This window comes from Ranitomeya imitator, chromosome 2 (assembly GCF_032444005.1).
Source record: "Ranitomeya imitator isolate aRanImi1 chromosome 2, aRanImi1.pri, whole genome shotgun sequence".
Taxonomy (NCBI): domain Eukaryota; kingdom Metazoa; phylum Chordata; class Amphibia; order Anura; family Dendrobatidae; genus Ranitomeya; species Ranitomeya imitator.
The window spans coordinates 447,467,155-447,611,333 of record NC_091283.1 but is presented as its reverse complement, the minus strand read 5'-3'; the positions used below and the strand labels follow the sequence as shown (position 1 = coordinate 447,611,333).

Genomic DNA, 144,179 nt, shown 5'->3' with positions numbered 1-144,179 from the left:
AGCTGGACACAGACATTGATTTCCAATCTAATACTGTGTTATGGACTTGTAGCCATGGCAACCCCAACACGACCACATCATGCAGATTTTTGCAACACCAGAAAGCGAATATCCTCCTGGTGCACAGGAGCCACGCACATGGTCAGCTGGGTCCAATACTGAGGCTTATTCTTGGCCAAAGGCGTAGCGTCAATTCCTCTCAATGGAATAAGACACTGCAGGGGCTCCAAGACAAACCCACAGCGCCTAGCAAACTCCAAGTCCATCAAGTTCAGGGCAGCGCCTGAATCCACAAATGCCATGACAGAATAGGAAGACAAAGAGCAGATCAAAGTAACGGACAAAAGAAATTTCGACTGTACCGTACCAATGGTGGCAGACTTAGCGAACCGCTTAGTGCGCTTAGGACAATCAGAGATAGCATGAGTGGAATCACCACAGTAGAAACACAGCCCATTCTGACGTCTGTGTTCCTGCCTTTCAGCTCTGGTCAAAGTCCTATCGCACTGCATAGGCTCATGTTTATGCTCAGATAATACCGCCAAATGGTGCACAGATTTACGCTCATGCAAGCGTCGACCGATCTGAATGGCCAAAGACATAGACTCATTCAGACCAGCAGGCATAGGAAATCCCACCATGACATCCTTAAGGGCTTCAGAGAGACCCTTTCTGAAGATTGCTGCCAAAGCACATTCATTCCATTGAGTGAGCACAGACCACTTTCTAAACTTCTGACAATAAATCTCTATCTCATCCTGACCCTGACACAGAGCCAGCAAATTTTTCTCTGCCTGATCCACTGAATTAGGTTCATCATACAGTAATCCGAGCGCCAGAAAAAACGCATCAATATTACATAATGCAGGATCTCCTGGCGCAAGGGAAAATGCCCAGTCTTGAGGGTCGCCACGTAATAAAGAAATAATGATCTTAACTTGTTGAACTGGGTCACCAGAGGAGCGAGGTTTCAACGCCAGAAACAGTTTGCAATTATTTTTGAAACTCAGAAATTTAGCTCTATCTCCAGAAAACAAATCAGGAATAGGAATTTTAGGTTCTAACATAGGATTCTGAACCACTAAATCTTTAATGTTCTGTACACTTATAGTGAGATTATCCATCAAAGAGGACAGACCCTGAATGTCCATGTTCACACCTGTGTCCTGAACCACCCAAATGTCTAGGGGAAAAAAAAGGCAAAACACAGTGCAAAGAAAAAAAATGGTCTCAGAACTTCTTTTTCCCCTCTATTGAGAAGCATTAGTACTCTGGGCCTCCAGTACTGTTGTGAATAGGTAATTCAGAACCACAATGGACCTTGAAGTTCAGTGCACACAAGTGACCTGACAAAAACCACAAAACATAGGACGAGCTCTGAGACGTCATTGGCTTGAAGGAGCTAAGCATCGCGTGGTGGTCTTGACTGATCACAAGAACTTGACTTATCTCGAGTCTGCCAAACGGTTGAATCCTAGACAGGCTCGTTGGTCGCTGTTTTTCTCCCGTTTTGACTTTGTGGTTTCGTACCTTCCGGGCTCTAAAAATGTGAAGGCGGATGCCCTGTCTAGGAGTTTTGTGCCCGACTCTCCGGGTTTGCCTGAGCCGGCGGGTATTCTCAAAGAGGGAGTAATTGTGTCTGCCATCTCCCCTGATTTGCGGCGGGTGCTGCAAAAATTTCAGGCAAATAAACCTGATCGTTGCCCAGCAGAGAAACTGTTTGTCCCTGATAGGTGGACGAATAAAGTTATCTCTGAGGTTCATTGTTCGGTGTTGGCTGGTCTGTTATGATAAGGTAATTCAGTACCACAATGGACATAGAAGTCAGAGCACATACAGTGATCTGACAATAACCCAAAAACATAGAACGAGCTCTGAGACGTGGGAACTCTGCTGACCGCAATCCCTAAACCTATCAAACCACACTAGAGGTAGCCGTGGATTGCGCCTAACGCTCCCTATGCAACTCGGCACAGCCTGAGAAACTAGCTAGTCCTGAAGATAGAAAAATAAGCCTACTTTGCCTCAGAGAAATTTCCCAAAGGAAAAGGCAGCCCCCCACATATAATGACTGTGAGTTAAGATGAAAAATACAAACACAGAGATGAAATAGATTTAGCAAAGTGAGGCCCGACTTACTGAATAGACCGAAGATAGGAAAGATAGCTTTGCGGTCAACACAAAAACCTACAAACAACCACGCAGAGGGGCAAAAAGACCCTCCGCACCGACTAACGGTACGGAGGTGCTCCCTCTGCGTCTCAGAGCTTCCAGCAAGCAAGCAAAAACAAAAAAGCAAGCTGGACAGAAAATATAGCAACAAAAGTAACACAAGCAGAACTTAGCTTATGCTGAGCAGACAGGCAACAGGAACGATCCAGGAGGAAGCAAGACCAATACTAGAACATTGACTGGAGGCCAGGATCAAAGCACTAGGTGGAGTTAAATAGAGCAGCACCTAACGACTTAACCTCAGCACCTGAGGAAGGAAACTCAGAAGCCGCAGTACCACTCGTGACCACAGGAGGGAGCTTGATCACAGAATTCACAACAGGTTGCGTCCTACTGTAGGTCTTGGGTTTTCCAGCAGGACAACACCCCTAAGCATAATTCAAGAAACACCCAGAAATGGATGGAAACAGGGATGTATACTTCTGAAGGAGTCAGAAATTAGTTTGGATCTAAATCCCATTGAACACCTGTGGAGAGATCTTAAAATGACTGTTGGGAGAAGGCACCCTTCAAATATGACAGTCCTGGAGCAGTTTTCAAAAGAAGAGTGGTCCAAAATTCCAGTTGAGTGGTGTAAGAAGCTTGTTGATGGTTATAGGAAGCAATTGATTGCAGTAATTTATTTCAAAGGGTGTGCAAACAATTTGGGGGGTTTTGTGTGACATGATGTCCAATTTGACTTTTGTTTAGAAATTTTTTTGTGTTGTTCCAATACACACAAGGAAATAAAAATGTGTATAACAAAACAAGTGTAATTGCAATCATTTTCTGGGGCAAATACTTCATTTTCTGGAACAATTTCAAGGGTGCCAACACTTTCGTCCATGCCTGTATAATAACCAAGTTAGATGACCTTGATTTGAGAGCCCATATATAATCATGCATGCTTCGATTTTGTCTTCAGACATGTACGCAGCCCCATAGAATAACATAGGTGCGATAAGATGTTTTGTCAGATCGCACTCGGACCTAAAATACGGTCGTCTGCACGAGTCCTTAACCTGTGATGTATAAGTTAGACTACTGCTGAAAAAGATGTTTTTTTTTTGTTGAAGGCGTTCCCCCACCCCACTTCTTGCAATGTTTGTGTATTTTTTTAAAAGGATGACGAATAAAGACTTACATTTCTACATGTTCAACCTGATCTGGAAGCTGGACTTTATCTCCTTCAGCCAGCATTTCTGAATGCCATGTAGTGGCGTGGTTCCCGGCTTCACCATTATGTGGATCAATTGGGAGAGTGTGAGGTGGTATTTTTTACCTTTTCAAAGCCCAGATGGGTGTTTGGAGCACAACCGGCTGCTTCTTAGCTTCAGCTAGGGGAGGCCACTAATCCTTAAAAATAGTAAATGTGATTCAAAGCAAGGAACCTAGCCACTGTCTTTGAGCATTCACAATAATCACAAATGGTCCAGATTAAAGCTTAAAATCTGAAATTTATTGGAATATGATTAAAACATACTGAAACAGAGCCCAATTAGCTAAATATCTGTTGCACGATATCAACAGGTTTTAATTGGATTCCAATAAATGTTCAATTTTGATCTTTAAGCCAAGCTGGCAGCTTGATCATTTGTGATCATTGTGAATGCACCAATCCCTAATCTTAGGGATAGGAAAAACTTTTAGGGTAGGTGCACACGTTCAGTAATTGGAACATTTTTTTGTGTAAATACACCATCTTCATGAATTTGTTTCACTGATAACGATAATTTTCTGTATTTCCGGAAAAAACCCCTCATCCTGGTTTTTGTAGGGTCTGCTGAGAGTGTTAAGAATACATGTAGCATACACTGGGAGAAGTTTTAGCATTGTACTGCTAATTACACAAGGATCTGCACACTTTGGCAGGTACAGACCCTTAGGGACTCGCCTTAAACCATATTACATACATCCTAGTTTGTAGAACTGGGTCAATAATCTGTAACAGCTGTTTAAGAGACACTGGCAGGAGGAGGCATATCTCTAATGATGATGCTGCGTTATTTTACTACAGGCAAGGAGCTGCTTCTGGACCTCCTCAACGCAGGTCATCTGTTCATACTGGGCAGAATAACAATGCCAATATTAGTGGCGCATCAGATGGCAGCCAACATACTAAATAGCACACATTTGTTGTCATTAGCAACAGCATTATACTCCATGCTTTATCATTGAAGCATATAGGTAGGGGGTTAGATCATTAAAGTAGTATTCCAGCATGGTCAAGTTATTATTTAGTCACTGGATTGGTGTTGATTGATCAGTGTGGGGACCACTGCTGAGACCCCCAATCGTTCAAACGTGCAGGGGACTTGTGTCCTCCATTCTTCCATGGTTCTCTGCTGCCTATCAATCAGTGACTTGGGAAAAACTATAAACCCACATGAAACATAAAAAAGGCATATGGCATATTCATAAAAATTTGTATTTTGTAATTTCACCAATGGGCCTCATACTTAGGTTCACATTTTGCTTACTTAATGCACATTTAAGGTACAGATTTCTGAAATGCCATAGACTTTGCAACAAAAATCTGCACGCTTTCTGCAGTTATCCATGCATTTTTATGTGCTTTTTGTTGCAGAAATCCTATCATGTGGGGTCAATTCCAAGGACTCACATCAAAGTCAAAATTGGAAAACAAGTAGATGGTTGAAATTCAAGCCGAAGTCAGAAAGAAGGTGAAATCAGGACGATAACACAAGAGTAAAGACATGAGCTGCAAGCCGGGTAAGCAGAACTCAATGACTGGCAGTGGAAGTTAGAGAGCCAGGGGTTTAAATAGCAGGCAACCCTGTTCAGGGCTCTCAGACAAGAATAATCAAAACATAAAATTAACCCCATGGCCGATCTAGCGCCACCAAAACTCCTAGGAATAAAACAACACTGACACAGTCACACATTACCGGCATTAAAGATGCTTTCCCCAACTAGTGGTCGTAGCAGAATCAAAGGGCACAAAAACTGGAACAGGTGTTACAAAGCCACTCTCATTCATCCTGCCCAATAACGCCTGAGGACCTTGTCACACCAACATTGTTATTGCTATGGGATTGCTGCCAACTACCCTCAGTAGCACATAAATTTATTGTCACATGTCTACATTAGAGGGGTACAGCCTCAGACCACTATGTGTACAGCCTCAGACCACTACGTGGTCACAGTCACTGTCCATGTTCTTGCTTGCAAAGGTCACTGCTTCTCAAAAGATTTCTCACGCCAACTTGCATTAACAGCAAAACATACATACAAATATAACATAAGATTAACTCCAATATTTCACAGGCCAACTGATCTTGTCCCAGATTCGCTTCATCTTGTAATGTGCAGAGGCTGCACATCCACTTGACATAAGTGGAGGGTTTCCTCTCTAACCCAACCTTCACTTACCCCTTCATCTTTTGTCACCCTTCTCATCCGGCCCACTAGGCTTCCCTCAGGACTAAAGATCCTACATATCTCAGAGTCTCGAAAACGCAGTTCTTCTGATGGCTGAAATTATTACACAGTTTGCACAGGCCTCAGTGTTGCACACTACAATACACAGAACATTTACTCCAGCCAACTTACTGATTGTCTATAATATCTGGGTCTTGCTAACTTGTGCCATTCTGACTTTCTCAAACTCTGGGTCACTGCTAGAACTTCAGTTGACCAATATTTAAATGACAATGCTTCCTGTTTTGCCTCCCGATGCAGCCAAGTGAGTAGCATTCCTACAATTCGTGTTAGAAGTGAGGGCAGCGTGCCCAACGAGCATGTGTGACTGCTACAGAGTTATTGAATGTCCTGGGTGTTGGCGGCCATAAGCCAGCAAGTGACATCAGACAAAATGGAGGACCTGATTAAACATCTGGTGCAAGCCAAGAAGCAGCAACAGCTGGCACATCAGGAGACAAGTAAGCTGCTTATGCAACAAATCTAACAACAGAAGCAGCACCATCAGCAGATGCAGCAGCAATAAGACTAGCACCGACAACTGCAGTATCAGATCGATTTGCTCACAGAGGCGGTTCGTGGCACAGCAACAGCTCCAACTCCAAGGTCAATAGATGATTTTCCATCCGGAAGGCGGTAAGGAGAGCCCTGCAAAAAATGACCCTGGGTGATGACATAGAGGCCTTTTTGACCATTTTTTGAAATTTTGGCACACTTGGGGGTGAAAATGACTGGCAAGGCACAGCAGGTCCACCACTGGGCGTATCACCGTAACAAACCCCACTGCTCCCAAATGTTTGACCTACTGCACCAAAAATGATTGCAGCCTCTGCCTCTACCCCTGCACACATAGTAGAGTGAGTAGTGATGGATCGGTTCATGCATTCCCTTCCAAGGCCAATACAGACTTGGATTGCCCAGGGTGATTCCTGGAACGGAATAAACTGGTCAGACTGGACGAGAGTAGTGATGGGCAAACCTGTGGATGTTAGAGACTGGCAGCTCTTTGACTGATGGTAATGATTTTAATGCAGATCAGAGCTGCCAATGCTTCTCGTGCTGTCATGCAGATGACAGCTTGGGAAATGCCTGATGATCAGGGTTCCGAAACAGAACAGTAACGCAGACTTCCTGGAGAAGTCTGTGTTCGAGGATCGTGGCCAAACACTAGATGTTTGGTACGGACCCCAAACTTTACTGTTGGTGTTTGCCCAGCTCTAGTTGAGAGGTATCAGGCAGTTGAGGATTCCTCGGGAAAGCAGCCCACTCCATAATGGGGGTTCCAACAAGGGGTGGAGGCCCAAAAAGGGCTTAGGGCGTCCAAGGAAATGTCACAGCCCAGGCCATTTAGACACCTGTTGTCCCCTGACCTCTGAAAAAATGGACTGTAGCCTGTGATGCCACTGTTCATATTATGAATATCCTGCCTGCAGTGTGAACTGGCCACCCATCGAGGGGCCACAAGCTTGTCCCGGAAAGTTAAATAATTTAGTGACCCTTGTGAGGGCCAGACTTCCTCTCCAGCTGATCTCTGGAAAGAAGGTTGGCGTCCGCTACATTCATGAGGAAGCTAAAGACTATCCAGTGCCAAGAGTGGATATTGAAACAGCCCAAGGTACTGAGTCCCATGAGGTCAGCATCCTCCAGGACTCCGACAATTATCATAGGCTGAATGTTTATTTGCTTTGGGACCTGTAGGGGAAGGGACCAGGGCTCGATTGCTCAGATAAGAAATTGGTCGGCCGTAAAAAAGTATCACCACACCCAGTCCTTGTGTCCTTGTGGGGGATGAGTAGGTAGTGTCCCCTGTGATCGAAATTCCTGAGCTAGGGTAACTGGCAAAAATTTTGGGTCCACCTAATATAGTGACCTTACTCTAAGGGAAGCATTCAACAATGTAACAGTCATAAATGGTATAGCGCAAAAACCAGGGGACCGAGTCCTCATACTAATTCCCAAAGTGGAGAGTAAGTTCTTGACCAAGTGGCAAGGGAGTTGTGAGGTTTTGGAAAAGCTTTGTGAAGTGAATTACAGGATTCATCAACCATGAAGACGTAAGCCATACCATGTCTACTAAGTCAATCACATCAAGCTGTGGCAAGTCAGAGAGCCCATTGAAACCCCATGTTTTGCTTTTCAAGCTAGAAGTCGAGGTTGAAGGAGCGCAATAGCAGAGATGCTGCCGAAAGCCCAAAAACAGCAGTGTTGGTAATTGCTACAGAAGAACAGTAACCTGTTCTTGGAATTGATGGGTGTGCAAAGGTCATAGAACAAGAGGTTCTGATGGAACCCCATGTGCGGGTGAACTTGAAGCCCTACCAAATTTCCGAGGCCCGACAAGAGCTGGTCTCCAAGGAAGTAAGTTGTATGTTGAAACTCAGAGTCATTGGGGAAACCAAGAGCGGATGGTCTAGTCCGATTGTCCTGGTTCCAAAACCCTATGGCGAGTGGAGATTCTGCAATGATTATAGGACGTTAAATGAAGTCTCCAAGTTTCACGTATATCCAATGCTGTGTGTCGATGAGCTGATCAAGAGACTTATGCCAACAAGGTACATAACCACCTTAGATTTAATGAAGCCAAGGAGAAGACGGCTTTTTCTACACCCGACAGATGCTTCCAATATGTGTTGATGCTGTTTGGACTGCAGGGAGCCCCGGCCATGTTCCAGAGGGCCTGAATCAGGGAAGTCATCTGAAGAAGGCCCAGGCGGTGTTTGATGTTCTTAAGAAGGCAAGGTTTTCAATAAATAAAAAAAAAGTGCCATGGGGAAAGAAGAGGACAAATAGGTAGAATATGTAGTAGGTAGAGGCGAGATCAAACCCCAAATCTGTAAAGTGGATGCAATCCAAAACTGTCTGAGACCGCTTTCAAGAAGCAAGTTAGAGCCTTTATAGGAATTGTGGGACACTACAGGAGATTGATCCCAAACTTTGCCACGATGGCCACAACCCTGACTGACCTTCTTAAGGGGACAAAATCAACTATGGTCAAATGGACTGTGGAGGCGGAGATGACTTTTCAAGAAATGAAAGTGGCTCTGTGTAAGCAACCAATCCTGGTTGTCCCCAGCTTCAAGAGGGAATTTGTACTCCAGACAGATGCCTCAGATGTCGGTTTAGGAGCAGGTCTTTTCTCAGGAGATACACAGAGAGGAGCATACTGTTCTTTACCTGAGTAGGAAGCTATCCGCATGTGAAAATAATCTTTCCATTGTAGTCAATGAATGCTTGGCTATAAAGTGGGCGGTGGACACATTATGGTACTATCTGTTAAGGTACCGTCACACTCAGCGATGCTGCAGCGATATAGACAACGAGCTGACCTAAACTAGATAGCTGGAACGTCGCTGTTTAGGTCGCTGTAGAGACGTCAAACACAGCAACTCCAGAACGATGCAGGAGCAATCCAGTGATGTAACGGCGACTCACTTATCATTCTCGCTGGTTGTTAGCTCCATGTAAAACGTTGCTGGCGTCATTGCTTTTGATGTCAAACATGACGATACACGCCGACCTGGCGAAGAAATAAAGTTCTGGACTTCTAGCTCCGACCAGCGATGGCACAGCGGGATCCAGATCGCTGCTGCGTGTCAAACACAACGAGATTGCTATCCAGGACGCTGCAACGTCACGGATTGTTGTCGTTCTCTTTGCAAAGTTGCTGAGTGTGACGGTACCTTTAGGGCAAAAATTTTAATTAGTATCAGACCATGCCTCACTCAGGTGGATGATTGAGAAAAGGGGAAATATTCTAGGGTCACTCGCTGGTTTCTAGCACTACAGGATTACAGCTTCCATGTTGAACATAGAGCTGGGAAGCTACATGGTAATGCTGTAACAACTCTGCTGGCATCACAGCATGGCCTCTCATCTCTCACACTATTTTACCCACTGCTCCAGGTCATGATGCGGTTTCTATTTCTTGCCAGCTCCATATTCTGTGCCTCTGCCCTCTGCATGCTTCCTGGCAGTGTGTATAGGGGGGCGGCGCCTGAACTCTCTGGTTCTTATAGGAATCAGGTGCACCTGTCTAATCTGTTCCTGACCAATTACCAAGAGGCATCCAGTATTTAGTGCAGCTCCAACCAGTGGACTGGGCCTGTGCAATGTGTTAGCTCAGTTTGTGTTTAGCTTCTGAGTTTGCCAGGCCTTGCTCTGTGTTACTCCCTCTCTAGAGGCTTTTCTCTGTGTTTTTACCTTGATCTTGTTGTCCGCCCTCCAGGATGCAGAATATCCTGGTCCCTATGTCTTTGTCCTTGTGTCTTGTTCCATTGCCTTGTCTGTACTTAGTCTTATCTCGGTCTCCTTGTCTGTGGCTTCCTTCCCTGTAGTGTCTGTCCTTGTGTTCTCAGTCTGCTTATCCTCCGCACTCTTGCGGCTCTGTACCTTTGTGGCTTTACCTCTGCTCCGCACTCCTGCGTTTCTGCTCCGTTCTACTCTGCTTAGCTTCTGCTGCAGTGTTCTCTTGCTGCAGCTCCTCTCCGCATTCCTTGCGGTTCTGCTATGCTTTGCTGCTGCAGAAACCTCTTGCTGCAGCTCCTCTCCACATTCCTTGTGGCTCAGCTCTGCTTAGCTTCTGCTGCTGCAGTAATCCCTTGCTGCAGCTCCTCTCCACATTCCTTGTGGCTCCGCTCTGCTTAGCTTCTGCAGAAATCTCTTGCTGCAGCTCCTCTCCGTATTCCTTGCGGTTCTGCTCTACTTAGCTTTTGTTGCTACACTATCTCTTGCTGCTCTTCCGCTCCTATCTGCAGCCTTGCACTTCTCTTCCTGTGTGAACAGTTCCCAACCTGTTCCTTCATTTTCCTTTCCTCCTGGCTTGTTTCCGTACCTGCATCTTCTGTGTGAACAGGTCCTAACCTGTTCCTTTATTCTCCTTTCCTCCTGGCTTGTTTCCATACCTGCATCTCCTGTGTTAACAGGTCCCAACCTGTTCCTTCATTCTCCTTTTCTTCTGGCTTGTTTCTGTACTTGCATCTCTTGTGTGAACAGGTCCCAACCTGTTCCTTCATACTTCATTCCATTCTGCTTATTTTCTTACCTGCACCTCCAGTGTGAACAGGTCCCTACCTGTTTCTTCATACTACATATCCATGCCTGCCAGCCCTGGGTTCTCTGCTGTGCCTGCCAGCCCTGTGTTCTCTGCCATGCCTGCCAGCCCTGTGTTCTCTGCTGTGTCTCTGCCAGCCCTGTCTCAGCCGTGCCAGCCTACTTGTCTGAGTTTCTGCCATGCTCTCCTGCCAGTCCTGCCTGATGCCCGCACCTGTCCTAGTGTTCCTATTCTGCAAGTGGGATCAGCAGCCACAGCCAGACACCACCCTGGAGTAGCACCTGGCAGCTGCCTGCTGCTCAAGCCTGACCTTACCATCAGAGGCTCCATTGAAAACCCAGGCAGCTGTCATAGTCCCGCCCCTTCCAGGGTAGTTTGGTTTGTGGCCCAGTGGGGCCACAAATCCCTCGAGCTCACACCCACCAGTCAGGGCGTGAGCGTGACAAATGCCCTCTTCAGAATTCCTTGTCTAGTAGTAGAAGGTGCCAAGCTCCACGGCTTTAGACAGAGGGGAAAGTATATGAAGTAGCTACAAGACACATAGTTGATGGGAGGCATGTATCACAGAGATGGTTGTCATCTGTGATGTAAGTTTGAAGTATTGCTCTAGTGTACATAGCACTAAGAAGATTGTTTGGTGCATCTGGGCCAAGTTTTATGGGCAACCTGAGAGATTGGCGGTTCTGGCTACTTCCATATCCCACCATTGGTTGCGGTTAATATGATAAAGTGAATCTGTCACCACAAAATTGGCCTATAAACTAAGGCCACCGACATCAGGGGCTTATCTAAAGCATTCTGTAATGCTGTAGATAAGCCCCTGATGTATCCTGAACGATAAGAAAAACAGGTTATATTATACTCAGCCAGGGGCGGTTCCGGTTATGTTCGGGTCTGATGGGCGTCGCGGTCCGGGTCCAGCGCCTCCCATCTTCATACAATGTTGTCCTCTTCTTTTCTTCCTGCCACAGCCCCTGCGCAGGCGTACTGCAATGTGCAGGTGCTGGTAAAAGTCAGAGAGGCCCGGCGTCTGCGCACTACAGTACTTTGCTCTGCCCTCAACAGGGCAGGCAAAGTACGCCTGCGCAGGAGCCACGGCAGGAAGAAGATCTTGTGATTATGTAATGCATTGCTATGTTTAAAATTATGTTTTATTTATTTACTGCTCAGCTGCAGCAGTGAGTTAGCGCCACTTAAGGTACCGTCACACTTAGCGACGCTGCAGCGATACCGACAGCGATCCGGATCGCTGCAGCGTCGCTGTTTGGTCGCTGGAGAGCTGTCACACAGACCGCTCTCCAGCGACCAACGATGCCGGTAACCAGGGTAAACATCGGGTAACTAAGCGCAGGGCCGCGCTTAGTAACCCGATGTTTACCCTGGTTACCATCCTAAAAGTTAAAAAAACAAACACTACATACATACCTACAGCCGTCTGTCCTCCAGCGCTGTGCTCTGCACTCCTCCTGTACTGTCTGTGTGAGCACAGCGGCCGGAAAGCAGAGCGGTGACGTCACCGCTCTGCTTTCCGGCTGACCGACGCTCACAGACAGTACAGGAGGAGAGCAGAGCACAGCGCTGGAGGACAGACGGCTGTAGGTAAGTATGTAGTGTTTGTTTTTTTTACTTTTAGGATGGTAACCAGGGTAAACATCGGGTTACTAAGCGCGGCCCTGCGCTTAGTTACCCGATGTTTACCCTGGTTACCAGTGAAGACATCGCTGAATCGGTGTCACACACGCCGATTCAGCGATGTCTGCGGGGAGTCCAGCGACGAAATAAAGTTCTGGACTTTCTTCCCCGACCAGCGACAGCACAGCAGGGGCCTGATCGCTGCTGCCTGTCACACTGGACGATATCGCTAGCCAGGACGCTGCAACGTCACGGATCGCTAGCGATATCGTCTAGTGCAGGGGTCCCCAACTCCAGTCCTCAAGGCCCACCAACATGTCATGTTTTCAGGATTTCCTTAGTCTTGCCCAGGTAATAATTGCATCACCTGTGCAATGCAAAGGAAATCCTGAAAACATGACCTGTTGGTGGGCCTTGAGGACTGGAGTTGGGGACCCCTGGTAGTGTGACGGTACCTTTAAGGTTAATAGTTGCGGTCTAACCCAAGATGGGAGAATTTACATGGGCACACAAGAAAACAATGTCCTGTTTGTTAGCAGATAGGACTAAGCATTGAGAAGTAACACACCTATGTCTAGCTGCTTGCAGACTTGCATTGAAATGGTGTGGTGTGCAAAGAGGGAATCATATATTGGATAGTACGATGTGAAGGGAATGGAAAGATTAAATGGCAGCAGGATTCCAGAGCTTAGGTAGGGAGCAATTGCATGGAGCAGTTTCTCCAGTTACACTAATGAAAATGGAAAATTTGGAGCTAAAAAAGATTTATCTGAGAAAAATTTTATTTTTTTGTTTCCACAGCTCTACATTATAAACTTCTGTGAAGCACCTATGGGTTCAAAGTGCTCAATACACATCTAGATAAGTTCCCTAAGGGGTCTAGTTTCCAAAATGGTGTCACTTGTTGGGGTTTCCACTGTTTAGACACATTGGGGGCTCTCCAAACGCAACACGGAGAATACTAATTATTCCATCATATTTTACATTCAAAAACTCAAATGGCACGCCTTCCCCTCCGAGCCCTGCCGTGTGCCCAAACAGTAGATTTCCCCCGCTTATGGGGTATCGGCATGCTCAGGAGAAATTGCACAACAAAATATATGGTCCATTTTCTCCTGTTTCCCTAGCAAAAGTAAAAAAATAGGTCTAAAGGAAAACTTTTGTAAAAGAAAAGTAAATGTACACTGCTCCAAAAAAATAAAGGGAACACTTAAACATTAGAATATAACTCCAAGTAATTCAAACTTCTGTGAAATCAAACTGCCCACTTAGGAAGCAACACTGTTTGACAATCAATTTCACATGCTGTTGTGCAAATGGAATAGACAACAGATGAAAATTATTGGAAATTATCAAGACACACTTAATAAAAGAGTGGTTCTGCAGGTGGGGCCACAGACCACATCTCAGAACCAATGCTTTCTGGCTGATGTTTTGGTCAGTTTTGTATGTTGGTTGCGCTTTCACACTCGTGGTAGCATGAGACGGATGCTACAACCCACACAAGTGGCTCAGGTAGTGCAGCTCATCCAGGATGGCACATCAATGCGAGCTGAGGCAAGAAGGTTTTCTGTGTCTGTCAGCGTAGTTTCCAGAGGCTGCAGGCACTATCAGGAGACAGGCCAGGATACCATGAGATGTGGAGGAGACCGTAGGAGGGCAACAACCCAGCAGCAGGACCACTACCTCAGCCTTTGTGCAAGGAGGATCAGGAGAGCACTGCCAGAGCTCTGCAAAATTACCTCCAGCAGGCCACAAATGTGCATGTGTCTGCACAAACGGTTAGAAACCGACTCCATGAGGATGGTCTGAGTGCCCGAGGTCCACAGATGGGGATTGTGCTCACAGCCCAACACCGTGCAGGACACTTGCCATTTGCCACAGAACACCAGGATTGGCAAATTTGCCACTGGCGTCCTGTGCTCTTCACAGATGAAAGCAGGTTCACACTGAGCACATGTGACAGAGTCTGGAGACGCAATGGAGAGCGATTTGCTGCCTGCAACATCCTTCAGCATGACCAGTTTAGCAGTCGGTAAGTAAATGTGTGGGGTGGCATTCCTTTGGAGGGCCGCACAGCCCTCCATGTGCTCGCCAGAGGTAGCCTGACTGCCAATAGGCACCGAGATGAAATCCTCAGACCCCTTGTGAGACCATATGTTGGTGCGGTTGGCCTTGGGTTTCTCCTAATGCAGGACAATGCCAGACCTCATGTGGCTGGAGTGTGTCAGCATTTCCTGCAAGATGAAGGCATTGAAGCTATGGACTGGCCCGCCCATTCCCCAGACCTGAATCCGATTGAACACATCTGGGACATCATGTCTCGCACCATCCACCAACGTCACCATCCACCAACCATTGCACCACAGACTGTCCAGGAGATGGCAGATGATTTAGTCCAGGTCTGGGAGGAGATCCCTCAGGAGACCATCCGCCGCCTCATTAGGAGCTTGCCCAGGCGTTGTAGGGAGGTCATACAGGCACGTGGAGGCCACCACACTACTGAGCGTCATTTCCTTGTCTTGAGGCATTTCCACTGAAGTTGGATCAGCCTGTAACTTCATTTCCACTTTGTATATACAAAGTGTCCACATTCACCCAGGCATACAGACGTTGGCCTTCGGTAAGTGTTCACATTTGGACAGGGAGGTCAGGGACCCATCAGGTTAATGAGACCACCTTGACGATGTTTGATGAGCTCACACTATTTGATCAAATTCTGTGCAAAGCGTCTCTCAAATATTTTCCTAATATTCAAAAGCCATTTTACTATTCATATTTCATGTATTTCATATTAGACATGCTTTGGCACGATAGAGTGCAACCTTTTTTGTATATTGTGTATGGAGGTAGCTGCTCCTGGTATGCACCTATTCACACTAGTTTGGATGTGCCAGTCGTTTTTCTGTCATTCATATCCACTTTGATTTTGAGTATCATTCCCCATTCATACCTCTGTGGGATATTAGTTGTGATTTACGTTGATCATTTTTAGGTTTTATTGTTCTCAACACATTCCACTATGTAATGAATAAAGATTTATAACTGGAATATTTCATTCAGTGATATCTAGGATGTGGGATTTTAGTGTTCCCTTTATTTTTTTGAACAGTGTATATTTTTTCCTTCCACATTCAAAAAATTCCTGTGAAGCACCTGAAGGGTTAATAAACGTCTTGAATGTGGTTTTATGCACCTTGAGGGGTGCAGTTTTTAGAATGGTGTCATTTTTGGGTATTTTCTGTCATATAGGCCCCTCAAAGTCACTTCAAGTGTGAGTTGGTCCCTAAAAAAATGGTTTTGCAAATCTTGTTATATAAATGTTGGTCAAATTTTAACCCTTATAACTTCCTGACAAAAAAAAAATATGTTTCAAAAATTGTGCTGATGGAGACTCTCTGATTTAAGGGCATAAAAATTAAAAGTTTTAAAATTGCTAAATTTTCCAAATTTTCGCCAAATTTTTTTTTTTTCACAAATAAATACAAGTCATTGCAACACCCGCTATGGCCGTGGGGTGCTCGGAAGCGGGTCGCACGGCTCTTAAAGAGGTGGTCATGGCAGCGGTGACCTGGTCCGTGGCCCTGGGAGCGCAATAAAATTGATGAGGGGAGTCAGGGCTGCCACTAGAAATTTTGGGGCCCCATACTGGCAAAATTTTCGGGGCCCCCTTGAGACTCCGCCCAGGCTCCACCCCAGCCCCGCCTCCAGGCTCCACCCCTCGAACTGTCCACAGTCCCACCGCTTTCTCTTGGAAAATCTCCACTTCTCACCAATCACACATTGACAGTTCCCATCACCAGATCACACATATAGCCGGCAGCTTTTGTTTTGGCCAAAAGATTTTTTAAGCCGCCACCATAACACGGTAGACACTTTTGGCCGGGCCCTACTCTGCTGTAACCTATTAAATATTTGTTAAAATATGCAATACAATTTAGGTATATTTTTATTTATTTTTCAATTTTTAAAATGACCTATAATACCACATACAAGGAACAAATACCGCTACACCATGACCAGATGACATATTACCACCACAGTGATCGAATAATATAAAATACAAGGAACAAATACCGCTACACCATGACCAGATGACATATTACCACCACAGTGATCGAATAATATCAAATACAAGGAACAAATACCACCGCATCATGACCAGACCACATATTACCACCACATAGTGACTGAATACTACAATACTGATCAGTAATAAAAAAAAAACACAATACTAACACCATCAGAGCCATTATACACAGGAGATCTGTAATTAGTAAGCAGTGTCTACAGGTAATACAGTGATCACCGGTGACATTATACACAGGAGCTCTGTCTATAATATATAGGTAATACAGTGATCACTGGTGACATTGTACACAGGACCTCTGTATAAAGTATACAGTGTATAGTGTCAGTGTATAGGTAACACTGACTCATCAGTGACGTCTCTAGGTGAAGTCCTTCATCTTTCATCCAGCACAGACCGCCATCACTTCATCCAGCCAGGACTCGTCTCTGCAGGAAATAACACAGTTATCTCCAGTTCCACTTGTAGAACACATTACTTAATTTTCCCAGCCTCTACATTACACCACATGAAAAAGGCGACATAGTATCACTCTACACAGTAAAAGGACCGCCCCCCATTTAAAACTGTATACTCAAAAAATAAAATAAATACATCACTGCAATAATAATATCCCTTAATTAGCCCCTATGGTAATATTCGCCATCCTAGCCCCTGTGTGTCTCATTCCTGGCGTCAGCCATATGTTCTCCCATCCTGCCCTCATGAGTATCCATTCTGCCCCATATGATATCCCCATCCTGCCCCATCTGTCTCCATCGTATCCATCCTGCCCCATGATCCTGCCCCATCTGTCTCCAATCATGCCCCCAGTGTCTCCAATCATGCCCCCATGTCTGCAATCATGCCCCCTGTGTCTCCATTCTGCCCCATCTGTTTCCAATCCTGCCCCATCTGTCTCCAGTCATGCCGCCATGTCTTTCATCCTGCCCCCTGTGTCTCCAATCATGCCCCGTATCTCCATTCTGCCCCCGTGTCCAGCTTTCTGCCCCCGTGTCCAGCTTTCTGCCCCCGTGTCCAGCTTTCTGCCCCAGTGTCCAGCATTCTGCCCCTGCGTCCAGCATTCTGCCCCCGCGTCCAGCTTTCTGCCCCCGTGTCCAGCTTTCTGCCCCCGTGTCCAGCATTCTGCCCCCGTGTCCAGCATTCTGCCCCCGTGTCCAGCTTTCTGCCCCCGTGTCCAGCTTTCTGCCCCTGTGTCCAGATTTCTGCCCGTGTCCAGCATTCTGCGTTGGATCTCTAAATATGACCATATTGCCTTAAAGGGTTTTCAATGGGACCTTTTAATAGCCTTTTTTAGCAACTATTTTTTTTCTGTATCAATAAAGTTTGTAATTTTGAACAAGTATATAGCCCCCGTGTCCAGCATTCTGCCCCCGTGTCCAGCATTCTGCCCCCGTGTCCAGCTTTCTGCCCCCGTGTCCAGCTTTCTGCCCCTGTGTCCAGATTTCTGCCCCTGTGTCCAGATTTCTGCCCCTGTGTCTAGCGTTTTGCCCTGGGCCCTGTTGTGGATTCTGTTTTTGGGCTCCCTCTGGTGGTTACAGATGGTACTGGGTGACTTGTGTTCTCTGCGGTCTCTGGTGTCCACCTGTTCTATCAGGATATGGGAGTTTCCTATTTAACCTGGCTTTCTTGTCATTTCCTCAATGTAATCAGTGTGTCTTGTTACCTCTGCTTCCCGCTTCTGTATTCTTCAGGACAAGCTAAGTTTTTGATTTTCCTGTTCCACGTTTTACTTAATTTTTGTCTTAGTCCAGCTTGCAGATATGTGATTCCTTTTTGCTGGTTGCTCTAGTGGGCTGATATTACTCTTCATGTTCCATGAGTTGGAACATGAGTTCAAGTAATTTCAGGATGGTTTTTTGTAGGGTTTTTTGCTGACCGCGCAGTTCACTTTTGTATCCTCTGCTATCTAGCTTTAGCGGGCCTCATTTTGCTGAATCTGTTTTCATAACTACGTATGTGCTTTCCTCTCATTTCACCGTCATTACATGTGGGGGGCTGCTATTTCTGTGGGGTGTTTCTCTGGAGGCAAGAGAGGTCTGTGTTTCTTCTAATAGGGAAAGTTAGTTCTTCGGCTGGCGCGAGACGTCTAGAATCATCGTAGGCACGTTCCCCGGCTACAGCTAGTTGTGTGTTGAGGTTCAGGATCGCGGTCAGCTCAGTTTCCATCACCCTAGAGCTTGTTTTGTTTTTTGTGCTTGTCCTTTTGTGATCCCCTGCCATTGGGATCATGACAGTATAGCCGGCCGAAAAGTGGTAATCGTATTGGCTGAAGTAGGAGGAAAAGTAGTCTGAGGAAGTTTTTTTTTTTTTTCCCTCAGAGTTTGCTGCCTAGCCTTAATTGCAGCCTGGCTGCGTCTTACCTCCTCTTAATCCTTGAATGGCTCTGACCTCAGCTGTTTATCATGGACGTCCAGAGTTTGGCTTCCAGCCTGAATAATCTTGCTGCTAAGGTTCAAAATATACAAGATTTTGTTGTACATGCTCCTATGTCTGAACCTAGAATTCCTATCCCAGAGTTTTTTTCTGGAGATAGATCTAGTTTTCTGAATTTTAGGAACAATTGCAAGTTGTTTCTTTCTTTGAAATCTCGCTCTTCTGGAGACCCTGCTCAGCAAGTCAAGATTGTTATATCTTTCCTGCGGGGTGACCCTCAGAATTGGGCATTTGCATTGGCACCAGGGGATCCTGCGTTGCTCAATGTGGATGCGTTTTTTCTGGCATTGGGTTTGCTCTATGAGGAACCTAACCTAGAGATTCAGGCTGAAAAAGCTTTATTGGCTCTCTCTCAGGGGCAAGATGAAGCAGAAATATATTGTCAGAAATTTCGGAAATGGTCGGTGCTTACTCAGTGGAATGAGTGCGCCCTGGCTGCAAGATTCAGAGATGGCCTTTCTGAGGCCATTAAAGATGTCATGGTGGGGTTCCCTGCGCTTACAGGTCTGAATGAGTCTATGACTATGGCTATTCAGATTGATCGGCGTTTACGGGAGCGCAAACCTGTGCACCATTTGGCGGTGTCTTCTGAACAGGCACCTGAGACAATGCAATGTGATAGAATTCAGTCCAGAAGTGAACGGCAAAACTATAGGCGGAAAAATGGGTTGTGTTTTTATTGTGGTGATTCAGCTCATGTTATATCAGCATGCTCTAAACGCACAAAAAAGGTTGATAAGTCTGTTGCCATTAGTGCTTTACAGTCTAAGTTCATTCTGTCTGTGACTCTGATTTGTTCATTATCAGCCATTTCCGTCGATGCCTATGTGGATTCAGGCGCTGCCCTGAGTCTTATGGATTGGTCATTTGCCAACCGCTGTGGGTTTAGTCTGGAGCCTCTGGAAGTCCCTATCCCTATTCCTTTGAAAGGAATTGACTCTACACCTTTGGCTATGAATAAACCTCAGTACTGGACACAAGTGACTATGCGTATGACTCCCGTTCATCAGGAGGTGATTCGCTTCCTGGTACTGTATAATTTACATGATGTCTTAGTGCTTGGTCTGCCATGGTTACAAACTCATAACCCAGTCTTGGACTGGAAAACGATGTCTGTGTTAAGCTGGGGATGTCAGGGGGTTCATGATGATGCACCTCCGATTTCTATCGCTTCATCTACTCCTTCTGAGGTTCCGGTATTTTTGTCTGATTATCGGGATGTTTTTGAGGAGCCTAAGCTCAATTCGCTTCCTCCTCACAGGGATTGCGATTGTGCTATAGATTTGATTCCTGGCAGTAAATTTCCTAAAGGTCGTTTGTTCAATCTGTCAGTGCCAGAGCATACTGCTATGTGGGATTATGTTAAGGAGTCCTTGGAAAAGGGACATATCTGTTATGTTTGCTAATGACAGGTGTTATGAAGGCAATCCAGAAACACAGTGTGCATAGCGATCAGAGCGCACACAGTGATCTGACAAATACCCAAAAATACAAGAACGAGCTCTGAGACGTGGAAACTCTGTAGACTGCACACCTGATCCTATCCTAAACACAACTAAAAGCGGCTGTGGATTGCGCCTAACAACTACCTAGGCAACTCGGCACAGCCTAAGAAACTAGCTAGCCTGAAGATAGAAAAATAGGCCTGACTTGCCCCAGAGAAATTCCCCAAAGGAAAAGGCAGCCCCCCACATATAATGACTGTGAGTAAGATGAAAAGACAAAACGTAGGGATGAAATAGATTCAGCAAAGTGGGGCCCGATATTCTAGGACAGAGCGAGGACAGTAAAGCGAACTTTGCAGTCTACAAAAAACCCTAAAGCAAAACCACGCAAAGGGGGCAAAAAAAAACCACCGTGCCGAACTAACGGCACGGCGGTACACCCTTTGCGTCTCAGAGCTTCCAGCAAAACAAAAGACAAGCTGGACAGAAAAAAAGCAACAAAAAAGCAAAAAGCACTTAGCTATACAGAGCAGCAGGTCACAGGAACAATCAGGAGAAGCTCAGATCCAACACTGAAACATTGACAAGGAGCAAGGATAGCAGCATCAGGCGGAGTTAAGTAATGAAGCAGTTAACGAGCTCACCAGAACACCTGAGGGAGGAAGCTCAGAAGCTGCAGTACCACTTGTGACCACAGGAGTGAATTCAGCCACAGAATTCACAACAGTACCCCCCCCTTGAGGAGGGGTCACCGAACCCTCACCAGAGCCCCCAGGCCGACCAGGATGAGCCGCATGAAAGGCACGAACAAGATCGGAAGCATGAACATCAGAGGCAAAAACCCAGGAATTATCTTCCTGAGCATAACCCTTCTATTTAACCAGATACTGGAGTTTCCGTCTAGAAACACGAGAATCCAAAATCTTCTCCACAATATACTCCAATTCCCCCTCCACCAAAACCGGGGCAGGAGGCTCAACAGATGGAACCATAGGTGCCACGTATCTCCGCAACAACGACCTATGGAATACATTATGTATGGAAAAGAAGTCTGGGAGGGTCAAACGAAAAGACACAGGATTGAGAACCTCAGAAATCCTATACGGACCAATAAAACGAGGTTTAAATTTAGGAGAGGAAACCTTCATAGGAATATGACGAGAAGATAACCAAACCAGATCCCCAACACGAAGTCGGGGACCCACACGGCGTCTGCGATTAGCGAAAAGTTGAGCTTTCTCCTGGGACAAGATCAAATTGTCCACTACCTGAGTCCAGATCTGCTGCAACCTATCCACCACAGAATCCACACCAGGACAGTCCGAAGACTCAACCTGTCCTGAAGAGAAACGAGGATGGAACCCAGAATTGCAAAAAAATGGAGAAACCAAGGTAGCCGAGCTGGCCCGATTATTAAGGGCGAACTCAGCCAACGGCAAAAAGGACACCCAATCATCCTGGTCTGCAGAAACAAAACATCTCAGATATGTTTCCAAGGTCTGATTGGTTCGTTCGGTCTGGCCATTAGTCTGAGGATGGAAAGCCGAGGAAAAGGATAGGTCAATGCCCATCCTACCACAAAAGGCTCGCCAGAACCTTGAAACAAACTGGGAACCTCTGTCAGAAACAATATTCTCAGGAATGCCATGCAACCGAACCACATGCTGAAAGAACAAAGGTACCAAATCAGAGGAGGAAGGCAATTTAGCCAAGGGCACCAGATGGACCATTTTAGAAAAGCGATCACAGACCACCCAAATGACTGACATCTTTTGAGAAACGGGAAGGTCAGAAATGAAATCCATCGAAATATGTGTCCAAGGCCTCTTTGGGACCGGCAAGGGCAAAAGCAACCCACTGGCACGAGAACAGCAGGGCTTAGCCCTAGCACAAATCCCACAGGACTGCACAAAAGTACGTACATCCCGTGACAGAGATGGCCACCAGAAGGATCTAGCCACTAACTCTCTGGTACCAAAGATTCCAGGATGACCAGCCAACACCGAACAATGAAGTTCAGAGATAAGTTTATTAGTCCACCTATCAGGGACGAACAGTTTCTCTGCTGGACAACGATCAGGTTTATTCGCCTGAAATTTTTGCAGCACCCGCCGCAAATCAGGGGAGATGGCAGACACAATGACTCCTTCCTTGAGGATACCCGCTGGCTCAGATAAACCCGGAGAGTCGGGCACAAAACTCCTAGACAGAGCATCCGCCTTCACATTTTTAGAGCCCGGAAGGTACGAAATCACAAAGTCGAAGCGGGCAAAAAATAACGACCAACGGGCCTGTCTAGGATTCAAGCGCTTGGCAGACTCGAGATAAGTCAAGTTCTTATGATCAGTCAATACCACCACGCGATGCTTAGCTCCTTCAAGCCAATGACGCCACTCCTCGAATGCCCACTTCATGGCCAGCAACTCTCGATTGCCCACATCATAATTACGCTCAGCGGGCGAAAACTTCCTGGAAAAGAAAGCACATGGTTTCATCACTGAGCAATCAGAACCTCTCTGTGACAAAACCGCCCCTGCTCCAATCTCAGAAGCATCAACCTCGACCTGGAACGGAAGAGAAACATCTGGCTGACACAACACAGGGGCAGAACAAAAACGACGCTTCAACTCCTGAAAAGCTTCCACAGCAGCAGAAGACCAATAAACCAAATCAGCACCCTTCTTGGTCAAATCGGTCAATGGTTTGGCAATGCTAGAAAAATTACAGATGAAGCGACGATAAAAATTAGCAAAGCCCAGGAACTTTTGCAGACTTTTCAGAGATGTCGGCTGAATCCAATCCTGGATGGCTTGGACCTTAACTGGATCCATCTCGATAGTAGAAGGGGTAAAGATGAACCCCAAAAATGAAACTTTCTGCACACCGAAGAGACACTTTGATCCCTTCACAAACAAAGAGTTAGCACGCAGGACCTGAAAAACCATTCTGACCTGCTTCACATGAGACTCCCAATCATCTGAGAAGATCAAAATGTCATCCAAGTAAACAATCAGGAATTTATCCAGATACTCACGGAAGATGTCATGCATAAAAGACTGAAACACAGATGGAGCATTGGCAAGTCCGAACGGCATCACTAGATACTCAAAATGACCCTCGGGCGTATTGAATGCAGTTTTCCATTCATCTCCTTGCCTGATTCTCACCAGATTATACGCACCACGAAGATCTATCTTAGTGAACCAACTAGCCCCCTTAATCCGAGCAAACAAGTCAGATAACAATGGCAAGGGATACTGAAATTTAACAGTGATCTTATTAAGAAGGCGGTAATCAATACACGGTCTCAGCGAACCATCCTTCTTGGCTACAAAGAAGAACCCTGCTCCCAGTGGTGATGACGATGGGCGAATATGTCCCTTCTCCAGGAATTCCTTCACATAACTGCGCATAGCGGCGTGTTCGGGCACGGATAAATTAAATAATCGACCTTTAGGGAATTTACTACCAGGAATCAAATTGATAGCACAATCACAATCCCTATGCGGAGGTAGAGCATCGGACTTGGGCTCTTCAAATACATCCTGATAATCAGACAAGAACTCTGGGACCTCAGAAGGGGTGGATGACGAAATCGACAAAAATGGAACATCACCATGTACCCCCTGACAACCCCAGCTGGATACCGACATGGAATTCCAATCCAATACTGGATTATGGGTTTGTAGCCATGGCAACCCCAACACGACCACATCATGCAGATTATGCAACACCAGAAAGCGAATAACTTCCTGATGTGCAGGAGCCATGCACATGGTCAGCTGGGCCCAGTATTGAGGTTTATTCTTGGCCAAAGGTGTAGCATCAATTTCTCTCAATGGAATAGGACACCGCAAAGGCTCCAAGAAAAACCCACAACGTTTAGCATAATCCAAATCCATCAGATTCAGGGCAGCGCCCGAATCCACAAACGCCATGACAGAAAACGACGACAAAGAGCATATCAAGGTAATGGACAGAAGGAATTTGGACTGTACAGTACCAATGACGGCAGACCTAGCGGACCGCTTAGTGCGCTTAGGACAATCAGAAATAGCATGAGTGGAATCACCACAGTAGAAACACAGACCATTCAGACGTCTGTATTCCTGCCGTTCAACTCTAGTCATAGTCCTATCGCACTGCATAGGCTCAGGTTTAACCTCAGGCAGTACCGCCAAATGGTGCACAGATTTACGCTCGCGCAAGCGTCGACCGATCTGAATGGCCAAAGACAAAGACTCATTCAAACCAGCAGGCATAGGAAATCCCACCATGACATCCTTAAGAGCCTCAGAGAGACCCTTTCTGAACAAAGCTGCCAGCGCAGATTCATTCCACTGAGTGAGTACTGACCATTTCCTAAATTTCTGACAATATACTTCTATATCATCCTGACCCTGGCACAAAGCCAGCAAATTTTTCTCAGCCTGATCCACTGAATTAGGCTCATCGTACAGCAATCCGAGCGCCAGGAAAAACGCATCGACACTACTCAATGCAGGGTCTCCTGGCGCAAGAGAAAATGCTCAGTCTTGAGGGTCGCCGCGCAAAAAAGAAATAATAATCAAAACCTGTTGAATAGGATTACCAGAAGAATGAGGTTTCAAGGCCAGAAATAGCTTACAATTATTTTTGAAACTTAGAAACTTAGTTCTATCTCCAAAAAACAAATCAGGAATAGGAATTCTTGGTTCTAACATAGATTTCTGATCAATAGTATCTTGAATTTTTTGTACATTTATAACGAGATTATCCATTGAAGAGCACAGACCCTGAATATCCATGTCCACACCTGTGTCCAGAATCACCCAAATGTCTAGGGGAAAAAAAAAAGTGAACACAGAGCAGAAAAAAAAAAAAAAAAATGATGTCAGAACATTTTCTTTCCCTCTATTGAGAATCATTAGTTGGGCTCCTTGTACTGTTATGTTTGCTAATGACAGGTGTTATGAAGGCAATCCAGAAACACAGTGTGCATAGCGATCAGAGCGCACACAGTGATCTGACAAATACCCAAAAATACAAGAACGAGCTCTGAGACGTGGAAACTCTGTAGACTGCACACCTGATCCTATCCTAAACACAACTAAAAGCGGCTGTGGATTGCGCCTAACAACTACCTAGGCAACTCGGCACAGCCTAAGAAACTAGCTAGCCTGAAGATAGAAAAATAGGCCTGACTTGCCCCAGAGAAATTCCCCAAAGGAAAAGGCAGCCCCCCACATATAATGACTGTGAGTAAGATGAAAAGACAAAACGTAGGGATGAAATAGATTCAGCAAAGTGGGGCCCGATATTCTAGGACAGAGCGAGGACAGTAAAGCGAACTTTGCAGTCTACAAAAAACCCTAAAGCAAAACCACGCAAAGGGGGCAAAAAAAACCCACCGTGCCGAACTAACGGCACGGCGGTACACCCTTTGCGTCTCAGAGCTTCCAGCAAAACAAAAGACAAGCTGGACAGAAAAAAAGCAACAAAAAAGCAAAAAGCACTTAGCTATACAGAGCAGCAGGTCACAGGAACAATTAGGAGAAGCTCAGATCCAACACTGAAACATTGACAAGGAGCAAGGATAGCAGCATCAGGCGGAGTTAAGTAATGAAGCAGTTAACGAGCTCACCAGAACACCTGAGGGAGGAAGCTCAGAAGCTGCAGTACCACTTGTGACCACAGGAGTGAATTCAGCCACAGAATTCACAACACATATCCGTCCATCTTCATCCCCTTTGGGAGCAGGTTTTTTTTTTGTGGCCAAAAAAGATGGTTCCTTGAGGCCTTGTATAGATTACCGTCTTTTGAATAAGATTACAGTTAAATATCAGTATCCTTTGCCATTGTTGACTGATTTGTTCACTCGCATTAAGGGGGCTAAATGGTTCATTAAGATTGATCTTCGGGGTGCGTATAATCTTGTGCGGATAAAGCAGGGTGATGAGTGGAAAACCGCATTTAATACGCCTGAGGGCCATTTTGAGTATTTGGTGATGCCTTTTGGACTTTCTAATGCTCCTTCTGTCTTCCAGTCCTTTATGCATGATATTTTCCGTGAATATCTGGATAAATTTATGATTGTGTATTTGGATGATGTTTTGGTTTTTTCGGATGACTGGGAGTCCCATGTTCAGCAGGTCAGGAAGGTGTTTCAGGTCCTGCGGGCCAATTCTTTGTTTGTAAAAGGTTAAAAGTGTCTCTTTGGAGTCCAGAAGATTTCTTTTTTGGGGTATATTTTTTCCCCTTCTACTATTGAGATGGATCCCGTCAAGGTTCAGGCTATTTGTGACTGGACGCAGCCTACATCTCTTAAGAGTCTACAGAAGTTCTTGGGCTTTGCTAATTTTTATCGTCGTTTCATAACTAATTTTTCTAGTGTTGTTAAGCCTTTGACGGATTTGACTAAGAAGGGTGCTGATGTTGCTGATTGGTCTCCTGCGGCTGTGGAGGCCTTTCAGGAACTTAAGCACCGGTTTTCTTCTGCTCCTGTGTTGCGTCAGCCAGATGTTTCGCTTCCTTTTCAGGTTGAGGTTGATGCTTCCGAGATTGGAGCGGGGGCGGTTTTGTCACAGAGAAGCTCCGATTGCTCAGTGATGAAGCCATGTGCGTTCTTTTCTAGAAAGTTTTCGCCCACTGAGCGGAATTATGATGTTGGTAATCGGGAGCTTTTGGCCATGAAGTGGGCATTTGAGGAGTGGCGTCATTGGCTTGAGGGTGCTAGACATCGTGTGGTGGTCTTGACTGATCACAAAAATCTGATTTACCTTGAGTCTGCCAAGCGTCTGAATCCTAGACAGGCTCGTTGGTCACTGTTTTTCTCCCGTTTCGATTTTGTGGTTTCATACCTGCCAGGTTCAAAGAATGTGAAGGCGGATGCTCTTTCTAGGAGTTTTGTGCCTGACTCCCCTGGAAATTCTGAGCCCACTGGTATCCTTAGGGATGGGGTGATTTTGTCGGCTGTCTCCCCAGACTTGCGACGTGCTTTGCAGGAGTTTCAGGCGGATAAACCTGATCGTTGTCCGCCTGAAAGACTGTTTGTTCCGGATAATTGGACCAGTAGAGTCATCTCCGAGGTTCATTCTTCTGCGTTGGCAGGTCATCCTGGAATATTTGGTACTAGAGACTTGGTGGCCAGGTCTTTTTGGTGGCCTTCCTTGTCGAGGGATGTGCGTTCTTTTGTGCAGTCTTGTGAAGTTTGCGCTCGGGCTAAGCCTTGCTGTTCTCGGGCCAGTGGATTGTTGTCACCTTTGCCTATTCCGAAGAGGCCTTGGACGCACATTTCCATGGACTTTATTTCGGATCTCCCTGTCTCTCAAAAAATGTCCGTCATCTGGGTTGTGTGTGACCGCTTTTCTAAGATGGTTCATCTGGTACCCTTGCCTAAGTTGCCTTCCTCCTCTGAGTTGGTCCCTCTGTTTTTTCAGAACGTGGTTAGTTTGCATGGGATTCCGGAGAACATCGTTTCTGACAGGGGATTCCAGTTTGTGTCTAGATTTTGGCGGACGTTCTGTGCTAAGATGGGCATTGATTTGTCCTTTTCGTCTGCATTCCATCCTCAGACGAATGGCCAGACGGAACGAACTAATCAGACCTTGGAAACTTATTTAAGGTGTTTTGTTTCTGCTGATCAAGATGACTGGGTTACCTTTTTCCCGCTTGCCGAATTTGCCCTTCATAATCGGGCTAGTTCTGCTACCTTGGTTTCTCCTTTCTTTTGTAATTCGGGGTTTCATCCTCGTTTTTCCTCTGGTCAGGTGGAGCCTTCTGATTGTCCTGGAGTGGACATGGTGGTGGATAGGTTGCATCAGATTTGGAGTCATGTGGTGGACAATTTGAAGTTGTCCCAGGAGAGGGCTCAGCAGTTTGCTAATCGCCGTCGCCGCGTGGGTCCTCGACTTCGTGTTGGGGACTTGGTGTGGTTGTCTTCTCGTTTTGTTCCTATGAAGGTCTCTTCTCCTAAGTTCAAGCCTCGGTTCATCGGTCCCTATAGGATCTTGGAAATTCTTAACCCTGTGTCGTTTCGTTTGGATCTCCCGGCATCGTTTGCTATTCATAATGTGTTCCATCGGTCGTTGTTGCGGAAGTATGAGGTACCTGTTGTTCCTTCGCTTGAGCCTCCTGCTCCGGTGCTGGTGGAGGGAGAATTGGAGTATGTTGTGGAGAAGATCTTGGATTCTCGTGTTTCCAGACGGAAACTCCAATATTTGGTCAAGTGGAAGGGTTATGGTCAGGAGGATAATTCTTGGGTGGTTGCCTCTGATGTTCATGCTGCTGATTTGGTCCGTGCATTTCATAGGGCTCATCCTGGTCGCCCTGGTGGTTCTCGTGAGGGTTCGGTGACCCCTCCTCAAGGGGGGGTACTGTTGTGGATTCTGTTTTTGGGCTCCCTCTGGTGGTTACAGATGGTACTGGGTGACTTGTGTTCTCTGCGGTCTCTGGTGTCCACCTGTTCTATCAGGATATGGGAGTTTCCTATTTAACCTGGCTTTCTTGTCATTTCCTCGCCGGCTATCAATGTAATCAGTGTGTCTTGTTACCTCTGCTTCCCGCTTCTGTATTCTTCAGGACAAGCTAAGTTTTTGATTTTCCTGTTCCACGTTTTGCTTAATTTTTGTCTTAGTCCAGCTTGCAGATATGTGATTCCTTTTTGCTGGTTGCTCTAGTGGGCTGATATTACTCCTCATGTTCCATGAGTTGGAACATGAGTTCAAGTAATTTCAGGATGGTTTTTTGTAGGGTTTTTCGCTGACCGCGCAGTTCACTTTTGTATCCTCTGCTATCTAGCTTTAGCTTGCCTCATTTTGCTGAATCTGTTTTCATAACTACGTATGTGCTTTCCTCTCATTTCACCGTCATTACATGTGGGGGGCTGCTATTTCTGTGGGGTGTTTCTCTGGAGGCAAGAGAGGTCTGTGTTTCTTCTAATAGGGAAAGTTAGTTCTTCGGCTGGCGCGAGACGTCTAGAATCATCGTAGGCACGTTCCCCGGCTACAGCTAGTTGTGTGTTGAGGTTCAGGATCGCGGTCAGCTCAGTTTCCATGACCCTAGAGCTTGTTTTGCTTTTTGTGCTTGTCCTTTTGTGATCCCCTGCCATTGGGATCATGACAGGGCCCCCCGGATCGCTGCTCTCAATAAAAAAAAAAGAAGAAGTTCTTCTCACCTGGCTGTGCTCCTGCGGCGGGCGAAGTTCTTCGTCTCCACGCAGCTGCAGCACCAGCGTGCACTCGCCGGCGACACAAGAGATGCACCCGAAATATCATCAGTACATGAATCTAGCAGCAGAGCCACCAACAGCACATGAATCCAGTACCAAAACCACCATCAGTACAGGAATGCAGAACAATATTAAAACATGAATCCAGAAAAGTAGAAATAAATCGTTGACACTCAAGAGTGTGCACCTGACCTAGTAGGTGCGGGACGCAGACATTTTGTTAACAAAATAGTCTGATGGGTTAATAAAGGTAAATGGGAGAGTAGAAAAATCACATTGAAAGTGACATGACATCTGTCTGAACAGCACTTTAGATATCCAGATGTGAGGGCTAGAGCCAAGCAGTATTCTATAATAACATGGAAGACCGATCAGGGGTACCAGCTCCTGCTAAAGGAGGAGGTTGTGTTCTGTGAAGATGACATCAGGTCCTCCATTCTCATGATCTCATTGACCCTGAAGAACCACAGGTGGCGTGAGGATGAGTGTGAAGAGAATGCAAGAGCGAGCTGCAGTAACATAGTAACATAGTAACATAGTTAGTAAGGCCGAAAAAAGACATTTGTCCATCCAGTTCAGCCTATATTCCATCATAATAAATCCCCAGATCTACGTCCTTCTACAGAACCTAATTGTATGATACAATATTGTTCTGCTCCAGGAAGACATCCAGGCCTCTCTTGAACCCCTCGACTGAGTTCGCCATCACCACCTCCTCAGGCAAGCAATTCCAGATTCTCTCTGCCCTAACAGTAAAGAATCCTCTTCTATGTTGGTGGAAAAACCTTCTCTCCTCCAGACGCAAAGAATGCCCCCTTGTGCCCGTCACCTTCCTTTGTATAAACAGATCCTCAGCGAGATATTTGTATTGTCCCCTTATATACTTATACATGGTTATTAGATCGCCCCTCAGTCGTCTTTTTTCTACACTAAATAATCCTAATTTCGCTAATCTATGTGGGTATTGTAGTTCTCCTATCCCCTTTATTAATTTTGTTGCCCTCCTTTGTACTCTCTCTAGTTCCATTATATCCTTCCTGAGCACAGGTGCCCAAAACTGGACACAGTACTCCATGTGCGGTCTAACTAGGGATTTGTACAGAGGCAGTATAATGCTCTCATCATATGTATCCAGACCTCTTTTAATGCACCCCATGATCCTGTTTGCCTTGGCAGTAATCATCAGGAGGCGAAGGGGACCGCACTCTTATCTTTGGATAGCGATATCACAATGATGCAGTAGAAGTAGTTTGGGTGCAAGAAGGCAGGGCCGCTATCAGGGCACATACACAGCTGTAAGCTCCCCACAGCCCTATGTATAGACAGATCTATATACACACACCACTCTCAGGGAATACGGTGTGTAAGAAGTTACACAGGGAGTGCGGCTCTGGAGCACTGACAGGTGACGGGAGGGGGATCACACGCCGGACACAGACCTGATAAATTACATATAGAAAGGGGCGGGGAGAAGCTCACACTAAGTACATGCTCGGACTCACCGCGGCCGTGGCCTTGCGGGCGGCGGGCACTATGGCAGGCAGAGGTGCGGACATGTTATTGCCGCACATACATCGGGTGTGCACAGAGCCGTCCTCGCTGTGCCGAGTCACCGTCTGTGGTGCTCCACTGCATCGCCCTTATCCTTCACTAACCCGGGGCTAAGTCGCGCGATGGGGGCGTGTCTCTACGGTCAGCGTCGCCGGCGACATGCACGCTGCGGCTGACGTCAGCTGCCAGCCTCAGATTGGCTGGCGGCTGTTAACTATTGACGTGCGTGCCCGCACGTCAATAGCTTTAGACAGCTGCAGCGTCGGCACTAAGGGCCCGGTTAGCCTGCGGCTGCCGGTAGGGGCCCGGTGAGCAGATGAGACGGGGCCCGATGCGGGCCCCCTCTGCCCGCCGGGCCCCATACGCCAGTCACGGCCGTCATGCCCTGATGGCGGCCCTGAGGGGAGTAGAAAATGGATGATGGTGAAAATGGGAATAAAGTTTGTATAGGGAAAGGGGGATTGTTCGTAACGCCGCCTGTGGTCTTTGGCTATAAATTGCTGACTCTGCTTAAGGAGACCGCTGGGGCTGATGGTGATGCAGCTGGGATGGTTCTGCTCCCCACAGGTGGAGCGGGACCCCAGGGCTACCGGTGCAGTTCTGTAAGGGAATTGCGGACGTTGGGCTGCAGGACTGAGGGTCCAGGACTGAGGGTGCAGAAATAGCTAGAGAACACAAGGGTTGCAATTTCTTTACCTTTAATCCCAGGTTGCAGATGCTGTCCGGGGCACAAGTCACAGCTGGTGATGGAGATCTGGGCAGCCTGGAAGCAATTCAGAGTCCCCCTAGCCAGGTGGGGTTGGAGGCCTTCCTACTGCGCTGTTCTCTGGGTGCTTGGTGCTTTTACATAGTTACATAGTTATTAAGGTTGAAGGAAGACTTTACGTTCATCTAGTTCAACCCATAGCCTAACCTAACATGCCCTAACATGTTTAGTTCTTCTCAAGTCCCTCTCTCAGTCTGTTCACTAACTGAAACACTACCCGCATGGCTGGCAGCTTGAGCCTGTTCCAGGTGTCACTCCCTCGTGGTGACTACGGGCTCTCGTATGCTGCTGTGCCTTCAGGTGTCAGCTGGGGCCAGGAGACCTGCAATCTCCTGTCCTCCAGATTTGATTGCGGGGCCTGAAGTTCCCTCACAAACATGGACTCCAATGTCCAGTCTTCGGTGCTTAGTCCTGGGGTGAGCTCAGTCGCAGCTCTTATCCCACAGATTCTCCTCACTTCTTGCCTCTTCCTCCTTCACTGTCTGCTCTCACACTGAACTGACTAACCCCACCTCCAGGCCAGAATTTATGGGGAAGTTCCCCTAAAGCAGGTGTTAGAGCTCCTCCTTCTGGTCTGGAGTCAGGAAAGATGTTGTGTGCTGATTGTATTACCTGCTAAGGGGATCCCTCTTGCTTTCAGGCATGGCATCACCTCCCCTGAGGAAGGCAATGCCACTGTGGCAACTGGACCACTGGGGTGCCACATCATATCAAAGAATTTTTACCACAATCATGAAGTACAATATTTCACAAAAAAAACAATCTTGGAATCACCGTTGAAGCATTCCAGAGTTATGACCTCATAAACTGAAAGTGGTCAGAATTGTAAAAATGGCCTGGTCAGGAAGGTGAAAAGAGGCTTTGGGGTGAAGGAGTTAATATAATTATCAATAATATAATAATTATAATCAATATTTTGATATTAATATTGATCAGAATTAATTTCAGCCTATTGGTTCGGCCCTCCACAACAGTCACATTCTCTCATTTGGCCCCTCGGGAAAATCAATTGCCCTCCCCTGCTCTAGAAAATAGTAATGCCATGTGCAAGTGTCCTTGAAAACAGTCCCCACATTTTGTCTTTTAGAAAGTAATATTGCCCTGTGTGTGCCCCTTTGACAGTCACAATAACCTGAGTACCCCTGTAACAATAAGTGCCCACTTAACATTTAACAATTTCCCAAGTCTTCCCCCTGCACTGCTCCCCTCTTCACAGAATGATGCTCTTTTATACATAGTATAATGTCCCTCACCATATACTGACCCCTTAGTAGCCACCAAACTGATGGCTTCATCACTCTATGATGGCCCCCACACTATTCAAAGAGCCACATTGTCTCCCACACTGTATGATGGCCCCTGTTATGAACAGGTAATTCAGAACCACAATGGAGCATGAAGTTCAGAGCACACAAAGTGACCTGACAATTACCAAAAACATAGGACGAGCTCTGAGACGTGGGAACTCTGCTGACCGCAATCCCTAATCCTATCACACCACACTAGAGGTAGCCGTGGATTGCGCCTAACGCTCCCTATGCAACTCGGCACAGCCTGAGAAACGAACTAGCCCTGAAGATAGAAAAATAAGCCTACCTTGCCTCAGAGAAATTCCCCAAAGGAAAAGGCAGCCCCCCACATATAATGACTGTGAGTAAAGATGAAAATACAAACACAGAGATGAAATAGATTTAGCAAAGTGAGGCCCGACTTACTGAATAGACCGAGGATAGGAAAGATAGCTTTGCGGTCAACACAAAAACCTACAAACAACCACGCAGAGGGGCAAAAAGACCCTCCGCACCGACTAACGGTACGGAGGTGCTCCCTCTGCATCTCAGAGCTTCCAGCAAGCAAGAAAAACCAATATAGCAAGCTGGACAGAAAATATAGCAAACAAAAGTAACACAAGCAGAACTTAGCTTATGCAGGATAGACAGGCCACAGGAACGATCCAGGAGGAAGCAAGACCAATACTAGAACATTGACTGGAGGCCAGGATCAAAGCACCAGGTGGAGTTAAATAGAGCAGCACCTAACGACTTAACCTCATAACCTGAGGAAGGAAACTCAGAAGCCGCAGTACCACTCTCATCCACCAAAGGAAGCTCATAGACAGAACCAGCCGAAGTACCACTCACGACCACAGGAGGGAGCTTGGCCACAGAATTCACAACAGTACCCCCCCCTTGAGGAGGGGTCACCAAACCCTCACCAGAGCCCCCAGGCCGACCAGGATGAGCCACATGAAAGGCACGAACCAGATCGGCAGCATGGACATCAGAGGCAAAGACCCAGGAATTATCTTCCTGACCATAACCTTTCCACTTAACCAGATACTGGAGTTTCCGTCTCGAAACACGAGAATCCAAAATCTTCTCCACTATATACTCCAATTCCCCTTCAACCAAAACCGGAGCAGGAGGATCAATAGATGGAACCACAGGTGCCACGTATCTCCGCAACAATGACCTATGGAACACGTTATGGATGGAAAAAGAAGCTGGAAGAGTCAAACGAAAAGACACAGGATTAAGAACCTCAGAAATCCTATATGGACCAATGAAACGAGGCTTAAATTTAGGAGAGGAAACCTTCATAGGAATATAACGAGATGACAACCAAACCAAATCCCCAACACGAAGTCGGGGACCCACACAGCGCCTGCGGTTAGCGAAACGTTGAGCCTTCTCCTGGGACAAAGTCAAATTGTCCACTACATGAGTCCAAATCTGCTGCAACCTATCCACCACAGTATCCACACGAGGACAGTCCGAAGACTCAACCTGCCCTGAAGAGAAACGAGGGTGGAACCCAGAATTGCAGAAAAACGGCGAAACCAAAGTAGCCGAGCTGGCCCGATTATTAAGGGCGAACTCGGCCAAAGGCAAAAAGGACACCCAATCATCCTGATCAGCAGAAACAAAACATCTCAGATATGTTTCCAAGGTCTGATTGGTTCGTTCAGTCTGGCCATTTGTCTGCGGATGGAAAGCCGAGGAAAAAGACAAATCAATGCCCATCCTAGCACAAAAGGCTCGCCAAAACCTCGAAACAAACTGGGAACCTCTGTCAGAAACGATGTTCTCTGGAATGCCATGTAAACGAACCACATGCTGGAAAAACAATGGCACCAAATCAGAGGAGGAAGGCAATTTAGACAAGGGCACCAAATGGACCATCTTAGAGAAGCGATCACAAACCACCCAAATGACCGACATTCTTTGAGAGACGGGGAGATCCGAAATAAAATCCATAGAGATATGTGTCCAAGGCCTCTTCGGGATCGGCAAGGGCAAAAGCAACCCACTGGCACGAGAACAGCAGGGCTTAGCCCGAGCACATATCCCACAGGACTGCACAAAAGAACGCACATCCCGCGACAGAGACGGCCACCAAAAGGATCTAGCCACCAAATCTCTGGTACCAAAAATTCCAGGATGACCAGCCAACACCGAACAATGAACCTCAGAGATAACTTTATTCGTCCACCTATCAGGGACAAACAGTTTCTCCGCTGGGCAACGGTCAGGTCTATTAGCCTGAAATTTTTGCAGCACCCGCCGCAAATCAGGGGAGATGGCAGACAAAATTACCCCCTCTTTGAGAATACCCGCCGGCTCAGGCAAACCCGGAGAATCGGGCACAAAACTCCTAGACAGAGCATCCGCCTTCACATTTTTAGAGCCCGGAAGGTACGAAACCACAAAGTCAAAACGGGAGAAAAACAGCGACCAAGGAGCCTGTCTAGGATTCAACCGTTTGGCAGACTCGAGATAAGTCAAGTTTTTGTGATCAGTCAAGACCACCACGCGATGCTTAGCTCCTTCAAGCCAATGACGCCACTCCTCAAATGCCCACTTCATGGCTAGCAACTCTCGATTGCCAACATCATAATTTCGCTCAGCAGGCAAAAATTTCCTGGAAAAGAAGGCGCATGGTTTCATCACCGAGCAATCAGAACTTCTCTGCGACAAAACAGCCCCTGCTCCAATTTCAGAAGCATCAACCTCGACCTGGAACGGAAGCGAAACATCTGGTTGGCACAACACAGGGGCAGAAGAAAAACGACGCTTCAACTCCTGAAAAGCTTCCACAGCAGCAGAAGACCAATTGACCACATCAGCACCCTTCTTGGTTAAATCAGTCAACGGTTTAGCAATACTAGAAAAATTATTGATGAAGCGACGATAAAAATTAGCAAAGCCCAGGAACTTCTGCAGACTCTTCAGGGATGTTGGCTGAGTCCAATCATAAATGGGCTGAACTTTAACAGGGTCCATCTCGATAGTAGAAGGAGAAAAAATGAACCCCAAAAATGAAACCTTCTGAACACCAAAGAGACACTTTGACCCCTTCACAAACAAAGAATTAGCACGCAGGACCTGGAACACCATTCTGACCTGCTTCACATGAGACTCCCAATCATCCGAGAAGACCAAAATATCATCCAAGTATACAATCAATTTAGCTTCATTTGCGGTGAGGCGCCCTCTGCTGGATGTTCATAGATCGTGGGAAATTTCCTAGAAAGCTCCCAGGCTTTCTAGGCAAGTTCCCACGATCTATAAACAGCCAGCAGAGGGCGCCTCACCGCAAATGAAGCTAAATATAGCTCATTGATCTATATTTAGACTCATTCCCCGGGGTTTTGCAGCGAGGAGCAGCCTGCATTAGCAAAGCTCCTTGCTGCAAAATGTTTTAACCCCTTCAGAAGGATTTACATCGTTGGACGTTACAGATCTGCGGAGGGTAAGTATATTGTTGGTTTATTATGTTTTTTCTTTCACAGAACGAGGGTCTTCAGTGACTGGATTGGGCGTAGAATAAAATACTCCAACAACCCTTGTTTTTATTTCATTAAAATAATTTTAAATAATGTGTTTTTGTTTTATTTAACCCTTTCATTCAATTGGATTAATAATGGATAGGTGTCATAATTGACGCCTCTCCATTATTAATTAGGCTTAATGTCACCTTACAATAGCAAGGTGGCATTAACCCTTCATTACCCCATATCCCACCGCTACACGGGAATGGGAAGAGAGTGGCCAAGTGCCAGAATAGGCGCATCTTCCAGATGTGCCTGTTCTGGGGTGGCTGGGGGCAGATATTTTTAGCCAGGGGGGGGCCAATAACCGTGGACCCTCTCCAGGCTATTAATATCTGCCCTCAGTCACTGGCTTTACTACTCTGGCGGAGAAAATTGCGCGGGAGCCCACGCCAATTTTTTCCGCCATTTAACCCTTTATTTTAAGAGCTAGAACGGCCAAATTTTGCAGATATACACTACTGACATTAGTAGTGTGGAATCTGCAAAAAAAAATGGAGAGAAGACATGGTTTACTGTATGTAAACCATGTCTCAAATCATGTCGGGTTTTAGGAAGGAGAAAGAAAAAGCCGGTAATTGAATTACCGGCTTTCAAGCTGTATAGCGCTGGAATAAATATTAATATATATACATATATGTGTCTCACTGACATATATATATATATATACCTATTCTATGTGTACACATTTATTCTACCTATTCTACTGTAAGCTGTCAGTGTGATTTTACTGTACACCGCACTGAATTGCCGGCTTTTCTCTCTAACAGCGCTGCGTATTTCTCGCAAGTCACACTGCTTGTCCGTGTGAAATCCGTATTTTTCACGCTTCCATAGACTTTCATTGGCGTATTTCTTGCGCAGTACGGTGACAAACGCAGCATGCTGCGATTTTGTACGGCCGTAGAAAGCCGTATAATACTGATCAGTAAAATACGGCAGATAGGAGCAGGGGCATAGAGAATAATTGTGCCGTATTTTTTGCGAGTTTTACGGACGTAGTTTCTGCGCTCTTACGTCCGTAAAACTCGCAAGTGTGAAGCCGGCCTTATAGTGAGATTATCCATCAAAGAGGACAGACCCTGAATGTCCATGTCCACACCTGTGTTCTGAACCACCCTGATGTAAAGGGGAAAAGAAAGACAGAACACAGTGCAAAGAAAAAAAAATGGTCTCAGAACTTCTCTTTTCCCTCTATTGAGAAGCATTAGTACTTTGGGCCTCCAGTACTGTTATGAACAGGTAATTCAGAACCCCAATGGAGCATGAAGTTCAGAGCACACAAAGTGACCTGACAATTACCAAAAACATAGGAAGAGCTCTGAGACGTGAGAACTCTGCTGACCGCAATCCCTAATCCTATCACACCACACTAGAGGTAGCCGTGGATTGCGCCTAACGCTCCCTATGCAACTCGGCACAGCCTGAGAAACTAACTAGCCCTGAAGATAGAAAAATAAGGCTACCTTGCCTCAGAGAAATTCCCCAAAGGAAAAGGCAGCCCCCCACATATAATGACTGTGAGTAAAGATGAAAATACAATCACAGAGATGAAATAGATTTAGCAAAGTGAGGCCCGACTTACTGAATAGACCGAGGATAGGAAAGATAGCTTTGCGGTCAACACAAAAACCTACAAACAACCACGCAGAGGGGCAAAATGACCCTCCGTACCGACTAACGGTACGGAGGTGCTCCCTCTGCGTCTCAGAGCTTCCAGCAAGCAAGAAAAACCAATATAGCAAGCTGGACAGAAAATATAGCAAACAAAAGTAACACAAGCAGAACTTAGCTTATGCAGGATAGACAGGCCACAGGAACGATCCAGGAGGAAGCAAGACCAATACTAGAACATTGACTGGAGGCCAGGATCAAAGCACCAGGTGGAGTTAAATAGAGCAGCACCTAACGACTTAACCTCATAACCTGAGGAAGGAAACTCAGAAGCCGCAGTACCACTCTCATCCACCAAAGGAAGCTCATAGACAGAACCAGCCGAAGTACCACTCACGACCACAGGAGGGAGCTTGGCCACAGAATTCACAACAGGCCCCCTCACTATAATCCTTGCACTGAATGATGGCCCCCTTAACAGCCTCCATATAGTATAATGATCCAGATAATCCTCAATATAGTATAAAGCACTCCTCATAGGCCTCTATATAGTATAAGGCATTGCCCATATGCACATATATAGTATAAAGCACACCCATAGGCGTCTTTAGTATAATTCACTCCTCATAGGCCTCTATATAGTATAATGCACTCCTTATTGGCAGCCTCTATATAGTATAATGCACTCCCCATAGGCTTCTATATAGTATAATACACTCCCCAAAGGCAGCCTCTTATCTGCCTGCGGCCTTCAGTACCTCTGCTACCTGATTCTCAGTCTCCTGTCTGCCTGCGGCCTACAGTACCTATGTCTATGTCTGCCTGCGGCCTACAGTACCTATGTCTATGTCTGCCTGCGGCCTACATTATCTATGCTACCTGCTTCCTAGTTTCCTGTCTGTCTGCAGCCTCCAGTGCCCCTGCTATCTGCTTCCCTGTCTCCTGTCTGCCTGCAGCCTTCAGTACTTCTGCTATGTGCTTCCCTGTCTCCTGTCTGCCTGAATCCTCCAGTACATCTGCTACCTGCTTTTCAATCTCCTGTCTGCCTGCAGCCTCCAATATCTTTGCTATTCGCTTCTCAGTCTCTTGTCTGCCCACGGACTCTAGTGTTTCTACTACCCATCTCATGTGTGCCTCACCTGCAAACTGAACAACACCCGTGGCCCATGTGCCCACCCACATATGACTGTAGAACCCTTTAATAAGCAAAACCACTCATATCCTCTTGATACAGCGGCTGATAACATCTACCTTATGGGATAGATCCCTGTTGAATCTCTCTCTATTCAATATGAAGGGTATCAGCCTTGAAAGCACCGGATGAAAGAGAACAAGAGCAAATGTATTTCCATACAGCTGCCTACAGACACAGTTAAAGATCACCGCGGCTCTGTGTAAAGTGGACCAGCACTGTTCTCTTCAATCGTGATTTTTTTTTGTTATTGGTGGGTGGAAAATACTCAGTCAACATTATTAGTGCAGCTTAGTGTGGATGATTGCAGGTTATTATCATGCATTATCTCACCCACATGTCTCTAAAAGGGTCTCCAGTCTTCTCTGATTTTTTTCCCATCCTTTTTTTTTAATTCTGAGACCCAAGCACTTAATTACCTCACTTATTACAACATGCCAGCTTGTTGGGAGACAGACAGAGAGAGAGAAAGCATGCACAGGACGATGGGCTGGCAAATCCTTCACAACTAGGGCGTGAGTAATATCCTATCTTGCTAATGCCTGCAAGAAAATAAATATTCCCAGGCACACGCACATACTGACAGGAGGAGAGGGCCTTGCCAGTAATCCTTCAGTGTGTCATGTAAGGGAAGGAATTGGCTACTTTACAGCTAAAGGGGCTGTAGTGTCACAGAGACCGATTTTAAAGCTATATAAAGAATACCCGCAAACATTTTGAAAATAAAAGATAGGTATATCCCTCATGAGACACAAGTCCGCCGAGTTCCCAAAAAGTGAACATTCCTCAATGCAAAACACTCTGTCAACAGTTCCACGAGGTCAACCTCTATACCCACAATTGCCAGTCACTGTACCCCAAAATGTTTTCCAAAAGACACATTTCCTTAATGACATCAATTAACAGAGTAATAATGTGATGAGCTATGCCAGGATTTGGTTAGAGTTTCATCAGTTTCTCCACCTTCTCCTATCAGTTAGATTTTTTTCACGAACACAAAGACTTGGATCTGACAGTCAGATGAATGTGACAAATGTCTTGGTGATATGACATTGACCACTTGGCCCCAGGAAAAAACTGGACATGCAAACATAGACTATTATAGGTACGAGTGCTATTTGTGACAAAAACGGATAACTTGTATTATTGGTGATGGTACAATCTGTTCTCCAACCTTGGTTTTTCCATCCATTGAGAAGCTATAACTCTCAGCATGCCGCAAACTTGCAGTGGTAATTTCACAACGAACAATGCAGCCACAGGTGGGAGAACACAGTTTTCAGAAATAACATCAATCTGTAATTGGAGGTGGCCTGACTGCACTCATCGAGGAGCTGGTATTGTGTCTCACCCCTGAGTGCCACGTCTTCTTTGTTCTTGGTGAGAGTCCAGCACGCGAACGCTACGGATCATGTAGTGACACAATTTCCTTGGTATCTGTCATCAAAGCTGCAAGTTGGAAAATTTCGTTTAAAGCCATTATAACACCATGTTTACATGTGGCATTTTTTGCAAATCTTTTTTTGCTGTGTTTTTGTTTTCTGCAGCAAAAACGCTGCATTGTACAATAACAGCAAAGTGAATGAGATTTCAAAAATCTCATGCACATGTTTGCTTTTTTCCAGCAGAGTAAACTCTGCAAAAGCGCATGTAAAAGTGCGCCAAAAACACTGTAAAAACACAACATTTTCTCTGCCAACATTGTGGTTTTTGGATCAAAGAAAAATGCTAGATAAAATATAGCCGTACAGTCCAATCAAAGCAGTACCAAAGAAGCACGCCCAAAGGGTCTATGTAAAGGTTGTCAATCATTAGAATTGTGTGTAATGTGCCATCATCCCCTAAGTGGTGTATATACAGCTGTCTCAGCGTCTCCTATGTGATGTATATACAGTAGTGCCTGCGTCTTCTATGTGATGTATAGACAGCAGTCCCTGGGTCTCCTATGTGATACATAGACAGCAGTCCCATCGTCTCCTATGTGGCGTATATACAGTAGTCCCAGCGTCTCCTATGGTGATGTATATGATTTATAAAAGTTATTATGGCTCTCATGGCCAACACAAACCTGGAAAAGCAGCTGTGAGAAGCAACATGATCAGTATCACTTAACATCACAGCTGCACCAAAGATAAGCAGCTCCAGCCATCACATTAAGGGTAAGTTACCGTAAATCATTGCTTGACTAAATATACCGGGGTAATTTTCAAGGTGATCATTTTTGTGTGGCCCCCAAATGATGGTAGAAATTTCCAAATGGCCCCCGGCCAGAAAAAGGTTCCCCACCCCTGCCCTAAGGATTGGTTAATACATTGTGTATGTGGTTTGAAGTTCTCCAAAGCGGAGCTGCAGAAAAATGTGTTCATACTACTGTACACAGGGTCGGACTGGCCCACCGGGATACCGGTGAAATGTCCGGTGGGCCTCGACCCAGGGAGGAGGAGAAGGAGGAGGAAGAAAAAAAAAAAACGGACGTGGGCCCTTTAAATCTTTGGGCGGCACCGACCGCCGCCACAACCAGGGCCCACCCCCGCGCCCCCCCCCCCCGGTGCCATCGCTGGCATCGGGCCCCCCTTCTAATACTCACCTCTCCTGGTTCCTGCGGCAGCTGCATTGTCTTCAGCGCCCTCTGACTCTGTGACGTCTCAGGGCAGAGGGTGCGATGACGTCATCACTGCGCGCTCAGCCTCTCTGTCCTGAGCGTTGCAGAGCCGGAGAGATGCTGAGTGCACCGGACCTGCGCTGGGAACGGGAGAGGTGAGGATTTTACTTTTTTTTTTTTCTTTTTGTCTGACTGGTGGTAATATGCTGGACACACTGGGGCCGGGGGCAATGCTGGAGACACTGGAGCAATGCTGGAGACACTGGGGCAGATTGCTGGACACACTGGGGCAATGCTGGAGACACTGGGGCAGATTGCTGGACACACTGGGGCAATGCTGGAGACACTGGGGGCAATGCTGGACACACTGGGGCAATGCTGGAGACACTGGGGCAGATTGCTGGACACACTGGGGCAATGCTGGAGACACTGGGGCAATGCTGGAGACACTGGGGCAGATTGCTGGACACACTGGGGCAATGCTGGAGACACTGGGGCAATGCTGGACACACTGGGGCAGATTGCTGGACACACTGGGGCAATGCTGGACACTGGGTCAGATTGCTGGACACACTGGGGCAATGCTGGACACTGGGGCAGATTGCTGGACACACTGTGGACAATTGGACATACTGGGGCAGATTGCTGGACATACTGGGGCAGATTGCTGGACACACTGGGGGTAATATGCTGGACACACTGGGGCAGATTGCTGGACAACCTGGGGGTAATATGCTGGACACACTGGGGCAGATTGCTGGATACACTGGGGGTAATATGCTGGACACACTGGGGCAGGTTGCCGGACAACCTGGGGGTAATATGCTGGACACACTGGGGCAGATTGCTGAACACACTGGGGCAATGCTGGAGACACTGGGGCAGATTGCTGGACACACTGGGGTAATGCTGGATACTGGGGCATATTGCTGGACACACTGGGGCAATGCTGGACACTGGGGCAGATTTCTGGACACACTGTGGACAATTGGACATACTGGGACAGATTGCTGGACACACTGGGGGCAGTGCTGGACATACTGGGGCAGATTGCTGGACACACTGGGGGCAGTGCTGGACATACTGGGGCAGATTGCTGGACACACTGAAGGTAATATGCTGAACACACTGGGGCAGATTGCTGGACACACTGGGGGTAATATGCTGGACACACTGGGGCAGATTGCTGGACAACCTGGGGGTAATATGTTGGACAACCTGGGGGTAATATGCTGGACACACTGGGGCAGATTGCTGGACACACTAGGGCAGATTGCTGGACACATTGTCTGGGGGCAATGCTGGACACTCTGGGGCAATATGCTGGACATACTTGAGCAGATTGTTGAACACACTGTCTAGGGGCAAATCTGGACACTCTGGGGCAATATGCTGGACATACTGGGGCAGGTTAATGGACACACTGTCTGGGGGAAATGCTGGACATACTGGGGCAGATTGCTGGACATACTGGGGGTAATCTGCTGGACACACTGGGGCAGATTGCCAGACACACTGGGGCAGATTGCCGGACACACTAGGGCAGATTGCCGGACACACTGGGGCAGATTGCCGGACACACTGGGGCAGATTGCTGGATACACTGTCTGGGGGCAATGCTGAACACACTGGGGCAATATGCTTGACATACTGGGGAAGATTGCTGGACACACTGGGGGCAATGCTGGACACACTGGGGCAGATTGCTGGACACACTGGAGGCATGGGTAGAATGTAGATACGGGGCATGATTGGAGACACGGGGCAGAATGAAAGACATGGGGCAGGATTGGATCATGGGGCAGGATGGATATGATGGAGACAGATGGGGCAGGATGTGGAGATCATATGGGGTAGAATGGATACTCATAAGGGCAGGATGCGAGAACATATGGCTGGAGCCAGGAATGAGATAAACGGGGCCAGGGTGGGGAATATTATTACCACAGGGGCTAATTAAGGGATATTATTACTGCAGTGATGTATTTATTTTATTTTTTGAGTATACTGTTTTAAATGGGGGGGCGGTCCTGTTACTGTGCAGAGTGACACTATATCGCCTTTTTTTCTTCATGTGGTGTAATGTAGAAGTTGGGAAAAATTAAGTAATATGTTCTGCAAGCGGAGCTTGAGATAAGTGTGTTATTTCCTGTAGAAACGAGTCCTGACTGGAAGAAATGATGGCGGTCTGTGCTGGATGAAAGATGAAGGACTTCACCTAGAGACATCACTGGTGAGTCAGTGTTACCTATACACTGACACTATACACTGTATACTATATACAGAGCTCCTGTGTATAATGTCACCAGTGATCACTGTATTACCTTTACACAGACACTGCATACCAAGTACAGATCTCCTGTGAATACTGGCACTTATGGTGATAGTATTGTGTTTTTTTTTTTTATTACTGATCAGTATTGTAGTATTCAGTCACTATGTGGTGGTAATATGCGGTCTTGAAATGGTGTTGTGGTATTTGTCCCTTGTATGTGCTATTTGGTCACCAAGTGGTGGTAATATGTGGTCTTGACATGGTGCGTTAGTATTTGTTCCTTGTATGTGATATTATTCGGTCACTGTGGTTGTAATTTGTGGTCTGGTCATGGTGCGGTGGTATTTGTCCCTTGTATGTAGTATTATTTGGTCACTATGTGGTCTGGTCATGGTGTGGTGGTATTTCTTCCTGTATGTGATATTATTGGTCTTGGTATAGTGGATTGTGTTGTGTATGGTGGTCATTTGTTCTCTCTGATATTAATTAGAAGATTCTTTATTTCAATTAAGAGTTTTAATGCTTTGTACACAGCGGCGGAGATGCACTTACAGGTGGTTTTCTGTGGAAAAAAGTAATCACCTCTCCACAGGATAAGTGACAATGTATTGATTGGTGGGGGTCTGACTGCTTGGACCCATTCAGCAAAATGTGGAACTTTTTATCCCCATTAGACTGGAGTCGCATGTCCGACTAGATCACTGATCCATAAATTCCCTCAGTGGCTGCACTTGTTTTTTTCTGGAAGCCCCAAAGAGAATGAATGGAACTGCGGTCAGAAATCCCACCTGCCGCTGCATTTTAAAATAGTGATAAAAGTGTCCTGTCAGGGATAAAACTTCCCCATTCTTCCGATCGGTGCAGTTTCTAATGGTCAGATCTAAGCGATCACCTATCCTGTGGAGCCCATGTAGATGTGCAGCAGTCGCCGGTGTTTTACAGCCGATGCTCCACTATAATGACAGATATTTGCATATAGCTGTAGGGTGGGCCCCTAGAGTCCATTCCTCTGGTGGGCCCCAGACACCCCAGTCCAACCCTGACTGTACATGCAGATTTTGCTTTTGGATTTAGTGCCGATTACATCCTTTCCATTGCAAAAGGTAAAATCCGCCATAATTCTGCACAAACAATGGACACGTAGATTTTAAAATTCGCACAACAGGTCAATTTCCAAGAAGATATCCGCTACGTATAGATGAGGTTTGTTGGTGTCTCATCTATTTAGTTAATGTTGTATTAAAAGGGTTGTCCGGTCCAAATCAATAAGTCTGTAGTCATGCTGTGAGACTGCAGACTTATGACACTCCCTAGCGCATGCACTGTTCCGGGATTTACCGATTTCCGACTCGGTACTGGAGGGTATGTATGAGTTATACATACTCCCGGCTAGTGGACACAGCCTCACTCCATACTGCCACACCCTGTCTAGTGACGCGGCTAGGCAGTGGGTGTGTCTGAATAGAGGGCACTGCCTTACTCCATAGAGGTGTTTGGAGAGCAAGGCTGCACCCACTGGCCGTGAGTATGTATAATGCATAAATATCCTCCTGTCCATTTTTGCAACTCAAATTTATTACATTCATCTGAATGGGTTGTTTTACAGGAATGGAACAGTTAAAAAAAAATCAACAGCAAAGGTTGGGTCTAGGTGCCTAAATGTGTCACTCAACAGCAATTCTCTGACAAGTTGCGCAACAAAAAGATCCTTACTAGAGCTGAGCAAATGTGTTTGAAATTGATTGCCGAATATGAATTTGCCATATTTGTACTCTATTCGTGTCGAATTTATGTTTGATGATTGATTCCGAACATATTCGGTCACTTCTACTCCCATTGACTCCAATGACGTTCGGCTGTGTTTGGCGAATATTGCAAAAACAATATTCGCCACCGATCATAATCGGAACCGAATTTTGAAAAATTAGCTCAACTCCTGACCATTCTAGAGCTGTGATTTTGCTGTAATTCATATGTCACATGGAAGCTTATGGCAAGAGTGTTGCTGACGACCTTCGACAGGAGATCCAACACATATGGAGAAATTTGCGACTCTATGTTCACCATACGAGATCATTATATTCAATGCAGCAATGTATTTCTGCAATGTCAGTGTAGGTGTACTCAAATGATGTAGTTTGTTTGTAACCCCCATAAAAATGTACAGTAATTCATCTAGGAACAATAAGCCACGGCCCCACCATACATACTCATACCCTACAACAACAGCCCTTTTTAAAAGCAAAAGTAAAAAACATGTGTGAATTTGTTTGCTATGGGTTTGAAGTCAGTTGGGGAAAGGCTGTGACAAAGCTGCTAGATAGAAATTGCTTGGAAGTGCAGGGAGGATCCAGAGCTCAGAACGCGCGTATTAACGATGGGTTCATCGTTTCTATCCATGACCTACATCCAGAGCGGCTGAAATCACCAAGAACTGCAAGCTGTGTCACCGTCACATAACCACCGCGATACATTTCAGCTCCCCTTTTCCAGTTAGATGCTGGTAAATAATGAGACCTGGACTAAATAGTACAGATAATTTAGGATAAAAAAAAGATCTTGGCTATAAAAAAAAAAAAAGCAAAACCACATCCCTGCTGCATCTGCACAGAGCCTGTTGCTCTAAGCCCTCTTGGGGCAGCGTCACACGGATGTTGTAGGTCATGGTGTTCTTCTAGCTACAAAGCTGTGAAACGCCAACGTGAACAGGGACACACATACATTTCTATAAAGGAACGGGAAACGCAGAAGGATTGGTGGATTTCATGATTTCTAGGATATATTTTTTTCAATATCTCATTGCTCTCAATATAGTCTTAAAGACTATGCACACCTTCTCACAGATTTTTTTTAATGTTTATTTTCTTATTAAAAGCAAAGTCTGATGGAAGCAAATGATGAATTATAGGTGATAAGTTATTGATTGATGAGGCTCTGACTGCTTGGGCTTGCACCAATTGGCAGAACAGGGCATGTTTATTCTCTATGGTGGAAAATTCAGAGCAGAGAACTTGGTAGCTGCATGGAGAGTGGAGGAAGTGGTAATCGAGCATGCACACTGGTGCCCCACTTTGAAGATGATAAAAGTGCCCTGTTCTGCTGATCGGTGCTAGTCCCAGTGGTCAGATCAGACCAATCCATAAGATATCACTTATCCCGTGGAGAAAAAGCACTGTAGATGAGCGAATAATTTGCCAGGACCGTAACCCAATGGCACGTCAATATCCTATGGCTGCTGGAAGGGAGTGCTGCAAACTCTTCGCCAACATCATTGGTTCCTCTTTTGATTAGCTGGCCTGATGCGATATTGGGTGCACATCACACCGCAACAATGACGTCAAGACAGTTACTCAAAAGAAGAACCAGGGATGTTGGTTGGAATTAGGTCGTTTGCAGGGTTCACATCCAATGGGTGCAGAATACTGACCTGGACGCTGCACCAGAGTCCTGCAAATGGATTCTTTCATCACCAAAAAGTACAATATTAGAGCTGTTTGTACTGATGCATGATAGCAGTGTAGAAAGCAGCAACATGGATAATCACAGAAATCGCATCCAGACTGTATTACTGAGAGGTACACTCCCCGAAGACAGAAATCTGAAGCTTGGATCACTCTACAAACTACATGTAAGGGGGGTGTCTGAAAAGGAATGAAAAATGGAGATTGAAACTTAGTGCAATTTTGCACTAAGAAACATAAAAATATCAAAGGTATCTGTAGCCTTAAATCTTACCGTCCATGCATTGCGGTCCAATCTTGGACTGACTTGTGCAGGTGTTTAAATGCGCCCTTAAAGTGGTAAAGGTTTGAATTTTCATTTTTTACATTTTTCTATGTGAAATTAAACAGGTGCTGCAGAGCGTCCGCCCCTTCGCCTGATGGGGAACCATGGGCATCGGAGCCCTGGAGCTTCAAGTAAAGTGTCTGGGTTCAGCATAATGACATATATTGAATCTCAAGGATGTTGTGATTGCTTCAAATGAAAACTATGGCAGCACTGATGGTGAGAATATAGACCATTTCTGATAACAAGGCACCAAGGCGATGTGTCAGTAATTACCAGGAATTGTGTAATATAAGAAACAAGCCTCATACTTCTACTCATTGATTACTCTTCAATAAGAGTAAACTGTTCTTCTAAATGAAATATCAGATAAGGAAATCAAACAAAAAATATAATGAAGATATTACAAAATGTGTGTCTATAGCCATCAGTAATAGTGTAGTATCCAGCCGGCTGTAAATTGGTGCAATCAGCAGACAGAGCCTTCACATAAAATATTACTGATGCGCTAACAATCTGAAGAAAGAGGGGGAATCGAAAGCCCCCCATACACATTAGACCAATGTCAACTGAATCCACCAATATCGACAAGTTTGGCCAATTGTTTAATGTGTATGGGGTGCGCTGGCCAACTGATCATCGCAAAGATGTCGATTGTACATGTCTGGTTTTGGACTGCCAAGCTCATTGTTCTTCTGAGATAAGCTGGCGTCCAATGTGTCAGCTCGGCCAAATGAGCACTCCTGCGTATGGGAGAGTTAACTGAGATGGCTGACTGTCGAACGATTGGTTAAAGCATTGTTTGGCCATCAGTCATCTAATGTGTATGGCCAGCCAAAAAAGCCCTCTCTTCTCAATGCCTTCTGCCTGTATAGACACCTGTTATTTAGATGTCTATCACTATCCAATAATTCAGTGAGCGCTCCTGTGTGTGGGAGAGTTAGCTTTAGGCTGGACCATCATTCTGCCAACAGCAGAATGGTGGTCTCCCATGATGTCACCAAAGGTTCTTTAACTGCGATAGTCGAGAGGAACTGAAGAGGAGACAAACTGGTATGCAGGGCTGGCGTTAAGGTTAAGGACAAAAGCAAACTGGGTACTTTCTCATTCTCTTATGGGCGCCAGCCTTTCTATTTTGAGGTTAAGACTGCTTAAGGACCTTTGGTGACATCACGGTCATGTAACTATAATGTCACCAAAGGTCCGATAACTGTGTTAGTCTAGAGGAACTGTATGTGCAGTCTGTGTATATACTGTATATGTGTATGTGCAGTGTGTGTGTGTATATTGTGAGACAGTAAGGGAAATCACAGGCGAGAGTCATTATGTGTCCCCCAGGATGAGCATAGGAGCATAGAAGTGCGGCACCCCAGGGTCCTGGTCATCGCAGTGGTATTGCTTTCCTCTTGGGGAGAGTGATGCTACGTTTGGAGGCAAAAAAGGATAACTGCATCCAGGTATCACAAACATGCAACACATTGCACACTCCAGGCCACCAGGGAGAGCTTCTGCTCCTATTTATTAGGTCACTACCCACATAGGTAAAACTGGTCGCCTGTAGGGAAAGTTAGTCAGTTGCTGGCTGAGCTCAGCTCAGTTAGTTGGTCCCTGACAGGGGTGGGATCCTGTCAGTGAACGAAGGAGAAAGCACACGGAGCTGTGCATGCCCTCAGAGCTGCAGCTCCTAGGAAGAGACACACAGAAGGCAGAACTGTATTGCAGCGAGCGTGAAGGAAGTCGTAACAAAGGAGAGGATACCAGAAGGGGACCATCCCTACACAGGCTGCCTCCTTCTGAGTCGCAGAAGCCCAGTAGCCGGAACACCGAGGGAGCAAGGACCTTTATGCTTTGCTCCAGAGACCGGGAGGACAGCTAATTGCAAGTTACCTGTCCACCCTACACCCAGGAGGCACGGTGGCAACCTTTGGAGGCTGGGGCGTGCTAGAGTCCCTATAAACAGCTTCAAGCCACCAGTCATACGGGTTTGTCCTATCCTATATGGCGGACAGAGAGAAATACATTACATCTGTGAGGACTTTATGTGAAGCCTTAGGCAGTAAGGAACTACAACACTGCAGCGCAAGGGAAGGCTACTGATTTCCACCTGGACGAGGGGACTCTGGAGTTGCCTCCAAACCAGCCAGACTCTGCCTGCCCTGTGATCTGATGCCCTGGACTGTGGATGCTGAAGTCTTCAGTAAAGGTAAAGAGACTGCAACCTTGTGTCCTCACTCTTCTCTGCGCCTCTCACCATACACCATCTACACACCGGGAAGCCCTGGGGACATACTTCACCTGTGGGAAAGTATACCATCTAGCTGCCATAACATCACCCCAGCGGACCCCTTAAAGCAGCGTCAGTCACCCTGACCGAATACCACAGGTGGCATCATAAACAGAAACTTTATCCCTTTAAAGACCTTTCCCTTTTACACGGATGTCCCAGGGCCACGGACCGGGTCAGCCACCATGACATCCTCCTGTGAACCGAAGGACCCGGTACAGAGTACCCCACGGCCCAATGGGGGTGATCCAGAAGCATATTAAACTCGCTGGAGTGTATTGTACTAATATCCGCACTTGTGGTTGCACTGCAATATAAAGAGAGAGTGTGGATTTGGTCAAACTATTTGACCAAGTCAGATTTAAGAAAACCTGACATGGGCTTTTATTTTTGTAGAGATCTGCAAGATGGTAGTGGGCCGGGTCTCTCCTTCCACTCCAGGTTTTGCGAGTGGCCAATGTCCATGATTCACATTTAAACTTTGATTTGAGGTTTGGGTGTGTGAGTGTTTGGCTATGTAAGCTTGAGAGCAGGAGCTCTCTGCACCACAGGTCTGTGTGAGACTGAACACAGGCCAGAGCCAGAGGAAGCAAAGACACTGACGCACACAAGAGAAATACAGTGGTGTCGTCACCCATGGCAATGGATTGCTTTGGACTGTTATTGAAAATCCAGGATAATGTTTGCCTTTTTGTTGTGAGTTGCCGAAATAAAGAAGTTTAAGTTGGACTAACCTGGGTCACTGCCTCTTTACAGCACTGCGTGAACACCGCTGCATTACAAATGGTGGAAAATGCGGGCAGTATGAACTGAGGCATACCCCAAAGGAAGCTGCATGTTGGTAATTAAGCCTGTGACACTACAGCCCAAGTCTGCCAAAAAAATTGAGGAGCTACTAAAGGAGTTGGTCCTCAGTCAGCAGCAACAGCATGAGCAGCACCAATAGCAACAGCAGCAGCAGACAAATGTGACAGCAGCAGATGTGACTGTCAGTTTTTTAAATTTGTATTCACTAGCCTTCTGACTGAGCACTCCGCCTCTTAGCCACAGGTGTTTTAATCACAGCAGGTCCATTACCCCTCCACAGAGAGAGAGAAATTTAGTCTCAGAAGAGGTTTCACAGGTACCCATTCAGATGAAGATGTTTATTCTCAGCGAGGAAAGGAAAGTGCAGGACCTGGTATACAAGAGATGCCCCTAATGTGGCTACCAAGTACACATGAATTGGCCAATTTATGCACTAAACGCTCTCATTTTTTCATATTTCTAGTGCAGTAATGCAGTTCAATTTTCATGTTTCATGTTTGCATGTTTTAGCGCCGAAGTGTGCTGCGTTATTTATTTGACTGTATATGAGTTGGTGACTCTAGGTTCAGCACCTGTTCACACTTAGTCTATGTTTGGATGTGACTGTTAGTTTTTTGAAATTTGTATTCACTAGCCTTCTGACTGAGCACTCCGCCTCTTAGCCACAGGCGTTTTAATCACAGCAGGTCCATTACCCCTCCACAGAGAGAGAGAAATTTAGTCTCAGAAGAGGTTTCACAGGTACCCATTCAGATAAAGACGTTTATTCTCAGCGAGGAAAGGAAAGTGTAGGACCTGGTATACGAGAGATGTCCTAATGTGGCTACCAGGTACACATGAATTGGCCAATTTATGCACTAAACGCTCTCATTTTTTCATATTTCTAGTGCAGTAATGCAGTTCAATTTTCATGTTTCATGTTTGCATGTTTTAGCGCCAAAGTGTGCTGCGTTATTTATTTGACTGTATATGAGTTGGTGACTCTAGGTTCAGCACCTGTTCACACTTAGTCTATGTTTGGATGTGACTGTCAGTTTTTTGAAATTTGTATTCACTAGCCTTCTGACTGAACACTCCGCCTCTTAGCCACAGGTGTTTTAATCACAGCAGGTCCATTACCCCTCCACAGAGAGAGAGAAATTTAGTCTCAGAAGATGTTTCACAGGTACCCATTTAGATGAAGACGTTTATTCTCAGCGAGGAAAGGAAAGTGTAGGACCTGGTATACGAGAGATGCCCTAATTTGGCTACCAGGTACACATGAATTGGCCAATTTATGCACTAAACGCTCTCATTTTTTCATATTTCTAGTGCAGTAATGCAGTTCAATTTTCATGTTTCATGTTTGCATGTTTTAGCGCCGCAGTGTGCTGCCTTATTTATTTGACTGGAATCAATGGTGGGCGCCATGTCGTATTTGGAGACCCCCTCATATACTTAAATAGTGGAAATCCCCAATTATAATTCCAACCCTAACACAGCCCTAACCCCAACCCTAACTCCAGCACACCCCTAACCCTAATCCCAACCCTAACCACAACCATAATTCCAGCACAACCCTAACCCCAACACCACAACCGTAACCCCCACACAAGCCTAACCCCAACATAACCCTAACCCTAGACCAACCCTAACCCTAGCTCTAACCCCAACCCTAGCTCTAACCCTAACCCCAGGCCAAACCCTAACCCTAACCTGAGCCCCAACCCTAACTGCAAAGAATGGAAAAAAAACATTTTTTATTTTATTATATTTACCTAACTAAGGGGGTGACAAAGTGGGTTTGATTTACTATTTTATATACTGTACTTTGATCACTGTGATAAGGTCTATAACAATAATCAAATTGAACCAGTGGGAAAAATCTGTTATTGTTGCCGGGTGACGGCAGGCAGATTTCGGCGGGCGCACTGTGCATGCACCAGCCATTTTGTTCCAGGAAAATTACATGGAGGGCTGTGGGACTGAGTCAGAGGGTCCGGGGATGGCAAAGGTAGCGTTGGGGGGGGGGGCGGGGGATTTGGAGGACACCATTTCTCTCCCTTATGGTATGCTAGATCATATCAGAGTGGAGAGAAATTAATGGAAAATTGGACTTTTTTTTTTTGCTATCACCGTTATTCAGTGAATAATGACAATCACAAAACTGGGGATGGTAAAAAACAACCCAAATCATGGTCTCTGGGGTCTCGGCAACCACAATGTGTATGTACAGTGTGTGTGTGTGGGTAAATACATGTGTACGTGCAGTGTGTGTGTGTGATGACATAATTATATTTGAATTAAAAAAAATTGCTCAAGAATAAATGTGGACTGTTGTTCATGGAAATAAAGTAAGACATCCACTGAAAATAGATTCTAACCCTTCTTCGGCGCAAAAAATTAGATAAGACCCTGCCTTTTTTTTGAGGGAAACATAGTATCTCAAGTGTATGGGTGGAGAGTCTGAGTCAGTGGCAAGTAAATAATGACTGCCTCAAGGGTTATGATCTTCAGGATACAGCAAGGAAAGATCATATCTTCACGAAAGTGTCAAATAGAAAAATAATAGTAGATTCCTTAACCCCTTCATGACCCAGCCTATTTTGACCTTAAAGACCTTGCCGTTTTTTGCAATTCTAACCAGTGTCCCTTTATGAGGTAATAACTCAGGAACGCTTCAACGGATCCTAGCGGTTCTGAGAATGTTTTTTCGTGACATATTGGGCTTCATGTTAGTGGTAAATTTAGGTCAATAAATTCTGCGTTTATTTGTGATAAAAACGGAAATTTGGCGAAAATTTTGAAAATTTCGCAATTTTCACATTTTGAATTTTTATTCTGTTAAACCAGAGAGTTATGTGACACAAAATAGTTAATAAATAACATTTCCCACATGTATACTTTACATCAGCACAATTTTGGAAACAAAATTTTTTTTTGCTAGGAAGTTATAAGGGTTAAAATTTGACCAGCGATTTCTCATTTTTACAACGAAATTTACAAAACCATTTTTTTTAGGGACCACCTCACATTTGAAGTCAGTTTGAGGGGTCTATATGGCTGAAAATACCCAAAAGTGACACCATTCTAAAAACTGCACCCCTCAAGGTACTCAAAACCACATTCAAGAAGTTTATTAACCCTTCAGGTGCTTCACAGCAGCAGAAGCAACATGGAAGGAAAAAATGAACATTTAACTTTTTAGTCACAAAAATTATATTTTAGCAACAATTTTTTTATTTTCCCAATGGGAAAAGGAGAAACTGAACCAGGAAAGTTGTTGCCCAATTTGTCCTGAGTACGCTGATACCTCATATGTGGGGGTAAACCACTGTTTGGGCGCACGGCAGGGCTTGGAAGGGAAGGAGCGCCATTTGACTTTTTGAATGAAAAATTGGCTGCTCTCTTTAGCGGACACCATGTCACGTTTGGAGAGCCCCCATGTGCCTAAAAATTGGAGCTCCCCCACAAGTGACCCCATTTTGGAAACTAGACGCCCCAAGGAACTTATCTAGATGCATAGTGAGCACTTTGAACCCCTAGGTGCTTCACAAATTGATCCGTAAAAATAAAAAAGTACTTTTTTTTCACAAAAAAATTCTTTTAGCCTCAATTTTTTCATTTTCACATGGGCAACAGGATAAAATGGATCCTAAAATTTGTTGGGCAATTTCTCCTGAGTACACCAATACCTCACATGTGGGGGTAAACCACTGTTTGGGCACATGGTAAGGCTCTGAAGGGCAGGAGCGCCATTTGACTTTTTGAATGAAAAATTATCTCCATCGTTAGCGGACACCATGTCGTGTTTGGAGAGACCCTGTGTGCCTAAACATTGGCGCTCCCCCACAAGTGACCCCATTTTGGACACTAGACCCCCCAAGGAACTTATCTAGATGCCTAGTAAGCACTTTAAACCCTCAGGTGCTTCACAAATTGATCTGTAAAAATGAAAAAGTACTTTTTTTTCACAAAAAAATTCGTTTCGCCTCAATTTTTTCATTTTCACATGGGCAATAGGATAAAATGGATCATAAAATTTGTTGGGCAATTTCTCCCGAGTACGCCGATACCTCATATGTGGGGGTAAACCACTGTTTGGGCACTCGGCAGGGCTCGGAAGGGAAGGCGCGCCATTTGACTTTTTGAATGGAAAATTAGCTCCAATTGTTAGCGGACACTATGTCGCGTTTGGAGAGCCCCTGTGTGCCTAAACATTGGAGCTCCCCCACAAGTGACCCCATTTTGGAAACTAGACCCCCCAAGGAACTTATTTAGATGCATATTGAGCACTTTAAACCCCCAGGTGCTTCACAGAAGTTTATAACGCAGAGCCATGAAAATAAAAAATAATTTTTCTTTCCTCAAAAATGATTTTTTAGCCTGGAATTTCCTATTTTGCCAAGGGTAATAGGAGAAATTGGACCCCAAATGTTGTTGTCCAGTTTGTCCTGAGTACGCTGATACCCCATATGTGGGGGTAAACCACTGTTTGGGCGCACGGCAGGGCTCGGAAGGGAAGGCACGCCATTTGGTTTTTTAAATGGAAAATTAGCTCCAATCATTAGCGGACACCATGTCACGTTTGGAGAGCCCCTGTGTGCCTAAACATTGGAGATCCCCCAGAAATGACCCCATTTTGGAAACTAGACCCCCAAAGGAACTAATCTAGATGTGTGGTGAGGACTTTGAACCCCCAAGTGCTTCACAGAAGTTTTTTAACGCAGAGCCATGAAAATTAAAAAAAATATTATTTTCTCAAAAATGATCTTTTAGCCAGCAATTTTTTATTTTCCCAAGGGTAACAGGAGAAATTTGACCCCAAAAGTTGTTGTCTAGTTTCTCCTGAGTACGCTGTTACCCCATATGTGGGGGTAAACCACTGTTTGGGCACATGCCGGGGCTCGGAAGTGAAGTAGTGACGTTTTGAAATGCAGACTTTGATGGAATGCTCTGTGGGCGTCACGTTGCGTTTGCAGAGCCCCTGATGTGGCTTAACAGTAGAAACCCCCCACAAGTGACCCCATTTTGGAAACTAGACCCCGAAAGGAACTTATCTAGATGTGTGGTAAGCACTTTGAACCCCCAAGTGCTTCACAGAAGTTTATAATGCAGAGCCGTGAAAATAATAAATACGTTTTCTTTCCTCAAAAATAATTATTTAGCCCAGAATTTTTTAATTTTCACAAGGGTTACAGGAGAAATTGGACCCCAAAAGTTGTTGTCCAGTTTCTCCTGAGTACGCTGATACCCCATGTGTGGGGGTAAACCACTGTTTGGGCACACGTCGGGGCTCAGAAGGGAAGTAGTGACTTTTGAAATGCAGACTTTGATGGAATGGTCTGCGGGCGTCACGTTGCGTTTGCAGAGCCCCTGGTGTGCCTAAACAGTAGAAACCCCCCACAAGTGACCCCATTTTAGAAACTAGACCCCCCAAGGAACTTATCTAGATATGTGGTGAGCACTTTGAACCCCCAAGTGCTTCACAGACGTTTACAACGCAGAGCCGTGAAAATAAAAAATCATTTTTCTTTCCTCAAAAATGATGTTTTAGCAAGCAATTTTTTATTTTCACAAGGGTAACAGGAGAAATTGGACCCCAATAATTGTTGCGCAGTTTATCCTGAGTATGCTGGTACCCCATATGTGGGGGGTAAACCACTGTTTGGGCACACGTCGGGGCTCGGAATTGAGGAAGCACCATTTGACTTTTTGAATACGAGATTGGCTGGAATCAATGGTGGCGCCATGTTGCGTTTGGAGACCCCTGATGTGCCTAAACAGTGGAAACCCCTCAATTCTACCTCCAACACTAACCCCAACACACCCCTAACCCTAATCCCAACTGTAGCCATAACCCTAATCACACCCCTAACCACAACCCTAATTCCAACCCTAACCCTAAGGCTATGTGCCCACGTTGCGGATTCGTGTGAGATTTTTCAGCATTATTTTTGAAAAATCCGCGGGTAAAAGGCACTGCGTTTTACCTGTGGATTTTCCGCGGATTTCCAGTGTTTTTTTGTGCGGATTTCACCTGTGGATTCCTATTGAGGAACAGGTGTAAAACGCTGCGGAATCCGCACAAAGAATTGACATGCTGCGGAAAATACAACGCAGCGTTTTCGCGCGGTATTTTCCGCACCATGGGCACAGCGGATTCGGTTTTCCATAGGTTTACATGGTACTGTAAACCTGATGGAACACTGCTGTGAATCCGCAGCGGCCAATCCGCTGCGGATCCGCAGCCAAATCCGCACCGTGTGCACATAGCCTAATTCTAAAGGTATGTGCACACGCTGTGGAAAACGCTGCAGATCCGCAGCAGTTTCCCATGAGTTTACAGTTCAATGTAAACCTATGGGAAACAAAAGTCGCTGTACACATGCTGCGGAAAAACTGCACGGAAACGCAGCGGTTTACATTCCGCAGCATGTCACTTCTTTGTGCGGATTCCGCAGCGGTTTTACAACTGCTCAAATAGAAAATCGCAGTTGTAAAACCGCAGTGAAATGCGCAGAAAAAACGCGGTAAATCCGCCATAAATCCGCAGCGGTTTAGCACTGCGGATTTATCAAATCCGCAGCGGAAAAATCCGCAGAGGACCAGAATACGTGTGCACATACCGAGACCCTAACCCTAACCCTAGCCCTAACCCTAGCCCTAACCCTAGCCCTAGCCCTACCCCTAACCCTAGCCCTAACCCTACCCCTAAGCCTACCCCTAACCCTACCCCTAACCCTAGCCCTAACCCTAACCCTACCCCTAACCCTATTCTAACATTAGTGGGAAAAAAAAATTCTTTATTCTTTTATTGTCCCTACCTATGGGGGTGACAAAAGGGGGGGGTAATTTATTATTTTTTTATTTTGATCACTGAGATATAATCTATCTCAGTGATCAAAATGCACTTTGGAACGAATCTGCCGGCCGGCAGATTCGGCGGGCGCACTGCGCATGCGCCTGCCATTTTGGAAGATGGCAGCGCCCAGGGAGAAGACAGACGGACCCCGGCAGGATCAGTACGTATGATGGGGTGGGGGGGAGCACGAGGGGGGGGATCGGAGCATGGGGGCGTGGATCGGAGCGCGGGAGGGGTGGAACGGAGCACGGGGGGGTGGAACGGAGCACGGGGGGTGGAACGGAGCACGGGGGTGGATCGGAGTGCAGGGGGGGTGATTGGAGCACGGGGAGGGTGATTGGAGCACGGGGGGAGCGGACAAGAGCACGGGGGGAGCGAAGCACAGGACGGAGGGGAGCCGGAGCAGTGTACCGGACAGATCGGGGGCTGGGGGGGCGATCGGTGGGGTGGGGTGGGGGCACATTAGTGTTTCCAGCCATGGCCGATGATATTGCAGCATCGGCCATGGCTGGATTGTAATATTTCACCAGTTATAATAAGTGAAATATTACAAATCGCTCTGATTGGCAGTTTCACTTTCAACAGCCAATCAGAGCGATCGTAGCCATGGGGGGGTGAAGCCACCCCCCCTGGGCTAAACTACCACTCCCCCTGTCCCTGCAGATCGGGTGAAATGGGAGTTAACCCTTTCACCCGATCTGCAGGGACGCGATCTTTCCATATAGGCGTCATGGGTCGGATTGGCACCGACTTTCATGACGCCTACGTGGCGTCAAAGGTCGGGAAGGGGTTAAAGGGGTTGTATAGTTTAGAAACCAATTTTCCTATTATTTTGAATTTTGAATTAATATCCTCTATTCAGAATTGTCAACTCTTGGCCAGAATGGAAATAGCTTATAAAAAACCATCTCTCTCTCGCTCTCTGGAATAGTCAAATTTTAACTATGTTCAAATGGCTGATGAGTGACTCTTGGATTTGCAGATTACCCTCTTGTCTAGTATTGCACTACTGAATTTTCAATCTGAGGCACTTGAGGACTTGCCCTTAATGCATGATGTGGCTCCATGGGACATGCAGACGGTTGCTTGGCAATTGTTTATTGCTGTTTTTATGTTATGGGAACTGTAGAGGAATCATAAGAGGGTAAGAAGAAATCAAGACGATAAAGAAAAAATGACTCATCAGCTTCAACTGGTACACTAAAACATTACCCTTTAAAGCACCTGATGGTTCCTGCAGGTCCTGCAGTGATGACGTCTCATCCATCATTTATTTGACCACTGCATCCATCACTTGGCTTGGTAGTCACATGGCATACATATCACTATAAACACTAAGGCCAGTGATTGACTGCAGTGGTCATGTGAATGACTGATGGGTGAGGACCACCAAAGTGATAGTACCAAAGCCTTGAGGATTTTATGTGTAAGTAGATGTTATTTCTTTCTTTTACTCTTTTTTTCCAAATATCTAGAACATTGAAAGACTTCTTTAACATTTCCAGGATAAAAGGGTCCAGAGGTGGACAGAGGTCTTACCAACTGTTGAGGTCCTCAATAAATCATTGTACATCATTAATTTATACATCATATTTGGAGTAAAATGACATTGAGCTGGGATAAAACATATGTCTTCGTTACTGTATCCAATGTTCTATTAAAAAGAAGACTTTTATCTGCAATATGTTGATACATATGGACTATATTCTACTATGGCATCTAATCATTTCTAACACTCCCTCTACATTTGGTGTGCCAGTTATCTCTCTCTCTCTGCATTACATATGGTCAGTCACCTTAATCTGTTTTCTGTACCCCACTAATGTTTCAGAAAGCCTACAAGATCCTAAAACAAGTAATTTTCAGTAGGGGCATGATGATTGCAGTTGCAAAATGTGCGACTGCAACCGGGCTCGTGCAGGAGGGGGGCTCACCGATGCCTATTGGAGTTGGATATACGTCCGAGAATGTGGCCCGCTGGGTCCCTGCACTGCAATACAAGCCGCCAGCCAATCAGAGGCCAGCAGCTGACGTCAGCATGCCTGTGACTGGGTGGCACATGGCAGTGATGTCATGCGCTGCCCTTTGCTTACACGCTGAAGTCAGCTCCCGACTACAGAAGAGGACACTGCACAGCGTGGGAGCGGGGGCAAGGTGGTAGAATTATTTTTTTTTCTGCATTAAAAAACAGTAGAAGAACAGGGGGCGTATATAACAGGATGGGGAACACATATACAAGGATGGGGGATGTATATACCAGGACGGAGTCATATATACCAAGATGGGGAACATATGTACCAGAAAAGGGCCTGGGAAGGGAGCATATATACCAAGATGGGGAACATATACAACCAGATGGGCTCAGGATGTGGAACATTTATATCAGGATGGGGGACATATATACCAGGAAGAGACCCAGGATGGGAGTCATGTATACCACGATGGCAACAGGATGAGGGACATATATCTCAGGATGAGGTACATATATACCAGAATGGGACAAGGATGGTTGACATTACTGCATAATGTCGGGGGGGGCGGGGGCAACACATATGTCCTTACAGGATTTAGGACTCTACTAGGGCCCATACATCTGACCAACATGTGAGGGGGAGGGGGGAGATCAAGTCCACATTTTGCACCAGGGCTCACTGGACTCTAGTTACGCCACTGATTTGTAGCATTGAGTATGTATGTTTTCTTTGAGTAGATTTCCACAGCCTGTTTGAGATTTCTAAAAATGATTTATTTTTTCACCCATTTGAACCCACGTTAGAGCCTAATTACTCGGCTAGCAAGTAATTAGCATTGCTTGTAGTCCAATGACAAGCCCGGGGGTTCCCAAACAATACAGAACAATGAACAGAACAGGAGCATGTGAGGTGAGCTCTGTAAATCCCTTCCTCCCGGTGTGAGACAAGTATGTGCAAACTGTATTCTCAGCAACATACATGATATATAAAATGAGCATGCAACCACCGTGCCTTTGATTTTCCAAAATTTATTCTTTTCATCCGTTGCACAGATTGTTAGAAATCTACAGCCCTCCATATTCCTTTCACAGAATTACATTCAGGAACAATGAAACAGTATGATTGTGTACTATGACTAATAAAAAGTAATGGTCCATGTGGAGACATTCTTACATTTTTAACGACATAAGAAGCTTTAATGTATACATGCAAAAAAAATTCTTTAAACAGTGCTTAAAGGACTTGTCCACTGCCATACTGAGATAACAATGGGGAGCCCTGCCAACAGCACTTCATATCTATCTGGAGGTGTACACAGCCTGATCCAAGTTTTACATTTACATCTTGTGTCTCTCTCCCATTAATAATGACTGGATGTGAGGTCATTGTGTATCCAAGGTCTGTATTTTGGCTCATGTATCAGCACACCAACCTGCATTTCTTCAAATGCTTTCCTCCTGGTCTGCAGCTTGTTTTCTCTGCCCTCCCTAACACTGTACATGCTTTCCACTCTCCATTGCAGATCTGTGTACAACCCCCACCTCTTCTCTGCTGCGATCTCTAAGGGCAGGTGCACACAGCCATAGATATCTCCTCTGAGAGAATCAAGCCGCTTATGCAAATGATACTGTGATCAGAGTTTGATCAGAGTATTGTGATAGTTTGATGAGTTTCTCTCTGATAAGAAAATGATGGAAAAATAATTTCTCCATCTTCTCGTTGATATCAATCTGTGGAAATCAAACTGCGCTCAGATATCATTCGAGGTCAGTCTGAGAGTTTCCACAAACTCATTGACTTGCATGGCCGAGTGCGATCTGAATATTGAATCAAAATCGGCATGCAGCAATTTTTTTCTGACATGGTTTCCTGACAGTCGGACATATGTACGGACCCATAGCATAACATTGGTCTGAGTGTCATCCAATGTTTTGTCGGACCGCACTTGGACCAGAAACACGCTCATCTGCACGAGCCCTAACACTGAGAGAAAGGAGGGAGAGAGCAGAACCAGGAGCTTTTTTGGATTTATAGCAGTTTTGGAAAAGCTCTGAGCTAGATTTTTTTCTGAATGGCAGCAAAACGTCAGAAAATGTTTAATAAAGACTAATTACAAAGTTGCTTATCTTTGCAATAAGGAAACAAATGAACAATGACAAAAGTATGAGTGAAGGTTATACATAGCCTTTCAGGTACTATGATGGAGCTACATTTCTTGGTAATGGAAGAGAATTTTAATGGAATCTTCCCCAATGGATCTGGAGTTGCTACCATCCCCTATTTCTCTTTACTTGCCTGGTGTGAGGAGCGTAAATTACAGTAATACTGCCAAAAAGATGATGGTCAAAAAAATTAAGAATAGTATGAAAGAGATTTAGATCTGTTACTTTCCCCAGGGAAATCTGAAAAGACACAGGTTGTGTTATTATAAGGCTATTTATTTATTCATTTTATTTCCTATCAGTCTCTGGAGTATAGAAGGAAACCCAAACAACCTAAAGGATTACATACAAACTCCTTGCAGACGATGTCCTTGGTGGGATTTGAGCCCAGGACCCCAGCACTGCAAAGCAGCAGTGCTAACCACTGAGCCATTGTGCTGTCCATAGTTTCACCCTTCCCTTCCTCCAACCTGTTGTTTTTGTTCCCCCTTTTAGTTTTTCTTCTTTTTTTTCTCTCACTACTCGTCTTACGTTTAGCTGTAAACAAACTTAGTGGAAAATGTTGTTATTGTACAAAATGGAAATGATAACAAAATGTCGCTCGCATTATCATATTGCATATATATATATATATGAGTTTTACAGTTGAAATTTTCAATTAAAATATGTTTCTATACAGTATATGGAATAACATGTTACGGGATCTGTTTGAACAGCAAGGGGCATATTTGTTAATGAGATTGCACCAGTTTTCTCTTTTATAACATAACATTCAGGCAATAAACAAACAATTTTTTCTAGCACTTCCAAAATGTCTGGGAAAAGTGCCTTGACGTTTTTTTGTAGCATGCAGTGTTAGGCTATGTTCACGTTTGCTGAAGTTTTTTCTACATCACTGCAAAGTCCCTGGCAGCTCAGCTCCACCTCCTGTCCAACTCTTGACCCAGCTGCTCCGCTTGTAGTTCTAATGATGACTCATGCAGGGAAAACCGACTTCATAGAGCTTAGAAGAAGGATTCAGGTAGTGTTTTTAATCACGGGAAGTCATAGACCTATTGGAAAAGAGGAGAATTAAATGGGTAGAAGGGCAAAATGAGCAATTGCAAGCATACAGTGCCATAGAATATTTAAACCTTATAGTGTAGAGATACCTGTTGCAACTCAGTAGTAATCAGTCCTGTGCGCATTAAATTGATGAATATAATAAAGGCTAAAAAAAAGTAGCTTGCCCTTCAATAACCTAGTGTTAAGGCAACTGCATATATTATATTACAATGCGGATACACACCTAGCATAGAACTTGCTGCCTTATAAAAGGGAATATATTTCTGTGCGAGTGGGGCAAGCTGCCATCACAATCTGCATGACAACATTATATATAAATCTATAAAGGCAGAGATGAGTGTATTTATATTCGCACGCAGCTACGTGTGGGAGGCTCAGTGCTGTCTACGGTGTGATAGACGACACCAGACCCCCGGCTGCCAGTTATACTCTTCCCTCTTTGTATAATATAGAGATGGAGAGGCTCTTTCCTTTTGTTGCAGAATTGCAAGGGTCACTGTTTATTGCCCACCTTGGTGGATGTGGGATATTAAGATGCTCCCTCCTCCCCCTCCCTTCCTTCTCCTACCACCATATGGACTTTCCCTTTATGATTCGCAGGCTGTTAAAACACTGGTTGCATCAAGACAAAGGAATCAGAGTTCATCTCCACAATGCCAGTCCCCCTGGTATTATTCCGTTGTGCCCCTTCTTCTTCGCATGTCCTGTCTTTGCTTCTCTTGAGGATCTCCATCGGGAATGTAAGATTTTGTTGTTGTTGTTGTTGTTGTTATTGCAAAAAAATTAAAATGATGCAGAAAAATAAAGTATTTTAGTAATAAGATGTGGGTCAACTGCTTCCTTGTACATCAGGGTATAGTTAGGGGGTAAAAGTTTGCGCCCTTGTGCCTTCGCGGTGGAAATAGTTGCAGTGGGATAAAATATCGCCTCCCTATTCTCCAGCCACGCTGCTCCTCTACATTACTTGTTTCCTCCGCATTGTCTATAAGAAGTAAGTAGGCAGGAGGTTGTCTCTTTCTCTATGTCGGCACAGCCGGTTCATTGGTAATGTGATGATTGTCCTGGGGGACATTTGATGGATTAGAGAGCTAAACAGCTCCATTGCAAAGCACCACCTGATCTCAGGCCTGCGTCCCATATAAAGACAGCATGAGTGCTGAGCTCAGCTATTGCTGCCAGATTTCCCCCCTCCCTCCTTTTCCTGCTCCCTTCATCTCCTTTCTCTCTCTCTCACTCTCCCTCTCTCTCTCCAGCACACTGCAGAAAGTCGGAGCTGTCCAGTGCTGAATGTGAACCGCCATCCCCCCCAATCTCTTTACGAAGACTAGCGCTAAAACAAAAGGAGACCCTCGTCCAGCTCACCATGCCACGCTCTTTTCTCGTCAAGAAGATAAAACTAGATGACTTTTCATCCAGTGGGATTTCAGCCTCAAATTACCACCACTTTGATGATCCCTGTGTCCTGGGGCAGTCGCTCACCAGCAGTGTAGGAAGCTTGGGAGTCCCTGTTGCTGAAAACGGTAAGTCTGCACCTTGCGCATGGATGGCAGAGGATGTATCGGATGAAATACCCACTATCGGGTGACATAGCATAGCATTACATGGTACATCGGGAGAATTGTCCTACCAGACTAAACCTGGGTCCATGCAAATTTTTTTAAATTTTTTTTTGCTTCCGACCCGTTACTACATGGACCAGTTGTTGTACGTGATGCTAAAAAGTTTGCTCATGTTGAGTGATATGTACACTTTGCACCCAGCGCAATAGATAGATGGGGCCTTGGAGAAATTATCTGGTTTTACAATCAATGTCCAGATTTGATGCATTTTGTTCCTTGTTATGGTACGGTTATAACCCCTAATATAATGTGATTGAGTTGGTAGTAATATGGTCATTTATCGGTAAATTAATCCATTGTGCATGGCAGAATGAAGGTGTAAGAGTTGGCTGCCATGTCTCTGGTCATCAATGGTCCACCTGCCCCTGTTGACTTTGGACACGTGAAGCTAACAGGCCTTGGATGCTCTTAACCCTTATTTTATGGGTCCGTCCTAGTTATCCAAGACCTTCTCCCCAATTTCTATACTATGTCAATCATTATTGACAAACATTATCCAAAATACATAGAAAATCAAGAACTATGAGAAAGTTCGCAAGGGGGCCAATGTCATCCCCAATGTAGAGACCATGTATTACTATCCCAGCTCCACTAGACATGTGAAGCAATGCAGGCCCGGATGCGGAGCCACGTTTTCCTGCTATCACCTGTAGAATAAGAGCTCAATTAACAATAGTTTCCTTGGTTGTGTTGGTAGTGAGGGCCCTTGGCTTCTTTGAGGACACGGTATTAATTCCTGTACTATCAAGCCCTTGATGTCTTTTAGAGGAGTGAATGCCAGAGCCTTACAGAGGGAAGGACAGAAAGGATGGGGGGAGGGGATGTAAGCTTTCTCCGGGGACCTCATTGTTCAGGAGGCAGCCAAAAGACTCTCTCTAAAGCCCTTTAAGCGACTCCATCCTCAGGGAATGGGATCTGTTTGGGATTTCTGCGGTTGAAGGGAAAAAAATGACAAGACTGTTTTATTTGGTCAAATTTGCTATTAGGTGATAGTGTATTTATTACATGTGTATGGTGATGGGGGAGGGGGATTCAGGTAGAGCTTGCATGTGTTATATGGAGCACAATGGATAGACTTTTCAGTATAACCTTGTACTGTACTTCTGCTACTGAGATGCAACTTGTGGTCCCAGGGCAGGACATCTGCAAGCTAAGCACATCTTACTCCGAGACTGCAATCTATAAGACTATTCCTTGTAGGCTTCATCCAGGAGAAGACACCTTCACAGTAACATCACTAGAGCAGAAGCTATTGAGACTGTAAAACAAATATATATTTCAAATCTTTCCTTGCACCAGATAAAACTACCCCTTGTACCATGCTATCTGCAGGGGTACTACAAATCTCAGCAACCATCAAGGACATACAGGGCTTGTAGGTTCACTAGAGCTAGTTGTCTTGTGGACTAGATAATTTCTACTAAAACCACGTCCATACCATTCGTCATTAATCATAATTATGGCATAAAACAATAGAATTAAGAAAAAGGGTAAATATCTAGATTTGGGGTTAAAAATGCAGATTTGACAATCTCATGTTTTTTTTTGTTGCAAAAATGGCAACAGATTAAAAAATGCATCAGAGTCCAGGCAGAAACCTGTGGATCACAAATACCATCGTCATCACAATCTATAAGGGATCATCATACATCATTTTTCGGAAACTTTTCCCAATTTTTCTACTTTCTGGTTGATGTCCGTCCTCCATGATAATGCACCTACCCTATGTAACTACCTGGAAAATGATGGTTCTTACCCTGTGAGATATAAATTCATGACCCCAGTACTGCAAGGTGACAGTGTCACGCGCTACATCCCAGTACCGAGGACTGGTCAGTGTCACATTGTATCCCTGAACCCCTACTTTACTGGTTCTACTCAGGTCACAACATTCGGCACACAACCACTTGACAAAATGTCATCAGAGATCAAACAGGTGTCACTGATCCCCCGTCTAAAAAAAGGTATTAATGCTACAGTCACAAGGGAAAGGTATCTGGAAGGAAGCGCCTGTCTCAAAGTCACGCTCTTGAAAATAACCTTGCTGTGTGCTTGGGGAGGTGTGAAATATTGCTGAGGAAAGCTGTTTTCTACCTGAAGCATGTGACTGCACAATCTGCAAATAAGGAGGCAGAAAGATGACGAAGAATAACAATCTGTGAAGCGAGATGGATAGTCAGGCAGCAGTGATTGTGGTAATGGACTTGTCAATCTCCTACACCTTGATGGTGCTGTAGCCATAAGAAGATAGAACTTGTATTACTTGTGTTTGCTAGACGTGGAAGATTATCTGGTATCACCGAGCACACCGACTGCATTTATTATCATTGTGTACACACTGGTGGGCACAGAGAGAAGAGGGCCCCTGTGCAAGAACAATATATGGGCCCTTTGCAGCGATATAACCTATCATAATGCACAAATCCACCTGTTTTGTAGGTGGAAATGGGCCCATTACCTCTTAAGCTGCACAGGTTGCACCAATGGTATGTCTGTCTCTGTGTGGAGAGTGGATGACCACATTGTGCCTCCAGGATGTCTTGTCATCTGTTTCGCTCTTTGGTCTTTTTAATGTCATTTTCATGATTTACATTAATCTAGTTACTAGTGGTCTCCTTCTTCTTTCACCTTCCATGTCCTTTATTTTTATTTTTCAATGAGTTGGGTCTTCTCATGCTATATCCAAAATAAGATAAAGCTTCGGTCTGACCATTGGAGTTTTGAAGGACAGTAAGGTTGGATTTGATTTAGTTATTGGACCATACACAACGTTCTGCTCAAGGTGTGGGACCATACACAACATTCCCTTCAAGGTATGGGACCATACACAACATTCTACTCAAGGTTATGGGACGATACACAAAATTCTGCTCAAGGTATGGGACAATACACAACATTCTGCTCAAGGTATGGGACAATACACAACATTCTGCTCAAGGTATGGGACCATACACAACATTCTGCTCAAGGTATGGGACCATACTCAACATTCTGCGCAAGGTGTGGGACCATACACAACATTCTGCTCAAGGTATGGGACCATACACAATATTCTACTGAAGGTATGGGACCATGCACAACATTCTACTTAAGGAATGGGACCATACACAAAATTCTGCTCAAGGTATGGGACAATACACAACATTCTGCTCAAGGTATGGGACAATACCCAACATTCTGCTCAAGGTATGGGACCATACACAGCATTCTGCTCAAGGTATGGGACCATACACAACATTCTGCTCAAGGTATGGGACCATACACAACATTCTGCTCAAGGTATGGGACCATACACAATATTCTACTGAAGGTATGGGTCCATGCAGAACATTCTGCTCAAGGTATGGGACCATACAATATTGTGCAATACTAGAAGGCCAAAAAGACAATATAATGTCCCCATCATAGATTGATTGCTGTCACATCAGCCCAAAACCCATTATAAACTGGAAGAGCTTTCCTAAACAAAAAATGTTAGTGAAGCCCCTTCCCTTGGTGAACAGATAACTACAGATGCCTGCAGATTTCCACATAAAGTCAATAAATCCTTTAATGACAAAACTAATTACATCTCCCCCCCCCTTAGAAGCATCTGTTGGGTGGTAAAGCTATAGAAAACAAACCAGGCTGATAAAGCTGCAATGTTCATAGAACCAGGACCTATCTGAGGCTCGTAGACAACAAGCTGCTGCATTTACCTTCACTATTAATGCATGATATGTGCAGGAGCCAAGATTTGTTTGTGGGCTTCACTTATCTGCAATCTTTATCTATTATGGCTGGTGCAGCAGATCTGGAGAAGAAGTCATCCTCTAGAAGCCACAGTGCTGCAGGCCCAGAAGTAGAGATTTGTTTTTCCACGTGCTCTGCAGTGTCACCTTGATACAGGGCACATGCATTAAATCTGCAGAGGAGGGACAGGCGCCGTGTCGATGGCACATGTATACGTACAAGCCACCTCACTGGCCATCGTTTTTTTTTTTGCACACACACGCAGAGTATAACAGGCAAAGACCAAAGCTTGGTTTGTGCAGTGCAGAGGTTTATCTCTTAAGCTTAGCGAATGATGCACATTTAGGACATGTATGTAGACCGTGCAGTATGGGAGTTGTGCGGAGAAGCCGAAGCTAACAAGAGAAAAATAAATGGACAGTGTATTTGAGATTCCTGACCCCAGCTAATGCTTGCATTAAATGGAATATTGACTGCGCGCTAATGGTTTAAGAGATCCAAGAAGTTAAAGGGTCACGATGCCGAGCGTTGATCTATTCCATTGCAGAGACAGAAAAGTAGGTTCCTGCCGCATCGCTTCGCTGACAGCCATCAAAAGCAAAAAATAGGAAGTGAATGCGGGGCGCTCAGAGCAGCGGCGGTGTCTGTTTATAGGAATATAGATGCAGTGGCAGCAGTGGGGTAATGTGTATCTCAGCAGAGATCATCCTTCCGTGCTGAGCTGGAGAAGGACTCATCTTGCAGATCAATAGCTCACAGTTATCGACAGAAGAGTCCAGTAAATAATGTCACAGCTGGGATGACAGAGGGAACAGGTGTCATAAACTTGTGGCTGAGAAAAGAGCATTATTTTACAAATGCAGGAATCTGCACTTACAGGAATAGCTGACACGCACCGCTCTCCTGCAGTTTTCTGGTCTATACATATGAGGATTGTTAAGTCATCCTAAAAAACAAGTAGGGAAACCTATATAATGATCATGATATATCCAGTACTAGGTGAATGGGCATAAATGGTTTACATAAATATGCCAAATACTGAAAATATAGATTAAAAGATACTTTATTTGACATATGTAGTTTTTAGTATCAGTTTTGTTAAAAAGTAAATTGACTTTGTCACAATCCTACAGTCACATCGATTACAGATGACATCACAAGAATGCAATGGAAGGATGGACTTTTTTTTTTAGTCAATGTCTTGAGTTGAGCATTGCAGTGATAGAGTAATAATGTAACAGTATGATCCTGCAATGGTCTGACACTTGTAATCTCAAAATTGTGCCTCCTTAAGATAAGAAACGCCAAAATATTCAGCAGCGCTTGACACTCAATGTTTGAGTTCTTTCTATGTGACATATACAAACCGGTCAGTATTCAGTAACTATGTGGACAAAGCTTCAAATATAGTTAAAACTTCAAGCCCAGTTAAATGTTAAAAAAAATGTTTTGGATTCTCTTGTGATTTGTGGTTATCTGGAAATTAAGTAAGGTGACTGCATTTCTTTATAGGAATTTGAGCTCCATTTCTCAAAGCTCCAAATCTAGACAATGTGAAATGTTAAGGGCTCACCTGGCGGGGTGGATTCTCTAAACTGTAGGTCAGGGTGGGCAGCATGGTTTGAAGCTGTAATGGAGAGAGTTTTGGTTGTTAACACATAAATCAGTGAGGTCCAGGTCTGCAGAGTATACAGAACAAGCAGAACATGGGCAATAGATAAAGCAGAGCCATGTTCCCATATAAAGCTACTACTCACGTGTGCATAAGAAAGTGGTATCTTCCAGGAAGGATGAATTCAATCAATGAATGTGCTCTGGTATCTTCCAGCAAGGCCATGGTGGAATAACAGAGAAGTAAATGCAGTCTGTCTAGTATCTTCCATCAGGGAAATGGTTAATAGCAGTGATGTATGCAAGCTGGGAACTGTAGTGAGAAAATGATTAACCGAAGTATAGCAGTACAGTATAGGCAAACTGAATACTCACTAGAACAGATTTGTTACCTTGATTGCAGAGGCTAGGTGTAATTAATTGCGAGAAGTTGGTTTCTCGTGTGCTGAAAGGTACATGCGAAGTTAGATGGACTTGGCTTTAAATCATAAAAGTCATCAGTAGCAGAGAAAAGTCACTTGGCTGGATAAACTTGACGCAACTATGGGCAACACTAATTAATACTCAAAAATATGGCCTCTGCATAACCCAGCCTTAAAATGCTTAGGGTGATGATGTCGCTGGGTTACTTGAGAAACCTGGTGTGGACTACTGCAGAGGCAGGTAGGAATAGGAGAAGGAAGCAAGGCCCAGTGCTAGAGCCGGGACAGTAATATAAAATGACATACAGTGAGGCTAAAAAGTATTTAGTCAGTCAGCAATAGTGCAAGTTCCACCACTTAAAAAGATGAGAGGCGTCTGTAATTTACATCATAGGTAGACCTCAACTATGGGAGACAAACTGAGAAAAAAAAATCCAGAAAATCACATTGTCTGTTTTTTTATCATTTTATTTGCATATTATGGTGAAAAATAAGTATTTGGTCAGAAACAAACAATCAAGATTTCTGGCTCTCACAGACCTGTAACTTCTTCTTTAAGAGTCTCCTCTTTCCTCCACTCATTACCTGTAGTAATGGCACCTGTTTAAACTTGTTATCAGTATAAAAAGACACCTGTGCACACCCTCAAACAGTCTGACTCCAAACTCCACTATGGTGAAGACCAAAGAGCTGTCAAAGGACACCAGAAACAAAATTGTAGCCCTGCACCAGGCTGGGAAGACTGAATCTGCAATAGCCAACCAGCTTGGAGTGAAGAAATCAACAGTGGGAGCAATAATTAGAAAATGGAAGACATACAAGACCACTGATAATCTCCCTCGATCTGGGGCTCCACGCAAAATCCCACCCCGTGGGGTCAGAATGATCACAAGAACGGTGAGCAAAAATCCCAGAACCACACGGGGGGACCTAGTGAATGAACTGCAGAGAGCTGGGACCAATGTAACAAGGCCTACCATAAGTAACACACTACGCTACCATGGACTCAGATCCTGCAGTGTCAGACGTGTCCCACTGCTTAAGCCAGTACATGTCCGGGCCCATCTGAAGTTTGTTAGTGAGCATTTGGATGATCCAGAGGAGTTTTGGGAGAATGTCCTATGGTCTGATGAAACCAAACTGGAACTGTTTGGTAGAAACACAACTTGTCGTGTTTGGAGGAAAAAGAATACTGAGTTGCATCCATCAAACACCATACCTACTGTAAAGCATGGTGGTGGAAACATCATGCTTTGGGGCTGTTTCTCTCAAAGGGGCCAGGACGACTGATCCGGGTACATGAAAGAATGAATGGGGCCATGTATCGTGAGATTTTGAGTGCAAACCTCCTTCCATCAGCAAGGGCATTGAAGATGAAACGTGGCTGGGTCTTTCAACATGACAATGATCCAAAGCACACCGCCAGGGCAACGAAGGAGTGGCTTCTTAAGAAGCATTTCAAGGTCCTGGAGTGGCCTAGCCAGTCTCCAGATCTCAACCCTATAGAAAACCTTTGGAGAGAGTTGAAAGTCCGTGTTGCCAAGCGAAAAGCCAAAAACATCATTGTTCTAGAGGAGATCTGCATGGAGGAATGGGCCAACATACCAACAACAGTGTGTGGCAACCTTGTGAAGACTTACAGAAAACGTTTGACCTCTGTCATTGCCAACAAAGGATATATTACAAAGTATTGAGATGAAATTTTGTTTCTGACCAAATACTTATTTTCCACCATAATATTCAAATAAAATGTTAAAAAAACAGACAATGTGATTTTCTGGATTTTTTTTTCTCAGTTTGTCTCCCATAGTTGAGGTCTACCTATGATGTAAATTACAGACGCCTCTCATCTTTTTAAGTGGTGGAACTTGCACTATTGCTGACTGACTAAATACTTTTTTGCCCCACTGTACATTCTGGCTTCCTGCACCCACCATTAGAGGGCGCTCAGGGGCTTCCTATATACTATGTAATAATTGATTTCAGTATATAAACAGTATGTAGTAAGCATCTGCTCCTCCTAATGGCTAGTGGTGGTTGCAAGTGGCCATGATGTTATTATATAAATGTATGTCTATGCAGGGAATTTAGTCTATTGCATATGAAAAATGGAGCTCCCCCACCATTAAAGATATATTATGATGCTAAGATATGTTTTGTAGCTGGATACCCAATGGCTAATAGCTTCATATCTCTATGTGCAACGTAATAATAATCATTCAACAATGTTCACTGCAGTGAAAACATATCTAGGTCAAAATAAAACAAGATATAAAAGTAAATGTACATATCTCATAGCGGCAGACAGGAGATTTGGTCTTTAAGAAATTGCTTGAATTGATACAGAAAATATGAGCATTTTGCTCCTATTGATTTAAATCAGATTCAGAGATTTCCTCGCTATTTGCTGAGGATAAATAAAAAGCCTGCAGAGCCTCATAATGGTATGAAACCAAATCCTTCCTCTTGTCCCAATTCTCCTGACAGTTCAGTAAAGTAATAGAGGTAATATGAGGCCTCATTATGTAACAGTAAACATGATGATGTCAGTGTAAAATTAAATGGGGATTTTTTTTATGGAAACCACTGCGGGGTGCGCACTGTGCACCTACTATTCTGCTTACAAATCGACTGCTTCTCTGTGCTATGAATTATTCATATACTGTACGCTGACCTGTCCTGAACCCGCCAGATAACGTCAGATGCATAAACTCAACAGCATGGAACAGAGCAAATCTGATTATAGACATAATGAAACATCTTGTGTATTAATAGGTTACACTGTCACATTACCATACTCAGAAGTCAGTGTGTCATTGTCCTGTATCCCAAGTGTCATTGTCTTGTACCCCAAGTATCAGCGTCATTGTCCTGTACCCCAAGTGTCAGTGTCCTGCACCCCAGTATCAGTATCATTGTCCTGTACTCCAAGTGTCAGTGTCATTGTCCTGTAACTCAAGTGTCAGTGTCATGCACCCCAAGTATCAGTGTCCTGCACCCCAGTATCGGTATCATTGTCCTGCACCCCAGTATCAGTGTCATTGTCCTGTACCCCAAGTATCAGTGTCATTGTCCTGTACCCCAAGTGTAGGTGTGTCATTATCCTGTACCCCAAGTGTCAGTGTCATTATCCTGTACCCCAAGTGTAGGTGTGTCATTACCCTGTACCCCAAGTGTCAGTGTCATTGTCCTGTACCCCAAGTGTCAGTGTCATTATCCTGTACCCCAAGTGTAAGTGTGTCATTATCCTGTACCCCAAGTGCCAGTGTCATTATTCTGTACCCCAAGTATCAGAGTTCTGTACCCCAAGTGTCAGCATCATTATCCTGTACCCCGAGTGTCAATGTGTCATTATCCTGTACCCCAAGTGTCAGTGTTTTTATTGTATGCCCCAAGTGCCAATGTGTCATTATCCTGTACCCCAAGTATCTTAGTGTCATTGTTCTGTAGCCTAGGTGTCAGTATTGCATTGTCCTGTACCCCAAGTGTTAGTGTCATTATCCTGTACCCCAAGTATCAGTGTCATTGTCCTGTACCCCAAGTGTCAGTGTGTCATTGTCCTGTACCCCAAGTGTCAGTGACATTATCCTGAACCCCAAGTATCAGTGTCATTTCCATGTACCCCAAGTGTAGGTGTGTCATTATCCTGTACCCCAAGTGTCAGTGTCATTATCCTGTACCTCAAGTGTAGGTGTGTCATTATCCTCTACCCCAAGTGTCAGTGTCATTGTCATGTACCCTAAGTGTCAGTGTCATTAACCTGTACCCCAAGTGTAGGTGTGTCATTATCCTGTGCCCCAAGTGCCAGTGTCATGCACCCCAATTATCAGTGTCATTGTCCTGTACCCCAAGTGTCAGTATGTCATTGTCCTGTACCCCAAGTGTCAGTGTCATTATCCTGTACCTCAAGTGTCAGTATCATTATCCTGTACCCCGAGTCAATGTGTCATTATCCTGTACCGAGTGTCAGTATCATTATCCTGTATGCTTATTGTCAGTATTCTGTACCCCAATTGTCAATTTTTATCCTATACCCCAAATGCCAATGTGTCATTATCATGTACCCTAGGTGTCAGTGTCATTATCCTGTACCTCAAGTATCTTTGTGTCATTGTCCTGTACCCCAGGTGTCAGAATTGCATTGTCCTGTACCCAAAGTGTCAGTGCCATTTTCCTATACCCAAGTGTCAGTGTATTATTGTCCTGTACCTCAGATATTAAAGTGTCATTGTCATTTACCCCAATTGTCAGTGTCATTGTCCTGTAACCTGGGTGTCAGTATAGCATCGTCCTGTACCCCAAGTGTCAGTGTCTTTATCATTGAGCTCAAGTGTCATTTTCCCTACCAACAGTGTCTTTGTCTTATACTCCAAGTGTCAATGTGTCACTGCCCCTTAAAGGGACTCTGTCACCTGAATTTGGAGTGAACAATCTTCAGCCATGGAGGTGGGGTTTTCGGGTGTTTGATTCACCCTTTCTTTACCCGCTGGCTGCAATATTGGATTGAAGTTCATTCTCTGTCCTCCATAGTACACGCCTGCGCAAGGTAAGATTGCCTTGTGCAGGCATGTACTACGGAGAACAGTGAATGAACTTCAATCCAATATTGCAGCCAGCATGCAGCCAGCGGGTAAGGAAAGGGTGAATCAAAAACCCGAAAACCCTGCACCTATGGCTGAAGATTGTTCCCTCCAAATTCAGGTGACAGAGTCCCTTTAACTCAGGTATTAGAGTGTGATTGTCCTATACCCCCAGTGTCAGTATCCTTTACCCCAAGTGTCAATGTGTCATTACCCTTTACCTCTTTTATTACAGTGTGATTGTCCTATACCCTCAGTGTCAGTGTCCTTTACCCCAAGTGTCAATTTATTATTGTCTTGTACCTCAGGTATTGGAGTGCCATTGTCCTTTACCTCAAGTGCCAATGTATCACTGTCCTGTACCTTAGGTATTAGAGTGTGCTTGTCCTATACCCCAGGTGTAAATGTATCATTGTCCTGTACCTCATGTATTAGTGTCATTGTCCTTTACCTCAAGTGTCAATGTATCACTGTCCTGTACCTCAGGTATTGGTGTTATTGTCCTTTACCCCAAGTGTCAATGTATCATTGTCCTGTACCTCAGGTATTAGAGTGTCATTGTCCTATACCCCAAGTGTCAGTGCCATTGTCTTGCCCCTGTCATGTGTTATTCTCATTGCAGTCAACCATTGTTTAAGGTCAAATCCTTGTCCTTGTACCTAAATGCCTTTGTGTTATTAGCCTGGGATCCTGACTACCAGAGTGTCATTATGGATGATGTATATATTTCTTTGAGTGGGCTACCACAAGTGAAAGAGAAATGACATTGCCAGTAATCCAATGTACAGTATAGGGAAAAGCAGTGAGGAGAATGAATGATGTTTCTGAGACTTGGGTTCAGGTAACACAGTGTTTGTATTTTGTCCATCTTGTAGGTTTTACCGATCACTGTATCACATCGTCTGATTATGAAGTTGGGAAAAAAAGTGGAAGCAAATTTTCATCATCTGAAACGGACTACACACCAACTCACGATGATTACAGTGAGCCTGACAGCCCACAGTCCAGCCTCTCAGCCGGGTATTTCAGCGGGGAAGCAGCAGTCACAGACAGCTACTCAATAGATGCTTTCTTCATCACTGATGGTCGATCAAGACGTAACGGTGAAACCCGTGGAAACCAGCGCCACACGTGTACTGAATGCGGTAAAACTTATGCCACCTCCTCCAACCTCAGTCGGCACAAGCAAACTCACAGGAGCCTGGACAGTAAAATGGCAAGAAAATGCCCGACTTGTGGCAAGACCTACGTATCTATGCCAGCCTTGGCCATGCATCTTCTGACACACAACCTAAAACACAAGTGCGATGTATGCGGGAAGGCTTTCAGCCGGCCCTGGTTGCTACAAGGCCATATGCGTTCTCATACTGGTGAGAAGCCTTTTGGTTGTGCCCACTGCGGTAAAGCCTTTGCCGACCGATCTAACCTTCGTGCACACATGCAGACGCACTCAGCCTTTAAGCACTACAAGTGCAAGCGGTGTGAAAAAACCTTTGCTCTTAAGTCTTATCTCAACAAGCATTACGAGTCGGCTTGCTTCAAGGGCTCGGAGCATGAGTGCACTGTCCAAAGCTAAAGCCAAGTGCACAGGATAAAACTGTTCACAACTAAACATGGCACAAACCACTGTGCCCCTCCGCCCTTTTCAATGGCACAAGGCACCAGAAACTGAAAAAAAAATAAAATAAAATCAGGGTACTTGGCATATAAAGCAGTTTTACATTAGATTGCACTTCACCACCATCTTTGAGAGCACCGTACCATGCTTTCCGGACCATATCACACATCACTTTTAATTTATTTATTAATTTATTTCCAGCCGTGCAATATAAATTTCACACTTTTCCTTAATTTTTTTTAAAAATTCTACTTCCTCTCCGTTGAAGCGCTTAAAAAGAATTTTTACGTGCAAAGCCAAGCTTTCTTAACATGAACCACATGAAATGTGAACGTGTCATTAGACTCAACGGGACTCAATCGGACGGAGAGGCTCTTCAATGCTCAGGCTCAGGTGCCATTTTTCTGTTTTGCCTCAGATTATTTAAGGGGATGTGCGCAGTGCCATTGTATGGCATTGCTTCCGACAGATCCGTATTATTATTATTTTTTTCTACGAACTTTGTGCCACGCTTCTTCCAATGTCCGTGTACAAAGCATCAAGGATCCTAGTCATGAATGCACAAATAGTTTCTTGCAGGCTTGAGCAGCAAAACGCATGAATGTCCCACATAAGCTCTTCCCAATGGCACCAAAGCCTGACTGGCTGTACATAAAGGCAGAAAGATTTCCTCCAGTGTCTTGATTTAACATTTGGAAGCACATATGTACAGTAAAAAAAAATAAAAATGGGCAAAGTTGTGCCAATATTTATATAGCAAAGGGAATGGCACCCAACTACAATTAACTTGCCGCAGATTCCCGCGAAACAGTGTTACCTCTAGTGTTTTCTAAAGCAATGAGAATATGCACTATATTTGGATGACTGATACACATATTTATTAAGCACCCTGCATTAATAAGGGGGTTATTTCACTCCGCATTGTGACTATTATAACTTATTTCGCTCTGCATCATGATGCGACCTCCACCTTTCGGGTGAAGGCGAATGTCTGAAGCGATTGTTCTGATGAACTGCTTATTTAAGTCATGTAATTTATACAAGGTGTTATTTATACTATTTATTTGCCAATTTACTTTTTATTAATTAATGACTTTTTTGATTTTTTTTTTTTTTGTGGTTGCAAATGACTGGATAGAATGTGGTAGTAATAATGAAGAGATGGAGCGGTCAATGTTTACAGGCGAGCGTTACAAAGCAACGGACCCAACAGGCACGTTTCATCGCATTGGACTGTCTTCCTCTTGAGCTCTGCGACAGGCAGACAGAACGAATTCTTCAGGCCCACATTTTACGATCAAGCCGTTCAGGAGATCCTGGACCATTCTGAAAAAGCCTATGCAATTTCTCATTGACTTTATACCTCATGACGACTCAAAGGAAGCCAATATTAATCATGCCACAGGTAGCTCTGGCATTTTTTTTTGTCAAAGCTTGTACTTTTTTGACTTGCTGTCCAATCAACTATGAGCCACAAATCCTGTATTGCATCTTCATCAGCCATGGTCCAGGCTGGCTTTACGGCATGCTTGAGGTTTTGCTAGGGAAGCCTTGGTATAATCAAGAGATCATGACTTGATATGGGAAAAAGTCATCTCAAAATGGAAAAAAAGAATTTTTTTATGACTGCAAAAAAAAGTAGACATTCACTGGAGTTTACAGAGCCTTGCAGTAATGGTATGCATTGACAGCACTTGTAGGGGGTCACTGGGCCATCCCAAGGTTAATTAGAATGCAGTATTACTACACGTGACACATTGTAATGCATCCTTCCAGACAATACGAGCTGGTTTTGCTAGTCTTGCCTTGCTTTTCAGTGGACCTGCTTATATCAGACTATAAACAGGGGGGTGAGGGCAATTTTCAGGCAACGCTCGCTGGGATAATGTTTTAGAGTCTCTTCCACCTTCCTGCATGCCGAACTATAACGAGCCTTGAGTTATTAGATAATAGAAGCCTTACTTGCATTATCAGTGTTATTGCATCGCAAGAGAGAATGTATCAAAATAGCTGAAGAGAAAATCATGGCCTTAGATGTATAGTGTACACAGGGCTCGGGATAAGAATTCTCAGCCACCAATAATCACTACAGGAACAGATATTAAGTCAGGGCAACGTAACATTAGTGTAACTGGAAGCCATGAAAGGAGCGATAACTGCAGCTGATCACCGGACATGGACTGGGATGGATGATCCTTCCATATATCTCAGTAATTCCAGGTATTAAAAGGCAATCTCCTCTTAAAAGGAGTCTTCCATGGTATGTGTCCTCCAAGGAATCCTTAAAACTTCCTTATGGGTATTTTTTTAAAGTATTAATTAAATTAGCTCTATGATGGCTAGTGATTGGTTGAAGTAGTGAGGAGACAGATTGCAGAGATATCATCATTTAAAGGGGTATTCTCAAGTTGTCACTTAAGGCTTCTTTCACACTTCCGTCTTCGAAATCTGTACAGGATTCGTCAAGACGTTGAAATGACGGATCCTGTGCAAATTGTGGAAAACGTGTGCACTGGGCCCGTCTTTCTGACGGACCCGTCGAGGCTATGTGAACCTGTTGTGTATGCGTCTTCGCAGCGGTTTTCCGCTGCGAAAACGCATACACAACACAAACCAGGTTAAAAAATAAATTTAAAAAAATCGCAGTATTCTCACCTACCGGCGTTCCCGCGCAGCGATGCTCCCAGCAGCTAGCGTTCCTAGTAATACATTGGGAAATCTCGCGAGAAATCGCGATTTCTCGCTAGATTTCGCAATGTATTACTAGGAAGTAACGCTAGCTGCCGGGAGCATCGGTGACGCTGCGCGGGAACGCTGGTAGGTGAGAATATTGCGATTTTTTTAATTTTTTTAATTATTTTTAACATTATATCTTGTTACTATTGATGCTGTATAAGCAGCATCAATAGTAAAAAGAGAAAGAGAGCGAGCGAGAGAGAATTACCCTGACGGGAAATTCTTCCATGCATGCTCAGTTTGAAAAGAGGGGACCCGTCGCTGGATTCCTGCTTTTCACAGTCAGCGACGCATCCTGCGCCCATAGGCTTCCATTGTAGCCAGTGATGGGCAGCGCAGGATGCGTAGCTGACCGATTTTCCGACGTGCAGAAAAAACGTTCCTCTGAATGTTTTCTTTGCCCGATGGACCTTTTTTTTACACAGGATCCAGTGCATGACGGATGAAACGGATGGCCATCCATCACAATCCGTCGCTAATACAAGTCTATGAGAAAATGCAGGATCCTGCAAATTTTTTTTGCAGGATCCTGCATTCTCAAAAATCGATGGATTATGACTGGAGCTGAAAGAGGCGTAAGAAGCTCAGAGCTATGCAGTCTCCGTACTTCATGGTTCCTCTTTGAGTGACCGTTCTGGCGAGCGGAAGTGCTGTTTTATTAGTAGAACTATAAAGCTCAGCACATGTTCTGCTGTAACACATTCAACTATCAGTGTTTTTTTCTGATTCTACACTGCTATCACTATATTTACACATAGCGAAAGCAGGGCATTTCAACAAGCACACAGCTTTTGACAGTGAGAGCTGTGATTAGGAGAACTGCTCTGGGAAAAGCCAATGTGTGAGCTGGTGATTTTCCAAAATGTATAATAGCTGCAGGTCAGAAGTTGAGAAGGAGGAGAGCAACTAACTTCTGTATAGAAATTAATGGAATGGACACATCTGACTAGTATGTTAAGAGTTAACCTGCATCCTAAAATATAGCTACTGCACAGTCTCTGGCAGTCTGGGCAAGCCCTGGTAGACAAGCTCCATGGAAGCCATGCTCCATGGAAGCCAGCTGTACACCATGAAAGAGAAAAGCTTTAATTAAAGAAGAATTAAAGCAGTTAGAAAAAGCAAGTTAATTGCAAACTTGCTTACATTCATATTGTTTTACTAATTAAATGCCTTGAGAATACCCCTTTAAAGGGACTGCTGGGGACAACAAGAAGGTGGGGGATGTAAGGAACAAGTAATGTTTTCCAAATTCTTAAACATTTCAGAAATCTTCTGGAAGCAAAGTTTAGGATTTATGTACCTAGAAATAGGATTAAAGGGTTATACCCTTACTGATCATTGAGGTCTAACCACTGGTATCCCCAGAAATGTCAAAAACAGTGCTCTAGATGGAGAGGAGGTGAGCATGTTAGAGCTCTATTCCATTATTGTCTATGGAACTGCTGGAAACAACAGAGTGCTTGAGTTTCTTCGGCAGTCCCATAGGCGATGAATAGAATGGAGACTGAGCATGTGCGCCTCTATTCGATTAAGGAAGGGGCGCTTGCAGATCCTTTTTCAGTGGATTTCTGGGGTTTTGATCGATAGATAGCGGATACATTAAAGTAATAACCCATTAAACTCCGTTATGTGCTAGGCCACGGTTACAACTGGTCACCTAGAGCCCCGCATCCTAACCAACGCAATCAGGACTATCACTTGAAATCCTTGAGGGACTTCTTCCTTCTTGCTCAGCATTGTACATCCTATAATGTCTTTTGACAGCCAAAGGGGTTTGATCATCAGATATCTAATCTCTGCTCTGTACAGAACTGTGGCGTGATCAACATTTCTGCAATCCTCTGCACCAGATAAACACATGAATCAGCTCAACATAAAATAAGTGCCATCAATGGGAAAAATCCAAAAAAAAAGAAAAAAAAAAGGGATACAGGGGCTCTGAGCTTGCAATAAAGTCTGACAACTATCAATAAGCCTTGCATCTCAGTGAAAAATCCTGATGTGCTATGTGGGAGGAAACCCTATAATAAAAATAGGACTCCTCTGGTTGTTAGTTTATGCCAGAATACCCTTTCCCCCCCCCCGAATCCCCGGATGGTAGCAAATGGCACTTGTTTTGTACCCATGACCCATCTCTGTTAAAGGGAAAGGAACATAATTATCAGGCTTTTTCCATGTTTGGGTATCTTAGGAGCCGATTGCAGATCTATAATACCTAGAGAGAAGGAGGATGGAACCAATCCAAGCTATGTCTCCCCTTCCACAGGCTGCAGAGATGTCTATGATGGTGTGAATATATAGCCTTTTTTCAGATTTTTTTCTTTCAGACTGCTCGTGACTGTAGATGTAATGACAATCATTACAATTCCCATTAATGATCATTGTTATGTCTATGGTACTAGAAGAAATGCTAGTTTAATCATTTGCAGCAATACACATGAACTATATTTGCAGCACTGGGAACAATTTTCTGCACCATCCCATCATTGCAAATACCTTTGCATGCATTTTACCCCCTGGGGCAGATCTTTGCCTTGCGTTTAGCTGCATTACTTATAAGGCAAAGACTTTACTGCTTCAACCAAGGTGCAAAATTTTAACCTGTTAGCACAAGCGCTCCTCCATGTTTATTACAGCCTGCACATTTCACAAGACCCTGCGTGCTGGCACCAGAACGGGTTAACTTCTCCATAGTATGTTACTAGGGTGCATATCCGGAAAAAAAAACACGACTAATTCTACGCCGTCATTTCATTTTTAGAGATTTGCATTTGCAAATCTGATGGCACGGCCACAGCCTTTCAGCTGCCTTCTTTACCCGATCCCGTATGCGGCATTTTTACCCGTAGATGTAGGGCACCTACCAACCCTTCTTTCATATTTATACTGTACATAGAAAGAAACAGCAATAATTTTACGTGCATGTCAGAGATTTGGTTCTAGAAAAAGGTTTCCTTTTTTTTTTTTTTTTTCTTCCAGTAACTGATGCTGATAAAGCCGGTTCCACTTGTCACCTTTTACTGTATTAATTCTCATGCAATTCAGGGAAATTAAAGAGTTTATGATTCAATAGATCCGCATTGTGGTGAGTTCGGTTCTTGTCATTCTTCTCCTATGATATCGTTGCTCGGGGACACGGATGGTAAATACGCACTTTCTTGCACCTGTCCTTCCTGATTAGTTAATTGGGGGGCTTGAGAATATGAAGTTAGACACAGACTCCTTTAAGACCAAAATTTACATGACAAAGACTTCTGCATATGGTGGCCTGTCTACAGTAGGGTGAGCCTTGCTCTGGGTAAGTCACTCCGTAATAATAAGCTGCCACTTTGCCTAATTGGCCTCCACGCGACTCAGCTGCAGTGACTCCCCCTCTCCCGACACCCCCTAGCTCGGAGTATCACGCTTCAGGGGTCGCTGGGGTAAAATATCTAAAGGCCTATCTGCAAAAATCCGATTGGGAATAAAATCCTTTGTGCGCAGCTGAAGCAGGAGCTATTTGTAGCAGTAAAATAAATGCAGAAGGAGGCAGCTGCGGTGACTTGCGAGCGCCGATTGGTCGCACGGAGGACAGAATATGCCACCTGCAGTCCTTTGTGTGATGTGACTGAATTACATTACAAGGCGCCCGGCTCTTACAAAATTGTACGTTCCTTCTGCGGAGAAATGCAGAGCAGGGGGGCACAATAGCAGACATATTATGAAACGGGTCTTAAGGACAAAGAGGCCACGCAAGTTTCATTTTGGAATATGCGCAGTCGTCAGAATTTTAAAAAAAAGGACACCGATAAAATGCCGCCCCCCAACCTCCACGGAGATTAAAGGTCCTTTTATTCTGTGCGCGGTGAAAAGATCTGACAGAGTTCACCTGTCGAGAGAGGTGATCACATGATTTTAAGCCGCGTTTGTTTCGAGGTGGACCCAATGTTCCAGTCTGCTTCCTAAAGGCCTCCGAAGACGTTAGGAACACGAGCTGAATTTAGGAAAATAAAATGATGACTTTGCATCTCTTGCAAAATGATGTTGCAGCATTACTGCATGCCTGCTCACAGCCGGAGCTTTAATAAGCCCCCGGGCAGATCTATGTACGCCAACTCAATGCAAGAGGGTGGGGGGTAGGCGGGTAGATGAGGAGTTGCTGGTGTGTTTTACAGAATCAGGACAAAGAGCAATAAGGCGACCAACAAGCAGAACCTGGAATAATCCCTTACATCGTGCTACACAAACGTGATTTATCTCCATTACGGTAAGTGTCTGATATAAAGTAGACTAATGGACTTAATAAAGGTAAGGGTTTGTCAGAGTAGGTACTTTGCAAAGTAACAAGGGATCGTTCTCTGTAATCACCATAACATTTCGACCACTCCAACAGATGAGGAACAGAGGCGCAAGATGGATATGAAAAAGCGTCAATCACAAAAGTAAAAAAAAAAATTTAATATTCCCCAAGAGCTCAAAGGGTGAAAAGAAAACAAAGTAAGACCAGAAGTCCATCCCACGGGGCTGCTTCCTCTAGATCTTCAGCATGTGAACAAGTAAAATTGGGGAAATGGTAGCTACTTTATTTCAGGCTTATCTATCAATTCCGGTTTGACTACAATTTACAATTGCCATAAATTATAGCAGAAATCTATGAGAACTAATAGATGATGTGGACTTCAGTTTATGGTGCCCCAAGTTCTGCATTTTAGCCTACGGCCAGCGTGGCTCCGTTGGTGCCTACATCTGAAGCAATGGAAAATGGGACTCAGATGTTGCGTTTATGGGGCCATTGACAGTAATGATGTAGACCGAGTCATCGTGTTCTCCGTCGGACATCATTTTCACCTATATCCACCTATTTGAGGCAGTTACCAAGATACAGTCGACTACATCTTGGAGCCCACCTCAAATAGGTGAATATGACCAAAAATGATGTCCGCCAGGACACAGTGGCTACGTCTGCATCATTACAGTCAATGATCACGTCAGCGCAAACACCCAAATCCCGTTTTCCTGGTCTTCAGACATAATCCCACACAGAACCACTGACGGTAGGCTAAAACGTTGTGTGAGCCAGACCGAAGATGTGTTCACTGCTTGATAAATTTGGGGACTCTTCCTCCAAAGGGTTTCCGATTAAGGCTGTGTGCACACGTTCAGGATTTTGTGCATTTGTTTCACGTTTTTTCGCTTAAAAAACGTATATATACTGTATGCATCCCATCATTTATAATGCATTCCGCAATTTTTGCGCATATGTTGTGTTTTTTTCCACAAAAAAAAACGCAGCATGTTCATTAATTTTGCGGATTTTTTGTGGAGTTCCCACTATATTATTGCATCTCAGAACCTCTGGAAAAAAACACAAAAAATCCTCAAAAAACGCACAAAAAACGCAAGAAAAACCCATACGGATTTCTTGCAGAAAATGTCTGATTTTGTTCTGGAAATTTCTGCAAGAAATCCTGACATGTGCACATAGCCTAAAACTGACGCATGAATCTCCAGCCTTAGGCCTGTCCCACACGTCCAGATAATTCCTGTACCGGAAAAATCGGTACCGGAATTATCCATGTCCGTGTGTCCGTGTGCTCACGTGGCACATCAGTGTGGCACACGTGCGGCATCCATGTGCCGCCCGTGTGCCGACTGGGTACCACACGCACTGTGCAGGAGACAGCGCTACAGTTAAGCGCTGTCCCCTGCATCTGGTGCTGAAGCCGCCATTCATTTCTTCTCTCCAGCAGTGTTCGCTGGAGAGAAGATATGAAAAATCTTCAGCACCACGCTTGGGGGACAGCGCTTACTGTAGCGCTGTCTCCTGCACGGCACACGGACTGCACACGGACAGCATCCGTGTGCGGTACGTGTTTTACACGGACCCATTGACTGTAATGGGTCCGTGTAATACGTACGCTCCCACAAACACTGACATGTCTCCGTGAAAACACACTGACATGTGCAGAGACACATTGATTTTAATGTGTCTACGTGAGTCAGTGTCTCCAGTACGTGAGGAAACTGTCACCTCACGTACCGGAGCCACTGACGTGTGAAACCGGCCTTAGTAAGTTCCCACTAGTTGTGGGAAAATTTTGGGATGCTTTTCTTTGACTTGTAAAAAAACAAAAGTAATGAATTTGACAAGTTGAAAAGTTTTTTTTATACGAGCTTTACAACTCTCATAGAGAAAACATATAGAAAAACACGTCATACCCAGAGCACTGTGGTAAAAAAAAAAAACATACCAGAAGTGTGGTAACAGTGAACACTGTCCTGGTCCGACTGCTATGGAAGACAAAACTGGATGTGGCGACCAGGATAAACAATCTTTTCCTCTTCTATGACTAATCTACCCACACCTATGTTAAAGAACACACAGTGAGATCATGTATTTATGGTTACATAGAAAATTTTTACCTAATGGTCACAATTTAATAAGTATTTTTATTCACTAATATTTATCTAATTTTATTCTTGAATGAGACTGAGGTGCAATTCCAGACATAGCCACATGGATGTAGGTGGTGCTGTTATTGGATGGTGAATTATGTACAGTGGATTGTGAAAGTATTCGCCTCCCTTGGCATTTTTCATATTTTGCTACTTCACAACCTGTAATTTCACTGTTTTTTGTGTGGAGGTTTTGTATCAGTTCATGTAAAGAACATGCCTACAACTGTGAACATTTGTTTCTCTTTTTATATTGTGAAGCAAACAACAAATAGGACAAAATAACTGAAAACTTCATACAAATTCACCCTCCTAAAGTCAGTACTTTGTAGAGTCGCCTTTTGCAGCAATACAGCTGCAAGTCACTTTGTATAAGTCTCTATAAGCTTTCCACATCTTGAAACTGGGATTTTTGTCCATTCCTCAAGGCAAAACTGATCAAGCTATTTCAACTTAGATGGTTTCCTCTGGTGAGCAGCAATCTTCAAGCCTGACCACAGGTTCTTAATTGGATTATGGTCTGGGCCTTGACTAGGCCACTCCAAAACACTTAGGCCGGCGTCACACACAGCGTAAAACAATACGGTCCGTATATTACGGCCGTAATACGCTGAAAAGTCCCGAAAATAGTGGTCCGTAGCTCCTCCGTAGGCAGGGTGGGTCAGCGTTTTTTGTGCATGGCATCCTCCGTATGTAATCCGTATGGCATCCGTACTGCGTGGTTTTCTCGCAGGCTTGCAAAACCAACATACCGCTATAGAAGTGATCCATGTGTCCCAAAAATAAAAATATATATATATATATACTGTCTATATATATATATATATATATATATATATATATATATACTAGATGGCAGCCCGATTCTAAAGAATCGGGAGTCTAGAATCCATATATACTTTATTTATTCAAATGTAAGAATAATACAATTAATAAATAATAGTAAGAAAGAACAAAAATAATAGGCAGTATATGGAGAAAACACCAAACAAAAGTTCAAAATTGGTGTGAAAATGTCACTGAACCACTTCACAACTAAATATATATAGTTTTGGTAAATGGTATTATCATTTTTTCGACGAAATTCGGCAGGAGCTTGAAGAGCAACGTCACTGGGCCCGCCTCCACGCAGTAGAAACTTGCTGTGAGGTAAAAATTCAAAAATCACACCAAAATGGCGGGCGGAGTGTGTCACAGTACGGCACGTTTCTGATTGGTTGCCGCCTGCTGCGAGCGACCAATCAGACACTGGACACTGTTGACGTCACTTATCTCCGGACATTAGCTCCGGACATTATCTCCGGATATTAGCTCCGGACAAAGCCACGGAAGTTGGCACAAATTGCAGGAAGTAGTATTCTAGGCAATTATATATTAGATATATGTCAGTAGACACATATATGTATATATATTAATATTTTTTCCAGCGCTATACAGCTTGAAAGCCGGTAATTCATCCAGATTCATCCAGATGTGCCTTTTCTGGGGTGGCTGGGGGCAGATGTTTTTAGCTAGGGGGGGGCCAATAACCGTGGACCCTCTCCAGGCTATTAATATCTGCCCTCAGTCACTGGCTTTACTACTCTGGCGGAGAAAATTGTGCGGGAGCCCACGCCAATTTTTTACGCCATTTAACCCTTTAATTTAGTAGATAGAACGGCCAAATTTTGCAGATACACACTACTGACATTAGTAGTGTGGAATCTGCAAAAAAAAAATGGAGAGAAGACATGGTTTACTGTATGTAAACCATGTCTCAAATCATGTCGGGTTTAGGAAGGAGAAAGAAAAAGCCGGTAATTGAATTACCGGCTTTCAAGCTGTATAGCGCTGGAAAAAATATTAATATATATACATATATGTGTCTCACTGACATATATATATATATACCTATTCTATGTGTACACATTTATTCTACCTATTGGACTGGAAGCTGTCAGTGTGATTTTACTGTACACCGCACTGAATTACCGGCTTTTCTCTCTAACACCGCTGCGTATTTCTTGCAAGTCACACTGCTTGTCCGTGTGTAATCCGTATTTTTCACGCTTCCATAGACTTTCATTGGCGTATTTCTTGCGCAGTACGGTGACAAACACAGCATGCTGCGATTTTGTACGGCCGTAGAAAGCCGTATTATACGGATCAGTTTAATACGGCAGATAGGAGCAGGGGCATAGAGAATAATTGTGCCGTATGTTTTGCGAGTTTTACGGACGTAGTTTCTGCACTCTTACATCCGTAAAACTCGCAAGTGTGACGGCGGCCTTAGGGAATGTGCACACTTTGCGGAAAGGTGTGCTGATTTTTCTGAACTGATTTTGGTAAATCCGCAGGAAATCCGCACTGCGGATTTACTGCGGGATTACCACGAATTTACCGCAGTTCTTTCACGGTTTTTGTGCGGATTGCACCTGCGGTTTTACACCTGCGGATTCCTATAATGGAGCAGGTGTAAACTGCTGCGGAATCCGCACAAAGAATTGACATGCTGCAGAATAAACAATGCAGCGTTTCCGCATGTTTTTTCTGCAGCATGTGCACTGTGGATTTTGTTTTCCATAGGTTTACATGGTAGTGTAAACTCATGGAAAACTGCTGCAAATCTGCAGCAAAATCCGCAACGTGTGCACATAGCCTCGCACGTTTTCCCTTAAGCCACTCTAGTGTTGCTTTAGAAGTATGTTTGGGTCATTGTCTTGTTGGAAGGTGAACCTCCATCCCAGTCTCAAATTACTGACAGACTGAAACGCTGCCACCGTCATGTTTCACTGTAAGGATGGTGTTCTTGGGGTGATGAACTGTCTTGGTTTGGCACCAGACATAGTGTTTATCTTGGTAGCCACAAAGTTACATTTTGCGCTCATTTGACCAAAGCATCTTCCTCCATACATTTGGGGAGTCTTCCACGTGTCTTTCGGCAAACTCAAAATAAGCCTTACAATTTTTATGTATAAGTAAAGGCTTTTTTTGCCCACTCTTGCATAAAGGCCACCTCTACTAAGTTATTGTGGTCGTATGGACAGATACTCCAGTCTCTGCTTGTGAACTCTGCAGCTCTTCCACAGTTACCTTTGGTCTCTGTGCTGCCAATCAGTAATGGCCGGAGCTGGAGTCGCCCCTCCCCCCCCCGCGGTGTAAGGGTAGGCCCATCATGACCGTGGGATGGAGGGAGGGGTTAATAATCAAGAGGAGGGAACTGGGGGAACTGTGAGTTTAACCAGGCAGTGGGGGGTGTGGCCTGGTCAGTTCCCGCTCTCTGGGCAACAAGTGGACATCTACCATGGCCACTGTGGACGGAATCCTGGAGAGCCTGAGGGCCGCGGCAGCAGCGCACCCTCCAGGCTGGCTGGAGCAGCAGGTGGCAGGAATTATCGGGAGCGGAGGGTCGGCGGTGACAGCAGCAGTGACGGCGGCGGCGTCTCCGGTGAGGCGTGCGCGTCGGACCAGGCCTCCGGATCGCCTGTCGCCCGACTCAGCTCCCCGGGCCCCCCGTCGGCGCAGGAGCCCCTCCAAGGACCCTCCAGGCCGGGTGCCTTTAAATAGTGGCGCCAGCAGGCCCTGGCCTGGGAGGAATCCTACTGCCAGGCGGGGTCCGGCGGCTGCAAGGCCTTCACCTCGCGGCAATGTGGGGGCGGAGCCAGCGCGAGCCGGGCAGCGTCTGAGGCCTAATACATCGCGGGGCCGCGGCGGTGATGCTCCTGCCGCGCGGCCTGCCTCTGCCTCACCTGCAGCAGGACGGGGAAGAGGAGCGGTTGCGGGCGGCCCTGTAGGTCCGGGTGCAGGGCTGGCCCCGGTCGCCACAGCGGGGTTTGCCCCTGCAGCCGGGGGGATGGACACAGCTGCGGCCTCACCCAGTGTGGACGGGGGTTCGGCCGTTTGGGCAGCAGATCAGCGCCAGCCATCTGGGATGCAACAGGCAGGGCTTCCTTCACCTCGGGCCGCGTCATCACAGCAAGATTCAGCGCAGACCCCCCTGTGGCAGTTGCCTCCGGATGCGATAGACCTCCACGGACAGCGGCGTCTGGATCTTGAGACTCCGGCTGGGGGGATCACAGCTCCCTTGCAGCCTGGTGAGTGTTTGTCCATGTCTTTAATACCTGTACAGGGTTTGCCTTCTACTGTGCGTGTGGGGGCACAGGGGGGTTCGGTGACGGGTTTTGGGGTTAGTGGTGTTGACGGGTCTGATGTGAGGGGTGTCGGGGCGGTGTTAGCGAATGTGAAGGATTTGTTGGTGCGTTTGGAGAGGGGAATGAGTGATCAACGGCATTTGGCGGCGTGGATGGGGTCGCAGAGGGTCACAGGTTTAAATGAGGTGGCGTCGGGCCCTTGGGCGCCGGTTTCGGTGCAAACGGAGAAGGAGAAGGAGTGTCGGATCCATTTAGATGATAGGGCTCATGGGGAGGTCTATGTATGTTTTGAGGGCCTTTGGGGGCGCATCTTAAGAAGGAGGTAAAAGAAAAAATCAAGAAGGATGAGTATGTGGAAAATTTTTTTCGCTGCTCCCGTTAGAAAAATTTAACTTGGACAAAGGGAAGAAGGAGGATAGCAAGAAGGAGGAGGAGGAGAAACGGAGGTGGCGTTTGATTCCTCAGACTTTCATAAATTGGCTGCAGGCATTTGCTATTTTGGCGAGTGTAATTGGGGAGAAGGCGCCAGAGAATTGTTTGGGCCTGTTTTGCTACATGGACTCTATTGGAGAGGCGCATAGGGTTTATGGTATAGTCTTGGTTGAGGTACGACGAGCAATTTCGGCAGCGGAAGGCTATACGTCCAACTCTTCGCTGTGATCAGAAGGATATTGGGCTTTGGCTGCGAGTGATGGAGCAGTATAAGTTTGGTCATTCCTTTCAAGGGGGGGCCGGTAGTTCCGGTCAGAGTAGTCAATCCAGTTCGGCGGGGGCGGCAGGACAGTCCAGTCAGGCGGGGGGTCACAAAGCGGGTTTGTGTTGGCAGTTCAACAACGGACAATGCAAGTTCGGGGTTAACTGCAAATTCAAGCACTTGTGTTCACACTGCAGTGGCTCTTCCCATGGGGCCTCAAAATACTTTAAAAAAGCGAAGTCCAAGTCAGGGGCTGGGAATTCTCAAGGGGGTGACGCCAGTGAGGCTGGAAAAGATGGTCCCCTTTCTAAATAGATACCCTCGGAAGGAGGCGGCAGATGTGCTACATCAAGGCTTTCGGGATGGTTTTGTTATTCCGGCCCCTACGTTTGTGGTTCCTCGGACGCTTAAAAATTTGAGGTCGGCGGTGTTACACGGGGAGGTGGTGTCAGAGAAGTTGAAGAAGGAGGTCGCGTTGGGAAGGATGGCTGGCCCCTTTTCGTCCCCTCCGTTTGAGGATCTTGTGGATTCACCTCTAGGCGTGGTTCCCAAGAAGGAAGCGGGTAAATTCCGTCTGATACACCACTTGTCTTACCCGCGTGGGTTGTCCGTTAACGACGGTATTGCGCCTGAGCTTTGCTCGGTGGTTTACGCATCATTTGATGAAGCTGTTGCTTGGGTTTGCAAGTTCGGTCGTGGGGCCATGTTGGCCAAAACGGATATTGAAGCGGCGTTCCGGCTGTTACCGGTTCATCCTGATAGTGTTAAGCTTTTGGGTTGTTTTTGGAATGGGGTTTTTTTCGTAGATAGGTGTCTACCTATGGGTTGTTCCCTATCATGCGCTTTGTTTGAGATGTTTAGTTCGTTTTTGGAGTGGGCGGTCAAGGGTGTTTCCGATTGTGATTCGGTGATACACTACCTGGACGATTTCCTATGTGTGGGCCCGGCCGGGTCAGATCGTTGCTCTCGCCTCTTACGGGCTGTCGAATGGGTGTGTGATCGTATTGGGGTTCCCCTGGCCCCCGGTAAGACGGAAGGGCCGTGTACGTGTTTCAGTTTTCTGGGGATTGTCATTGATACGGTCGGATGGGAGTTCAGGCTTCCCGTAGACAAGATTAAAGGGTTGAGGGAAGACTTGGCCCGGGCGCGGCGTGTAAAAAAATTGACTTTGCGGGAATTGCAGTCGTTGCTGGGTAAACTCAACTTCGTGTGTCGGGTGATGCCGATGGGGAGAGTTTTTTCCAGGAGGTTGGCGAGTGCTACGGCCGGAGTCCGTGCACCGCACCACTTCATTCGTTTGTCAGCGGAGCTGAAAGAAGATTTGGCGGTTTGGAGTTCCTTTTTGGGATCCTACAATTGTCGTTCCTTGTTTATGGAGGAGGCGGTCAACAATGATTATTTGGATTTGTTTACGGACGCGGCGGGGGGCAGTGGTTTTGGGGCTTACTTCAATGTGCTGCACCCTGGCCGGCGGAGTGGGTTTCATCAGGGCTGGTCCGTAACATTGCGCTATTGGAAATTTTTCCTATCCTGGTGGCGGTTCATTTGTGGGAGCAGCAATTTCGCAACAGGCGCATTCGCTTTAATTGTGATAACATGGGGGTGGTGTGTGCGGTGAATGGACTTACTGCTTCATCACCGCCTGTGGTTCGGGTTCTCAGACGATTGGTCCTATCGTGTTTGGAGTTGAATTCGCAGGTTACTGCGACGCATGTGCCTGGGGCGAGGAATTCAATAGCTGATTCTCTTTCTCGTTTCCAGTTCGAGCGTTTCTGGTCTTTGGCTCCGGAGGCAGAAACCATCGGTTTGGATTGCCCAGCGGACCTTTGGCTCGTGGCATCGGGGACGCTGAAGATCTGATAAGGTCGTCGTTGGCTCCCAAAACATGGGAGGCTTATCAGATGGTTTGGTCTTCTTGGGAAGGGGTCTTGGCATCCTGCCCGGGTGGAGGCAATGCCGATGATCAGGTGGGGATTTTGTTGTCCTGGATTAGCCGTGGTTTTTCTGAGGGTTGCTCGTGGGCGAAGGTTTCACGCTTGCTGGCTGCTTCGGCGTTTGGTTTCAAATTGAGAGGACAGTGTGATTTGTCTAAAGCTTTCCTGGTGAGGCAAGCGGTAAAAGGTTTCCGGAGACAATATGGTAGGTTGGATTCTCGGCGTCCCGTGTCTTTCGCGATGTTGGAACGATTGGGTGAGATTTTGGGGGACTGTTGTGGGTCACTGTTTGAGCAACGTCTTTTCAGTTTGGCTTTCTCGTTTGCATATTTCAGTGCAATGAGAATTAGTGAACTGGTGTCTCCTAATAAGAATACAGCTGGGGGAATTTTGGCAAGGGATGTTCTCTTGTCTGAAGGGCTTGTGGAGTTCTGGTTGCGTCGATCCAAGACGGATCAGGTGGGGCGCGGTAGAAAAATTAAGCTGGGTGCGGTAGTTGGTTCACTGATGTGCCCAGTTAGTTGTTTGAAAGGTTTTTGGGGGTTAGGGCCTCGCAGGGAGGGATCTTTACTTTGTCATGAGGACGGTTCTGCTTTGTCAAGATATCAGTTCCAGACGATTTTCAAGAGAGCGCTTGATGTGTTGGGGTTGGATGATTCGCGTTTTACTCCTCATTCCTTTCGGATTGGGGCGGCTACGGATGCGGCTGCTGGAGGTTTGGATTCGGAGGCCATCAAGCGTATTGGGAGATGGAAGTCGAATAGATATCGCAGTTATGTTAGGTGTTAAGTGAGGGTGCGTGGTTTAGTCTTGAAGAGGTTCGTTTTGAAAAATGGCGGTTTTTTTAGTTGGTGGATTTACCTTTGTGTTTGTATTTTTTAGGTTCCTTATCGTTTTTGGTGTGGATTTTCGGCCATTCCTATGTGCATTGGGGAGCACGGCGCGCTGACGTACGGTCGGATGGTAGACAACTTGGTTTCGATCGGTCGGTAGCAGTGGTCCGGTGGATTGGCTTTAGAGGTTTGGCCTGGAACAGGGTGCTGATGGAGATCAATGCTGCGGTAATTTTGGATAGGTCACCGGATATTGTGGTGCTACACGTGGGAGGTAATGATTTGGGGACGCGCCCATTTAGAGAACTAATTAAGGATATCAAGCAGGACTTGTTGCGGTTGTGGCGGTTATATCCGGGGATATCTGTGGTCTGGTCGGAGATTGTACCGCGAAAACGGTGGAGGAATATGCGGTCCTTGGAAAAAATTAATAAGGCCAGGATCAAGGTCAACAGAGCGGTGTCCGCGTTTGTGGCCAGGAATGGTGGAGTTGCCGTGAGGCATTTCGAGTTGGAAAAAGGTGACGGGGCGTTCTGGCTGGCAGACGGTGTGCATCTGAATGCCGTTCGGATTGATTTTTGGGCGCTTGGGCTGCAGGAAGGTGTGGAGAAGGCCATAGCGTTTCGGGGTGGTGGGGTCTCGGGTCTTTAAGGTATTCAAAGTCCCTCATTGTGGTGGCTGGGGGGAGTCCTTGGAGTTGATGGAAATTGGGTTGGGGGGATTCATTGGCTTATGGCTCCCCGGTATTTTGTGTTAAAACTGGTTTTGGATCTGGTGACTTGGGGGGTTCCGGCTGGGGTGGTCGGTTCCCCGGGAATTGTAACGTGAACAGGGAACCCGCTGGGGTTTTGGTGCTCCTGAGCCAGGCGGTATCGGCTGGGAGTAATTTTGTTTTGGTAACAGTTCACGTTATGCTGTGTTTTGATCACCAGATCCATGGGAGCTCCAAGGACCCCTCCTAGTTTAAAGTTATTGGATGTTACAATTTATTATGTTTGTTTGTATTTAAATAAAAAGGCTGCTGTGGCCGACATTATTCCAAAAGAATATGTAGTTGGAGTCTTTATTTAGGGGTAATAGGGCATGGGTCATGGGGGGTTATCAAGGGTGAGGGGTGGTTCTGTTCACCTACCCCAACTGCTCGACATTACCAGGGTCAAGTAATGGCCGGAGCTGGAGCCGCCCCTACCCCCCGCAGCATAAGGGTAGGCCCATCATGACCGTGGGATGGAGGGAGGGGTTAATAATCAAGAGGAGGGAACTGAGGGAACTGTGAGTTTAACCAGGCAGTGGGGTGTGTGGCCTGGTCAGTTTCTGCTCTCTGGGCAACAAGTGTCCCGCCCTCCCACCCTAATTGTTTTGGTTTAGAGGGTGTTTTTTCTTTCACCCTTAGGGTGGTTTTTTAGGTAACATGGGTCATTGTGGCCGTGGTGGCTGGGGAGAGTCCTTGGAGTTGATGGAAATTGGGTTGGGGGGATTCATTGGCTTATGGCTCCCCGGTATTTTGTGTTAAAACTGGTTTTGGATCTGGTGACTTGGGGGGTTCCGGCGGGGGTGGTCGGTTCCCTGGGAATTGTAACGTGAACAGGGAACCCGCTGGGGTTTTGGTGCTCCTGAGCCAGGCGGTATCGGCTGGGAGTAATTTGGTTTTGGTAACAGTTCACGTTATGCTGTGTTTTGATCACCAGATCCATGGGAGCTCCAAGGACCCCTCCTAGTTTAAAGTTATTGGATGTTACAATTTATTATGTTTGTTTGTATTTAAATAAAAAGGCTGCTGTTGCCAACATTATTCCAAAAGAATATGTAGTTGGAGTCTTTATTTAGGGGTAATAGGGCATGGGTCATGGGGGGTTATCAAGGGTGAGGAGTGGTTCTGTTCACCTACCCCAACTGCTCGACATTACCAGGGTCATGATAAATGCTCTCCTTTTCAGGGCTGAGAGTTTTGATGGCGGCCCTCTCTTGGCAGGTTTGTTGTGGTACCATGTTCTTTCCATTTGATGGGCTCTGGGGGATCATCAGTTATTGGGATTTTTTTATAACCCAATCTTGACTTGTCTTCTCAACTACTTTGTCTCTGACATGTTTGGAGATCTCCTTGGTCTTCATGGTGTTTGGTTAGTGATGCTTCTTACTTAATGGTGTTGCAGCCTCTGTGGCCTTTCAGAAAATGTATATACTGATAGACCATGGAAAACTTTGATTACACACAGGACATCTTTTCATTAAGCATGTGACTTATGAAGGCAATTGCTTGCACCAGAAATTTTCAGGGGCTTCATAGCAAAAGGGGTGAATACATATGCACGTGTACAGATTTAGTTATTTGACCCCATAAAATTAATTTAAGCCTACAATTGTGATTACTAAAATATTTAGACAGAATTTGTAATGTCACAAAATAGGTAAAAAACCAAGGGGGTGATTACTTTTGCAAGCTACTAAGTTTTTTTAATTAGTTTAACCCCTTTCTGCCATTGGACATACTATTCCGTCCATGTGGGGTGGGCCCTACTTCCCAAGGACGGAATAGCACGTCCAGTGCGATCAGCCGCCCTCACGGGGGGATGCGTCCGATCGCGGCCGGCTGTCAGCTGACTATCACGGCTGTCACGGACCACCCCCGGCACCTTAACCCCCGGCACACTGCGATCAAACATGATCGCAGTGTTCCATCGGTATAGGGAAGCATCGCGCAGGGAGGGGGCTCCCTGCGTGCTTCCCGGAGACCCTCGGAGCAACGCGATGTGATTGCGTTGCTGCGAGGGTCTCTTACCTCCTCCCTGCAGCAGGCCACGGGGCTGCATCCGGGTCCTGCAGGGAGGTGGCTTCACAGCACCTGCTCAGAGCAGGCGCCGGGAAGCCTCCCTGATGTGCACGTCAGATCGCTGATCTGACACAGTGCACAGCAAAGTGTCAGATCAGCGATCTGTCACTTTACTGTGATGTCCCCCCATAAATAATAATAAAATAAATAATAAAAAAAAATATTGTTCCAATAAATACATTCCTTTATCTAAATAATAATAAAAAGCAATAAAAGTACACATATTTAGTATCGCCGCGTCTGTAATGACCCAACCTATAAAACGGTCTCACTAGTTAACCAATTCAGTGAACACCGTAAAAAAAAAAACGAGGCAAAAAACAACGCTTTATTACCGTATCATACCGCCGAACAAAAAGTGGAATAACACGCGATCAAAAAGACGGATATAAATAATCATTGTACCGCTGAAAATGTTATCTTGTCCCGCAAAAAAGATGAGCCGCCATACAGCATCATCAGCAAAAAAATAAAAAAGTTATAGTCCTCAGAATAAAGCGATGCAAAAATAATTATTTTTTTCTATAAAATAGTTTTTATCATATAAAAGCGCCAAAACATAAAAAATGATAGAAATGAGGTATCGCTGTAATCGTACTGACCCGAAGAATAAAACTGCTTCATCCATTTTACCATTATCCTAATAGCCAGTTTCCTATTCCACACTGATGAGGGGCAAATACCCTGAAACAGCTGTCTGTGGATGAATACCATGTTTTGGCATAGGTGGTTTTCCTTTTTGGATGCTGCCCTTCCTGTGGTTGTTCCTTCCCGGTGAAAGACCTGGCTATTTATTGCTTGCGTTGAGAAACACGTGATGGTGTCTCCGCGGCTTTTCTACATGCATTTGCATATTTCCCATAAGGGATGGGAGCAGTGTTCTGGATCACTGCGTTGAGAAACACGTGATGGTGTCTCCGTGGTGTTGGATGTTTTGATCTCCCCGAGGTCATTCATCCTAATGTTTAGTATCCATTTTACCGAACGTGGAACGGTACAAACGCCCCCCCCCCCCAAAAGAAATTCATGAATAGCTGATTTTTGGTCATTCTGCCTCATAAAAATCGGAATAAAAAGCGATCAAAAAATGTTACGTGCCCGAAAATTTTACCAATAAAAACGTCGCAAACAAAAAACACAGAGCACACTACTATGCTATATGGAAATAGATTCTAATCGGGGTGCAAAGAAGTGGCCAATACAATGTGACTCAAAAAAGAAGAAAATGACAGCCACTTATATACATGCACACCACGGATATATAAGATGACAAGCCAAAATATAAAGACAGGAAATTTATTGGCAAACCACAACAACAAAACAACATTAAAACATAATTAAAAGCAATAGCACATGAAGAAACTTGGTCCATATACAAATATTACATATAGTATACAGATGCACATTTACAAGCCCACACACATATGTATATAATTAGGAACATACCCTCTGGCTCATGGGACTATGGACAGAATCAGCTAGAACCTAAACACCTGTAAAACGCACAGATCCCCAGTAAAGGAAAATATGCACAGGGAAGGTGAAAACTTCCCCAATAGTAGTATCTAAATACAAACCACCTGGGTACCACCGGTGGAAAAATATGGAGAAAACTCCACGAATGCAGATAAAGCACCGGCAAGGTTTATAACATAGCCAAAGTACTTGCCAACAATAGAACCAAAAGTTGTGACATTACCCACAAAGAATGAAAGGGAACAACGTCCCCGTGTGCAAGAGACACGGCCCCACGCGTATCGCCCTCCAAATAGGGCTTCATGAGGGAAAGTTGTGGTTTGAGGGCTGGAACCTGTATAAATAGCCAAAATGTGACCGACCTGATAGAGATCCGGTGAGTGTGGACCCAGCCAGGGCGGAAGTGCGGCACATAGTCCACTGCGCATGCGGGAAAGGTAAGCCCTGACACGGTCCGTCCCCCAGCTCCAGGAGCAGGGGAGCTAGCAAGCATGAGTGCGCATGCGCAGCTCGGCCGCACACGTAAGAAAAGAGTGCACTACAGGCAGCAAGGCAATCAGCCTCTACTGTGCAGGCACAGCCAAAATAAGCCGGTAACAAATATATTCTCCAAAGTACGAACGTCCTGAGAAGCATAAGCGCGCCAGTGACACCGGCTTGTGCCGATATAAATAAGAGCAGCATGAGCATGAGAGATAGTGCAATCAGACCAGTGGTGTACACGCAGGATACTAAGGAAGATAGACCCTGGGGTATAAAACCCATAAAAATAATCCCACCATCAGTGAGCCAAAATAAAAAAGCTCACAAGGGAATATATGTTTAAATGGGAGAGCGAAGGATAATAGTCCTTAACCCTCCCATATGACCACGCACATATAGAAACATGGTGACCCCCCCTCATATAAAGCTTTTGGGGAACGTGGTGGTGCCAATGGATTGCTAGAAGGAAAATAAAGATGGGGAGAACATGGCCCTGAAATATGGTAAAAGGCGGACCAGCCACAAACCACCCACATAAACATGCATACCACATTCAACCCCCAGGGGCATCATACCACATCCATCATGTATAATTCAATAGGACAGCAATAGTCATATTTAGAAAGCAGAAGGACCAGAATAGACCCCCACGTAGTCATGATTTTATTGAAAATCAAAATATCGCATACATCAAGATAAGTAAAAAATCTTAACAACATAAGCAAATTACATATTCTAATAATTGCACAGCACCCATTATAAGGCCTACAGAAAAAAGTGCGAAAACCCGAACATGCAAAGTATAAGGGCCCCATAAAAATACATTAATACAAGGGCTTAGAAACCATGAGCCCATGGAAAAAGCCATGGAACCCCACAGTCAGATATGGTACCATTGAGGGTGAATTATATGTTATGCCGCATCCAAGTATATGATGTAATATGGGTCATCCATGGACCTACATTAATGTGTGCCGGGGCAAAAAGCCCCATGAGCCAGACCTAAGAACAATAATGAGCTCAATATGAGTGCCAAGCCGAACGTGCAGAAGTCCATCCCCACTAGAAGCCCTATGGAAGAAAACCATACTACGGGTAAATACACCAATGAGTCCAATCCATCCTGTAATGCCAAGGTAGTGTCCTGTAATGTCCCTGGACCTGTAAGATGATGGAAAGTATGTTGGCCTGAAGCGGCTCTCATCCTCCAGAACCAGACAGGTATCAGTCACATAGCTCAGTAAGCCACAGGATCAATGAAAGGAGGCCAATGTAATATCTCCACAAGAGTCCACAAGTCCAAATCAACACGAAAATGCAATCACGATAGTTGTCCCAGGACCATGTTGAGTACCACCTAAAAGGAGGGAAGAAAAAGAAAGGGGGTGGGTGGATAAACCCCAAAAAACGGTAAACAACAATTCCTCATTGAGTCCCGCCAGGGCTGCCGAACCCAAATTTAAAATCAATTGGGCCTCAGTCCTGAGTAGCTGGGGCTTAATAGGACCGCCCCTGTTAGAAAAATGGATCCTATCCAACCCCACTACTTGTGTGTTTGACACACGACTTGAATGATGAGCCAAGAAATGGGTTGCCACAGGAGTGAGCGCTCTGCCCTTGGCTAGGTCATTGGAGGCTAGGTGAATCATCGAGAAGTGCTTCTGCACCCTGCGCCGCAGCTCCTGAGTGGTTTGGCCGACATATACAAGTCGGCAGGGGCAGATAAGCGCATAGATGACGCAGGTAGTCTTACAATTGATGTAGGACTGTAATTTATGCCGTCTGCCATCCAGGGGATTGATGAAGAAATTCCTAGTCACCACCATGTGGGAACAGATATTACAGTTTCCACATGCAAAAGAACCATTGAGCCTTATCCCCTGGCTTGTCCTAGTGGACTGTCTCACATAGTGACTTCTGGTGAGGAGGTCCCTAAAATTCGGGGCTCTCCTAGCAGTGAGCAGAGGACGTTCACCCACCACTTTTGAGGTACTGAGGTCAGTAGTTAAAATCCCCCACCGGATCTCTATCACGTCGGTCACATTTTGGCTATTTATACAGGTTCCAGTCCTCAAACCACAACTAACCCTGACAAAGCCCTATTTGGAGGGCGATACGCGTGGGGCCGTGTCTCTTGGTCCCTGTCGGCTTGCACACAGGGATGTTGTTCCCTTTCATTCTTTGTGGGTAATGTCACAACTTTTGGTTCTATTGTGGGCAAGTACTTTGGCTATGTTATAAACCTTGCCGGTGCTTTATCTGCATTCATGGAGTTTTCTCCATATTTTTCCACTGGTGGTATCCAGGTGGTTTGTATTTAGATACTACTATTAGGGCAGTTTCCACCTTCCCTGTGCATATTTTCCTTTACTGGGGATCTGTGCGTTTTACAGGTGTTAAGGTTCTAGCTGATTCTGTCCACAGTCCCATGAGCCAGAGGGTATGTTCCTAATTATATACATATGTGTGCGGGCTTGTAAATGTGCATCTGTATACTATATGTAATATTTGTATATGAACCAAGTTTCTTCATGTGCTATTGCTTTTAATTATGTTTTAATGTTTTTTGTTGTTGTGGTTTGCCAATAAATTTCCTGTCTTTATATTTTGACTATTGTCATCTTATATATCCGTGGTGTGCATGTATATAAGTGGCTGTCTTTTTCTTCTCTTTTGAGTCACCAATAAAAACGTCAACTCGTCCCGCAAAAAAAAATACCTCACATGACTCAGTGGACCAACATATGGAAAAATTATAGCTCTCAAAATGTGGTAGCGCAAAAAATATTTTTTGCAATAAAAAGCGTCTTTTAGTGTGTGACGGTTGCCAATCATAAAAATCCGCTAGAAAACCCGCTATAAATAGTAAATCAAACCCCCCTTCATCACCCCCTTATAGTTAGGGAAAAATTAAAAAATTAAAAAAATGCATTTATTTCCATTTTCCCATTAGGGTTAGTGCTAGAGTTAGGGCTAGGGTTAGGGTTGGGGCTAGGGTTAGGTCTACAGTTAGGGTTGGGGCTAAAGTTAGGGTTAGGGTTGGGGCTAAAGTTAGGGTTAGGGTTTGGATTACATTTACGGTTGGGAATAGGGTTGGGATTAGGGTTAGGGGTGTGTTTGGATTAGGGTTTCAGTTATAATTGGGGGGTTTCCACTGTTTAGGCACATCAGGGGCTCTCCAAACATGACATGGCGTCCGATCTCAATTCCAGCCAATTCTGCGTTGAAAAAGCAAAACAGTGCTCCTTCCCTTCTGAGCTCTCCCGTGCGCCCAAACAGTGGGTTACCCCAACATATGGGGTATCAGCGTACTCAGGACACATTGGACAACAACTTTTGGGGTCCAATTTCTCCTGTTACCCTTGTGAAAATAAAAACTTGGGGGCTAAAAAATCTCTTTTGTGGAAAAAAAAGTATTTTTTATTTTCACGACTCTGCATTATAAACTTCTGTGAAGCACATGGGCATTCAAAGTTCTCACCACACATCTAGATAAGTTCCTTGGGGGGTCTAGTTTCCAAAATGGTGTCACTTGTGGGAGGTTTCTACTGTTTAGGTACATCAGGGGCTCTGCAAACGCAACATAACGCCCGCAGACCATTCTATCAAAGTCTGCATTCCAAAACGGCGCTCCTTCCCTTCCGAGCTCTGCCGTGCGCCCAAACAGTGGTCCCCCCACACATGGGGTACCAGCATACTCAGAACAAATTGGACAACAACTGATGGGGTCCAATTTCTCACGTTACCCTTGTGAAAGTTAAAAACTTGGGGGCTAAAAATCTCTTTTGTGGAAAACAAAATATTTTTTATTTTCACGACTCTGCATTATAAACTTCTGTGAAGCACTTGGGCATTCAAAGTTCTCACCACACATCTAGATAAGTTCCTTGGGGGGGTCTAGTTTCCAAAATGGTGTCACTTGTGGGGGGTTTCTACTGTTTAGGTACATCAGGGGCTCTGCAAACACAACATAACGCCCGCAGACCATTCTATCAAAGTCTGCATTCCAAAACGGCGCTCCTCCCTTCCGAGCTCTCTCATGCGCCCAAACGGTGGTTCCCCCACACATATTGGGTATCAGTGTACTCGGGACAAATTGGACAACAACTTTTGGGGTCCAATTTCTCCTGTTACCTTTGGGAAAATACAAAACTTGGGGCTAAAAAATAATTTTTGTGGGAAAAAAAAGAATTTTTATTTTCACGGCTCTGCGTTATAAACTGTAGTGAAACACTTGGGGGTTCAAAGCTCTCACAACACATCTAGATGAGTTCCTTGGGGGGTCTACTTTCCAAAATGGTGTCACTTGTGGGGGGTTTCAATGTTTAGGTATATCAGTGGCTCTCCAAACGCAACATGGCTGTTGTGAATTCTGCTCTTGGGCTCCCTCCGGTGGTTGTAAGTGGCACTTTTGTGAGTTCTGCTCTTGGGCTCCCTCTTGTGGTTTCAAGTGGTATGGCTGCTCCTTGGAGTTAGCTGTCATCAGCTGCCTCCACTTATCGTCTCTTCTGCTCTGCTATGTAGGCCTGGCTCTTTCCTTCAGCCAGTGGCACTTGTAAATGGTTCCTGGTTGGATTCACATCTCTTTAGATTTCCCTGTTATCCTGACCAGTTCAGCAAAGCTAAGTTTTTGCTTGCTCTTTTCTGTCCATAGATTGTGGACTTATCCGTTCTGTGCTTTCTTTGTTTGTCCAGCTTATCAGTATGAATTAATTCTGTCTTGCTGGAAGCTCTGGGAAGCAGATTTACCCTCCACATCTTTAGTCAGGTGTGGAGATTTTTGTAAACTCTGCGTGGATTTTTTGTAGTGTTTTATACTGACCGCACAGTATTCCATCCTGTCCTATCTATTTAGCTAGACTGGCCTCCTGTGCTCATCCTGGTTTCATTCTGTGTATGTCTTTTCCCTCTCCACTCACAGTCATTATTTGTGGGGGGCTAATCTATCCTTTGGGGATTTTCTCTGAGGCAAGATAGCTTTCCTGCTTCTATCTTTAAGGGTAGTTAGCTCTTAGGCTGTGACTAGATGCCTAGGGAGAGTTAGGAGCATTCCACGGCTACTTCTAGTGTTGTGTTGAGCTTAGGGACTGCGGTCAGTACAGTTACCACGTCCTTCAGAGCTCATTCCATGTTGCTCCTAAACCACCAGATCATAACACATGGCGTCCCATCGCAATTCCAGTCAATTTTGCATTGAAAAGTCAAATGGTGCTCCTTCCTGTTATGAATAGGTAATTCAGAACCACAATGGACCTTGAAGTTAAGAGCACACAAGTGACCTGACAAAAACCACAAAACATAGGACGAGCTCTGAGACGTGGGAACTCTGCTGACCGCAATCCCTAAACCTATCAAACCACACTAGAGGTAGCCGTGGATTGCGCCTAACGCTCCCTATGCAACTCGGCACAGCCTGAGAAACTAGCTAGCCCTGAAGATAGAAAAATAAGCCTACCTTGCCTCAGAGAAATTCCCCAAAGGAAAAGGCAGCCCCCCACACATAATGACTGTGAGTTAAGATGAAAATACAAACACAGAGATGAAATAGATTTAGCAAAGTGAGGCCCGACTTAATGAATATACCGAGGATAGGAAAGATAGCTTTGCGGTCAACACAAAAACCTACAAACAACCACGCAGAGGGGCAAAAAGACCCTCCGCACCGACTAACGGTACGGAGGAGCTCCCTCTGCGTCTCAGAGCTTCCAGCAAGCAAGCAAAACCCAAAAAGCAAGCTGGACAGAAAATATAGCAACAAAAGTAACACAAGCAGAACTTAGCTTATGCTGAGCAGACAGGCCACAGGAACGATCCAGGAGGAAGCAAGACCAATACTAGAACATTGACTGGAGGCCAGGATCAAAGCACTAGGTGGAGTTAAATAGAGCAGCACCTAACGACTTAACCTCATCATCTGAGGAAGGAAACTCAGAAGCCGCAGTACCCCTCGTGACCACAGGAGGGAGCTTGATCACAGAATTCACAACAGTACCCCCCCCCTTGAGGAGGGGTCACCGAACCCTCACCAGAGCCCCCAGGCCGACCAGGATGAGCCATATGAAAGGCACGAACAAGATCGGCAGCATGGACATCAGAGGCAAAGACCCAGGAATTATCCTCCTGACCATAACCCTTCCACTTAACCAGATACTGGAGTTTCCGTCTCGAAACACGAGAATCCAAAATCTTCTCCACTATATACTCCAACTCCCCCTCCAACAAAACCGGGGCAGGAGGATCAACAGATGGAACCACAGGCGCCACGTATCTCCACAACAATGACCTATGGAATACGTTATGGATGGAAAAAGAATCTGGAACGGTCAAACGAAAAGACACAGGATTAAGAACCTCAGAAATCCTATACGGACCAATGAAACGAGGCTTAAACTTAGGAGAGGAAACCTTCATAGGAATATAACGAGATGACAACCAAACCAAATCCCCAACACGAAGTCGGGGACCCACACAGCGTCTGCGATTAGCGAAACGTTGAGCCTTCTCCTGGGACAAGGTCAAATTGTCCACTACATGAGTCCAAATCCGCTGCAACCTGTCAACCACAGTATCCACACCAGGACAGTCCGAAGACTCAACCTGCCCTGAAGAGAAACGAGGATGGAACCCAGAATTGCAGAAAAACGGTGAAACCAAGGTAGCCGAGCTGGCCCGATTATTAAGGGCGAACTCAGCCAATGGCAAAAAGGACACCCAATCATCCTGATCAGCAGAAACAAAACATCTCAGATATGTTTCCAAGGTCTGATTGGTTCGTTCAGTCTGGCCATTTGTCTGAGGATGGAAAGCCGAGGAAAAAGACAAATCAATGCCCATCCTAGCACAAAAGGCTCGCCAAAACCTCGAAACAAACTGGGAACCTCTGTCAGAAACGATGTTCTCTGGAATGCCATGTAAACGAACCACATGCTGGAAGAACAATGGCACCAAATCAGAGGAGGAAGGTAATTTAGACAAGGGTACCAAATGGATCATCTTAGAGAAGCGATCACAAACTACCCAAATGACCGACATTTTTTGAGAGACGGGGAGATCCGAAATAAAATCCATAGAGATATGTGTCCAAGGCCTCTTCGGGATCGGCAAGGGCAAAAGCAACCCACTGGCACGAGAACAGCAGGGCTTAGCCCGAGCACAAATCCCACAGGACTGCACAAACGAATGCACATCCCGCGACAGAGACGGCCGCCAAAAGGATCTAGCCACCAAATCTCTGGTACAAAGATTCCAGGATGACCAGCCAACACCGAACAATGAACCTCAGAGATAACTTTATTCGTCCACCTATCAGGGACAAACAGTTTCTCTGCTGGGCAACGATCAGGTTTATTAGCCTGAAATTTTTGCAGCACCCGCCGCAAATCAGGGGAGATGGCAGACACAATTACTCCCTCTTTGAGAATACCCGCCGGCTCAGGCAAACCCGGAGAGTCGGGCACAAAACTCCTAGACAGGGCATCCGCCTTCACATTTTTAGAGCCCGGAAGAGAGAAACCACAAAGTCAAAACGGGAGAAAAACAGCGACCAACGAGCCTGTCTAGGATTCAACCGTTTGGCAGACTCAAGATAAGTCAAGTTCTTGTGATCAGTCAAGACCACCACGCGATGCTTAGCTCCTTCAAGCCAATGACGCCACTCCTCGAATGCCCACTTCATGGCCAGCAACTCTCGATTGCCAACATCATAATTTCGCTCAGCAGGCGAAAACTTCCTGGAAAAGAAGGCGCATGGCTTCATCACCGAGCAATCAGCACGTCTTTGCGACAAAACAGCCCCCACTCCAATTTCAGAAGCATCAACCTCAACCTGGAACGGAAGCGAAACATCTGGTTGACACAACATAGGGGCAGAAGAAAAACGACGCTTTAACTCTTGAAAAGCTTCCACAGCAGCAGAAGACCAATTGACCACATCAGCACCCTTCTTGGTCAAATCGGTCAATGGTTTAGCAATACTAGAAAAATTACAGATGAAGCGACGATAAAAATTAGCAAAGCCAAGGAACTTTTGCAGACTCTTCAGAGATGTTGGCTGAGTCCAATCATAAATGGCTTGGACCTTAACAGAGTCCATCTCGATGGTAGAAGGGGAAAAAATGAACCCCAAATATGAAACCTTCTGAACACCAAAGAGACACTTTGATCCCTTCACAAACAAATAATTAGCACACAGGACCTGAAACACCATTCTGACCTGCTTCACATGAGACTCCCAATCATCCGAGAAGACCAAAATATCATCCAAGTATACAATCAGGAATTTATCCAGGTACTCTCGGAAGATGTTATGCATAAAGGACTGAAATACTGATGGAGCATTGGCAAGTCCGAATGGCATAACTAGGTACTCAAAATGGCCCTCGGGCGTATTAAATGCAGTTTTCCATTCATCGCCCCATTTAATACGCACAAGATTATATGCACCACGAAGATCTATCTTGGTGAACCAACTAGCCCCCTTAATCCGAGCAAACAAATCAGATAGCAGCGGCAAGGGGTACTGAAATTTGACCGTGATTTTATTTAGAAGGCGGTAATCAATACAAGGTCTCAGCGAACCATCCTTCTTGGCCACAAAAAAGAACCCTGCTCCCAATGGCGATGACGACGGCCGAATATGACCCTTCTCCAAGGATTCTTTTACGTAACTCCGCATAGCGGCGTGCTCAGGTACAGATAAATTAAACAGTCGACCCTTAGGAAACTTACTACCAGGAATCAACTCGATAGCACAATCACAATCCCTATGCGGAGGTAGGGCATTGGACTTGGGCTCATCGAATACATCCCGGTAATCAGACAAGAACTCTGGGACCTCAGAAGGGGTGGATGATGAGATAGACAGAAATGGAACATCACCATGTACCCCCTGACAACCCCAGCTGGACACAGACATTGATTTCCAATCTAATACTGGGTTATGGACTTGTAGCCATGGCAACCCCAACACGACCACATCATGCAGATTTTGAAACACCAGAAAGCGAATATCCTCCTGGTGCGCAGGAGCCATGCACATGGTCAGCTGGGTCCAATACTGAGGCTTATTCTTGGCCAAAGGCGTAGCATCAATTCCTCTCAATGGAATAAGACACTGCAAGGGCTCCAAGACAAACCCACAGCGCCTAGCAAACTCCAAGTCCATCAAATTCAGGGCAGCGCCTGAATCCACAAATGCCATGACAGAATAGGAAGACAAAGAGCAGATCAAAGTAACGGACAAAAGAAATTTCGACTGTACAGTACCAATGGTGGCAGACTTAGCGAACCGCTTAGTGCGCTTAGGACAATCGGAGATAGCATGAGTGGAATCACCACAGTAGAAACACAGCCCATTCTGACGTCTGTTTTCTTGCCTTTCAGCTCTGGTCAAAGTCCTATCACACTGCATAGGCTCAGGTTTATGCTCAGATAATACAGCCAAATGGTGCACAGATTTACGCTCACGCAAGCGTCGACCGATCTGAATGGCCAAAGACATAGACTCATTCAGACCAGCAGGCATAGGAAATCCCACCATGACATCCTTAAGGGCTTCAGAGAGACCCTTTCTAAAAATAGCTGCCAGCGCACATTCATTCCATTGAGTGAGCACGGACCACTTTCTAAACTTCTGACAATAAATCTCTATCTCATCCTGACCCTGACACAGAGCCAGCAAATTTTTCTCTGCCTGATCCAGTGAATTAGGTTCATCGTACAGTAATCTGAGCGCCAGAAAAAACGCATCAATATTACATAATGCAGGGTCTCCTGGCGCAAGGGAAAATGCCCAGTCTTGAGGGTCGCCACTTAATAAAGAAATAATGATCTTAACTTGTTGAACTGGGTCACCAGAGGAGCGAGGTTTCAACGCCAGAAACAGTTTGCAATTATTTTTGAAACTCAGAAATTCAGCTCAATCTCCAGAAAACAAATCAGGAATAGGAATTCTAGGTTCTAACCTAGATTTCTGAGCCACAAAGTCTTGAATATTTTGTACTCTTGCAGTGAGAAGATCCACACATGAAGACAGACCTTTAATGTCCATCACCACACCTGTGTCCTGAACCACCCAAATGTCTAGGGGAAAAAAAAGGCAAAACACAGTGCAAAGAAAAAAAAATGGTCTCAGAACTTCTTTTTTCCCTCTATTGAGAAGCATAGTACTTTGGGCCTCCAGTACTGTTATGAATAGGTAATTCAGAACCACAATGGACCTTGAAGTTCAGAGCACACAAGTGACCTGACAAAAACCACAAAACATAGGACGAGCTCTGAGACGTGGGAACTCTGCTGACCGCAATCCCTAAACCTATCAAACCACACTAGAGGTAGCCGTGGATTGCGCCTAACGCTCCCTATGCAACTCGGCACAGCCTGAGAAACTAGCTAGCCCTGAAGATAGAAAAATAAGCCTACCTTGCCTCAGAGAAATTCCCCAAAGGAAAAGGCAGCCCCCCACATATAATGACTGTGAGTTAAGATGAAAATACAAACACAGAGATGAAATAGATTTAGCAAAGTGAGGCCCGACTTACTGAATAGACCGAGGATAGGAAAGATGGCTTTGCGGTCAACACAAAAACCTACAAACAACCACGCAGAGGGGCAAAAAGACCCTCCGCACCGACTAACGGTACGGAGGTGCTCCCTCTGCGTCTCAGAGCTTCCAGCAAGCAAGCAAAACCCAAAAAGCAAGCTGGACAGAAAATATAGCAACAAAAGTAACACAAGCAGAACTTAGCTTATGCTGAGCAGACAGGCCACAGGAACGATCCAGGAGGAAGCAAGAGCAATACTAGAACATTGACTGGAGGCCAGGATCAAAGCACTAGGTGGAGTTAAATAGAGCAGCACCTAACGACTTAACCTCATCATCTGAGGAAGGAAACTCAGAAGCCACAGTACCACTCGTGACCACAGGAGGGAGCTTGATCACAGAATTCACAACACCTTCCCTTCCGAGCTCTGTCAAGCGCCCAAACAGTAGTTTATCCCCACATATGGGGTACCAGCGTACTCAGGACAAATTGTACAACAACTTTTGGGGTCCAATTTCTTCTCTTACCCTTGGGAAAATAAAAAATTGGGGGCGAAAAGATCATTTTTGAGAAAAAATATGATTTTTTATTTTTACGGCTCTGCATTATAAACTTCTGTGAGCCACTTAATGGGTCAACGTGCTCACCACACATCTAGATAGGTTCTTTAGGGGGTCTACTTTCCAAAATGGTGTCACTTGTGGGGGGTTTCAATGTTTAGGCACATCAGTGGCTCTCCAAACGCAACATGGCATCCCATCTCAATTCCAGTCAATTTTGCATTGAAAAGTCAAATGGCGCTCCTTCACTCCCGAGCTCTGCCATGCACCCAAACAGTGGTTTACCCCCACATATGGGGTATCGGCGTACTCAGGACAAATTGTTCAATAACTTTTTGGGTCCATTTTCTCCTGTTACCCTTGGTAAAATAAAACAAATTGGAGCTGAAATAAATTTTTTGTGAAAAAAAGTTAAATGTTCATTTTTATTTAAACATTCCAAAAATTCCTGTGAAGCACCTGAAGGGTTAATAATCTTCTTGAATGTGGTTTTGAGCACCTTGAGGGGTGCAGTTTTTAGAATGGTGTCACACTTGGTTATTTTCTATCATATAGACCCCTCAAAATGACTTCAAATGAGATGTGGTCCCTAAAAAAAATGGTGTTGTAAAAATGAGAAATTGCTGGTCAACTTTTAACCCTTATAACTCCCCAACAAAAAAAAATGTTGGTTCCAAAATTGTGGTGATGTAAAGTAGACATGTGGGAAATGTTACTTATTAGGTATTTTGTGTGGCATATCTCTGTGATTTAATTGCATAAAAATTCAGAGTTGGAAAATTGCGAAATTTTCAAAATTTTTGCAAAATTTCCGTTTTTTCACAAATAATCACAGGTAATATCAAATAAATTTTACCACTATCATGAAGTACAATATGTCATGAGAAAACAGTGTCAGAATCTCCGGGATCCGTTGAAGCGTTCCAGAGTTATAACCTCATAAAGGGACAGTGGTCAGAATTGTAAAAATTGTTCCGTCATTAACGTGCAAACCACCCTTGGGAGTAAAGGGGTTAAAAAATACTGCATTCTGTTTAAATGAAGCAAATAATATATTTCTTGTTTTGTTTCAATGTTCAGACACTTGTCATAGATTTGATTTAGAAGAACACGGCATTCTTAGGCTGTGGTGCTCCTGGTGCTCAAGTCAGGTATCCAATCCGTCAATATATAATAACAAACTTGGCACTCGGTATATGAAAATTAGAAGTTCCTTTTATTGTGCATCCAGACAAAAATTGTTGTGAACGTTTTCGGTTCGTCATAGGACCTTCATCAGAACATTCTTTAACATGAACTGGATATGAAGGAACGCTCAATGTGAGCAAAAGTGCGTCCGAATAGTGGGAGCCTGCTATAATAGGTATATGCTGTAAAAGGTGCTGGGTACCACAAGGCGAGGAAAAGTGCATCAGACTGGGGCAACTTAGTTGCAAACGGAAAGCGCTGTGTGCCCAGGTCTGTGGTGCAGGGATACCGGTTAGCTGGAGGGACACTGTCAGTTACTATACAGCTACAGTTGAAGCCATAAATTTACATACACACAGGTTAAATTAATTAACCCATTGTCACAAACACTCAGATTACAAGTACTTTACTGCAATCGGGTTTACGCAGTTAGGCCGAGGTCACACTAGAGAGAAATACGGACGTATGAGAGGCGCAAAAACAAAGCATTGCACTCGAACCAATGATTCTCTATGGGGCAGCTTCCATCAGCTGTATATTTCTCAGCCGTATTTTACGGGCTGAGAAAATCGCAGCATGCTGCGATTGTCAGCGTATTCCTCCAAAAACACGCCAATGCAAGTCTATGGGGGCAAGAAAAATATGGATTACACACGGACCACACGTGTGACTTGCGAGAAATATGCATCGTTGTCCTATAGAAAAGCCAGTAATTCAGTGCGGTGTACAGTAAAATCACACTGACAGGTTAGAGTAGAATAGAACAAATAAATATCTACACATAATATAGGTATATATATGTATATACACATAGTATAGGTATATATATATATATCAAAATCACTGACACACACATATATATATTTCATACAGAGTTAGATAGCAGAAAAGCTGGTAATTCAATTGTCGGCTTTTGCTAAATAATTACCAAATCCGACAGGATTTGAGACATGGTTTACATACAGTAAACCATTGCATATCCGTAATATTTTTATATATCCCTCACTAATAATGTTACTAGTGTGTGTTTGCAAAATTTGGGAGTTGTAGGTGTTAAAGTGTTATTTCACGGAAAAAACTGTGGGCTCCCGCGCAATTTTCTCCTCCAGAGAGGGAAAGCCAGTGACTGAGGGCAGATATTAATAGCCTAGAGAGGGACCATGGTTATTGGCCCCCCTCCTCGGCTAAAAATATCTGCCCCCAGCCACCCCAGGAAAGGCGCATCTGTAAGATGTGCCTATTCCGGCACTTGGCCTCTCTCTTTCCACTGCCCTGTGGCATTGGCATATGGGGTAATACGGGGTTAATGTCACCTTGCTAATGTAAAGGTACCGTCACACTAAGCGACGCTGCAGCGATACCGACAACGATGTCGATCGCTGCGGCGTCGCTGTTTGGTCGCTGGAGAGCTGTCACACAGACAGCTCTCCAGCGACCAACGATCCTGAAGTACCCGGGTAACCAGGGTAAACATCGGGTTACTAAGCGCAGGGCTTCAGCCTTCAGCTTCCAGCACTGACTGAGCGTACAGCGGTGATGTCACCGCTGTGCTTTGCTTTACGGCTGGCCGGCGCTCACCAGTCAGTGCGGGAAGCTGAAGGCGAGGGACCTGACCAGACACCGGGAATGTAAGTATGTACTGTTTGTTTTTTTACATTTACAACGGTAACCAGGGTAAACATCGGGTTACTAAGCGCGGCCCTGCGCTTAGTAACCCGATATTTGCCCTGCTTACCAGTGACGACATCGCTGAATCGGCGTCACACACGCCGATTCAGCGATGTCAGCGACGAAATAAAGTGCTGGACTTTCCCCAGCGACCAACGATTTCCCAGCAGGGGCCTGATCGTTGGTCGCTGTCACACAGAACGATTTAGTTAACGATATCGTTGCTACGTCACAAAAAGCAACGATATCGTTAACGATATCGTTCAGTGTGACGGTACCTTAAGGTGACATTAAGCCTGGTTAATAATGGAGAGATGTCAATAAGACACCTATCCATTATTAATCCAATAGTAGGAAAGGGTTAAAAATACACACACACACATTAATAATAAAGTGTTTTATTGATAGAAAGAAACACACAGGTTTTTAATATGTTTATTGTACGCTCAATCCAACTGAAGACCCTCGTTCTCCTGTTAAAAAGAAAAAAAAAAAAAGCAACAATATCCCATACCTGTCCGCCGTACAGTCAAGTCCCACGCTGTAAATCAATCTCAAGGCGTTAAATACATTTACAATCGGGAGCGCTGCTAATGCGACTGCTCCCGGCTGTAAAATACTGAGGAATTAATGAAATGCAGGTGGCGGAGCTTCGGTGACTAGCGGTGCCGTCACCAAAGCTCTTCCCCCTGGCGGCATGAACTCATATGAACTGTAGCGTGGGAACGTTTCTGAATATTTTCATTATATATATAGATATACATATATCTATATATATGTGTGTTTTCTCAAATATTTGAGCCCATGGATCCATTATATGTCCATTTTGCAAGCCGGCGATAAAATCTCGCCGTACGGATGCCATACGGATGGCACACGGATACTTTTTGGAGAAAAAAAATCGCATCCTCACATTGAATACGGATCACTGTTCATGAACATGTCTGCGTATCTCGGCCGTAAAATACGGTCCGTATTTTTATATGTTGGGTGTGACGCCAGCCTTAAGCTCCAAATGAATGTGCTGGGACCAGAGCATGCTTCAATTCCAGCATTTTAAGGGTATGTGCACACGTTGCAGATTTTCCTGCGGATTTTTCTGCACTGAATCTGCATCTCTTGGCAGAAAACGCAGGTGCGTTTTTTATGCGTTTTTTGTGTGCGTTTTTGAAAGCTAAATAAAGATGTATTATTGAACAAAACAAAAAAAAATTTGCGAAGTCATTTCTTGTCCAACCTCCTCTTTTACATTTGTCCAAACCACACTCCATTACACACAGATAGATAGATCTATAGATAGAAGGAATGAGATAGACAGATAGATAATAGATAGATAATAGATAGATATAAATATAGATAGAAAATAGATAGAAGGAATGCGCTAGATAGACAGATGACATAGATCTATAGATAGATAGATCTATACATAGATTGATAGATATCGATCTATCGATCTGTCATCTATCTAGCTCATTCCTTCTATCTATCTATGCTATCCATTAACCACCGATCGACCAAACCGCTGCATGACCAGCTCTACCCTCGCCTACTGTATTCTCACCCATCCCTTGTAGATTGTGAGCCTTCGCGGGCAGGGTCCTCTCTCCTCCTGTACCAGTTATGACTTGTATTGTTTAAGATTATTGTACTTGTTTTTATTATGTATACCCCTCCTCACATGTAAAGCGCCATGGAATAAATGGCGCTGTAACAATAAATAATAATAATAATTATCTATCTCTCATTCATTCTATTATATCTATCATCTATCTATATATCTATCTATCTCATTCCTTCTATAGATAGATAGATAGATGGAAGGAATGAGATAGATAGATAGATAGATAGATAGAGGACAGATAGATCTATACATAGATCGATAGATATTATCTATCTATAGATCTATCTGTCATCTATCGATCTATCTAGCTCATTCCTTCTATCTATCTATCTATCAATTATATCTATCTCACTCCTTCTATCGATAAATGGATAGATAGAAAGATAGATGGAAGGAATTAGATAGATAGATGATAGCATAGATAGATAAATAGAAGGAATGAGCTAGATAGATGACAGATAAATCTATACATAGATCGATAGATATTATCTATCATCTATCTCATTCCTTCTATCATCTATCTATCTCATTCCTTCAATCTAATAGATAGATAGATGGAAGGAATGGGATAGATATATCTATTCATATATATATCTATAGATATATCTATGTATAGATGTAGATAGATATATAATATTTTTTTTTTATATAGCGCTAACATATTCCGCAGCGCTTTACACACATTATCATTGCTGTCCCCAATGGGGCTCACAATCTAAATTCCCTATCAGTATGTCTTTGGAATGTGGGAGGAAACCGGAGAACTCAGGGGAAACCCACGCAAACATACAAACATACATCACCATGTACCCCCTGACAACCCCAGCTGGACACAGACATTGATTTCCAATCTAATACTGGGTTATGGACTTGTAGCCATGGCAACCCCAACACGACCACATCATGCAGATTTTGAAACACCAGAAAGCGAATATCCTCCTGGTGCGCAGGAGCCATGCACATGGTCAGCTGGGTCCAATACTGAGGCTTATTCTTGGCCAAAGGCGTAGCATCAATTCCTCTCAATGGAATAAGACACTGCAAGGGCTCCAAGACAAACCCACAGCGCCTAGCAAACTCCAAGTCCATCAAATTCAGGGCAGCGCCTGAATCCACAAATGCCATGACAGAATAGGAAGACAAAGAGCAGATCAAAGTAACGGACAAAAGAAATTTCGACTGTACAGTACCAATGGTGGCAGACTTAGCGAACCGCTTAGTGCGCTTAGGACAATCGGAGATAGCATGAGTGGAATCACCACAGTAGAAACACAGCCCATTCTGACGTCTGTTTTCTTGCCTTTCAGCTCTGGTCAAAGTCCTATCACACTGCATAGGCTCAGGTTTATGCTCAGATAATACAGCCAAATGGTGCACAGATTTACGCTCACGCAAGCGTCGACCGATCTGAATGGCCAAAGACATAGACTCATTCAGACCAGCAGGCATAGGAAATCCCACCATGACATCCTGAAGGGCTTCAGAGAGACCCTTTCTAAAAATAGCTGCCAGCGCACATTCATTCCATTGAGTGAGCACGGACCACTTTCTAAACTTCTGACAATAAATCTCTATCTCATCCTGACCCTGACACAGAGCCAGCAAATTTTTCTCTGCCTGATCCAGTGAATTAGGTTCATCGTACAGTAATCTGAGCGCCAGAAAAAACGCATCAATATTACATAATGCAGGGTCTCCTGGCGCAAGGGAAAATGCCCAGTCTTGAGGGTCGCCACGTAATAAAGAAATAATGATCTTAACTTGTTGAACTGGGTCACCAGAGGAGCGAGGTTTCAACGCCAGAAACAGTTTGCAATTATTTTTGAAACTCAGAAATTCAGCTCAATCTCCAGAAAACAAATCAGGAATAGGAATTCTAGGTTCTAACCTAGATTTCTGAGCCACAAAGTCTTGAATATTTTGTACTCTTGCAGTGAGAAGATCCACACATGAAGACAGACCTTTAATGTCCATCACCACACCTGTGTCCTGAACCACCCAAATGTCTAGGGGAAAAAAAAGGCAAAACACAGTGCAAAGAAAAAAAAATGGTCTCAGAACTTCTTTTTTCCCTCTATTGAGAAGCATAGTACTTTGGGCCTCCAGTACTGTTATGAATAGGTAATTCAGAACCACAATGGACCTTGAAGTTCAGAGCACACAAGTGACCTGACAAAAACCACAAAACATAGGACGAGCTCTGAGACGTGGGAACTCTGCTGACCGCAATCCCTAAACCTATCAAACCACACTAGAGGTAGCCGTGGATTGCGCCTAACGCTCCCTATGCAACTCGGCACAGCCTGAGAAACTAGCTAGCCCTGAAGATAGAAAAATAAGCCTACCTTGCCTCAGAGAAATTCCCCAAAGGAAAAGGCAGCCCCCCACATATAATGACTGTGAGTTAAGATGAAAATACAAACACAGAGATGAAATAGATTTAGCAAAGTGAGGCCCGACTTACTGAATAGACCGAGGATAGGAAAGATGGCTTTGCGGTCAACACAAAAACCTACAAACAACCACGCAGAGGGGCAAAAAGACCCTCCGCACCGACTAACGGTACGGAGGTGCTCCCTCTGCGTCTCAGAGCTTCCAGCAAGCAAGCAAAACCCAAAAAGCAAGCTGGACAGAAAATATAGCAACAAAAGTAACACAAGCAGAACTTAGCTTATGCTGAGCAGACAGGCCACAGGAACGATCCAGGAGGAAGCAAGAGCAATACTAGAACATTGACTGGAGGCCAGGATCAAAGCACTAGGTGGAGTTAAATAGAGCAGCACCTAACGACTTAACCTCATCATCTGAGGAAGGAAACTCAGAAGCCACAGTACCACTCGTGACCACAGGAGGGAGCTTGATCACAGAATTCACAACACCTTCCCTTCCGAGCTCTGTCAAGCGCCCAAACAGTAGTTTATCCCCACATATGGGGTACCAGCGTACTCAGGACAAATTGTACAACAACTTTTGGGGTCCAATTTCTTCTCTTACCCTTGGGAAAATAAAAAATTGGGGGCGAAAAGATCATTTTTGAGAAAAAATATGATTTTTTATTTTTACGGCTCTGCATTATAAACTTCTGTGAGCCACTTAATGGGTCAACGTGCTCACCACACATCTAGATAGGTTCTTTAGGGGGTCTACTTTCCAAAATGGTGTCACTTGTGGGGGGTTTCAATGTTTAGGCACATCAGTGGCTCTCCAAACGCAACATGGCATCCCATCTCAATTCCAGTCAATTTTCCATTGAAAAGTCAAATGGCGCTCCTTCACTCCCGAGCTCTGCCATGCACCCAAACAGTGGTTTACCCCCACATATGGGGTATCGGCGTACTCAGGACAAATTGTTCAATAACTTTTTGGGTCCATTTTCTCCTGTTACCCTTGGTAAAATAAAACAAATTGGAGCTGAAATAAATTTTTTGTGAAAAAAAGTTAAATGTTCATTTTTATTTAAACATTCCAAAAATTCCTGTGAAGCACCTGAAGGGTTAATAATCTTCTTGAATGTGGTTTTGAGCACCTTGAGGGGTGCAGTTTTTAGAATGGTGTCACACTTGGTTATTTTCTATCATATAGACCCCTCAAAATGACTTCAAATGAGATGTGGTCCCTAAAAAAAATGGTGTTGTAAAAATGAGAAATTGCTGGTCAACTTTTAACCCTTATAACTCCCCAACAAAAAAAATGTTGGTTCCAAAATTGTGGTGATGTAAAGTAGACATGTGGGAAATGTTACTTATTAGGTATTTTGTGTGGCATATCTCTGTGATTTAATTGCATAAAAATTCAGAGTTGGAAAATTGCGAAATTTTCAAAATTTTTGCAAAATTTCCGTTTTTTCACAAATAATCACAGGTAATATCAAATAAATTTTACCACTATCATGAAGTACAATATGTCATGAGAAAACAGTGTCAGAATCTCCAGGATCCGTTGAAGCGTTCCAGAGTTATAACCTCATAAAGGGACAGTGGTCAGAATTGTAAAAATTGTTCCGTCATTAACGTGCAAACCACCCTTGGGAGTAAAGGGGTTAAAAAATACTGCATTCTGTTTAAATGAAGCAAATAATATATTTCTTGTTTTGTTTCAATGTTCAGACACTTGTCATAGATTTGATTTAGAAGAACACGGCATTCTTAGGCTGTGGTGCTCCTGGTGCTCAAGTCAGGTATCCAATCCGTCAATATATAATAACAAACTTGGCACTCGGTATATGAAAATTAGAAGTTCCTTTTATTGTGCATCCAGACAAAAATTGTTGTGAACGTTTTCGGTTCGTCATAGGACCTTCATCAGAACATTCTTTAACATGAACTGGATATGAAGGAACGCTCAATGTGAGCAAAAGTGCGTCCGAATAGTGGGAGCCTGCTATAATAGGTATATGCTGTAAAAGGTGCTGGGTACCACAAGGCGAGGAAAAGTGCATCAGACTGGGGCAACTTAGTTGCAAACGGAAAGCGCTGTGTGCCCAGGTCTGTGGTGCAGGGATACCGGTTAGCTGGAGGGACACTGTCAGTTACTATACAGCTACAGTTGAAGCCATAAATTTACATACACACAGGTTAAATTAATTAACCCATTGTCACAAACACTCAGATTACAAGTACTTTACTGCAATCGGGTTTACGCAGTTAGGCCGAGGTCACACTAGAGAGAAATACGGACGTATGAGAGGCGCAAAAACAAAGCATTGCACTCGAACCAATGATTCTCTATGGGGCAGCTTCCATCAGCTGTATATTTCTCAGCCGTATTTTACGGGCTGAGAAAATCGCAGCATGCTGCGATTGTCAGCGTATTCCTCCAAAAACACGCCAATGCAAGTCTATGGGGGCAAGAAAAATATGGATTACACACGGACCACACGTGTGACTTGCGAGAAATATGCATCGTTGTCCTATAGAAAAGCCAGTAATTCAGTGCGGTGTACAGTAAAATCACACTGACAGGTTAGAGTAGAATAGAACAAATAAATATCTACACATAATATAGGTATATATATGTATATACACATAGTATAGGTATATATATATATCAAAATCACTGACACACACATATATATATTTCATACAGAGTTAGATAGCAGAAAAGCTGGTAATTCAATTGTCGGCTTTTGCTAAATAATTACCAATTCCGACAGGATTTGAGACATGGTTTACATACAGTAAACCATTGCATATCCGTAATATTTTTATATATCCCTCACTAATAATGTTACTAGTGTGTGTTTGCAAAATTTGGGAGTTGTAGGTGTTAAAGTGTTATTTCACGGAAAAAACTGTGGGCTCCCGCGCAATTTTCTCCTCCAGAGAGGGAAAGCCAGTGACTGAGGGCAGATATTAATAGCCTAGAGAGGGACCATGGTTATTGGCCCCCCTCCTCGGCTAAAAATATCTGCCCCCAGCCACCCCAGGAAAGGCGCATCTGTAAGATGTGCCTATTCCGGCACTTGGCCTCTCTCTTTCCACTGCCCTGTGGCATTGGCATATGTGGTAATACGGGGTTAATGTCACCTTGCTAATGTAAAGGTACCGTCACACTAAGCGACGCTGCAGCGATACCGACAACGATGTCGATCGCTGCGGCGTCGCTGTTTGGTCGCTGGAGAGCTGTCACACAGACAGCTCTCCAGCGACCAACGATCCTGAAGTACCCGGGTAACCAGGGTAAACATCGGGTTACTAAGCGCAGGGCTTCAGCCTTCAGCTTCCAGCACTGACTGAGCGTACAGCGGTGATGTCACCGCTGTGCTTTGCTTTACGGCTGGCCGGCGCTCACCAGTCAGTGCGGGAAGCTGAAGGCGAGGGACCTGACCAGACACCGGGAATGTAAGTATGTACTGTTTGTTTTTTTACATTTACAACGGTAACCAGGGTAAACATCGGGTTACTAAGCGCGGCCCTGCGCTTAGTAACCCGATATTTGCCCTGCTTACCAGTGACGACATCGCTGAATCGGCGTCACACACGCCGATTCAGCGATGTCAGTGACGAAATAAAGTGCTGGACTTTCCCCAGCGACCAACGATTTCCCAGCAGGGGCCTGATCGTTGGTCGCTGTCACACAGAACGATTTAGTTAACGATATCGTTGCTACGTCACAAAAAGCAACGATATCGTTAACGATATCGTTCAGTGTGACGGTACCTTAAGGTGACATTAAGCCTGGTTAATAATGGAGAGATGTCAATAAGACACCTATCCATTATTAATCCAATAGTAGGAAAGGGTTAAAAATACACACACACACATTAATAATAAAGTGTTTTATTGATAGAAAGAAACACACAGGTTTTTAATATGTTTATTGTACGCTCAATCCAACTGAAGACCCTCGTTCTCCTGTTAAAAAGAAAAAAAAAAAAAGCAACAATATCCCATACCTGTCCGCCGTACAGTCAAGTCCCACGCTGTAAATCAATCTCAAGGCGTTAAATACATTTACAATCGGGAGCGCTGCTAATGCGACTGCTCCCGGCTGTAAAATACTGAGGAATTAATGAAATGCAGGTGGCGGAGCTTCGGTGACTAGCGGTGCCGTCACCAAAGCTCTTCCCCCTGGCGGCATGAACTCATATGAACTGTAGCGTGGGAACGTTTCTGAATATTTTCATTATATATATAGATATACATATATCTATATATATATGTGTTTTCTCAAATATTTGAGCCCATGGATCCATTATATGTCCATTTTGCAAGCCGGCGATAAAATCTCGCCGTACGGATGCCATACGGATGGCACACGGATACTTTTTGGAGAAAAAAAATCGCATCCTCACATTGAATACGGATCACTGTTCATGAACATGTCTGCGTATCTCGGCCGTAAAATACGGTCCGTATTTTTATATGTTGGGTGTGACGCCAGCCTTAAGCTCCAAATGAATGTGCTGGGACCAGAGCATGCTTCAATTCCAGCATTTTAAGGGTATGTGCACACGTTGCAGATTTTCCTGCGGATTTTTCTGCACTGAATCTGCATCTCTTGGCAGAAAACGCAGGTGCGTTTTTTATGCGTTTTTTGTGTGCGTTTTTGAAAGCTAAATAAAGATGTATTATTGAACAAAACAAAAAAAAATTTGCGAAGTCATTTCTTGTCCAACCTCCTCTTTTACATTTGTCCAAACCACACTCCATTACACACAGATAGATAGATCTATAGATAGAAGGAATGAGATAGACAGATAGATAATAGATAGATAATAGATAGATATAAATATAGATAGAAAATAGATAGAAGGAATGCGCTAGATAGACAGATGACATAGATCTATAGATAGATAGATCTATACATAGATTGATAGATATCGATCTATCGATCTGTCATCTATCTAGCTCATTCCTTCTATCTATCTATGCTATCCATTAACCACCGATCGACCAAACCGCTGCATGACCAGCTCTACCCTCGCCTACTGTATTCTCACCCATCCCTTGTAGATTGTGAGCCTTCGCGGGCAGGGTCCTCTCTCCTCCTGTACCAGTTATGACTTGTATTGTTTAAGATTATTGTACTTGTTTTTATTATGTATACCCCTCCTCACATGTAAAGCGCCATGGAATAAATGGCGCTGTAACAATAAATAATAATAATAATTATCTATCTCTCATTCATTCTATTATATCTATCATCTATCTATATATCTATCTATCTCATTCCTTCTATAGATAGATAGATAGATGGAAGGAATGAGATAGATAGATAGATAGATAGATAGATAGATAGATAGATAGATAGATAGATAGATAGATAGATAGAGGACAGATAGATCTATACATAGATCGATAGATATTATCTATCTATAGATCTATCTGTCATCTATCGATCTATCTAGCTCATTCCTTCTATCTATCTCTCTATCTATCAATTATATCTATCTCACTCCTTCTATCGATAAATGGATAGATAGAAAGATAGATGGAAGGAATTAGATAGATAGATGATAGCATAGATAGATAAATAGAAGGAATGAGCTAGATAGATGACAGATAAATCTATACATAGATCGATAGATATTATCTATCATCTATCTCATTCCTTCTATCATCTATCTATCTCATTCCTTCAATCTAATAGATAGATAGATGGAAGGAATGGGATAGATATATCTATTCATAAATATATCTATAGATATATCTATGTATAGATGTAGATAGATATATAATATTTTTTTTTTATATAGCGCTAACATATTCCGCAGCGCTTTACACACATTATCATTGCTGTCCCCAATGGGGCTCACAATCTAAATTCCCTATCAGTATGTCTTTGGAATGTGGGAGGAAACCGGAGAACCCAGGGGAAACCCACGCAAACATACAAACTCTTTGCAGATGTTGTCCAGGGTGGGGCTTGAACCCGGGACTCCAGCGCTGCAAGGCTGCAGTGCTATCCACTGAGCCACCGTGTTGCCCTTATCTATATCTATCCATATATCTAACTATCCATATATCTATCTACATCTATCCATAGATATATCTATAGATAGATAGATGGAATGAGATAGATAGATATATGAATAGATATATCTATGTCATATCTATCTATCTATCCCATTCCCTCTATCTATCCCATATCTATCTATCTATCTATCTATCTATCTATCTATCTATCTATCTATCTATCTATCTATCTATCTATTGATAGAAGGAATGAGATAGATAGATAGATAGATAGATATATAGATTGATCTACATATAGATAGACCTGTAGATATATGAATAGATAGATCTATGTATCCATATATAGATTTATCCATAGATATAGCCATAGATAAATAATAGCAAGGCCGATATTGATTAATGAACATGTTTAATTAAAAGATGTGCCAATTCCGGCACTTAGCCCCTCTCTTCCCACTCCCCTGTGGCGGTGGGATATGGGGTAATAAGGGGTTAATGTCACCTTTGTATTGTAAGGTGACATTCAAAGCCTGGTTAATAATGGAGAGGCGTCAATAAGATACCTATCTATTACTAATCCTATAGTATTGAAAGAGTTAAAAAAAAAAAAGACACAGCCAGAAAAAAGTATTCTAATATTCTAAATTTCACCATACTTACCATACTTGATCGCCTGCAAAAAATAAAAAATAATAAACCAACCATATACTACCTTTCCGCTGTAGTCCAATTAATAACGAGTGTCCCACGAGGATCTCCCCTATAGAACAGTGACATCGGGTCATGTCACCGCTCTATAGGGCCTCCAGTGACACACTGACAAGAGACAATGGCTCCTGCAGTGCATCACTTAAGAGGTTACCTGAGTTCATTGGTCTCACTTTATGGCAAAGCTGCGTGGGAATTTTCCCACACAGCAGTGCCACAAGTGAGAGTAGGGACTATTTTTCACAGAGTCGGAGAGATACAGTGCGGAAGGATACCTTCTGTCATTGCATCCTGAGCCCCTGGAGAGTGGTCGCATCAGCTGATGCGGCAGCTCTCCACGAGACAGTCGTGGGACACTCCTATTAATTGGATATCTGCGGACACAGGGAGTATATTGTTTGTTTATTATTTTAATACTTTTTACAGGTGAGCAATGGCTTCGGTGATTAAGGTGATGGTATGTACTCTATGATGTATGTAGTGTATGTATTGTGTATATGTACTGTATGTCTATATGTATGTGTTGTATGTACTGTATGTACTGTATGTTGTATGTACTGTTGTATATACTGTATGTCATATGTTGTATGTACTGTTGTATGTTGTATGTGCTGCATGTTATATGTTCTGTTGTATGTACAGTATGTCATATGTTGTATTGTATGTTCTGTATGTCATATGTTGTATGTCATATGTCGTATGTACTGTTGTATGTTGTATGTGCTGTATGTTATGTTGTATGTTCTGTTGTATGTACAGTATGTTGTATGCAGTATGTTCTGTATGTCATATGTTGCATGTCCTGTTATCTGTTGTATGTTGCATGTACTGTTGCATGTTGTATGTGCTGTATGTTATGTTGTATGTTCTGTTGTATGTTGTATGTACAGTATGTTGTATGTAGTATGTATGTCATATGATGTATGTACTGTATGTTATATGTTGTATGTACTGTTGTATGTATTATATTTCATATGTTGTATGTACTGTTGTATGTGCTATATGTTGTATGTTCTGTTGTATGTAGTTTATTCTGTATGTCATATGTTGTATGTTCTGTATGTTGTATGTTACATGTTGTATGTACTTGTTGTATGTTGTATGTACTGTATGTTGTATGTAGTATGTTCTGTGTGTCATATGGTGTATGTTGTATGTACTGTATGTTGTATGTATGTGTTGTTGCTTTTTTACATTCAACACATTAGCCGGATGATGGGACTACTACTTGACATAGGGTATACGTGAGTTCCGTGACCTGGAAAAAAAAATTACCCCAACCCCCTTAAACAGATCTCTTAACAATCTAAAGAATAAACTTCTAACGTACTCAAAACAGCAGACGGAGACATATGTTGGATTTAATTGGCCACAGCAGCCATTTTATTAAATAAAAGATAACAGAACTTTTATGACAACCCAGAATAGGAGGGGCGGTCCTCGAAGCCCCAAAGTTATAAAAAACTCAGTATCCCAAAAACTCCACAATGTTCAGCCCAGGATGAGTCTTACCCCCAGCCGTAAAGCACCAGCTCAGGGATAGATAACAACCAATCCTGGTCCACCGAACCCACTCCCATGCCAGGGGTCCATAAATCCACCTCACGCGGAATAACCGTACCGCGCCTTGTTAAATTCTCTCATGGGGTGTCCAGGATCTCTCAAGATCCCCACCCCATTGAACCACGATTTACCATTTCCACCGACTTCGAGGACCTCCACCCCCGCCAACTGCCGTGACAATACCCTGACAGCATTCACATAACAAAATAAATACATTTAGACGCCTCTTAAAACAATACTCCAAAAGCCCACATATGCCGACTTCACCCCCCCCATTACCCTAACCAAAAAAGGGAGGGTGGGCGGGAGATTCCTCACTTGTCACGCAGGCACCTAAAATGGATGCCTGCGTGAGGAGCGTGCCCCTTTTTATGTGCCCCCTCCCCACAGTCCCCTAGTTCCACCCCTTATTTTCAAAAAATGCCCCTAAAGCCACCCCTCAAGTTCCCAGTTAACCCCTTACCACCGTATCCCTTCTAACTGCTCCAGCTCCCCAGGTCCCACGTAACCCCGTCATGGCGGCCTCCCTTTACGTGCCGTGGGCCCCCAGTACGGCCTTTCTTGACATAGGGTATACGTGAGTTCCGTGACCTGGAAAAAAAAATTACCCCAACCCCCTTAAACAGATCTCTTAACAATCTAAAGAATAAACTTCTAACGTACTCAAAACAGCAGACGGAGACATATGTTGGATTTAATTGGCCACAGCAGCCATTTTATTAAATAAAAGATAACAGAACTTTTATGACAACCCAGAATAGGAGGGGCGGTCCTCGAAGCCCCAAAGTTATAAAAAACTCAGTATCCCAAAAACTCCACAATGTTCAGCCCAGGATGAGTCTTACCCCCAGCCGTAAAGCACCAGCTCAGGGATAGATAACAACCAATCCTGGTCCACCGAACCCACCCCCATGCCAGGGGTCCATAAATCCACCTCACGCGGAATAACCGTACCGCGCCTTGTTAAATTCTCTCATGGGGTGTCCAGGACCTCTCAAGATCCCCACCCCATTGAACCACGATTTACCATTTCCACCGACTTCGAGGACCTCCACCCCCGCCACGAACACGAATGGCCTGACACCTTAGCCATTCATGTCCCTCCACACCTTCAAGCTTAATTCAATGCCACTACGGATAGCCAAACACCACATATCATTACCCACCGCGTTCAGGTGCACGCCATCAGCTCTCCAGTAAGCTCCTTGACCCGATTCCAAGTCCACATGTCTCACGGCCAACGCGCCATTCCTCACCATAAACCGAGATATGGCCCTATTTATTTTAATCCGGGCCCTGTTCACCCCCTCGTGTGATCTAGCACCTCTCCATCTTTTACGGGGAATGATGTCGGACCACACCAACAACACTTTTGGAAACATGACCCAGAACCTCAGGATATCGAATTTGATATCCTTAATCAGCTCCCTACAAGACCGTTTAGCCAAATCATTCCCCCCTAAATGTATCACCACGATCTCCGGCACTCTATCCAGTCTAACAAAACGATGAAATTCAGGTAACCATTCCTTCCACACCATCCCCCTTTTACCGATCCATCGTAAAGTCACTGTCTCTCGAGAAAGACCCAACTGACGACCGTCCGGACGAACCGCAGCACGCAACGCAGCCCATACAACATACGAATGCCCCATGATCCAGACGAGCATCGGATCAGGCCCTGCAACACAGAAAGAAAGGCAACAAACAATTAACTTAACACAGCTTCTAACTCACAATAGGTTTGGGCGAACATACGACTGGAATCTTGAAGATTCCCACCTCCCAATTCTCCGAACCACATCCTCACCAAGGCCCCACCTAGCGGCCTCAGTCGCTGCCCCGATCCTGAAGGAGTGACCACTATATTGTGTTGCAGGTAAGCCCACTGCCGCCAAACATTTCCTAAAAACAGAAATAAACTGAAAACGGGACAAGAAAGACCCATTTTCGTGCACCAAGAATGGCTCGTCTAACACCCCGCCCTTTGCCATGTACTTCTTCACGGGTGCCACCGGGCACACCGGGGATCCTTCAACATTGAACAACACCACTTTGCACCCTTTCCCATACACGTCCGTTTTGGAAGCCTTAATAAACACTACCACCTTATTCCCTTCGACATCCACGTTTTCTCTTAACAAAATACCTTTTTTACTAACGGACGGGCTAACCAACTCACCTAACCGAAATGCCCCAAAGAAGGCCAAAGAAAAGGCTGCACAGAACAGAACCACTTCCCATTCGGAAAAACACACCTCTTGCAACTTCCGCTCAATGGCTGAGAGCACCTCATAAGATACGGGTCGGCGACCGTCCGAAGCCTTCCAGCCTTTCTTCCAACCCCGAACAACTTGCCGAACCAAGAAGGATTTCGTTATATCCTTACCCCCCCTCCATTTAAGGTTGAAGGCTAGCCCCGCCAGAAACTTATTCAAACGTGTCACAGACCAACCTGCCTCCCAATGATGACCTAAGAACAACAACAAACCATACTCCTCCTCCATATCCTGGTCCATACTTGACATCCAGGATTCCCACAAGCTCCAAGCCTGATTATAATGAGACCAAGATGAATCCGCGAGCGATTTGGTAAATAACTCTGTTACGGCCCTCGCGGCAGGTTCCACAACTCCACTGGACAATCCCGGCCCGCGCTCTCCGCCTGTGGTGCCAAATCCCGGAAAAGCTGCCACTGAAATTGAGAAAGAGCAACAACTATTGGATCAGGCGCTGACAAGCTAACTTCAGATACAATCCATAAGTTAAACTTAAGACCCAGGAAAACCAAGTGCTGCAAGACCTTCACTACTGCAGGCGTAGCCGCTGACAACGAGTTTACCGCCGTCACCGTTCCAACATGCTCACAATGAAAAGAAATCTTCAAATTCCTCAATTTGTCACCCCACAGGGCCAACGCAACTACCCTGGGGAACAAATGCAACAGTAGCCGGTTGTTTGTTAACCCCTCCTCCTTCCATTCTTCCGGCCAAGCCGCTGCTGACCAGCTACCATGAAAGAAAAGACCAAAGCCACTCATTTCAACGACATGCACCAAAATGCCCAAGGAGGTAGCATCTGCCACCGGCTGAATCCACAGAGATCTGCCATTGTACTCGTCAAGAAAATCCGCCCACATCTTCAAATCGTCCCGAAACTCTTTCTTTATCCTGATGAAATGCAAAGGGGACTTTACCCCTACTGTTGCCAAGGATAGGCGGCGGCAGAACGCTCGACCCATCGGCATGATCCTACTTGCAAAGTTCAGTTTCCCTAACAACGATTGCAAACTGCGCAAATTTATCTTCTTCAAACCAATCGTATTAACCACATCTTGGCGCAACGCGGTAACCTTGTCTGCAGGTAGCCTACATTCCATTGCTACCGTGTCGATTTCAATGCCTAGGAAGCTCAACACTGTCACCGGACCAACTGTTTTATCCTCCGCCAAAGGCACCCCGAAGTTTTTTGTCACACTCTCCATTGTATGCAACAAAATCGAACAATCTGCTGATTCCGCTGGCCCTATAAACAGAAAGTCATCCAGATAGTGCGAACATGAGCGTATCCCAGACACATCTTTCACCACCCATTCTAGGAACGTGCTGAAGGCCTCAAAGTAAGCACATGAAATCGAGCAACCCATGGGAAGACAACGATCAACAAAGAAGCCGCCATCCCAAAAACAACCCAATAAATGCAAACTGTCAGGATGAACTGGCAACAAACGAAAGGCCGCTTCGATGTCGGTCTTAGCCAGCTTAGCCCCCTTTCCACATGCTCTAACCCACTCCATCGCTGAATCGAATGATAGGTACGACACCGAACTCAACTCGGGATCAATACCATCATTAACCGAAGATCCCTTCGGAAATGACAGGTGATGGATTAACCTAAATTTATTAGGTTCTTTCTTAGGGACCACGCCAAGAGGTGACACCCTCAGATTTGCAATCGGAGGGGCGACAAACGGGCCTGCCATTCTTCACAAGAGCAACTTCCTTATTCAACTTCTCCAACACGACCTCCGGGAATTGTAACGCCGATTTCAAATTTTTTCTTTTTAAACTAACATCCTGCTCAACATAAGGGATTTTGAAACCCTCCTTAAAACCGTCGCGCAATAAAACTGCAGCTGACCTATCAGGGTATCTACTTAGAAAGGCCTCCATCACGACCCACTGCACCGGAGTCACCCCTTTTGTCAGCTGAATCTCCAACTTTTTGCCTGTTACCCCTGAAACATTTTGAAGCGCTATGCACCCCCCCGCAGGTTGAACACTCGTGCCTATATTTACACTTGCTCCCGAATCTGCATATGCCATCATTGAAGGCGAAACACAGTCCCTTCTGCAAAGCCGCCGAGTGTCCTGACTGCCCTGAACTCCCGGCGCCCCCGTGAAAAGGCTGGCTAGTCTGACCTAAACGGGACGGGACCATAACTCTCATCCACAACGCTATGTCCTTGTGATCCCACCTGATACTTGGCCTAAAAGCCTTACGCTGACGAAACTGTTCGTCATAGCGTAACCAACCCTGTCCCCCATAGGTCCTGTAAGCCTCCCCTATGGCATCTAAGTAACAAAATAATGCCGAGCAATTTTCCGGGGCCTTCTCCCCGATTACGCTAGCCATAATAGCGAAATCTTGCAGCCAATTTGAAAATGATCTGGGAATCAGCCTATATCTCCGTTTCTCCTCATCTTCTTTTTTAGAGTCCTCCCTTCTAGGTCTATCCAAATTAAATCTCTCTAGGGGTAAAAGAGAAAATATTTCTATGTACTCCCCTTTCCAGATTTTTTCCCTAACCTCTTGTTTTAAATGTGCCCCTAACGGGCCCTCGAAGCAGACATAGACCTCCCCCCTAGCCGCATCGTCTAGTTGCGGTACATCCTCCTTTTCCTTATCCTGCAAAGCTCCCTCACCTGGTGCATCAATTCCTGACCCAGGCCCTGGTGCTGTTCCGTCCTTCTCCCTTGATGAGCTCCCCGTGTCTGCCGCAGGACCCGCACTGCTGGATGTACCCTTAACTTCAGACAACTGTCTAGACCCCTCAAACGACCCCGTATTTCCCAACCAAGCAGCTGACGGCAAAGACCCCCTGCTAAGACCGGACCCCCACAAGCCCGCTAGCTCCCCTAAACCTCTAAGGATTAAACCCATACCCCCGCTAGCAACTCCCGAAGTAATGTCACTATTCCTAGCTTCAGGGGAAACTATGCCTGGCAAATTAAAGATAGGGAAAATGTTCTCACCTAGCTGCCTGGGTGCTGTGAGCCCAGCAGCCGAAGATCCAGCTCCCAGCCGAAGGTGTCCTGCATCCCGACCGGCTTGATTCGCGATGTTGCCCGCCGAACTCCTGGCGGCCGTATCCGTGTCCTGGCGACTCGGTGATGCCGTCGACTGCCCTGGTGCTGCGGAAAGGGAAAAGGCCGAGCCAGCATCCTGCCGCCCGATGGAAGATGTGCGGCTCCTTGCCACGGATACGTCCCCGGCACTGCGTACCGAAGCGACGGAATGTCGCCTGCCGGAATCCGGAAAATTTCCGCCACCACCAGCAGAGGACGCAGATCCAGGAAAGTTCCGGCCATCACCAGCAGAGGGCGCAGATCCAGGAAAATCCCGGCCATCACCAGCAGAGGGCGCAGCTGCAGGAAAATCCCGGCCAACACCAGCAGAGGGCGCAGAACTTGCAATATCCAGGCCACCACCAGCAGAGGGCGCTGCTGCGTTGAAGACTCCAGAGCTGTGCACTGCAGAAGGCCGCACGCTGATGCCAGGGCCAGCCGACTGCCGCCCGCATAATCCTCGGCGCTGAGGGGCCACCGCACCTGACCCCCGTCTCCTCGGCTGTCGCTGCCTCCCACGCTGAGCGGCACCAGCGGGCATGCTGGCGGCCGCCGTACCGGCTCCTGCTCCTGCCGCCCCACGTCGCCCGGACACTGAAGGAGGGGAGGAAGGATCCACCCCCCGTTGTAGGCCCCGCCGCACTGGAGGATTCCTCCCGGCGCCGCGCTGTGAGGTGGAGGGAACAGCGCTGCTTACCGGAGGGTCCGCAGAGGGGCTCCTATTTCGGCGCCGGGCCCTGGGGATGATGTCCGGGCTTAGGCGCGCCGGAGGCCTAGTCCTCCGCAGCCGGCGCCCGTCCTGCGGTGCCTGCGATGGTGCTCCCGATGTCCCCTGGAGAAGGCTGTTAACGGATGCATTCAGCCAATCTGTCCCCTGGGAGCTGGCTGCCGTCCGGAGACGCTGGAGGATCGCTTCAACGTCCATTCTGGTAAGTGTGACAGAGATTCCTCACTTGTCACGCAGGCACCTAAAATGGATGCCTGCGTGAGGAGCGTGCCCCTTTTTATGTGCCCCCTCCCCACAGTCCCCTAGTTCCACCCCTTATTTTCAAAAAATGCCCCTAAAGCCACCCCTCAAGTTCCCAGTTAACCCCTTACCACCGTATCCCTTCTAACTGCTCCAGCTCCCCAGGTCCCACGTAACCCCGTCATGGCGGCCTCCCTTTACGTGCCGTGGGCCCCCAGTACGGCCTTTCTGTCCCATCATTGGCTAATATGTCAATCACTGTCACTGTAGCAGGCATAGCTACACAAAGGCACATAGGCACAAAGATACCCCGCGCAGACCCCCAACAGCCCTGGCAACCCCACACAGACCCCCGGCAGACCCCCAACAGTCCAGCACAGACCCCCGGCAGACCCCCACAGACCCACGGACAGCCCGCAGACCCCGCCCGCACACACATACACGCACAGTCTCTGCCCACACTCTTCCCTCCTCCCGATCTGCAGCATTTCCCCCGCAGCTAAACTGCAGATCTTTTTTACATCTGCAGTTTTGCTGCGGATGTGCCCAACTCAATGCAAGTCTATGGGTGCAGAAACACTGCAGATCCGCACAAAGAATTGACATGCTGCGGAAAAAACAACGCTGTGTTCCCGCGCTTTTTTCTCAGCAGCATGTGCACTGTGGATTTGGTTTTCCATAGCTTAACATGCTACTGTTAAACGCATGGAACACTGCTGCAAATCCTCAGCATCATAAACGCTGCGGATCCGTGGTAAAATCCACAACGTGTGAACATAGCCTAAACCTTCACATCCTGCTGTCAATAGTGACTGCAGCATGTGAGGAGATTGACAGAGGGAGATTTCTCCCTCTCAAGCCCATCTGAACCCTTGCAGAGGCATTTCCAGCGACCCTTTATAGAAAACTATATAATTATTTATTCTGTACGGCGACAGATGTTAAAAAGAATTATGCTATTTTTATTCATCTCATCTCACAAGCAATGATTAAAAAAAAATGTATGTATCCCAAAATGGTATCAATAATGCAGCTTCTTCCACGCAAAAAAAAAAAAAACACAAGCACTTGTACAGCCTTATAAAGAAATAGGTTGAACCCCTAGAAAATAATGGAAAAAAAATAAAATTCTAAACAGCGATTTTCTCGTGCAAAAGAAGTAAAACATAAAAAAATATATAAATCATCATAATCATATCGACTTACAGAATAAATTTAACATGTCAATCATACTGCATAGTGAACTTGGTAAAAAAAATAATCTAAAAATAATTCTAGATTTATTGGGTTTTTTTGTACCCAAACTTAGTACAAAAAAAATAATAAAAAGTAATCAAAAAGTCAAATTTATCCAAAAATAGTACCAGTTAAAGCTACAGCTGGCCCCATAAAAAGCGAGTCTACATACAGCTTCGCTTACAGAAAAATTAGAAAGTGATAGGTATCAGAACGTGCTGACCGCCTAAACAAGGAAAAGAGTAATTTCTTATGCAAAAGTAGCAAAACACAAAAATATATGTAAATCTGGTATTGTAGTGATCGCAACGACCTGCAGAATACAGATAACATGCCAATTATACCTAACAATGCATGATGTTTAAAGAGAACCTGACACTTGACACATACTGCCCAATCCATAGGTATCAGGCACTGACTGTATGAACACAGCCAGGTATGTTTGATTCTAAAATACTGCAGCGTTTCAGAGAAAAACATACTTTTAATGGCCGCCGGCAGACAAGTTGGACAGGCAGATCTCCTGGATTGTATTTTAGAATCAAACATACCTGGCTGTGCTCATACAGTCAGTGCCTGATACATGCCTCCTACAGATTGGGCAGCATGGATACTTACTTTAGAAAAAGAGCAAAATAACACACACACAATACATATATATATATATATATATATATATATATATATATATATATATATATATATATATATATATATATATATAGTAATATGGCCACCGGACGGGTCCTTGAGGGGAGATATGTGTCATCGTGGTTATTAGCTGCGGTGATGTGAGCTCGGAAGCAGGCTCCAGCACATATAGTGCCGAGAGAGTTCTTAAGCCATTCCAGGGCTGGGTTTTACGAGCAGTCATAAGAGTATGTGCACACGATGCGGATTTGCTGCGCATCCACAGTGGATTTTTCCGCGCAGAAACGCTGCAGATCCGCACTGTGATGCACAGTATAATGTTATTCTATGGAAAAAAAAAAAGCTGTTCAGATGGTGCAGAAAAATCAGTACGAAATTGCTGCGGATTTAAAAGAAGTGCATGTCACTTCTTTTGTGCGGATCTGCAGCGTCCCTCCATGTAAAAAATCAGCAGTGGCAAAAACCGCAGAAAATCCGCAGCAATTCCGCATAAAAACCGTACAAAATCCGCATAAAAACCGCGACAAATCCGCGCCTGCGGATTCTGCCAGGAGATGCGGATTTTGTGCAGTAAATTCTGCAGCTCTTTTCTTTCATGTGCACGTAGCCTAAGAGATGGGTGGAAAGACTGCTCACATATCCCTACCACAGGGATTTGACTTTGCAGTAAGTAATAAAAATGCCTTAAAGGGAACCTGTCACCCCGTTTTTTCAGATTGAGATATAAATACTGTTAAATAGGGCCTGCGCTGTGCGTTACTATAGTGTATGTAGTGTACCCTGATTCCCCACCTATGCTGAGAAATACATTACCAAAGTCGCCGTTTTCGCCTGTCAATCAGGCTGGTCAGGTCAGGTGGGCGTGGTGACATCGCTCTTTTCTTCCCCAGCTTTCCGTTGGTGGCATAGTGGTGTGCGCATGTCCAAGTTCCGAATTCCCTGCGCGTACGTGAAGAAACAGCGCGCGATCTGCGCTGTTATCCCTTTCATCGGTGGGGGCGGCCATCTTCCTGGGGCCGCACGTGCGCAGATGGAGTGCTCTGCTGCGAGGGGCTTCAGGAAAATGGCCGCGGGATGCCGCGTGTGCGCAGAAGAGATCGCGGCGGCCATTTTCCCAAAGCCGAGTTTGCATCTCGGCTTTGGGAAAATGGCCGCCGCGATCTCTTCTGCGCACGCGCGGCATCCCACGGCCATTTTCCTGAAGCCCCGTGCAGCAGAGCACTCCATCTGCGCATGCGCGGCCCCAGGAAGATGGCCGCCCCCACCGATTAAAGGGATAACAGCGCAGATCGCGCGCTGTTTCTTCACGTGTGCGCAGGGAATTCGGAACTTGGACATGCGCACACCACTACGCCACCAATGGAAAGCTGGGGAAGAAAAGAGCGATGTCACCACGCCCACCCGACCTGACCAGCCTGATTGACAGGCGAAAACGGCGACTTCGGTAATGTATTTCTCAGCATAGGTGGGGAATCAGGGTACACTACATACACTATAGTAACGCACAGCGCAGGCCCTATTTAACAGTATTTATATCTCAATCTGAAAAAATGGGGTGACAGGTTCCCTTTAAAACATTCTCTCTCATTATTCTGGCATTTAGCAAATATTAATAATTATGGTAATCCTAACTGACCTAAGACGGGAAAGGTTTATTTTGATTTCATGTCAGATACTGAGACAAAACATGCAGATGTGTCTTTTTATATAGTGGATGTAAACTTCTGGTTTCAATTGTGTATATATACAACGTTTTATTTTTTTTTCCTGCCTTTTGTTTATCTTGCCTTCCAGTAAAGTGTTAAGAAAAGTTTAGCTCAATTAAACTAAGTTGCACCCCCCAAAAAAAATAAATAAAAAATAAAAAAAAGGTTGTCATAAAGGCCAAAATTGGCTGAGAAGACAATCGGCTGAAACTAATTTGGATCCCCTGTAGATTCCATGTAAACAAATTCTAGTTTTAGCAAGTTGTTTCCGATATCATCTACTTTGTACATGACACTGAGATCATTCCATTGATGATTCACTGTATCAAAATTCCAGTGGATCAGAAGTTTACATGCACCGAGTTGATTTTGCCTTTAAACCCTTCCTGACATGTCACGTGCATCTATGTCACAAGTCGAGTGTAGGGCTCATGTATTTCCAATGTCAAGTGACTGGCAAGAAACACGGCGGCGAGATCAGGAGAATAGGTATCAACACGCCAAACGCGCGTCAGGGATACTTGTACTTGAAGGTGCGCACTGGGAGCTACCTTTGGCAGTATGGGTAAGGATTACTTCTTGTGATATTGATAATATTAGAGTATGGTGGGGATTATTTGTAGAGGAGGTCTTAGGGCTCATACTCACTTGCGCGAAACTCGGATGAGTCTCGCCGGCACTCGGATCACAGTGTGCAGCCGCATAGGAATACATGGAGCTGCATGCTCCGCTCCTGAGTGCCGGGTGCAGTGCCGGGTATTTGCCGTGCAAGATTCATCCGAGTTTCGCGCAATTGAGTATGAGCCCTAGTGGCCATAATGGCAGATATGGACATGTTATTTTAAAAGCTTCCCCTCTGACTCACCGCACCTTCATTACCCACCTGCATGGATGTTAACCCTGTTGTGCTAGTTACCACTCTTTTTGTTTGTCTTTTTTAACCCCTGCATAAAACACTTCAGTTTTCTCTTGGCAGTAAAGAAGTTGCTTACAGAAAGCAGGTTTTGGATTTTTTGTGGTGTGTTTCATTTTATGCATTGTTTGGTGCAGATTATATATGTCATTTGTCTACAGTACATGTTTAATAAGGTTTTGTGGACTAAAAATGCAACAAAAACACACGGTTGTTTGTTTTTTTTTGCAGCATCTTTGCCACTTTCTTTTTGCTTTCTATGGTGAAAAAAACGCTGCAAAAATGCTGTGTGCACACGATGTGGAATTAGTGCGGATCCGCGCAGAAACGCTCCAGTTCCGCACAGTGATTTACAGTACAATGTAAATCAATTGGGGAAAAAAAAAGGCTGTGCACATGGTGCGGAAAAATCCGCATGAAAACCGCTGCGGATCAAAAGAAGGAGCATGCTACTTCTTTTGTGCAGAACTGCAGCGTTTCTGACCCCTTCCATTATAGAAATCCGCAGGGGTAAAAAATGCAGAAAATCAGCATCAATTCCGCAACAAAAACGCATAAAATCCGCGGAAAATCCGCACCTGCGTTTTCTGCCAAGGAGATGCGGATGTTGTGCGGAAAATTCTGCACCCCAATCCGCAATGTGTGTGCAGTGCCCCAGAGACCTGGTCGTTGCAGTAATGTCGCTCTGCCGCTAAGGGGAGTGATGGTTCGTCTGATGGCACTAAAGGAGTTCATCTGACCAGGTATCACCAGCACACATTATACTTCACACTCCGGCCACTAGGGGGAGCAAAGGGTTTTATTTATTAGGCCACTCCTCACACTGGTAAAACTAGGGGTTGGATAGGAAGTTAGTCAGAAGCTGACTGGGTTTTGTTCAAGCAACATCCCGTGGCAGGGGGTGTTGCGGGGGGAAGATTCAGGGGGGTCCCTGTCAGGCGTGGGAACCTGGCAGGCACCTAGCGACAAGGATAGAACGTTACGGAGCCGCGCCTGCGCTATCTGCGGCGGCATCGAAAGAAAGGACACGAAGCGAAAGATATTGTGAACAGTGAGAAACGAGATCAAAGCACAAAGGAGAGCCAGTAGGAGTCATGCCCGGAGAACAGCAACATCCTACTGAGGCACGTAGCTGGTGCCCGGAACACCGAGTAAATAACTGACTTTATGCCTTACTTCAAATACCGCAGGACAGTTAATTATAGGTTGGCTGTCTACCTTACATCACCTAAGCAGACATAGGGGGCAACGCATGGAGAGGGGCATCTCTAGGGTCCCGGAAGAGCTCCGAGCCTTCCCGTCAAACGGGTGCGTCCTAGCCATAACAAACCTGGGGGACGGAGAATAGAAAGAACTAGAAAGAACTAGAAAGAACTGGAACGAACGAGAACAGAAGTTGTGAGGACTATCCTGAATGCTCAGCAGGGAAGCACTACAACACACAGGCGCTAGTGGTAGGCCACGATTTCCACCTGCAAAGGGAACTCTGGATGTGCCTTCGGACCGGCCGGTCTCAGACAACCCTGTTAACCGTGCTCTGGATTGCGGATCCTGAAGCCTTCAGTAAACAGGTAAAGACACTGCAACCTTGTGTCCTCGTTATTGACTGCACCTCACACCATCGCCATCTACATTATCGGGAAGCCCTGGGGACACACTTCACCTGTGGGAAGGTATACCATCTAGCTGCATAACATCACCCCAGTGAACCCCAAGCAGCGTCGGTCTCACTGGCCGAATACCACAGGTGGCGTCACGAAACCTTGACCAACTACCATCACCCCTTTTGGACGCCCCTTAGCAGGGTCACAGACTGGGTCCAGCCACCGTGACAACTCCAGAACTGAGACAGAGAGGACCGGTACCGAGTAACCTGTGGCTCTGTGTCTGGGGGCGCTCCAACTTGGCGTCACAAACAGGATCGTACTTAAAGGGACACTGTCACCTGAATTTGGAGGGAACAATCTTCAGCCATGGAGGCGGGGTTTGGGGGTTTTTTGATTCACCCTTTCCTTACCTGCTGGCTGCATGCTGGCTGCAATATTGGATTGAAGTTCATTCTCTGTCCTCCATAGTACACGCCTGCACAAGGTGCAATCTTGCCTTGTGCAGGCATGTACTACGGAGGACAGAGAATGAACTTCAATCCAATATTGCAGCCAGCATGCAGCCGGCGGGTAAGGAAAGGGTGAATCAAAAACCCCCAAACCCCGCCTCCATGGCTGAAGATTGTTCCCTCCAAATTCAGGTGACAGTGTCCCTTTAAGCCAGAAGAATCAGGTCATGTGTACCTTGGAACTGTGATTGAATTGTGTTTGAACTGTGATTTATTGCAAAGACTGTGTATTGCAAAAGACCGCCAAGATTCCCGCCAAAACCGCCGCCATTGCCACACCACGAGGAGCGCAGGAGAAGAAGGAAGGCGTGCCATGGGAGGAGACTGCCAAAGAGGCACCAAAACTGACGACTGCCCTCTCCGACTACAGCTACAGGATGACGAGCTCAGGAATGCAGGAGCTCAAACCCCAGAAAATGGAGGAGCAGCGTGTGTGTGCCACCGTAGGTCAAGGAGCAGGGATGACGACCAGCGGGTGCCAGAGCGACAACGGAGTGACCCGGGATCGTCCATGCTCACCGGAGGCGAACCAGAGCCTGCCGCTGCTGGAGGTGCCATACCACCCGACTCCAGACGTGGGACTGTCGACGGTGAAGAAATCGAAGTCGGAGCTGTGCAAGAAGATCGCACAGGGAGAACCGTGTTCACTTCTGACTGATGTCGTGTCACCTATTATAGTAACAAACCTCGAAACTCTGACAGATTGTATATAGTTATTTAACTGTTTCCTGTTTTTGCTGCTTAAAATCCGTCTAGGGTTATTTCTTAAAGGGATCCCTTTGTTGACCCGGGATCCCTATTGTTTTACATTTTTCCCTATTTTCTACAAGTTCATCACTGTTTTAACCCCTTAACGACCGCCGATACGCCTTTTAACGGCGGCAGTTAAGGGTACTTAAACCACAGCGCCGTTAATTAACGGCGCTGTGGAAAAAGTGAATAGCGCCCCCCAGAGTCTGAATTTCTCCAGGGTCTCGGCTGTCGGGGGTAGCCGAGACCCCAGAGAACATGATTCGGGGTTTTTTTACCGACCCCGCTTTTGCGATCGCCGGTAAACGGTTAATTACCGGCGATCGCAAAATCGGGGTCGGTAAAAAAAACCAAAAAACGCGATTTCCCTTTTAATTTCTCTGTCCTCCGATGTGATCGCACATCAGAGGACAGAGAAATGGGGTCCCAGATAGCCCCCCAATACTCCCCTGTCTCCCCCGGTGCTCCTCGTGGCTCCCGAAGGGCGCCGCCATCTTTTTCCGTCAAAAAAATGGCGGGCGCATGCGCAGTGCGCCCGCCGGCCGGGACCGGGAGGATCTTTGGGGTCTCGGCTGCCGAGGGTAGCCGAGACCCCAAAGAACATGATCGGGGTCGGTTATACCGACCCCTGTTTTGCGATCGCCGGTAATTAACTGTTTACCGGCGATCGCAACAAAAAAAAAAAAGTGTGTAATTCTCTGTCCTCTGATGGGATCGCACATCAGAGGACAGAGAAATAGGGGGATTCGGAGACCCTATTATACTTACCGGTGTCCCTGGGTCCTCCTGCGTCCTCTCCTGCCTGCCGGCGTCTTCTTTGGGAAACAAAATGGCGGGCGCATGCGCAGTGCGCCCACCATCTGTCGCCATCTGCCGGCCGGCAGGAGAAAGCAGTCGGGGCTAAAATTTGGGTTATGGTTAGGTTTAGGGCTAGGGTTAGGGCTAGGGTTAGGGTTAGGGATAGGGTTAGGGCTAAATTTAGGGTTAGGGTTGGGGCTAAATATAGGGTTAGGGTTGGGGCTAAATTTCTTTCACACTTGCGTCGGTACGGGGCCGTCGCAATGCGTCGGCCTGACATACCGACGCACGTTGTGAAAATTGTGCACAACGCGGGCAGCGGATGCAGTTTTTCAATGCATCCGCTGCCCAATCTATGTCCTAGGGAGGAGGGGGTGGAGTTACGGCCACGCATGCACGGTCGGAAATGGCGGACGCGACGTAGAAAAAAACGTTACATTGAATGATTTTTTGTGCCAACAGTCCGCCAAAACACAACTGATCCAGTGCATGTCACGATCTGTTGGCAATACAAGTCTATGGGCAAAAAAATGCATCCTGCGGGCACATTTGCAGGATCCGTTTTTTGTCCAAAAAGACGGATTGCCAAGAATGCCAAACGACGCAAGTGTGAAAGTAGCCTTAGGGCTAGGGTTAGGGTTGGGGCTAAAGTTAGGGCTAGGGTTGCGGCTAAAGTTAGGGTTAGAGTTGGGATTAGGGTTAGGGTTTGGATTAGGGTTGGCATTAGGGTTACGCTTGGGATTAGGGATAGGTTTGGGATTAGGGTTAAGGTTAGGGTTGGGATTAGGGGTGTATTGTGATGAGGGTTAGGTTTGAAGTTAGGGTTGAGATTAGGATTAGGGGTGTGTTGGATTTAAGGTTTTGATTAGGGTTATGGTTAGGGTTGACATTTGGGTTGTTTTTGGGTAAGGGTTGTGATTATCGTTAGGGTTTGTGATTAGGATTATGGATCGGGTTGGGATTAGGGTTAGGGGTGTGTTGGGGTTAGGGTTGGAGTTAGAATTGGGGGGGTTTCCACAGGTACATCAGGGGGTCTTCAAACACGACAGCCAATTTTGCGCTCAAAAAGTCAAATGGTGCTCCCTCCCTTCTGAGCTCTGCCATGCGCCCAAACAGTGGGTTACCCCTACATATGGGGCATCAGCATACTCGGGACAACAACTTTAGTGGTCCAATTTCTCCTGTTACCCTTGTGAAAATAAAAACTTGGGGGCTACAATATCTTGTTTGTGGAAAAAAAATATTTTTTATTTTCACGACTCTGCATTCTAAACTTCTGTGAAGCACATGGGCATTCAAAGTTCTCACCACACATCTAGATAAGTTCCTTGGGGGGTCTAGTTTCCAAAATGGGGTCACTTGTGGGGGGTTACTACAGTTTAGGTACATCAGGGGCTCTGCAATCGCAACATAAAGCCCACAGACCATTCTATCAAAGTCTGCATTCCAAAACGGCGCTCCTTCCCTTCCGAGCTCTGCTGTGCGCCCAAACAGTGGTTTACCCCCACATATGGCACATCAGCGTACTCGGGATAAATTGGACAACAACTATTGCTGTCCAATTTCTCCTGTTACCCTTGTGAAAATAAAAACTTGGGGGCTACAATATCTTTTTTGTGGAAAAAAATATATTTTTTATTTTCACGACTGCATTCTAAACTTCTGTGAAGCACTTGGGCATTCAAAGTTCTCACCACACATCTAGATAAGTTCCATGGGGGGTCTAGTTTCCAAAATGGGGTCACTTATGGAGGGTTTCTACTGTTTAGGCATATCAGGGGCTCTCCAAACGCGACAAGGCATCCGATCTCAATTCCAGCCAATTCTACATTGAAAAAGTAAAACGGCACTCCTTCTCTTCCAAGCTCTGCGGTGCGCCCAAACAGTGGTTTACCCCCACATATGGGGTATTGACGTACTCAGGAGATATTGCACAACAACTTTTGTGGTCTAATTTCTCCTGTTACCCTTGTGAAAATAAAAATTTTGGGGCAAAAAAATCATTTTTGTAGAAAAAATGAGATTTTTTTTTATTTTCACGGCTCTACGTTACAAACTTCTGTGAAGCACCTGGGGGTTTAAAGTTCTCACCACACATCTAAATAAGTTCCTTAAGGGGTCTAGTTTATAAAATGTGGTCACTTGTGGGGGGGTTTCCACTGTTTAGGCACATCAGGGGCTCTCCAAACGCGACATGGCGTCCGATCTCAATTCCAGCCAATTCTACATTAAAAAAGTAAAACGGCACTCCTTCTCTTCCAAGCTCTGCGGTGCGCCCAAACAGTGGTTTACCCCCACATATGGGGTATCGACGTACTCAGGAGAAATTGCACAACAACTTTTGTGGTCTAATTTCTCCTGTTACCCTTGTGAAAATAAAAATTTTGGGGCAAAAAGATCATTTTTGTAGAAAAGTGTTTTTTTATTTTCATGGCTCTACGTTATACAATTCTGTGAAGCACTTGGGGGTTCAAAGTGCTCACCACACATCTAGATAAGTTCCTTAAGGGGTCTAGTTTCCAAAATGGTGTCACTTGTGGGGAGTTTCCACTGTTTAGGCACATCAGGGGCTCTCCAAACGCCACATGGCGTCCGATCTCAATTACAGCCAATTCTGCATTGAAAAAGTCATGAGGCGCTCCTTCACTTCCAAGCTCTGCGGTGCGCCCAAAAAGTGGTTTACCCGCACATATGGGGTATCGACATATTCAAGAGAAATTGCACAACAACTTTTGTGGTCTAATTTCTCCTGTTACCCTTGTGAAAATAAGAATTTGTGGGCGAAAAAATCATTTTTGTGTAAACAAATGCGATTTTCTATTTTCACGGCTCTACGTTATAAACTTCTGTGAAGCACTTGGGGGTTCAAAGTGCTCACCACACATCTAGATAAGTTCCTTAAGGGGTCTAGTTTCCAAAATGGTGTCACTTGTCGGGGGTTTCCACTGTTTAGGCACATCAGGGGCTCTCTAAACGTGACATGGCGTCCGATCTCAATTCCAGCCAATTCTGCATTGAAAAAGTCAAACGGCGCTCCTTCACTTCCAAGCTCTGCAGTGCGCCCTAACAGTGGTTTACCCGCACATATGGGGTATTGGCGTGTTCAGGAGAAATTGCATAACAAAATTTATGGTTACATTTCTGTTTTTACACATGTGAAAATTAAAAAAAATGGTTCTGAATTAAAATGTTTGCAAAAAAAAGTTAAATGTTCATTTTTTCCTTCCACATTGTTTCAGTTCCTGTGCAGCACCTAAAGGGTTAATAAACTTCTTGAATGTGGTTTTGAGCACCTTGAGGGGTGCAGTTTTTAGAATGGTGTCACACTTGGTTATTTTCTATCATATAGACCCCTCAAAATGACTTCAAATGTGATGTGGTCCCTAAAAAAAATGGTGTTGTAAAAATGAGAAATTGCTGGTCAACTTTTAACCCTTATAACTCCCTAACAAAAAAAAATTATGTTTCCAAAATTGTGCTGATGTAAAGTAGACATGTGGGAAATGATATTTATTACCTATTTTTCGTGACATATCTCTCTGATTTAAGGACATAAAAATACAAAGTTTGAAAATTGCAAAAAATTTTTCATAAATAATCGCAAGTAATATCGAAGAAATGTTACCACTATCTTGTATTGTACTTCATGTACAATATGTCACAAAAAACAATCTCAGAATCAGCGGGATTTGTTAAAGCATTCCAGAGTTATAACCTCATAAAGGGACAGTGGTCAGAATTGTAAAAATTGGCTCGGTCATTAAGTACCAAATTGGCTCTGTCACTAAAGGTACTGTCACACTTAGCGACGCTGCAGCGATACCGACAACGATCCGGATCGCTGCAGCGTCGCTGTTTGGTCGCTGGAGAGCTGTCACACAGACCGCTCTCCAGCGACCAACGATCCCGAGGTCCCCGGTAACCAGGGTAAACATCGGGTAACTAAGCGCAGGGCCACGCTTAGTAACCCGATGTTTACCCTGGTTACCATCGTAAAAAAACAAACAGTACATACTTACATTCAGCTGTCTGTCCCTTGCCGTCTGTTTGCTGCACTGACTGCTGGCCGCAAAGTGAAAGCAGAGCACAGCCACAGCGGTGAGTCACCGCTGTGTGACTCACCGCTGTGCTGTGCTTTCACTTTCACTTTGCGGCCAGCAGTCAGTGCAGGAAATAGACGGCAAGGGACAGACAGCTGAATGTAAGTATGTACTGTTTGTTTTTTTACGATGGTAACCAGGGTAAACATCGGGTTACTAAGCGCGGCCCTGCGCTTAGTTACCCGATGTTTACCCTGGTTACCAGTGAAGACATCGCTGAATCGGTGTCACACACACCGATTCAGCGATGTCTGCGGGGAGTCCAGCGACGAAATAAAGTTCTGGACTTTCTTCCCCGACCAGCGATCTCCCAGCAGGGGCCTGATCGCTGCTGCCTGTCACACTGGACGATATCGCTAGCGAGGACGCTGCAACGTCACGGATCGCTAGCGATATCGTCTAGTGTGACGGTACCTTAAGGGGTTAAAGGACTGCCGAATCATGGACAGTGAATGGTTCAAAAACTGTTTTGTAAATAGTTCGCACCTTCTTAAAGGTGCCCTCTACTGGTTTTACAAAAGAAGGAAGACTTTGCGAAGAGACTGTTTCTGAGTACAGCACAGAAGGTCTTGCTTTCTAACGAACTTGCAGACAGAGAGGATCTGCACTACCTCAAAGAGGCTTGGTTTCCTCTTAAAGGGAATGTTCACATGTTGCACTTAAGTATAATGTTGAAAGTTAAAATTGTAATAATGTTGAGATTTAGGAAAAGTAAATAATGTTACTAGAGATTGAGGACAGGAAAAGTTGGAAGCCGAATTTCAACACAGTGAACCCTTAGGGGTTAGAGAGTCCTCCTGAGAACCATAGAAAGATAGTTAGTTGCGCTGACAGAAGAACAGATGACAGTAGGCCCAGACAAGGAGCTAGGCGGTCCTGCATTTGTGAAGTTAGAAAAGTAAAGAAAAAGTTAAGTTTGTCATATAGTAT

The 144,179-nt window shown here is 45.1% G+C and overlaps 1 protein-coding gene and 1 long non-coding RNA gene across 5 annotated transcripts; one reads left to right on the top strand and one right to left on the bottom strand.

The window, feature by feature from the left end:
* Positions 1–61,050: 61,050 nt before the first annotated feature.
* LOC138664379 (uncharacterized) lies at positions 61,051–98,324 on the bottom strand. 4 transcript variants are annotated; one of them, XR_011318336.1, is made up of 6 exons: positions 98,278–98,324; positions 85,814–85,927; positions 70,374–70,540; positions 70,190–70,243; positions 69,494–69,562; positions 61,051–63,252 (listed from the first exon to the last, which is right to left on the bottom strand). It is a non-coding gene; the product is annotated as an uncharacterized lncRNA (long non-coding RNA). The 4 variants fall into 4 exon arrangements; XR_011318333.1 differs by lacking the exon at positions 69,494–69,562; XR_011318334.1 differs by lacking the exons at positions 69,494–69,562; positions 85,814–85,927 and adding an exon at positions 70,620–70,672.
* On the top strand, positions 64,521–79,422 carry SCRT2 (scratch family transcriptional repressor 2). Its single transcript, XM_069751033.1, has 2 exons — positions 64,521–64,785; positions 76,105–79,422. The coding sequence occupies exons 1-2, from the start codon at positions 64,629–64,631 to the stop codon at positions 76,803–76,805; spliced, it is 858 nt and encodes a 285-aa protein (XP_069607134.1). The 5' UTR covers positions 64,521–64,628; the 3' UTR covers positions 76,806–79,422.
* Positions 98,325–144,179: the final 45,855 nt, after the last annotated feature.

Coding starts and splice junctions, on each gene's coding strand:
- SCRT2 (XM_069751033.1), top strand. CDS start 64,629: ATGCCACGCTCTTTTCTCGTCAAGAAGATAAAACTAGATGACTTTTCA. Junction 64,786..76,104: donor AGTCCCTGTTGCTGAAAACG/GTAAGTCTGCAC, acceptor TCCATCTTGTAG/GTTTTACCGATCACTGTATC.